The sequence below is a fragment of the Rhinatrema bivittatum genome, chromosome 1 (assembly GCF_901001135.1).
Source record: "Rhinatrema bivittatum chromosome 1, aRhiBiv1.1, whole genome shotgun sequence".
NCBI lineage: Eukaryota > Metazoa > Chordata > Amphibia > Gymnophiona > Rhinatrematidae > Rhinatrema > Rhinatrema bivittatum.
This window is the reverse complement of record NC_042615.1, coordinates 337,596,890-337,741,068: the sequence shown is the minus strand read 5'-3', so window position 1 is coordinate 337,741,068 and position 144,179 is coordinate 337,596,890.

The window sequence follows — 144,179 nt, the reverse complement described above, 5'->3', positions numbered from 1 at the left end:
AACAGGCAGGTCAGTGGCAGGCAAAAGTCAAACAAAGTCAGGGTCCAATCAGAAGTCAAGCCCAGATGTCCAACTGATGGGAGACGAGGAATGAAGAGAAGGATAGATGATGAGGAACCACATGACAAGATAAAGACACTGAAGAATGATGAGAAAACTGACCACGAAGAAGTCGAGAACTCAAAACACAGATCAACTGCAACAACAGGACCAGGAATGAGACACAGGAACTCAGGAGTGTAAATCAGAAACACAGCCCCACTAGAAACAGGAATCAGGGATTAGGAACAGGAACACAAAGGCAATGCACTTCTCCTAAGGAGTCAACCTATTACCGAGGCAAGAAAGTATTGCTGTGGGAAGTCCTGGCGTCATCGGAAGGTACTGTGGGTGATTTCCTGCTTTGGGCCCTTTAAATTAGTACAGATTGGGTGCATGCATGCCTAGGAACAACCCTGCTGGAGCTGGTGGCATCTCTCTCCAGTGTGGTGTCGGGCCTGGTCAGATGCAGCGGGGTCTTCTGTAGCGTTGAATGCTCCTGGCATCGGGTTAGGGCTGAAGTTGAGAACCACAGGCTGACAAACGGAACAGTAACTGGCAGAGCTGAGAGTAAGGCTCACTGAGGACCCCTGGTGGAAGGAAGATTACGCCATAGGCAAAACCTTGGCATGGGGAGACTGCATAGCAAGCAAAACCATGACACTATATTAGACCCTAAGTTTGCTGATGTTCTCAAATGAACTCTCCAATCAAATTATATTTGCTTCCTAATATCAGCTTTATCAACTGAGATATGAAAAGAATTGTTTGGCAATATGATAGCGAATCTTTATATTATATGCACATATATGTGCATATGATATAATATCTGCTGTAGGTGCGTACATGTGCATGCAATTTTGTATGGATGTGCGCTTGTGCTCATCAATGCCAGCTCTGGCACGCAAGTGGGGGGATTTTATTCGATACACGCACCAATGCAATTACCAGTTTCTCCAGTCCATTCCCAGTTCTCCCAGGTAAAGGCTGTTGACTTCCTAACCCCCCTAATTAACCTTCCACACTTTTACCTAATTACCCCAACCCTTCAAACCCCACTAACTAGCCCTGATTTTTTTACTTTAAAACCTACATGACATCCATAGCAGAAGTAAAGTTATGCGATAGAGAACCCTGATGCACGTGTCTGAATGTAAATACATACACATTTCAAGACACCTTCCCCGAACACTCGTATATCCATGTTCCACCCATGCTCCACTCAGACCATGCCCATGCCCCACCCCTTTTTATCTTTTTTATTTTTGTGCATACCGGGAGATACGCACATACTCGGGCCCTGCTGGCCCAAGACACCCACGTATCTCCTGGCTCTGGCACGTGTAGGGCTTTTAAAATTCACCTATAAATGAATTAGCAAGTCATCTGGTCTCACTAGCTGTTACACCCGTCGGTCTCAGATAGCTGCGACCACTGTTGCTCACCTCCTGCTTTGCATCTTTAACTCCGTGGGCAAGACTTGCGGCCTCCGCCAGCTATCACCGGCCTGCCTACAATTCCTGGGACTCCCTGGATGCCGCCGACCGCCATCTTGCTCTCGGAATTCCCTAGACGTGAGTGCACGGGCCAGTCTTAAGCATATCATGGTGGGAACCTCGGGGGTGTCCCCTCCAGATAACGTCATCCTTCCAGGACATTTAAGCCGGCTGGCCCTGCCTACCTACGACTTGGCAACGAGTTCCCTCATTGCTGAACTCGCTTTGCTCACTACGGACTTCCCGTTTCAATTCCTGCTACTTTGGCGTGAAATGCTCTGGGTACCCGCTCCTCGGGGGCCCTTCTTCATCTCTGGCTATCCACTCCTCAAAGGGCCTTGCCTTGGACTACTGCTTGCCCCGTTCCCCGGGGCTTCTTCTGGAACCTTCGCTACAGTGAGTACCTCCGCTCTATGGACCACTACCATACCATCACTAGTGTGGAACCTTCATCGGTGTACCCCGTGCTGCGGACCACTACTGTGTCATCTCTTCTGAGGACCCTTCATTGGCGTGCCCTGCTTCACAGGCCACTACCGTATCATCTCTACCAAGGAGCCTCATCGGTGTATCCTGCTCCACGGACCATTACCATATCACCACTACCCCATCGCACAGACTCTGTGTCCTTCTCCTGCACTCCCTGCTACACAAGCAGTGCCTCTCTATCTCTCTAATAAAGACTCTATTCCACAACTGTGTCTGACATCCGTTGAGACCTCGCCTCCTGACTGTGAGGCTCACACGGCTCCTCCCTGTGGGTGGTACTATCTCTCACCTTGGCCCAGGGAGACCAATCCATGGATCTGGCACAGGTCTCGGCAATTCAGGCCATCCCTGGCCTGGCCCAGTGAATTACAGAGCAGCAAAAGGTATTAGAGACTTTGCCTAATGCTATATATCAACTGAGTTATCGGCTGGACTCCGTCTCTACGCCTGTCAAGTCAACCCTTGCTTCACATGCGGTACCATTCCGGCCTCCAGTGCCCCTGCTGGCACCTCCTCGTATTGCACCGGTAGCCCCTGTCACATGGTAAGGGCAAAGCGCCACCAGCGCCATTTTGATTAGTGGCAACCGACGGCCAGAGAGGGAGAGATCGCTCCTGGGACCCCGCTGGATCACCAGTGCTTTTAGGAAGTCTTGGGAGGTGGATCAGGATGATGGGTGGGAGGGTGGGTTGTAATTAAGTAAATTTGAAGGGGTGGGGGGAGGGATTCGGTCCGTTTCTGAAAATGAAATGAAAAATGTTTCCGGGTTTGGAGAGTGGATCGAAATTGTCCACCCCGAACCTGAAAGCGAAAAGAACCAATTGTGCACATCCCTTCTAAATAATACTTAGAACTATTCAACATCATGAAATAAACACAACTCTTTGTTGTACCATGACCTGAACTGAAAAGGTATTGCATGCTGTCAAAAACACAAACCAAATAAGAGATTTTTTTGTATTAATTACTCAGGCTTTTTATCTTTAGTATTTTATACATTTCAAGTAATCCAGTATCATGTAAAGCATCTTATCAATAATGAATTTTGCAAAAATTGAGGAGTGATAACATTTTGCACATTGGTTTTGACTAAAAAGATAATTACCCTTCAATGAGGTACAATTTGCATTTTTCATCTGTCCCCGGAGGTAAATTTCACTTTAAAATTTGTTACCCAGCTCATGGTATGGGGAACAAACTTTCATGCTAAGGAGGCCATTAATCTGTGGGAAATCCTGCAGGTGAGTACATCAGCCTCAAAGAGTCTTAAGAGGCCTCATTTTTTTCAACTTGAGTCAATTAAAATTGCACTTTCCACAATTAATTTCACCTATAACTCAACTGGTTTAGTTCTTGCTAATCATGGCCTCACTGTTTTAACTGAAAGACTTTTATTATGTGTTTTGTCTTTGTGCCTTGTCTGTCTGTATTGAGTAAAATGAGAATCAACCCTTGCTTCACATGCGGTACCGTTCTGGCCTCCAGTGCCCCTGCCGGCACCTCCTCGTATTGCAGGTGACCCCTTGTTGTGTTGGGGTTTCTTAAACCAGTGCAGCATGCACTTTTCCTTACAACCTGCATACTTCCCTGATGTAGTTTCCAAAACTATGTACATCTTGTCCCTCCTGGACAGAAAAGCCTTGGCCTGGGCATCACACCTTTGGGAGCGAACGGATCTGATCTTCAACGACTTGCAGGGTTTCCTCATGCTATTTCGCTCCATATTTGACGACCCTGGCAGCAAGACCATTGCCGGATTTATGATCCTGCGTCTGCAACAAGGCAAAACAGGCTCAGTGCAGAGGCAAGGTGTCAGCGGCCTTCTTGGAGAACACATCTGCAAATGCTGAATATTGAGGAGGAAGGCCAGGAAGTAGGAGGTTCAGTGCCTTTCAGGCATTTCTGTCAGAATTGATAGACTCAGTCACTGTCTGCTGGAGATTTGGGGGAAAGTGGGTCCTAGTTCAGAGTGAGGCTACTGGGGAATCAGGGGGGAGAGGAAAGAGAATTGAAACTCTCAAACCCTCTCCATCTTGTCTCCCAATATCTAGCACTCTGAATTTCAACCTCTCTCTTTCCCCACTCCCCTCTCTTCCCTAGCAGTCCGATTCTCAACTTGAGAGTGAGTGACTGGAGGAGAGAGCAAGACTACTAGGGGTTGGGGGGTTTGGGAAGGGAGAGGAAGTTGAGAGTAAGACTACTCGGGACTGGGTAGGAAGGAGGGGTGAGGGGTTGAGAGAGCAAGACTGCAAGGAGCTAGAGGGAGGGAAAGGGGTTTGAGGGAACAAGACTGCTGGCGACTGGGGGTGGGAAGGTGACAAGTTGAGGTAGCAAGACTGTTGAGGGCTCCTGATCATCCCCTTGTCTATTTTTACAAATGTTTTTGAGACCCTCTGTGGCAAAAGTCCTTTCCTATGTTATAAATTCAACACATATCACTATCCTTTTTTCTTTTAAGAGTCCCTTTGGAGTTTGGCTGTAGACTAGCTGAGAGAGTATTGAGAAAGAATAATTTTAAATGTAAAGATACTTTTTATTAATATGTGGCAATGCCCCCACCCTGAGTTGGCCACCTGATGACACAGTCCCTGTGCATGACTTTACTATCATAAGCCTTCCATCCCAGATCGGTCCCTCCACCTGGAGGGCTATGGTTGGATGCCTCAATACTATTTAGCACAGTCATTTTAGGACACTTTGGGGTCAGTTGAGAAAGCATTGGAAAAGTAAGGATGTCTAAGTTTTACACTCTAGTGAGGCCTCCCAGCATCACCCAAAAAGAGTTTCAGTTAGAAGTGATACCTCATAGCGCATTCCCTGCCAGAAGGCTGTTCTTTTACTAAATTACAGAGAGACAATTTTTAGATTTTTATGCCAGATATCCTCTTGGGGCAAGAGGGCTCTTATCCAGGGGACTGAAGACCTGTGAGTCCACGCTAAATCCTAGGTTGACAAGCACCAGTGTCAGATTCTGCAGAAAGAGACAATGATGGCTGAAGGTATATCCAGTTTACCATTAGAAGTTTTTTTTTTAATCTGACCAGTGTGGGGAGGTTTTGGTTCACCCCTGCCCACAGGGATTGCAGTGCTGAGGTAGCCTGATCCCATTCAGACTTCTCCTCAAAAGAAGTCCCCAGTAACAACAAGTAAGAATGAAGGAACAAGACCGGGAGACCCCAACTGGATCTCTGCCCATGGGACCAGGAGGGGCTGGGTATCCAGGAAGGAGATGGAGTAAAATAGGACTTTTTTCTGTGAAACTGGGGACCCCTCCAATAGTATTCCCGGTTAGCTGCTGGGTGAGCTTTGTGCAAGCAAAATCATCCATGGGAGCTCTACCCAGATGCCTGAAATAAAAGGACATCTACCTACAGAGAAATACACACGTACCAGCAGTCAGATGTATTTTCAAAATTATGGACAAATGGGTTTAATTTAATTATTGCAAATCAGTAAATTTTATTTTAACACTCGAGCCTGGTCCTGTTAATTTGTCCCTGCACCTCACCTATTGGGTTGCAACTATGGCCTAAACTATGGTTTAGGCCATAAGTGAGAGGTCCCCCCCCCCATAAAAAGGATCCTCCCAGGATTAATAGTTTAAGCATGGGAGTACATTGCTAGCCACCTAAAATAAATATGTTAGTGTGCCCTTGGGATTAAAACCCCCACTAAGGGTTACAAATAAATAAAGATACAGCTATGATGGCCTAATATAGCCAACTTTTACATTGTGAATTTGAAAACTCTTTAATTGATCACCCTTCTGTAAATATTATTATTTTATGGAAAAGATATATTGACAATATCTTGATGCTTTGGAAAAGGGACTCCAATTGGCTAGCAGTGTTTTATGACTGTGAATTTAAAAGACAAGAATTTGAGATTTACCTGTTTGTAATTGTTGTCTGGATTTGCAATGTATTACATTTCTTGTATTGTTATTCAATTGATTTGTATTATTTATATTGATTAATTTACTAGTTTACTGATTTATTATTTTCTTGCTCCTCTGCTCTTTTTCTCTTTTACTTCAGTGTTTGTGGTGGGTTTGCCTCCAATATCTTTTGTTGTCTCAATATTGATCCACACCATCCAGTGATCACTAGAACCCAGGAGATCACTCACAATGACATCAGATACATTCCCACAATTTGTAAGCAGCAGGTCCAGTATCCACCATATGTGTGAGTGGTTACTAATTGTCAGCACAGTTCTTCCTGCAGAGAATTCAAGTTCTTCCTGCTCCTAGATGAAACCACTGCAATCAATATCCAACAAATTGAAATCACCTAACAATAGCACTTCCCATTTATAGCAATTTTATGAATATCTTCAACTAATTATGTGCCATTTCTTCTTCCTGCAAAGGATGTCTGTATATCACACCAATATAAATGGATGTTCCATTCCCTCTTTCCAGATTAACCTTCATTGCCTCCTACTTACCTCTGTTGAATGACCAATAGAAAAAGGACATTCTCCAGACCAGACCACCAAGGGGGATAAAATGGTGTCACTTGACCCTGCATGGGAAGGAATAGGACTGTAAGAATGACCTAAACAGGATGTAACTTGTATTTATCAGTCTCAGTCTCCATCTTCTCTCCATGCTTATTGTGTTTTGTTTCACCAGCTCAATCTCTGTATACAGAAACCATAACTACATATATAGAGGTCCATATTCAGTGCCATTTTTCTTGATAAGTTTGGACAGCCAGGCAAATAGTGCCATTTCAATATCTGGTTCTGCCCTCTGCCCAAGGCTGTTAGCTGGATAAGTCAGAAGTGGGGTAGGAGCATTGCAGGTTAGAGTCAGCTATCCAGTTAACTTAACCAGATAAATGCTGATACTGATCTTAATAATTTTTCTATCCCACTTTCCCAAATAAAGTATCTGTTACGTGCCCCGCTCGTGGCCGTCCCGCGCGCGGGCCTGCTCACCTCCATGGTCCCATAGCAGGTCCCGGGACGACCTCCCTCGCGGTAGTAGCCAGTCTTGCCAGGCCCCGGCGTCCCGCGGCAGCAGTCGCCGGGCCTTCCACTGTGCGCCAGGCCTCACGCCGAGGCTCGGCATCCTCGGCCATGTTAGCCGCGCGCAGACTGCCTGGAGTCATGTAGGGCCAAGGGCGGGTCCTAGCTCGCCGATTGATCCCTCATTATAAGGAAGTTCCTGTCTCTACTTCCTTACCTTGGCAATCGTGTCGGTTTGTTCTAAGATTGCCTCTGCGCTTGTTCCTGCTTGTTCCTAGTCTTGTTCCAGGATCCTTCTGTTCCAGTTCTGTTCCTGACTTGTTCCTGCATCCCAGTTCCGTGTCCTGCTTGTTCCTGTGTTCATGTCTGTCTATCCAGGTAGTACCCTCGGACTGTCTTACTGGTACTGACCTCAGCTTGCTCCTGACCTGCCTGCCTGCCTGCATCAACGACCACAGCCTGTTCCTGATCTGCCTCAAAGACCACAGCCTGCCTTTGACCTTGTCTGACCTCCAGTACCTGACCCCTGCTTTGCTGATCATTCCTTGGACTGACCTCTGGATATTGACCTTTGCCTGCCTGACTTCGTCTCCAGATTCTGGCTCTGTTCCTCACCTTGTTATCATCAACTCTGTTCTTGTTCTCCTTGTTCCAGCCAGCAGCCACCTTTGAACCCGATCGCGCTCTCCCTGTCTCCGTGGGCACGCTGGACTTTCATTCTCTTAGGAGACCCTGCGAGGCCCACCTAAGTCCAAGCAGCCCGGGTCCCTACGGGCTTCTCCCAGGGGGACCTCGGGCTTCCAGTGGTGAAGCTCTTCCTAGCCTCTGTCTCCTCCAGTACTCCGCCCCCTGGGGGCAGTTACCTCCTGTTCCCTTTCAGGAGGCTTTCCTTTTCTGCCCCAGGACAAGGGTCCACCCCCGAGCGCCACAGTATCCTTGCATGCTGCTGCCACAGAAGAGTGCTGAGTCATTTCTACTTCATAGGTCTTGGTGTAAAGGAGATAAACAACTAATGGGAGAAAAATATAGAGTTTAAAAATTATATGTATTTTCAGAAATGCCTAAACCCCAGCAACATCATATTCAATTTTGTCAGATATAAATATTTAAATTGCTTTACCTAGATATAAATGTTGAGGAATATATAGTAATACTGTATCAATGAGCTCAAGTTGGCCAAACATTATAAGAAGAGAGTGGGGGAGACACGGAGGAATGCCAGGTGACAGAAAGAGTAGTACAACCAAGAGAAAAGAAGAAAATAATCTTTCTCTGCAAATTATTGGTGAGACCTCATTAGGAGTATTGTGTTCTGTTCTGAAGAAAGAATCTCCAGAAGGAGAGAGAGAGAGTGTAAAGACAGTCAGAGGAGGGTGACCAGAATGATGCGCAATCTATGTCCTATTCATAATTAATTTGCATTTTGCTGGTTAATTTATATTCTGTTTGTTTTTTAATTATGGATGCTATTTATATTAATCTGCATTGAACAATCATTGGATCCGTGGAATATAAGAACGTGTAAATAAATAAATAAATAAATAAATAAATAGTAAATGAAGGCATATAAAAACCAAAATGTCATCCAGTCTGTCCAGTAATGCATTTAAGGCCAGATTTTAAAAGGCCCGTGTGCACGTCTCTGTGTGCGCGGTTCATGGTCCGTGCATATGGACATGGCTATTTTATAACAGGCGCACTTTGGCACGTGCATGTTATAAAATGCAATTCCCGTGCGCACAAGTATGCCGGATTTTAAGGTCCGTGCGCACATGTGTGGGTGGATGGCCTCCTCCGTGCGTGAGGGAGGGATTGTTTTCAGTTACGCACGGTGACGCGATCGGGCTTCTTCCTAGTTCCCTATCGCCCTACCTAAACTTCCTTCCTTTTCCCCTCTCCACCCTGACCCCTAAATCTGACCTAACTAACCTTTTTTTTTTGTTTGTTTTGTAACTTACCTGCTCTGATGGGAAAAAAGTAAGTTATGCTCGCCGGCTGGCTGCCGACGCACACAACCTCGGAGCAGCTTCTAATGGCGCTGTCCCGGCCCATCTCCCCACCCCTCCCTGTCCAGACTCCGCCCCCAAGTCAATCCCTTTCATCTGGCCCAGCACTTTGGCACGTATCGACAGTTACGCACACGGCGCACGCAGGGCCCAGCCTTGCATGTAACCCCCAAATTTTACATACGCGGGCCTTTTAAAATCTAGCCTTCAGTGTTTTAAGTGCCATTATTTAGATAATCAAATTTTAACACACAATTTTAGTCTCTGATCTAATGCATATTTATTCACTCTTTAATTTATGCATTCATGGATTTTAGACATGTACAAAAATTCTGCTCTGTACAATGATTAACACCAAATAGCTTTTGAAAAAAATCTGATGCCTATTATTGCAAAATAACAGTTTTTAATACCATTTTGTACACTACATCTGTTCTAATTTCAGATTATAAATACAACTGATCTATATGTCCCATAACGTCTGCTTTATATTCTACACTATTAGAATGTTTATTCAAGTGAGCTTACAAGTGGGGTTCATATTGATGTATAAGCCACTTTTTAATGCCACTGAAATAAGAGTTGTACATTAATGTATATCCAAATTAATGAAGCCAATGAAAACGGCACATAATATAATGCAAAACTGCACATATTATAAAATAGAAAATGTGAAGCTGTTGCAACTGAAAAATATAATAAAACGTTTCAGGAAGACTGGAAACCAGTGGATTAATATATGGCCCAGGTACTAAAAGTGCAATCTTTTTCTTGTATCATTACATTGTAGAATATAATAGAATTCTGCAGACAAGTTACTATTATGTTTGCTAAATGGAAATCATATAAGACAATTCTTGAGAATGCAATTAAAAATTATAAGCATAAAAATTGCTAGTGTGCAAAGTGTCATTGCCAATGTGCTATGACCTGTCTTAGTCATTAGATTGCTTCTCTTTTGTTTTCTTTTTTCCTCCCTTTCAATGTCCTTCTATGGTCATATTAGTAACAGTTTCTGTCTTCTATTTTCTTTACATTCCCTCATCTATGTATCTGTTTCTATATAGACACATCATGTAGCTGCCTCTCAAAAGGGCCTCAATCCTCTTCTTCAACTCTGGCAAATGTTTATATAAATATCCTGGAGTTTTACCTTGAAACAGAAGAGATGTGGAGTTCCCATTACTGTATTTATTGAATAGTACTTTGTATTTCCTGGGTTTTTAGTTGTCCAGAGAGAGAATATATGAAAATTTAACATCCCTCCTGAGCAAGGGGATACTACTCAGTACCAAGTCTGAATCCCAAAGCACATCTCACTCATGTCTCATGTTTGGGTTTTCTGATGAGGGGAAGATTTAACTTTAGAACCTAGGGCACTAGACTTAGTGTTGCCACAGAAAATTCTCCACACAGTTTTGGTGTTCCAAAAATAAAGTCCTTACTGTGCAACTTGCTGACAGAAACAGTTTAAAACATGATACACTTCTTTCTTGATACACGTTCAAAATCAACAAATAAGGATTTTTGGTGCTTTTCTGTTACTCTACTGTGTTCCCCTCACTCCCCTCCTTAAAATTTGGTTACTCCTGGACTGGTGTGGGGTTCCTTCTCCCTGGGACACACTGTTGTATTTTTATTTCCAACTTTTGGACTTGATTGCTCTCTTCTTCCTTCCTTGATGAGCACTAGATGAGCAGTGCTCTCTCTCTCTCTCTTTCTATCTTTAACTCTTCCCCTATCACTTGATTCCAGAATAATACCTTGATGCAAGGCATATATTTCTGGTGGTACATGCCAGTACTTTAGTAGAGGTACCTTTATTGCCACCTGTTATGCAAGCCTGCCAACCCTCCCCCTCTGTTTAAATCAATCCACTGAGCCCAAAGAGGTGAAGACATCATACACCATATTTCCCCAAGTCCAACATAATAATGGTTTATGGACTTTGTCTTCCAGGAACTTGTCTACACCTTTTTTAAAGCCAAATACAATAACATTTTTCACCACATCCTCTGGCAATGAATTCCAGAGTTTAATTATGCTTTGAGTAAAAAATAAAATTTCTCCTCTCTGTCTTAAATGTATCACCAAATAAATTATTTGAATGTCCCTAGTCTTTGTTCTTTTGGAAAGAGTAAACAAGCAATTCGGGTTTACCCATTCCACTCCATTCATTATTTTATAGACCTGTCTCATATTTCCCCTCAGACATCTCTTCTCCAACCTGAAGAGTCCTAACCTCTTTAGCCTTCTTCATAGGGGAATCATTTCATCCTCTTGATCATTTTGGTCACCCTTCTCTTTACCTTTTCTAATTCTGCTATGTCTTTCTTGAGATGTGGTGACCAGAACAGCACACAATACTCAAAATGAGGTCACTCCATAGAGAGATACAGAGGCATTATGATATTCTCTGTTTTATTCTTTATCCCTTTCCTAATAATTCCTAGAATTGCATTTGCTTTCTCGGCCACTACCACAGTTACACTGAGCAGAGGATTTCAACAGATTACCCACAATGCCCACCATCCTTTTCCTGAGTGGTGTCTCCCAAAGAAAAACCTTGCACACTGTGTAGTTATAATTTGGATTGTTCTTCCCTACATGCATCACTTTGCACTTGCCAACATTAAATGTCATCTGCCATTTGGATGCCCTGCCACCCAATCTTGCAAGGTTCTCTTGCTGTTTCTCACAATCCTCTTGTGATTTAACAATTTTGACTAATTTTGCGTCATCAGCAAATTTGATCCTCTCACTTTTTTCCTATTTCCAGGTCATTTATGAATATATTAAAAAGCAATGTTCCCAGAACAGATCCTTGGGGAACTCCACTATTCACCTTTCTCCATTGAGAAAATTGACCAATTAGTCCTACTCTGATTCCTATCTTTTAACCAGTTTTCAATCCATAACAGAACATTGCCTCCTATCTTATGACTTTTAATTTCCTCAAGCGTCTCTCCTGAGCTACTTTGTCAAATGATTTCTGAAAATCCAGATACACTATATCAACTGGCTTACCTTTATTCACATGTTTATTTATACCTTCAAAAAATGTAATAAATTGGTGAGGCAAGACTTCCCTTGGCTAAATCCAAGTTGACTTTGTCCCTTTAAAATGTCTTACCTATATGTTCAGCATAATTTTGTTCTTTCAACCACTTTTCCCAGCACTGACATCAGACTCATTGGTCTGTTGTTTCCCAGATCACCCTGGAACCCTTTTTGAAACCAGCAAACCACTGGCCACACTCCAATCTTCAGGAACCATAGCTAATTTTGATGATAGTTTACAGATTACCAATAGTAGGTTTGCAATTTAATTTTTCAGTTCTTTCAGCACTCTGGGATGTATACCATCTGGTCCAGGTGATGTTACTCTTCAGTTTGTCAATTTGCCCTAGTACATCTTCCAGATTCCATGAGATTTCTTTCATTTGCTCTGAATAATTGCCTTTAAATGGGTATCTGCCTTACATCTTCCTCAGTAAGTCTGAGGCAAAGAATTATTTCATTCTCTGCTATGGCCTGGTCCTCCTTTAGTGTCTCTTTTAGCCCTTTGGACCAGACTGCAGCATCGGGCCTGGGTCCAGGGCCTGTATCTGGGCCCTGGGCTAGGCCAAGCCTCAGGAATAGGGACCTGGCCTCCAGGCTGGGGTCCTGACATTGGGCCTGGGACAAGGCTGAAGCCCTGGCATCAGGCCTGGGACAAGGCTGAAGCCCTGGCATCTGGGCTGGGCTGAAACATAGGCCAAGGCCCAAATGTCTGGACACAGCATCAGGCAGTGTCTGAGCCAAGACCCCAGCATCAGGACTTGGTCAGGAAATGGCATCAGATTTGGTAAGTGTGTGTGTGGGGGGGGGGGGGGGGGTCATTGGTAAATTTTCTGGGCCTGGGCCTTTGCTTGGGTCTTGACCTAAGCCCTGGCATTAGGCCAGGACCTAGGATGAGACCCCGGTGTTCCACTTGGTTGTATGCTATGGCCCCTTCTTTAGTTCGTGGCCTATGCCTAAGTGAGGTGCAAGCTTTAGACCTAGACCTAGGACAAGACGCCAGAGTAGCATTCGGGCATAAGCCTGGACCCTTGCTTTGGGTCTTGATCTACTCCCAGGTGAGGCCCTGGCTTCGAGACTAGGCCTAGGCCTGACCGGCAATTTTTTTTTTAAGATAGGTTTTCATACATTTTGTCAGAATTTAACTCATTCTGTTTTGAAAATGATGGAAAATGAAATAGGAAATTTCTTATTTCCTATTTCATTTTTCCTGAATGCCCATCCCTAATTCCTAACAGTTGCAAACAAATACTAACTTCTACAAGCGCACAAAATAACGCAAACTCCTATTTCTAAACATACACGATTTCTAACAGTGGCAAACAAATACTACCCTTAAAGACTAACATATATTAAACACAGCTAGTAACTGCTTAACCCTTTAAACATTTTTATTTTATTTTTTCTAGATTTTAGAGTTTCTCTAACCTGGTCCCAGCTGATCCTTCTACTGCAGAACTTCTTCACTCCTGTGGTCTATGCAGTTCAAAGTTCAGCTGTTTTGTTCATACAGGGCTCCCTAGATATAGAACGCTATGTAGTTCAACTTGTTGCTGTTTGAACTCCATGGACCATAGGCAGGACAGAAATAGGGGAGAGCTGCTGCCTCCATGATAGGAGTACCAGCCAGGACCAGTTTAGAGGCATTGCAAAGCTAGATACCAAGTAAAAGGGATACAGACACTATAAACCGGCTTAAAACTCCTTCAGAGAGGGTACAGGGAGAGGAGAGAGAGAGAAATCGGGGGCTCAGAAACTAGAGGGGAGATGTGGGGACTTGGAGATTAGGGAGTGAGAGCAGGGGTAAGCAGAAATTGAGGGGACAACAGGGACTCACATGACACCTAGATAAGATTTTAGAGACTACTGGGGAGGAGCCAGCTGTTGAGGAATTTGTGTGGTACCAATAATATAGGAAGGTGCAGGAGGGAGGTTCTGGAGGCCAAATCTAGGCTCTTAGGATACTGGAATCCAGAACCTCCAGGGTTGAATTCTCAGAAATGTTTCCCATTCCATGCACGACCCCAAAAGGAGGCTGAGTTCCAGAGTCTTAATGTGTGAATGGGACTATGGTGCAGGGAAGAGGGTTTTGGATTTGTTAGGAACTGGGGAACATTCTGGGGGGAAAATGTGCCTATTCTGACAGGATGGACTCCACATTAATCAGAATGGAACCCAGCTGCTAGCACTAACATTTAGAAAGGAATTAGAGCAGCTTTTAAACTAGACCATGGGGGAAAACCGAGGGTCGCTCAGAAGCACATGTTTGAAGGGATGTATCCAGATACTTGCAAAACTGGGAAGTTAGAATATCCAAGAGGTCATAATATCAAAGATATGATAGCGCATTCAACGCTACGTATATCTAACATAGCAGACACACAGGAAAAGAGACATAAGCCCCGTGAAGGGTATTCGGTGTGTAGTAATAATGTAATGGCACAGTTGTGAGAGAATCCAGCAACAGGACACAAGTTCAGTATGTCCAGTGTTACAGACTGCACATCTAGAAATGTAGTGTATGCAAAATATTTTTTTGGCCACCCACCCCACTTCTTCTGCATAGGCCTTTTTATGACTGTTGCTAGTCAGGAAAATATATTTGCCTTCCATACCTCCCCCAAAAAACTGAAGGTGAATTAACCCTAACTTTCCAAAAGAGCCAAATGTATGAATCTAAAAGCAGTGATAATTCATGCAAGGCTCAGCCCACCCCAGGCCTCCAGAACAGTAAATGGGTCTGTTTTCTGACTACATCCATGAGGTTTATACATTAGGCACATTTTCGCGCAATGCTTTCTCATTAAAGCTGCAATACTATTGACATCTCTTTTCAATAATTCAGTTAACTGTTAGAAGAAGCAAAGGCATTGGGATTCCTCAGCGTGCCTTTTGGTCACAAACGGTTCTATTTCTAAAGCAATCTCCTCCCCTTCTGCCACAGTCATAGCCCTCTCCTGGCATGTTAGCCATCTGCTGCTTGATGTAGTTTTCAGTTGGAGAAGGTTAATAGGCACAGTTTGGGCAGTTTGCTGGGAACAATGCCAGCGAGTGGCAGCATTGACTAAATATTTACATGCATTTGCACGTGCCTGCTCTAAAAAGAAGGGCAGCAGTCAAATACTTTTAAATCAGTAAGAACATGAGTGGATGTGACTAAGATAATAGGCAAAGTTTTTTGTTCTTGCCATTGGATAAAGCAGTGCAGTTGCTGTGTTACTCCACTCGAATGCCAGGAAATAAAGGCCAAAAACCAAAAAAAAGGCGATATTTTTTCTTTGGGCTTACCTTAGTAGATTTCTTGATTAGCTTTCTGGCATTAACACTCCCTTCCTCAGTTCATAACAGAACGTGGAGGTCAGAGTGAAAGATGACATTTTGCCAGAAAAATACAAGTGAAATGCAGATTGCATTATAATGATAGTGGGAAGGGGAAGAGGAAAGGGGAGGAGGTAAGTTAATGCGTTGGAGTGAAAAGAAGGTAACAGAGAGGCAGTACATTTATTTTTGGCAGTGCGTTAAAAAGAAATCCAAGCCTCTGTTAAAGTCCTTTCAAGTCAGTTCTGAAGTGTTTAATCATTTTAACTTCAAAATTCTTACATTCCTGGATTGCTTTGAATGTCCCTTTTAATATCCTAATCATTAGGTCATTGATGCATGATCCCGAAAGTATTCCTCTATGGAGGTGTTGCCTTCTTGCCGTTTGTTCTGGCTCAGGTAAAACATTTGTGTTTTGTTATCCAGGCAGCTAAACTTTCCCTCCAATCAGTCCTCAAGACAAAGATTCTGTAAGTCTGAAATTATTTATTGTACAAGTAATTCTACTCATAATTGTTGCATTTCAAATGCAAGCCCCAGGCAAGAATCTTTGGTAACTGGAGATGAGGTAGGAGAAGGGAGAATGGAGTTTCTTGGGTTGCAAGGGTGAGAAGGTAAGAGGAATCTGAGGCTGATTTAGTCCTTAGAAAAGGGCGATAAAGGGAAGCTGAAACCTAATCCGTTTCAAGGGGTCACACAGAGCACTGCTACTTGGAAGCAAGCATGGAGCAAACTGAACTCTCGTCGAGAGCTGCTGAAGGAAATGCCTCCACAAGCTAGAGGCAGGGGTCAGGAACCAATGGCAGCGGGCCTAAGAACCATGTTACACAGGTGGAGCATTAAGGGCAGTCCTTTGAACTTATAAGGCACCCTGGAAAACTCAAGTTAGATTCAATGGGATTCAAGCTCTCCAGATGGTGAGAGAAAGTGGAGGGGGGAGGGGGGCTTCTCTTAAAGGCAAAGGCTCACAGATTTTTATCATAGGTTACAAACAGTGCTTCAGTATTAAGAATCCTCAGATGGGAGGACTGCTCTAAACACAGTTAAACTACAATATAGACAGATACAAATATGTACCCACTGCTGGGGACAGAACACCGTTCTTTTTGTAATGTGTCATTTTGTATCTTTCTAAGTTTATTCTTGACTTTAACTTGGCCTGTATCGCTAATGCAGCATTTCTCTCTTATATTTTCTAAATTGAATAATATATTCTACGTTAGAGGAGGTGTTACGCATGCCATCTGCGGCATACCTCCCTCACCTTTCCACAAGGACTCCAGCCTCTGGTTCCTCCTCACTAGCGGCGGTGGGCCGCCAGCCCCAACCTCGGGTCCCCTCCGGTGTCTCTGGCTCTGCCACAGTCCCCAGCATTCCAGGTCATGATGCTACCGCTCATCGGGCCTCTCCGCGTGGCCTGCGGCGAGACGCACTACCCGCGCCATGCCCCTCCCTAGGCACGCGCGCATCGCTGAACCTTATGTAGGGACCGCGGTGGGAACCTGGCCACAGCCCTGGATGATGATGTCAACCTCTTCATAGTATTTAAGCTCAGGCCCTGCTCCATAGCATTGCCTTTGCAACAGGTCTCCTCACTGGTCAACTACTCGTTGCTGCTAAGAGATTCGTCTTTACTCTATGTTCCTGATCCTCATTGTTCCCGGTTCCTGTTTCCTCGTTCCTGCCCTGCCTATGCTTCAGATTGATTACACGGACTTTGACTTCACTTCGCCTGACTTCACTACAGCCTATCTCCAGACCCAGACCTCCACTTCGCCTGACCACGTATTGCCTATCTCCAGACCCTGTCCTTCATTTTGCCGACTATGCTATTGACTTCTCTGTGATCGGACCTCAGCTTCAATTGACTATGCTATTGACCATCTCCGTGATCAGACCTCAGCTTTGATTGATTACGCTATTGACCATCTCCATGATCAGACCTCAGCATCGCTTGCCACAGCCCCTGAATTGCCACCGGCCCTGACTCAAGCCTACCATTGGATGCCTCTTCCGCCTGGACGTGGACATCAGGCTTCAGCCTACCTATAAGAACATAAGAATATGCCATACTGGGTCAGACCAAGGGTCCATCAAGCCCAGCATCCTGTTTCCATCAGTGGCCAATCCAGGCCATAAGAACCTGGCAAGTACCCAAAAACTAAGTCTATTCCATGTTACCGTTGCTAGTAATAGCAGTGGCTATTTTCTAAGTCAATTAATAGCAGGTAATGGACTTCTCCACCAAGAACTTATCCAATCCTTTTTTAAACACAGCTATACTAACTGCATCCTCTGGCAACAAATTCCAGAGTTTAATTGTGCGTTGAGTAAAAAAGAACTTTCTCCGATTAATTTTAAATGTGCCACATGCTAACTTCATGGAGTATCCCCTAGTCTTTCTATTATCCAAAAGAGTAAATAACTGATTCACATCTACCCGTTCTAGACCTCTCATGATTTTAAACACCTCTATCATATCCCCCCTCAGCCGTCTCTTCTCCAAGCTGAAAAGTCCTAACCTCTTTAGTCTTTCCTCATAGGGGAGCTGTTCCATTCCCCTTATCATTTTGGTAGCCCTTCTCTGTACCTTCTCCATTGCAATTATATCTTTTTTGAGATGCCGCAACCAGAATTATACACAGTATTCAAGGTGCGGTCTCACCATGGAGCGATACAGAGGCATTATGACATTTTTCGTTATATTCACCAGTCCCTTTCTAATAATTCCCAAAATTCTGTTTGCTTTTTTGACTGCTGCAGCACACTGAACCGACGATTTCAATGTGTTATCTACTATGACGTCTAGATCTCTTTCTTGGGTTGTAGCACCTAATATGGAACCTAACATTGTGTAACTATAGCATGGGTTATTTTTCCCTAAATGCATCACCTTGCACTTATCCACATTTAATTTCATCTGCCATTTTGAAGCCCAATTTTCCAATTTCACAAGGTCTTCCTGCAATTTATCACAATCTGCTAGTGATTTAACTACTTTGCTCGAGTGCCCTCAGTCTGCCTTTGTTTCATTGGCGCCCGAGTTTCCAGAACCTTACTCAGTCCAGAGTAGGACTACACCATCCCTCACCTGCTGTCTCTGGGCTGAACCAACTTCTCTTGCTATTCTATCTTGAGGCTCACCTAAGTCTTGCCAGCCCCGGCACCCAAAGGCTCAACCTGCGGGGAATGAGGGCTGGTATAAGTGAAGCTCCAGCGGCCTCTGCCTATTAGACCACTCCATCTACCAATGGTGGAGACCTGTAGGTCCTTACCTATGGGTTGCGTCAACCCCACCTCGGCCCAAGGGTCTACCTCCGGTGCAACAAGAGGGATATGAGTAGGATCCCCTTATTTTGAGATTTGTGACATTTTCTTCTTTCTAAGATTCCGTTAGAAACTTGCTTCTTACTAAGTTTTGATTCAGATTAGGTGGTTACTGGAAGGCTAGTACCAGCAGTGCCAGGAATATTTCTTGTCTTTGTAATTGTTTGTTATCAAGCATTAATGCTTCTCCATCAAGTAAGACAGTGATTACTTTAGATTTTCTCTGGCAATGCATCAACTCTACATCATTTTGAGATGCTTCATTTACAAAGCATATAAAAGACTGTTTTTTGCATTGTTAATAAGTTTGAGATCAAGAAACGGAGAAACACTCCAGAAGCACAGAATTTGGGAGTTCAATATGTTGATAAATTAACCTTTGAACCTCATATTTCCTTGATGGTGAGGAGAAATTTTTTAATTAAGGTAATTGAGGAAGATCAGGGGAAACATGAGTTTCTGTGTATTTAAAATAATAGCACAGGCATTGATAATGCCAATTTTTGATTATTGCAGTGGGGTTCTGTTGGGGGTAATTATGAAAAATATACATAATCTTCAGCTGATGCAAAATATGGCGTCCAGGTTGGTGTTTGGCTACCCAAGAAGAACTAATGCTAAATCGCTGTTGGTGCAGTTGCACTGGTTGCCTGTTAAGGAAAGGATTATGTTTAAGATCATGACTCTGATGTTTAAGGTCAGTCAGGCTAAGGGTGCAAGTTATTTAATAAGCAAAGTTCATAGACATGTACCAAAGAGAATATTGTATTCATCAGAGGGACAATTGTTTATGGTTCCTGGAGTAAGAAACTTGAGAAAAGTGGTTTAAAGGAAAAGGATGTTTTCAGTGTTTGGACCAGAATACTGGAACTCAGCGCCAGTGGGTATTAGATTGGAGTAAACAATTTGACTTTTAGAAAAAAGTGAAGGCATGGTTATTTCCATGTCTTACTTAGTTTTATACATTTTATTTTATAACTTTATTGTATATTTACTGTATTTTATATTTGATTGTTGTAAATAGCCTTGGTCATCTTGCAGTTTGTGTGACATAGAAGATTAAAAAATAAATAAATAAACTAGTCTAACAAAAAAATGCTTTCTTTTTGTACATTTTTTTAATACTCACTTTATTAAATCGGCAGATTCATTGACCGGTACATGCCTGTGGTGAGGGTACCAGAGTATTAATCTTTGATAAATCATTGATAACTGTCTGTGCAGTGACAATGCTCAGGCTGCCTCTTGGGTCATGCATGTAGAACAGGGAGAATTTCTGAGAATGCATACCTAAAGGATCTGGATTCCAATTTCCTACCTAAAATCCTGAGTTTAGCCTCCAGAACCTCACCTGCACCTTTCTATGTCATTGGTATCCACGTTTACGATGCACCCCTGTTTTATGTGAACCAGCATGATGGGACTGCGTTCTCGAATGCCGGTATATAAAAACCCGAAATAAATAAAATAAATAAAAATGTACCAAAATAGCAAGCTCATCCCTAGCACTCTCTAAAATCCTATCTTGGTGACACGTGAGGTCCGATACCTTTTCACCAATCAGGAAAGTTACCAGGCTGTCCTCACACCCAAAAGTCACCCAGTTATTTATATTCCAATGATCAAATTGCCAATTGCAATGGTGGTTCTAACCCTTCCCTCCTGGGCACCACACCCCTGGAGACACATCCTCAGTGCTAGAGGTTAACACATTAACCAGTAGACAGGTCCTAGCTACAGGATTGCTTCCTGCCATACCAAGGTGATGGTCTCTTACTAGGTGACCTTGCTCCTCCAAAGTAGCAAATGGGTTACCAGACTGGTTTTTGACCACGCTACTATTTCCCTGAATATCTCTTCTATATATACCTCTGTCTGCCTCAGCTCCTCCAAGTCTGCCTCCTGGCTTCCAGAGATTGAACTTGTTCTCTGAGAGCAAGAGCTCTTTGCACTGGGTACACACATACATTCACTCACAGACTCAGTTTCCTCCACAAATAATGCATTGATTTTACTCCTTACACTTAACTTTATGAGTTATTTCCTCAGATTGTTCCCTTTTATGCTTTTGCTCTGAGATCAATTTGTCATATTGCCGTCTGTGTACTTTACTGGGATCTTTTTTTTAAGCCTGGTACCAAATTCAATAATCTTTCTTCTTCTCATCATCTTCAAAACATCCTAAATGTCATTAAAATCAAAATATTCTTTGATAGAGGAGCATATTTATTTACAGAAATCATCTCTCTTAGGAAGACAGTAGCTACGTACCCTAGTCAGTAAGAAGTGTATTGGAGCGTGATCAGATGAAACAATAGATCTGAATTCACATAATAGGATTCTCGAATAGATAACTGGTCTATCTAAAATCAGGACTATAAAAAAGTATGAATTATGTGTTTAAGAGCACCAAGTGAAATATTTTAATTCTGGGAGTAGAAACCTGCACATAGCAACTAACGAAAAGTCCAGAATAGCCCAGTTAAAACTTTCCTGGATAAAAAGAAGAGGCAGAGTAGCAGCATCCAGGGGTGGGTCTGAAATTCACTATGATTTTCAGTGCTACCCAACGAACTTTAGTCAGGTGAGTCTGGTGGTGGTTCAGAGAGCAGGTCTAAAGTTAGTCTGATATATTCAGCAGCTTAAGTTTCCTGCTGAATAATCCTGGTTAAGTTTACCTACGTATCTTGCCACTGCCTGCCCTGCTCAATAAAGACCTTTTAGTAAATCATAACCCCTGTGTGGTAATCCAGGTGAAGCCAGAGGGGGAAAAAACATCAGTATATCAGTAATGAAAAAAAAAGATTCCTTCCCTGTCCCAAATATGCTGATCAATTCACATCAGCACTTTCCTCAAGAGTTGAGCCTTGTCATCATAATCACTGATATCTATTTATTCATTGTATTTATTTAAAAGAATGTGTTATCCACAATATAGCTCTTGAAACATCATCCTCTATCAAACCTACTTGTAGGCAATGCTGCTAGAGCGACTGGAGAGAGGAGGAGGAGGAGAAAGAGAGAGGTAGACAAGAGAGAACAGGAGATCAGGGAAAGGGAAGAGATGATAAAAAGGGAAGGATCCTCCCTATCATCCAGATGTGGATGTGGCATCACAAGCAATAAAAGGAAAGGACACCACTATTCAGACCTCAGATCCGCAACATCCACTGAAGTGCTGAGGAGTGTGATCTTCTTCTTAATTAAGTTCTGGAGTACTGCTCAGCACTCCTCAAAGGAGAGTCTAGCAAGAAGCCTTTAATAGCAAATAGCAAGTTGCATACAGAGAGAGCCAGGAATGGCCACAATTTTGGGGAGCCGTATTTGGAAGTGTACTACAAACAGCTACAGGAAGAAATTCAGGGAGTGCAAACAAAACACTGGCTGGAGTAAGGAGGCCATATTCCACCTAGATCTGTACCATGCTGTTCATTGAGCCAAGCATCCTGTCTCTGACATTGTGCATTCCAGGTCGCAAGTACCTGGCAGATCCCATAAAATAGAAGTAATTCCTGTTACTCAATCCAAGGGCTAGCCATTAGGGATGTGAATCGTTTTAGGACGATTAAAATTATCGTCCGATAATTTTAATATCGTCTTAAACCGTTATGGAACACAATACAATACAGATTCTAACGATTTATCGTTATAAATCGTTAGAATCGTGAGCCGGCACACTAAAACCCCCTAAAACCCACCCCCGACCCTTTAAATTAAATCCCCCACCCTCCCCAACCCCCCCCCCCAATAACTTAAATAACCTGCGGGTCCAGCGGCGGTCCGGAACGGCAGCGGTCCGGAACGGGCTCCTGCTCCTGAATCTTGTCGTCTTCAGCCGGCGCCATTTTCCAAAATGGCGCCGAAAAATGGCGGTGGCCATAGACGAAAAAGATTGGACGGCAGGAGGTCCTTCCGGGCCCCCGCTGGACTTTTGGCAAGTCTCGTGGGGGTCAGGAGGCCCCCCACAAGCTGGCCAAAAGTTCCTGGAGGTCCAGCGGGGGTCAGGGAGCGATTTCCCGCCGCGAATCGTTTTCGTACGGAAAATGGCGCCGGCAGGAGATCGACTGCAGGAGGTCGTTCAGCGAGGGTTCCGGCGCCTCGCTGAACGACCTCCTGCAGTCGATCTCCTGCCGGCGCCATTTCCGTACGAAAATGATTTGCGGCGGGAAATCGCTCCCTGACCCCCGCTGGACCTCCAGGAACTTTTGGCCAGCTTGTGGGGGGCCTCCTGACCCCCACGAGACTTGCCAAAAGTCCAGCGGGGGTCTGGAAGGACCTCCTGCCGTCCAATCTTTTTCGTCTATGGCCGCCGCCATTTTTCGGCGCCATTTTGGAAAATGGCGCCGGCTGAAGACGACAAGATTCAGGAGCAGGAGCCCGTTCCGGACCGCTGCCGTTCCGGACCGCCGCTGGACCCGCAGGTTATTTAAGTTATTTGGGGGGGGGTTCGGGAGGGTGGGGGATTTAATTTAAAGGGTCGGGGGTGGGTTTTAGGGGGTTTTAATGTGCCGGTTTTTCGATTTTTCGATTTTTCGATTTTTGATTTTTAACGATTTTTAACGATTTTTCACGATATTTTACCCCCCCCAAACGGCAACAATACGATTCCCTCCCCTCCCAGCCGAAATCGATCGTTAAGACGATCGAGGACACGATTCACATCCCTACTAGCCATAGCATTATTTATTCTATCTGGGTAATATGTGTTATGGATTTTTCCTCCAGAAACTTGTGCAAACCTCTTTTAAAGTCTGTTATATTAATAGAATTGATTTTGTCCTCTGGCAACAGATTCCACAGCTTGATAGTGCGCTGCATGAAAAAAGTACTTTCTACGATTTGTTTCGAATCTGCTGGTTTTTAGTTTCATGGAGTGTCCCATTGTTTTAGTGTTATTTGAAAGGGTAAATATCCATCCTTCATTTACCTGTTCCGCTCCACTCATGATTTTATAAACTTCTATCAAGTCCCCTCTCAGCAATCTCTTTTCCAAGATGAAGAGCCCTAGCCTGTATAGCCTCTCATCGTAGAAGAGATATTCCATCCCCTTTATCATTTTTGTTACATAGTAACAGTAACATAGTTTTGACAGCAGATAAAGGTCCATCTAGTCTGCCCAGCAATTTGCTTACGGTAGTAACCGCCGCTCCATGCAAGTTACCCCCCATGCATTCTGTTAAGGGTAGTAACTGCCACTCCATGCAAGTTACCCCATGCATTCTGTTAAGGGTAGTAACTGCCACTCCATGCAAGTTACCCCATGCATTCTGTTAAGGGTAGTAACTGCCACTCCATGCAAGTTACCCCCATGCATTCTGTTAAGGGTAGTAACTGCCACTCCATGCAAGTTACCCCATGCATTCTGTTAAGGGTAGTAACTGCCACTCCATGCACGTTACCCCCATGCATTCTGTTAAGGGTAGTAACTGCCACTCCATGCAAGTTACCCCCATGCATTCTGTTAAGGGTAGTAACTGCCACTCCATGCAAGTTACCCCCATGCATTCTGTTAAGGGTAGTAACTGCCACTCCATGCAGGTTACCCCCATGCATTCTGTTAAGGGTAGTAACTGCCACTCCATGCAGGTTACCCCCATGCATTCTGTTAAGGGTAGTAACTGCCACTCCATGCAGGTTACCCCATGCATTCTGTTAAGGGTAGTAACTGCCACTCCATGCAAGTTACCCCCATGCATTTGGTTAAGGGTAGTAACTGCCACTCCATGCAAGTTACCCCCATACATTCTGTTAAGGGTAGTAACTGCCACTCCATGCAAGTTACCCCCATGCATTCTGTTAAGGGTAGTAACTGCCACTCTATGCAAGTCACCTCCATGCATTCTGTTAAGGGTAGTAACTGCCACTCCATGCAGGTTACCCCCATGCATTCTGTTAAGGGTAGTAACTGCCTCTCCATGCAGGTTACCCCCATGCATTCTGTTAAGGGTAGTAACTGCCACTCCATGCAGGTTACCCCCATGCATTCTGTTAAGGGTAGTAACTGCCACTCCATGCAGGTTACCCCCATGCATTCTGTTAAGGGTAATAACTGCCACTCCATGCAGGGTACCCCCATGCATTCTGTTAAGGGTAGTAACTGCCTCTCCATGCAGGTTACCCCCAATCATTCTGTTAAGGGTAGTAACTGCCAGTCCATGCAGGTTACCCCCATGCATTCTGTTAAGGGTAGTAACTGCCACTCCATGCAAGTTACCCCCATGCATTTGGTTAAGGGTAGTAACTGCCACTCCATGCAAGTTACCCCCATGCATTCTGTTAAGGGTAGTAACTGCCACTCCATGCAAGTTACCCCCATGCATTTGGTTAAGGGTAGTAACTGCCACTCCATGCAAGTTACCCCCATGCATTTTGTTAAGGGTAGTAACTGCCACTCCATGCAAGTTACCCCCATGCATTCTGTTAAGGGTAGTAACTGCCACTCTATGCAAGTCACCCCCATGCATTCTGTTAAGGGTAGTAACTGCCACTCTATGCAAGTCACCCCCATGCATTCTGTTAAGGGTAGTAACTGCCACTCCATGCAGGTTACCCCCATGCATTCTGTTAAGGGTAGTAACTGCCACTCCATGCAGGTTACCCCCATGCATTCTGTTAAGGGTAGTAACTGCCACTCCATGCAGGTTACCCCCATGCATTCTGTTAAGGGTAATAACTGCCACTCCATGCAAGTTACCCCCATGCATTCTGTTAAGGGTAGTAACTGCCTCTCCATGCAGGTTACCCCCATGCATTCTGTTAAGGGTAGTAACTGCCAGTCCATGCAGGTTACCCCCATGCATTCTGTTAAGGGTAGTAACTGCCACTCCATGCAGGTTACCCCCATGCATTCTGTTAAGGGTAGTAACTGCCACTCCATGCAGGTTACCCCCATGCATTCTGTTAAAGGTAGTAACTGTCACTCCATGCAGGTTACCCCCATGCATTCTGTTAAGGGTAGTAACTGCCACTCCATGCTGGTTACTAGGGATGCGAATCGTGTGATCGATCGTCTTAATGATCGATTTTGGCTGGGGGGGAGGGAAATCTGATCGTCATGTTTGGTTTTTTTTTTTTTTTAATCATTAAAAATCGTAAATTGCGGGAGGGCGGGAAAACCGGCACACCAAAACAACCCTAAAACCCACCCCGACCCTTTAAAACAAATCCCCCACCCTCCCGAACCCCCCCAAAATGTTTTAAATTACCTGGGGTCAAGTGGGGGGGGTCCCGGCACGATCTCCCGCGATCTCCCGCTCTCGGGCCACGGCTGCGTTAATAGAAATGGCGCCGGTGGCCCTTTGCCCTTACCATATGACAGGGCAAAGGTAGCGCCGGCGCCATTTTGGTTCCTGACACCCGACGTCATGACATCACGAGTGCAGGAGATCGTTCCCGGACCCCCGCTGGACTGCTTGGGGGGGGTCTCCTGACCCCCACAAGACTTGCCAAAAGTCCAGCGGGGGTCCGGGAGCGACCTCCTGCACTCGCGCCGTATTGCCAATATTCAAAATGGCACCGGCGCTACCTTTGCCCGCACTCTGCCTGCTGATGGTGGGGATCCATAGGCCCTTGCCTATGGGTTGTGTCAACCCCACCTCAGCCCAAGGATCCACCTCCTACGCAACACTGTGTTTCTCGCTTAGCATCATCTCTCCTGCCACCAACAAATGTAGGCCATCCTTACTATATAGTCTTTTAGTGTTCCATACATGTCCCCAGCCTCCAATGTATCCAATACACAAGGTATGGTCATATCATGGCTCGATACAGAGACAATATTATATTTTTCATTTTATTCTCCATTCCTTTTTAATCATTCTTAACACTCCGTTTGATTTGACCATCACTGCACACTGAGCTGAGTATTTCAATGCATTGTCCTTTTCCTGAGAAGTGACTCCCAATACAGAACCCACTATAATGGACCTATAGTTTGAATTATTTTTCCCTATTGTACTTTTCCACATTAAATTTCATTTGCCATTCAGTTGCCCAGTCTGTTAATCTTACAAGTTCTTTCTGCAGTTCCTTGCAAACCATTGATAATTTTGTATCATCAGCAAATCTGATCACCTCACTCATCATTCCCTTTTTAAAATCATTTATGAATATGTTAAACATCATAGGTCCCTATGGTATTCCACTAATGAGCTTCTCCATGAGGAAAACAAACCATTTACTCCTACCCTATGTTTCTGGACTTTTAACCAGTTACCAATCCACAATAGAACACTGCCTCTTACCCCATGGAACTGTAATTTCCTGAGGAGTCTCTCATGGGGGATTTTATTAAATTCTTTCTGAAAATCCAAATACTCTTTATCAACTGGCTCACCTTTATCCTCATATTTATTTATACCTTCAAAAAATCTAAAGAATTGGTAAGACAAAACTTCCCCTTGCAAAAGTCATGTTCACTCTTCCCCATTAAGCCATGTCTATCTATATGGCCAGTAATTTCAAGAATCGCTAACATTTTGCCCAGCACCAACATCAGGCTCCCTAGTCTATAGTTTCCTAGATCACTCCTGGAGCCCTTCTTAAAAATCAGCATCACATTGGTCACATTCCAGTCTTCAGGAATAGTGGTTGTTGTAGATGATAAGTTACAGATTACTAGTAACAGGTTATCAACTTCATGTTTTAGTTCTGTTATAATCTGGGGTGGATGCCATCTAGTCCTGGTGATTTGTTACTCTTTAGTTTGTCATTCTGATCTATTACATCCTTCATTGTCACAAAGAATTGTTTTAGTTTCTCAGAATCCCCATCATTAAAGAATTTTTCAGGTGTGGGTATGTTGCCAACATCCTCCTCCAAAAAGGCCAGGAATTTATTCAGTTTTTCTGTTATTTCTTTGTCCTCCTTGAAAACCTCTTTTGCCCCTTAGTCAAAGTTGTTATTAGTTTTTGCTTCACTGGAAAGCTTGTTTTCAAAGTCTTTGTTTTACATCTAACTTGTCAAGACTTATGCACTTGCCTATTTTCAGTATTTGTGTCTTCTTTCCATTGTTTGAATAATGCCTTTTTAGCTTTAACTGTTTCCTTTACCTCAACATTAAGCCATGTTGGTAGTCATTTGGTCTTTCTTCGATTTTTTAAAATTCATAGAATACAATTTATAAATGCCTCATGCAAACATTTAGCCCTTGCAACTGCTTCTTTTATCTTTTATCTTTTTTCTCTAATTTCTTCATTTTATCATAGTCTTCCTTTTAAAGTTATATGCTACTATAGTAGTTTTACCTAATGTCTCCCTACAGTGATTATGTCTAATTTGATTGCATTATAATCACTATTGCTTAGTGGCCCTACCATATAGGCCAGTTCAGTATGGTGCATTCAGCTGAGCGCACCACTTAGCACCCGTTTGGCCACGCATTTTCGACGTGTGTCTAATATTACCCCTTATACTGTAAGGGGTCATAGCACCTTGAAAACGCACGGCCAAACTCGCGAAAACTAATAGCACTCATCACATGCAAATGCATGTTGATGAGCCTATTAGTTAGCCTCCTGGGATACTGAAAGTAAAATGTGCAGCCAAGCCGCACATTTTACTCTCAGAAATTAATGCCTGCCCAAAGGCAGGCGTTAACCATAGACAGCATGGAGTAAGTGTACTTATTTATTTATTTATTTTATTTATTTAACAGTTTTTTATACCGACCTTCATAGTAAATTACCATATCGGATCGGTTTACAATTTAACAAAGGGAAAAACTAGAGTAACAAATTCACGTAAACGAAAGATAACAATAAGTAGGAATAAGTCAAAGTTACAATCAACAGGGGGAGAGAACTTGGAAGCTTGCAACAAGCTGGAAAGAAGATAGGCCGGTAAAAGAAATTTTACCATAGAGTGTACAAGTTAAAAACTTAAGGATGGTGCTTTAACCTGTACACCCTCCTACAATATCATAGTGATATTAAGTCGGAGGCCCCCAAAAATAAAAGGGTCTAGAAAACTAGCACTGCTTTTTGGCTTCCTCTGCAGTGGTGCTTGCTGAGCTCTCCTTTTGTATCTCTTGCTGTTATAGGTTTTTCCTCCATTTTCCTTACTCCTCTTTCTCTCTCTCTCTCCTCCCTTTCTTCCATTCCTTCTTATTCTTTCTATTATTTTTCTCACTGTTTTTCCTGTTTCTCTAGGATTCTTTCTTTTTTTGCCTCTGCTGCGGCAGTCAGAGTATCATGAGATGCTCTATCTCAGTGAAAGAAGTTATTCTATCCAGTGTGGACTTCTCTCCCTTATGCCATAACTCCACCAGTCAGGTGGCAAAACGTTTTTCAGTTTTAATGAAGGTGCTCTCCTGAGGCCCACCTTCGCCTTGTAAAATCAAAGTGAACACTCCTTCCCCACCTGGCACCCTTCCCCCAAAGTGCTTATCATCACCAGGTGCTCAGTGCAAGTGTTATGGTCCCGGGCCGTGCCCCGGTCCCTCCACCTACCTCGGGGCTGGCCTGGGCCGCAGGAACTTCTCTTCGGCCATCTAGGCCCGACCTGGCTCCTGCCGCGGCGTTCCCTCCTCGAGGGAGACACCGCCGATCCTCCGTGTCTGGCCCCGCCCCCTAGGCACTTGCGTGCGCAGGGGCTCCGGGTTTAAAGGGGCCAGTGCAGGAAAACAGAGCACAGCCCCAGGGATGACGTCAGATGCTGCAGGGTTATTTAAACCCTGCAGTTGACTCTAAGCTTTGCCTTGCAACAAGGTTCACTCAGTTTAGAGCTCCTAGTTGCTGCTTTGGATCCCTGATCTGGTCTTCGGCTTCTGACTACTGGCTTCCGACCTTGGCTCATCCACTGACTTCTGGCTTCAGCTTCCATCCTTGGCTTTGTCTTTGGCTTCTGACTTCTGGCTTCTGACCTTGGCTCGTCCACTGACCTCTGGCTTCAGCGTCCGTCCCTGGCTGGACTCCAGTTTTTGGCTTCTCTTCATCCACAGGTATCCAATTCTTCACCCACCAGGGGGCCTCGCCTAAGACAAAGTGGCTCGGGTCCTTATGGGCTCCTCCCGGGGGGACTGCGGGCTTCCAAGGATGAAGTCTTCATCAACCTCCTGGTGTTGGCTGCTTCCCTGGTCTATCGCTTCTGGTCCTCGGTCGCAGAGGATCTCGCCTAAGTCCCAGTGGTTCGGGTCCTCATGGGCTTCTCCTAGGGGGACCGCAGGCTTCCTAGGGTGAAGCTTTCCGGGGTCATCTCAGTGCTGCCTCCTGGCTGCGACGTCCACCATGGGTTCCCACAGTGCATCACCATCCATCTCAGCCGACTCAAGTGTCCACGCTTCTAACAGTTTGCAAGGCCATGGACCCGGCGGATGCCATGGGCTTGAAAGCCATTCCGGGGATTGCATAGAGGTTGCAACAACAGCAAATCTGCATTGACTCCCTGATGACGACCGTGCAGAGATTAGCTGATCGGATTGATGGAGCTGCCGCACTCAGCCCCCCCCCCCCCCCCCATATCCGTAGCCGTGGCCGATATCAGACCGGCCATGCCCCACAATTGCCAGCACTCTCACAGTACTCTGGGGAGGCAAAGCTATGCCAAGGATTTCTTAATCAATGTTTCATTCGGTCCAACCTACTGCCATCCCAGTTTCCCACGGATTGGATCAAGACTAGCTACATCATTTCATTGTTGGATGGGAAACCCCTGGCATGGGCCTCTTCACTATGGGAGCGTCAGGACTCCCACCTGGCTAACCTGGTGCAATTTGTCGCAACCTTCCGATAGATCTTCAATGAGCCCTCCCGTAGGCCTTCGGCTGCCTCAGAATTACTTCAGCTACGCCAGGGTAACCGGCCCCTTTCCGAGTATGCAGTGGAATTCCAGACACTTGCAGCTGAGTTGAACTAGGGGAATGACAGCCTTCACAGCATATTCCTGGAGGGTCTCTCCTCAAGACTCCAAGATGAGCTGGCAGCCAGAGATCTCCGGGACGACCTGAACGGACTTATCGATTTGGCAGATCGAGTGGACCGCCGGATCCAATGCCGGTTCTGGGAGGGGAAGTCCGCTCAGAGACTCGGGAGCTCTGGAACCACACCTTCTCGACCAGTGCCCTCCTCTTCTGCCTCTCCAGGTAATCAAGATGCAGAACCCATGCAGTTGGGCCAGGGTGAAATTTCTCAAGAGGAAAGAAGATGTCATGTCCAGGGTCTGTGCCTATATTGTGGTGGCAAGAGTCACTTCCTTGCTCGGTGTGCTGAGCGGCCAGGAAACGCCTGGACCTAGGGATAGTCAGGGAGCTAACTCTAGGTAACACAACTTCTGCCTCCTGTACTGTTCTGGTGACTATACTCCTTCCCGAAAGTAGGGATGTGCATCCGTTTTCCACGTATTTGAAATCCGCAACTTATTTTTTGCTATCTGTTAAATACGTGGGGAGGCAAAACGCATCGTGACTCCCCATGTATTTAACAGATTTCTGTTTAATTCGGCCTAAATAAAAATTTAAACTCCCCCACCCTCCTGACCCCCCCCCCCCCCCCCAAGACTCACCAAAACTCCCTGGTGGTCCAGCGGTGGGGTCCGGGAACTCACTCAGACCCTCGGTGCTATTTTCATCATGGCGCCGATAGCCTTTGTCACAGGGGCTACGGTGCCATTGGTCAGCCCCTGTCACATGGCCATCGGCGCCATCTTGTGCTCCTACCATGTGACAGGGGCTGGCCAATGGCACCGGTAGCCCCTGTGACAAAGGCTATCGGCGCCATGATGAAACTAGCACCGAGGGTCTGAGTGAGTTCCCGGACCCCACCGCTGGACCACCAGGGAGTTTTGGTAAGTCTTGGGGGGGTCAGGAGGGTGGGGGGGGGGGTTTACATTTTTATTTAGGCCGAATAAAACAGAAATCTGTTTAATATGTGGGGAGTCACGATGCGTTTCGCCTCCCCAGGTATTTAACAGATAGGAAAAAATAAGTTGCAGATTACAAATCCGTGGAAAACGGATGCACATCCCTAAAAGAAACCTCACCCACTCAGAAAGTGTCGAGGATTCAAAGGGAAGCCTTTGAAAGAGCGCAATGAACTGTTAAAAAAGTACAGAATTTGCTACCGGTGCTGTTCTTCATTTAACCACATGGCTAAAGACTGTAAAATAGCCATTAAGTGTTCGGAGTGCAGGAGTGACCAACATGATAGCGCGCTGCACCCTGACGGAGCAAAACTAGAGATGTGAATCCTGTGATCGATCTTCTTAACGATCGATTTCGGCTGGGAGGGGGAGGGAATCGGATCGTCGCAGTTTGGGTTTTTTAAATATCGTGTAAATTGTGTAAATCGAAAACCGCCACACTAAAACATCCCTAAAACCCACCCCGACCCTTTAAAATAAATCCCCCACCCTCCCGAACCCTCCCAAAATGCCTTAAATTACCTGGGGTCCAGTGGGGGGGGTCCCAGTGTGATCTTCCACTCTCGGGCACACTAAAACAACCCTAAAACCCACCCGACCCTTTAAAATAAATCCCCCACCCTCCCGAACCCCCCCAAAATGCCTTAAATTACCTGGGGTCCAGAGGAAGGGTCCCGGTGTGATATTTTACTCTCGGACCTACGGTGCGTTGTAGAAATGGCGCCGGCGCTACCTTTGACCTGTCATATGACAGGGCAAAGGTAGCGCCGGTGCCATTTTGTTTTTTTTGTCCCCCGACATCAGGAGTGTAGGAGATCGCTCCCAGACCCCCGCTGGACCCCCAGGGACTTTTGGCCAGCTTGGGGGGGCCTCCTGACCCCCACAAGACTTGCCAAATGTCCAGCGGGGGTCCGGGAACGACTTCCTGCACGCAAATCGTTTTTCCGTACAAAATGGCGCCGGCCATACACCGTGGGGCGGATTTTAAAAGGAGCGCGAATAGCCTACTTTTGTTTGGGCTCCAGGCGCAAACAAAAGTACGCTGGATTTTAGTAGATACGCGCAGAGCCGCGCGTATCCACTAAAATCCTGGATCGGCGCGCGCAAGGCTATCGATTTTGTATAGCCGGCGCGCGCCGAGCCGCGCTGCCTACCCCCGTTCCCTCCAAGGCCGCTCCGAAATCGGAGCGGCCTCGGAGGGAACTTTCTTTTGCCCTCCCCTCACCTTCCCCTCCCTTCCCCTACCTAACCCACCCTCCCGGCCCTGTCTAAACCCCCCCCTTACCTTTGTTGGGGGATTTACGCCTCCCGGAGGGAGACGTAAATCCCCGCGCGCCAGCGGGCCGCTAGCGCGCCGGGACGCAATCTGGGGGCGGGTCCGGAGGGCGCGGCCACGCCCCCGGGCCGCCCCGGGCCGTAGCCCCGCCCCCGGAACGCTCCCGACACGCCCCGAAAACGCCGCACGGTTCGGACCCGCCCCCCGACACGCCCCCTCCGAAAACCCCGGGACTTACGCGAGTCCCGGGGCTCTGCGCGCGCCGGTAGGCCTATGTAAAATAGGCTTACCGGCGCGCAGGGCCCTGCTCGCGTAAATCCGCCCGGTTTTGGGCGGATTTACTTGAGCAGGGCTCTGAAAATCCGCCCCCGTATGGCCGGCGCCATTTTCCGTACAGAAAAACGATTCGCGTGCAGGAAGTCGTTCCCGGACCCCCGCTGGACTTTTGGCAAATCTTGTGGGGGTCAGGAGGCCCCCCCAAGCTGGCCAAAAGTCCCTGGGGGTCCGGGAGCGATCTCCTACGCTCCTGACGTCGGGGGACAAAAAACAAAATGGCGCCGGCGCTACCTTTGACCTGTCAAATGACAAGGCAAAGGTAGCGCCGGCGCCATTTCTACAACGCACCGGAGGCCCAAGAGTAAAAGATCACACCGGGACCCTCCCTCTGGACCCCAGGTAATTTAAGGCATTTTGGGGGGTTCAGGAGGGTGGGGGATTTATTTTAAAGGGTCGGGGTGGGTTTTAGGGTTGTTTTAGTGTGCCGGTTTTCCCGCCCTCCCCCTTCCCCTGATTTACGATTTTTTGACGATAAATCGGGGGAATTGTTATTGTATCGCGGCTCTAACGATTTTTGACTATTTAAAATATATCGGACGATATTTTAAATCATGAAAAAACGATTCACATCCCTAAGCAAAACTTCATCCTTTGGGAACCTCACACCCTAGTTCAAACCACGGCAGAGAGGAAAGGGCAGAACAAATGCCAGAACCTGAAGTGATCCCTAAATGCACACAAGTGTGCGGGAGAAACAACAACAAGAAATCCTGCACAAAAATATGCTTGGCTAGAGTGTATCCCAAAGAGCAAACTGAAAAGGCAGTCAAAATGTATGTCATCATAGATGAGCAGAGCAACAGATTTCTGGCAAGGCCAGAATTCTTTGACTTGTTCAATATCCATGACCACTACTCTCCGTACAACCTCAAAACCTGCTCAGGGGTTACCTGAGTGACAGGGAGGAGAGCAAGCGGATATGTAATAGAGGCGATAGATGGCAGCAACAAGTCAAACTTGCCCATGCTCATCGAGTGCGACCAGATGCCTGACCACAGAGATGAGATTCCTACACCAGAAGCTGCTCGATACCATTCACATCAAAGTCCATAATGCATCAGCTCCCACCACTAGATCCGGAAGCAGAAATCTTGCTGTTATTGGGCAGAGACATACCAGCACTGATCAAGGTCCTGGAGATATGTAATGGCCCGCCAACCGCTCCCTACGCTTATCGACTCACCTTGGGATGGGTGATAGTCGGCGATGTCTGCTTGAATCAAACAAGGAGACCAAGCATTCATGCATACACTATGAGTGTCTTAGAGTATGGACGTCCTACTCTATTTGAACCATGTCCTAACCATCTAAGCACCAAGGACATCTTAAGCTGCGAGGAACCGAACCTCAATTCAGCTACCTGTCATATCACTTCCCCATCAGATGCAGAAGAACATCTAGGGGACCAAGGATGATGACAAACCTACTCTCTCTGTAGAAGACAGAGAATTCTTAAGAATTATAAATAAAGAGTTCTTTATGGATGAATCAAATAGCTGGGTGGCTCCTCTACCATTCCAGACACCCAGACTTCGACTCCCTAATAACAGAGAACAAGCACTGCAGAAAACTCTGGAAAAGAAACCGGAGACGAAACAACACTTCATTAACTTCATGAACGACATGTTGGACAATGGCCATGCAGAGCTAGCTCCACCCTTAAGGGATGGTGAAGAGTGTTGGTACTTGCCTACCTTCAGTGTATACCATCAGCAGAAGCCGGGCCAGATCCAGATCGTCTTTGATTCCAGTGCACGGTTCCATGGATTCTCACTCAACAATATGCTTCTCACGGGACTTGACATGATCAATAACTTCTTAGGTGTAGTGATCCGCTTCCAAAAAGAAGCAGTCGCTGTGACAGCCAACATACAACAAATGTTCTACTGCTTTGTCGTGCACCAAGACTACAGAAATTACCTAAGATTCCTGTGGTACTGCGACAACGACATCAATAAGGAGATTGTGGAGTACCGGATGCGAGTGCACACCTTCGGTAATAGTCCATCACCCGCAGTAGCCACATACGGGCTCAGAAGGACAGTCCAAGAAGGAGAATAAGAGTATGGCACAGATGCCAGACACCTTGTGGAAAGAGACTTCTATGTAGATGATGGACTAAAGTCTTCACCTACTGCAGAGGAAGCAATCAATTTAATAAGGACGACAAAAGCAATGCTGGCAGGTGCCAATCTAAGGCTCCACAAAATAGCCTCAAATAGTTCTGGAGTAATGAGAGCATTTCCTTCAGACGATCATGTCAAAGACTTGAAGAACCTGGACCTGAGAGTAGACACACCTCCTCTCCAACGAAGCCTTGGATTAAATTGGGATGTAAAGAGAAACGTCTTCACATTCCAAGTCTCAACTCAAGATAAACCGTATATTCGTCGAGGTGTTTTGTCCGTAGTCAACAGCCTGTATGATCCACTGGCATTTGTGGCTCCAGTCACGATACGAGGAAGAGCCTTGTTAAGAGAACTCTCATCAAGTACCACCAAGTGGGACACCCTACTACCTCAAGCAATGGAGCCAGAATGGGAAAAATAGAAGAGCTCCCTAAAAGTGCTTGAACAGTTCCACATACTTATGTCCCAATATTGCTCAATACAACCAGCTGCAAAGATATCTGCATTTTCTCTGACACATCTGTGAAGACCACAGCTACGGTGGCACTTTTGAGAGTGACAGATGCAGAAGGGATAGTGCATGTAGGCTTCATCTTCAGCAAAGCCAATTTAGCACCACAGCCAAACTACACCATATCACGTCTGGAATTATGTGGAGCGGTGCTAGCAGTGGAAATAGTGGAGTTAATAACAGTCGAAATGGACATGCAAATTGATGCTATCCATCTTTACATGGACAGCAAAGTAGCACTGGGCTACATCTACCACCAGACAAGAAGGTTCCATGTATGCTCAACTCTGGGGTTCAGCCACTCAGACCCGCTCCGACTGTGGATCCGACTTCATAGGAACCTTTAAAGAGCCGAACATTACATCTGTCATGCTTTTAACGCAAAAGACTATTGACATTCCTGTGCCACGTGCAGACTTTGATGTCGGGGAGCTCTACAGGTGTCAATGGAAACAAGTCCAAAACTTGCCAACTCCTTTTGGAGTCGTTGGAAGAAAGAGTACTTGCCGACTCTCCAGTATCGAAGCAAGTGGCAATCCAACAAACCCAACATCCGAGAAGGCGACCTTGTCCTTCTCAAAAACAGCCAAGTTCAACGCAACAGCTGGCCTCTGGGACTCGGCGTCAAGACTTATCCTGGAAACTACGGATGTGTTCGCAAGATTGAAGTAAAGACTGTGAACCAAGGGACAGCCAAGGTCTTCTACAGGCCCATCAATGAGGTGGTGCTCCTCATGCCGCATGAAGAGATTTGAACTCCGTGGACTGTTGTCCACTCCAGAGACTCTTTCTCGCTTTGTGTTGTCTGTCTTTCATTTCAGCTTGGTGAAACCCTTTGAAGAAGACGTCGCCTGGATAACTGAGAGACCGAGATGATCGTGAACTTCCCTGAATGTCGAAAGATCCAGTTATAATGAACTTTGCACTGTTGCATAATGATATAAGAACTGATATAGTGGTATTTTGTGATACCAGATGGGGAGTGTTCTGTCCCCAGCAGTGGGTACATATTTGTATTTGTATATACTGTAGCTTAACTGTGTTTAGTGCAGCCCCTCCCTTCTGAGGATTCTTGATACTGAAACACTTTTTGTAACCCATGATAAAATCTGTGAGCTTTCGCCTTTAAGAGGAGCCTTGCCGTTAAGAGAAGCGCCCTCCCCCCTTTACTTTCTCTCACTTTGGAATGAGCTTGATTACCCCTCAATCTAACATGAGTCCTCCTAGGTGCCTTATAAGCTCAAGGAACTGCCCTTCATGCCCCCCCCCCGGGTCACATGGGTCTTAGGCTCGCTGCCATTGGACCTTGCCCCCGCCCGCAGCTTATGGAGGCATTTCCTTTAGCAGCTCTTGAAGAGAACCAGTTCTGGCCACGCTTGCTTTTGAGCAGCAGCATCCTGTATAACCCTGTGAAACGATTGAGTTTTTACCTTTTCTTTTACTGCAAATCAGACTTATATCTCCTATGCTTCCTACCTCTACCATAAACTAACTCCTGCAACCCAAGAGACCTCCCTCTCCTTCCTTCCACCCTGTCTCCAGCTACCAAAGATCTCTGCCTTGGGGCAAACGTTTGAGATGCAACAATTGTAAGTAATGAAAAATTACATGTGCAATAAATAATTTCAAACTTAAAGAATCTTTGTCGTGAGGACTGATTGGAGAAATATTTTAGCTGTCTGGATAGGAAAAAGCACAGATGTTTTCTTGATCCAGAATACTCCATTAGTGAGAACTAAATCAAGTATAGCTCCATCCCTCGTGGGTTCCATTACCATTTGTTTGAACAGAGCCCCTTGCAGGGCATCCACTATCTCTCTACTACTGTTAGATTCTGCAGAAGGGATTCTCCAGTCTACATCTGGCAGAATAAAATATCCAATAATCACCACTTCTCCCTTTTTTCCCATCTTTTAGATGTCTTCAACCAGATCTTTGTCAAGCTCTTCCATTTGATTTGGAGGCCTGTAAACCACTCCAATAAAAACTGATGCCCCATCATCTTTTTTTAGGTCAGCCCATAGTGCTTCTTCTTTGCCCCATCTTCCTTGTAGCTCAGTTGCTTGGATATTGTTTCTGACATAAAGAGCCACTTCTCCTTGTTTCCTGTCCTCTCTGTCTTTCCTTAATAAATTATAGCCCGGTATTGCCGTATCCCAATCATGAGATTCTGTGAACCACATCTCTGTGACAGCAACAATGTCCAAGTCCGCCTCCACCATTAGGGCTTGCAGATCTGGGATTTTATTGCCCAAACTATGAGCATTTGTGCTCATAGTTTTCCAGGTTTTCTCGTTCAGGTTACTGCTTTTCTTGGACTCCTGCTGTGACTTATTTAGTTGAGTTTTGATATCCACTTCACCCTTTTCCATTGCATTTGTATTTGGGGGTGACATTCTAATTTCTTTCTACCACCCCTGGCTTCTAGTTTAAATGCCTTATGACATAGGATTTGAATTTATCTCTTAAGATCCTTTTTCCTGCCACAGAGAGATGTAAGCCATCTCTTTTTGTTGTTCCATACACGGCCCCAGCCCCCAATAAATCCAAAACTTTGTTCCTTACACCAGGATTTGAGCCATACATTGAAGTTTTCAATATGGCTTAGTCTCTCCTTCCCCTTTCCCTGATGATTGTCGCCATATGACTAATCTGCTTCAATAGAGACTGGAAGTCTCTCTGTACCACTTGGATGCTGTTACTAGCAAGGTCGTTGGTTCTCAGATGGATGATATCAGCTTTAGAGTCTTTACTTTCTTCTTGGATCGTTTTGACTATCTGAAAGGCATTTCTGCCGGCCGATGATCCTGGGAGGCATTTAACTGTAGTGTTTCTCTCTAGAAGAGTTCCCAAATTAGTGCCTCTGTGTTGCATCCGTTGGTGCTAGACGGCTTCGCCCCATTTGCCTCACCTTGTTCACGGCTCCTCCCGCTTACCTTGGGAAAATGGCTACCGCCACGTCTACAAGCCGACCTCTTCGGCATTCCCAGAACGGCTATGGTGCTGCCTCCTGCCATGCTCCTCCAAAGGGCCTACTAGGGTGCACACGCGCATGCCACCCACGTCTTTATTCCAGCATTGGCATGAACCTCGGGGGCATTCCCCTCTACTGACGTCATGCCATCCGGGTATATAGCTTGTACTAATTTGCTAGGTCGTTGAGTTAGCAACAGATTGGTCTCGGCTGGTCTAACCTATTCTGCCACTTCCGTGCTACCGCTGGAAGCTCTCTCTCTGCCCTTCAGGGTAATTGCTAACCTGAGTACCCGCTCCTTGGGGGCCCTCTGCTTTATTTCAGGCACCTTACAGGGATCAGGTACTCGCTCCTGGAGGGCCTGTTCTCCCTGCCTTGGTGCCTGTACCATCTTCTTCAACCTGGTGGAATTGCATACCTACAGCAACCACCTAGTGAGTAATCTAACTCTCAGTCTATCTCCTCCACAGTACTGCCTTGCTGATAAACCTACACTGGAATTCTCCTATACCAACGGGATGAGAAATCTTCCCTCTGCCGAGGGTCCTGAGACTGCTACATCCAGACTATATCACTACTGCCACCTTTGGTGGTATACTTCAAGCTGTACAATAAAAGAACTAACACTGTGTTTGTGCATCCTGCATTTAGCCTAGTACTGTGGTGCCTCACAGGGCTTCTCCCCGTGGGCATAGTCATCTGCCACAGTACCCAAGAATTCACCCAAACACCGCTTAACCATAACACTCTGATGACAGAGTCACCTAGCACAATGAGCTTTCTTCTTTGGTTATTGGTTGTATTTTGGAATTTCTGTATGCATTGGGTTTCTTCTTTCTTTTCAGATACCATGTCAATCTCTTTCACCAGAGCTTTATACTTATGTGATACAGATAAGGCATTATGTACTTGTGTCACTTGAGAGAGTGTGTGTTTCTGCATCACTGGTCTTACTCTACCAGAGCCCACCGTAATCATGTTGATTTGTGGGTTCCTTGTCACCCTGTATAAGTGGGGAGTGGGGGGGGGGGGGGGGGGAGAGACGTGGGCTGCACAATTGTGTAGAATGGGTGTCTGTGGGTCACAGGACTTATCCTACCTGAGCCCACTGTAAACCTCTTTTTCTTTGAGTTTTGTTTTTTTTGTGGTAATGAGGAATTAATTTTAGAATTCTGTGAAGTGGGTGAAACTTTCTTTATTGCAGCTAATTCTGCTTTAGCTTTAGCCAGCTCCTTTTTGAGGGAAGAGAGTTCTAATCAAATGGGGCAAGCTCTAAGTTTCCATATGATTTCCTCATAATCAAGGCTCCACAATAGTTACACTGGATAGACCTCATTTTGGTAGATTTATTTGATGGATAACACCTGAGGAATGACCACATTTTCAAATGATCTAATTATCAATTATGTATTCAGGCAGCCTATATCAGAAAGACAACCCCAGGGGCAGGGTGTGAGGGAGTTAGACAGTTAACACTTGGCCAGGGCTGTTCACTGAACACTGTATCTGCTATTGATTTTTTACAGACCCTCCCCCAGATAGGCTAGCTAAGTTTAGCTTTTTCCTTAGCTCTTCCCAAGAAGCTGTAGTTGTGCTGTCTCCTTGAAGATCAAAGCAGACTGAACACTTGATTGACCCCCCTGCAATGCACTGTGACTCACCTGCCCAGAGCTGAAGAGCCTCCTCCCCTTTTTTTTTTTAGTTTTTTTTGCTTAAACAAACCCACAACAGTTTAATACAGCAATATCAAAATCTAGGACAATATAGATAATAAAAGTCTAGCACTACACCAAACACAGAAAATATATGCAAGAAGCCCTCTGAAATAAGGATAAAATACACTTTTTTTTCTCCTTAGCTTTCCCCAAGAAGCTGTAGTTGTGCTGTCTCCTTGAAGATCAAAGCAGACTGAACACTTGATTGCAGGGTTGTCAGGTTTTCATGAAAGAACAAGCACTTTTTTTTCTCCAAATAACAAGCCCAAAAAAAGCCCAAAACACGTGAAATTGAAACACCAATGTCTGTGAGGCACATATATGACAAATGAGCTTAACGTTTTGCATGTTTCTCTGTTTTAGCATGTTGCAGAAGGTCTGCATGTTGTGCACAAATGTCACACTTACAAAATTTGCACATAGCCTTGCTCTCATTGCTGAAAACAGGCTGAATCCATGCTTTTAGTTTACGTTCCTCTTCCTACACTTTGCAGTACTTTTTACCGTACTTAGCCCAGTTCTTTACTTTTGCCATAATAGATCAAAACCTTTTAGTAGTGTAGCAGCCAAGGATAGAAACAGTAGGTATGGACAGGCTTTCTTACAGAGATGATCTTCTGCAGGGAGAAAAAATGAAAGAAAAAAAAAAAGCAAAATTAGATGAAAGCAAAAGTGGTGTAGAACAAATAAAAAAAATAGCATTACAAGTTTCCATGTCACATTTTTTACCTGTAGTCAGCAGGTATGGAAAAGCTTTCTTTTTGTCAAAATAAGGATTTTTTTATAAAGGTGATCTGCTGCAGGGAGAAAAAATGAGAAAACAAAACTAGATGAAATCAAGTGGAGTAGAACAAATTAATAAACACCAGCCCCTCACACTCATTCCATCCTCTGAGCACATCCCTGGCCCCAACACACGCATTCCCCTCTCCCCACCCCCTCTCCAAGCCCATCCCTGGCCTCCCACACACTGATTCCCCTCTCCCACCCCCTACAAACACATCTTCCCCTCTCCCACCCCCTACAAACACATTCCCCTCTCCCACCCCCTACAAACACATCTTCAATTCCCTCATGCTCATTCCCCCCTCTATTCCATTCCCATTCCCCCCTCAATTCCCATTCCCCCCTCAAATCCCATTCCATTCCCCCCTCAATTCTCTCATGCTCATTCCCCCCTCTATTCCATTATTAACTAGTTGCTCAGACTTTACCTTAGTCATGGTAATTAATAGCCCTACCTCATAAGGGCAATTCATCAATGCTTTAAGCACATTGTCTGGCATATTTGTTCTCTCTATTTAAACCCCTGCTTCTGTTCTCTGATCCAAGTTATTACTCCCTTGTTTTATTGTAACTGCATTCCTTAGCCTTCTCTTGTTTAATGTTTTTTTACTACTATTATTATTATTATTATTATTATTATTATTATTACTAAGATCAATGTTATTTTTTGCCTTTTGTTCCCTATCCACTTGTTAATTGTAAACCGACATGATGCGATATTTTTCGCGAATGCCGGTATAGAAAAACTTAAAATAAATAAAATAAATAAGCACATCCCTGGCCCCCTCACACTGATTCCCCCTCCCTACCCCCTCTGAGCACATCTGTGGCCCCCTTCTCATTTCCCCCTCCCAACATACTAATTCCTCCCCTCCTGATACCTGGCTGTAGCTGCACAGTCAGAAGATTCCTTCTCTGTTGCTTGCTGCAATGCCGTGCTGGCCTTCCAGGTCTGCCCATGTGCGACGTTTGTGCATGCCGTGCTGGTGTTGGGTCTATCTCCTGTGAAGGTTTGCCGCTCTGATTGGCTTACTGCTGCAATAATTTAGGGTGCGCTTGCTATGGACAGGCTTCATCTCAGCAGCAGCCAATTACTGCAACATCAGAGCACAAGTCCCGCCCAACAAGCCCAAAAAAACACGAGTGGCAGGAAAAATAGCCCAATTAAAAGCAACCCGCAAATCGGAAAAACAAAATGCGAATGATTAGGAAAAGAATCCCAATCTTGCGGTAAATAAGCAAGGTTGGCAACACTGCTTGATTGACACCCTGCGATGCACTGTGACTCATCCGCCCAGAGGTGAGTCACAGTGCATTGTGACTCACTCTATAATCCATTGTGCTGGCAGGGTTCTTCAGAATGGGATACAGTTGTTGGATACGGTTGCTATAGCACAAGTCACATTACTGCAAGGATTGCCAACGGGACAAGAAGCATCTTGAAGAGGAAGAAGCTGTTTATACAATGGAAAGATCTATAAGTAAGAGGCTGCTCCAAGCAACGTCTTACATCGTCTTCGATTCATTCAGAAGTATGGGAGTTTTTCTGGTTTTAAAATTAATATGGATAAGTCTGAAGCCATGATATGCCCCACCTCTCTGTGGGGAATGGCTGGGGGACTTTCCCTTGAGATGGGATGAGGGTAGAGAATTGTTAATCTCTTAGCTGAGTGTACAGAGTATAGCACTCAGCTATGCGCAGAATTCAAGACACAAACTAATAGCCATGGTAGGCATTTGGGTTGTGGTTAAATGTTTGAGTTTGGATGTTCTATGTTTAATTGAAACTGACATGTATAATTTGGTATATACACTACGAAAATCAATAAACAGTTTTGAACTAAAACCAACGCGTAAATACACACAAGCACTTGTCGGGGTCACCTGCAGCGTAACTTCTGCTATGGATGGCGTATAAGTCAGAAAACAAGAAGATTTACACAGATCAGCAGGGTTTTAAGAGTTGGGAATTACAGGAGGGGAAGGAGGGCTATTATACTAGGGGGGGGGGGGTGTTTGAAAGTTCTATCCCTTCCTTACGCAAACTGGGAACGAACTGACAAAATGGGCAATTGCATTGGCATGCGTATCTATTTAAATCCCTCCACTTATGCAGTAGAAGCAGCATTTGCATACATTGATGCATGCCCACTTAAAATTGCACGCACATGTGCACATATTCAGCCTATTTTATAACGTGCATATGTAATAAAATAGCTGTGTTCCTGGGCTCGAGCCAGCAAACACATGCACATGCAACTGTGCACCTGTTTAAAAGTTACCATCCCTGCCTTTATGTAAAATGTTTAAGGGGTTTCCCTTAACCTCTGTACCTTTTTAAATTCTGGCAGGAACCTCGGGGGCATCCCCACCATATGTCATCAATACCTCCGGGTATTTTAAGCCCCCGCTTCCCTACCACCTTTGAGTTAACAAGGACTTCAGTTTAAGCTATTCTGACCGCTCTAAGCTGCATGCTTAGACGCCGTTCTACACTCCAGGGCCTCGCTCCTTAAAGAAGCTCTAGACAACCGCACCTCTGGGGTCTTTCTCTCTTATTCATTTCAGCATCTCCAGACTACCAGGTACTCGCTCCTCGAAGGCCTACCAGTCTATGTATCCTGCACCACTATCTCATCACCAGGAAGACGCCTACACTCCTGAGAGTACCTCTACGATCCGGTGCTCCAACTCCACCCACCAGGCTCAACGTTACCTGCACTGCGGGCTCCCGCATATCATGAACATCAAGGTGAGATTCCCCATCTGAGACTATTGAACGTATTGGCATCTCGCGAACCTCAGTGCCTTACCTTCCTGCATTCTATATTCTATCTACAGCAGTACAATAAAGCCTTCCATTCATCCTGTGTCTGCTATCTGAATTTAATCTATCACTGTGGTTTCCCTATGAGAGGAGTCATCTCCTCAGTGACCAAGGGTCCACAAAGCCACAAACACAACAGATTGCTAACTCCATGAACTCAGCTCAGCTTGCGGCCCTGCAGGCCATCCCTGGTCTAGCCCAGCGGATCACGGAACAATAAAAGTCTTTGGAGAGCCTAGCTACTGCCTTCAATCAGTTACATGCTCAACTGAATTCTTCAGCTCATCCTGTGAAGGAATTGCTATCTCCAGTTTTAACCCTCAAGACAATTGTACCTTTACCCACACCTACCCACTTTACGGATGAAGCCAAGATGTGTAGAGGGTTCGTTAATCAATGCAGCAAGCATTTTTCAATACAGCCTACCCTCTTACCCACAGAAGCTTCTAAGACCACCTACATCCTATCGTTCCTAGAAGGACGAGCCCTGGCCTGGGTTTCACCGTTATGGGAACGTGAAGATCCTATCCTGAATGACCTACCAGGATTCGTAAAACTTTTTAAGTCTGTTTTCGATGACCTGGCTCGCCAGACTGTTGCTGGATCGGCTTTGCTCAATCTTCAGCAAGGTAACAAGCCACTTACAGACTTTGCAATTGAAAGACTCTAGCATACGAACTACATTGGGACACTGGATATTTTCATGCCATATACATGGAGGGTCTCAACTCTCGCTTAAAGGACGAATTAGTGGCTCGTGATTTGCCTGATACCCTTGAGTCCTTGATGGAACTGGCTGGGAGAATTGACCGCCACATCCGCGACTGAACTCAGGAGGCTGAGTCCACAAAAGCCTACAGTAGGGGCTAACCGTCCTAAACCTGTCCCCATTGCTTCCAGATTACCATTTGTACCTTTAGAGGGGGAAGAGCCAATGCAATTAGGCCAAAGCCATTTAACCTCCAAGGAGAGACGATTTCGCAAACGCATGGGATTATGCATGTATTGTAGCAAATCGGGCCATGCAGTCCAAACCTGTCCCATCTGTCCGGGAAACTGATGGGCCTAGGATCTGCAGGAGGACTTCTCTTGGGCCTCACCTCTCCTACTCCTCCATTATCCTTATAGGTATCTCTGCTCTGCGGAGATCTTGAATTTCAGACTCTCAATCTCATTGACTCCGGTGCCGGAGGTAATTTTATTCTAAAGCGCCTAGTTGAACATCTACGGATGCCTACCACACCAATAACTAAGCTTCTGCTATTGTCCTCTATCCATGGAGAAACACTTCCTGGAGAAGTTTCATTGACTACTCAGGCCATTTGCCTGCGCACTGGAGCTCTACATTCAGAATCCATCTCATTTCTAGTACTGGAGAAAGCCATGCATCCGGTGGTATTGGGGCTGCCCTGGCTTCAAGACCATATGCCACAATTTAATTGGGCCACATTGGAACTGTACTGGTGGGAGCCAGACTGTCATGGTTGGAGTCTTGCGGAAGTTTCACCACTCATTTGGATGCCTGCTACCCCAGCATTATCTGGCTTACCTCCACAATACGCCTCCTTCCAGGATGTTTTCTCAAAACAAGCTGCTGATGTCCTTCCACCATATAGGGTATTTGACTGCGCCATAAATCTGAAGCCTAATTCAGAACCTCCGAAAGGAAGAGTTTACCCTCTTTCAGTAGCTGAGACTAACGCTATGTCTACCTACATACAAGAAAATCTACAAAAGGGATTCATCAGACCCTCCAAATCTCCTGCTGGTGCAGGCTTCTTTTTCATAGGGAAGAAGGATGGCACCTTATGCCCCTGCATTGACTACAGGGGTCTGAATGAGATTACCATCAAGGACAGGTACCCCCTGCCCTTAATTTCTGAACTGTTCGATAGGCTCCAAGGAGCCAAAATGTTCTCCAAATTAGACCTTAAGGGAGCCTACAACTTGGTGCGTATTCATGAAGGAGACGAATGGAAGACTGCTTTTAACATCCGCGATGGACACTTCGAATACCTCATCATGCCCTTCGGTTTGAGTAAGGCACCTGCAGTCTTTCAAAATATGATGAACGACATCTTACAGGACCTACTTTATCAATGCGTAGTAGTATATCTCGATAATATATTGATCTTTTCTCAAGATCTGCAAACTCATCAGGAGGATGTTAAGAAAGTCCTAAGATGCCTGCGTGAATACCACCTATATGCAAAGCTTGAAAAATGTGAATTCCACAAAGAATCGGTACCCTTTCTGGAATACATTGTTTCTAAGAAGGATTTCCAAATGGACCCCAAGAAATTAGAAAGTATCTGGGACTAGCCTCAACCTACAGGCCTGAAGGCACTGCATCACTTTTTGGGCTTCACCAATTACTACTGATCCTTTATTAAAAACTACTCATCATTGACAGTCCCTCTAGCTACTATGACCAAGAAGGGACCCAACCCTGCCAATTGGTCTCCAGAAGCCATCTCAGCCTTTCTGATGCTCAAAGAGGTTTTTCAGAGGAAGCCGTGTCTCCGCCACCCGGACCCACATCGTCCTTTCAATGTTGAGGTTAACGCATCTGACGGTGTGGAGGCGGTTCTAAGTCAGTATAGCGAATCCATTGTGCTCCATCCTTCTCCTTCTTTTCAAGGCGATTCTCGCCTGCTGAGAGAAATTATGGGATCGGAGACAAGGAGCTACTTGCAATAAGCTGGCTTTTGAAGAGTGGCATCCATGGCTAGAAGGCGCACAATACCAATTAGTAGTGTACACCGATCACAAGAATTTAGAGTACCTTCAACATGCTCAACGACTCAATCACTGTCAAGCAAGATGGTCTCTGTTTTTCAACAGATTTGATTTCCTTCTGAAGTATCGTTCAGGAGAGAAGAACACTCGGGCTGATGCCTTATCACGATCCTTCTCCCCTCAGGATGTGCCTGATGAAACCCAACATATCATTGATCCCGAAAGAGTGGTCCTCGCAGCCACCCACACGGTACCCACTGGGAAGACTGTGGTGGCCAGGAATTTAAGGAAGAAGCTGTTGAAGTGGGCGCATGATTCCCGTCTGGCAGGCCATCCGGGACAGAGTCGTACCCTAGCTATGTTACAAAGGTACTATTGGTGGCCAACCATGAAAAAGAATGTACAAGCTTATGTGGGTTCCTGTGCTGTCTGTGCTAAGCAAAAACCACCACCCGGGCATCCTTGGGGCCTGTTACAGCCTCTACCATCGCCGGATGGACCATGGACACATATAGCAACCGATTTCGTGGTAGACCTGCCATCATCCAACAGAACTAACACCATTTGGGTCACTGTTGACCAATTTTCCAAAATGGCACTGTTGGGTACTATGGCAAATGACCACACCCATGGAGAGGAGCCCCATGAGGCTCCACAGTACTGGGCTAAATGCAGACGCACAAATACAGTTCTTTTATTATACAGCTTGAAGTATACCACCAGAGATGGCAGTAGTGAGATAGTCTGGATGTAGCAGTCTCAGGACCCTCAGCAGAGAGGATCCTTCTCACCCCATTGGTATAGGGGAGTTCCGGTGCAGGTTTCCCAGCAAGGCAGTACTGTGGATGAGATAGACTGAGAGTTAGATTACTCACTAGATGGTTGCTGGAGGTATGCGATTCCACCAGGTTGAAGACGTTGGTACTGGCACAGAGGCAGGGAGAGCAGCCCTCGAGGAGTGAGTACCTGATCCCTATAAGGCACCTGAAATATAGAAAAGGGCCCCCAAGGAGTGGGTACCCAAGTTAAAGAATACCCCGAAGGGCAGAGAGAGCTTCCGGCGGCAGCACAAAAGTGGCAGAGTAGCTTAGACCGGAGGCTTTCCATCCAACATGATCCTTGCTAACTCGACGAGCTAGCAAACAAGGGCAAGCTAAATACATCCAGGAAGGGGCGGAGACCAGTGGTGGTAGGCCGGTCTCCTGTGCTGATCTTCTTTAAAAGAAGGGCTGGCTTTGCCGCGTGCGTCTAAAGGATGTTGGGGCGGGGCTTCCACTGCGACGGCGTCCCGAGCGCAGGGGTAGGCCTTCCTACATTGCGGTAGCCCCCGGGGATCTGGAGTGTGTCAGACCAAAGCCGGAAGGGGTAAGTTTGGTCGGCCTCCTCGGCTGACCAGAATAACAGTCACATTTTGTAGCATTACCAGGACTATTCTCTGCTAAAAAATTGGCAAAACTCTTTATTAAACACATTTTCCGCCTTCATGGGATGCCTAAACATATCTTATCCAACAGGGGAGTACAATTTACTGCAAAGTTTTGGAGAGCATTATGTCAAAAGTTTGACATCGCCTTGGACTTAACCTCTCCCTACCATCCTCAGTATAATGGTCAGACTGAGAGGATGAATAGAACGCTTTAACAATTTCTGCGATCCTATGCCAATTCTAGACAGAACAACTGGGCTGAGTTACTGCCTTGGGCAGAATTTGTCATAACTCGCATCCTGCTACCTTGATGGGGTCTTCTCCCTTCCAGCTCATCTACGGAAGACAACCACTTCCTCCTCTGCCAATTCCATTGACAGTGGCCTCTCATGCTGTCCAGTCCACCGCAGCAGAACAGTCCCATCTGTGGAAACAAACGAAGAAGCTTCTTCTCAAAGCAGGACAAAAGGCAAAAAGAACCTATGATTCTCATCAAAAGGCACCAGCCTGGAGACAAAGTCTGGTTAAATACCAAGTATTTTCGACTTAAACTCCCTTCAGCAAGATTTGCACCTCGCTATGTGGGACCCTTTGCCATCCTTCGGTGATTACGGAATCTGACGTACAGTTTAAAACTGCCTCCATCTATGAAGATACATAATGCATTTCATGTATCTCTAATAGAGATGTGAATCGGAACCGGAATCGGTACGGATTCCGGTTAGGATTCACATGTGGGGGGTTTTTCATCGGGCCTGATTGCGGTTTTATCGGCTGCACCCGAGCCGATAAACAAAAAACCCACCCCGACCCTTTAAAACGAATCCCTTTGCTTCCCCTACCCTCCTGACCCCCCCAAAAAACATTTTACAGGTACCTGGTGGTCCAGTGGGGGTCCCGGGAGTGATCTCCCGCTCCCGGGCCGTCAGCTGCTAGAGATGTGAATCGTGTGATTGATCATCTTAACGATCGATTTTGGCTGGGGGGGGAGGGAATCGGATCGTTGCGGTTTTTGGTTTTTTTTAAATATCGTGTAAATCGTAAATTGGGGGAGGGCGGGAAAACCGGCACACTAAAACAACCCTAAAACCCACCCTGACCCTTTAAAATAAACCCCCACCCTCCCGAACCCCCCCAAAATGTCTTAAATTACCTGGGGTCCAGGGGGGGTGTCCCGGTGTGATCTTCCACTCTCGGGCCACGGGTGCGTTGATAGAAATGGCGCCGGCGCCATTTTGGTTCCTGTCCCCCGACGTCACGAGCGCAGGAGATCGCTCCCGGACCCCTGCTGGACCCCCAGGGACTTTTGGCCAGCTTGGGGGGGCCTCCTGACCCCCACAAGACTTGCCAAAAGTCCAGCGGGGGTCCGGGAACGACCTCCTGCACTCGAATCATGTTGCTGTAATGAAAAATGGCGCCGGCCATACAGCCGGTGCCATTTTGCAATACCTGATCACACCGGGACCCCCCCACTGGACCCCAGGTAATTTAAGACATTTTGGGGGGGGTTCGGGAGGTTGGGGGATTTATTTTAAAGGGTAGGGGTGGGTTTTAGGGTTGTTTTAGTGTGCCGGTTTTCCCGCCCTCCCCCTTCCCCTCCCCCTTCCCCCGATTTACGATTTTTGACGATAAATCGGGGGAATTCCTATTATATATCGCCTCTAACGATTTTTGACGATTTAAAATATATCGGACGATATTTTAAATCGTCAAAAAACGATTCACATCCCTATCAGCTGCCTCTAATAAAAATGGCGCCGATGGCCTTTGCCCTTACCATGTGACATGGTATCCGTGCCATTAGCCGGCCCCTGTCACATGGAGGGAGCACTGGATGGCCGGTGCCATCTTTAAAAATGGTGCGGGCCATCCAATGCTCCTACCATGTGACAAGGGCCGGCCAATGGCACGGATACCCTGTCACATGGTAAGGGCAAAGGGCTATCGGCGCCATTTTGATTAGTGGCAGCTGACGGCCTGGGAGCAGGAGATCACTCCCGGGACCCCCACTGGACCACCAGGTACCTGTAAAATGTTTTTTGGGGGTCGGGAGGGTGGGGGAAGCAAATGGATTAGTTTTAAAGGGTCGGGGTGGGTTTAGGGGTTATTTTTGTGTGCCATTTTTCTCGCCCTCCCCCAAAATGATAAGAGAACCCCCACGATCAATATCGTGAGGTTTTCCATCGTTTTGGGGGAGCCCCCGATTTCTGACGATTTTGAAAATATCGACGATATTTTCAATCGTCTGAAGCCCGATTCACATCCCTAATCTCTACTAAAGCCAGTGATGCTCTCCGAATTCTCCAGAAAACCCCCAGAACCTACTAGTCTGGATACTGAAGATGACATTGAATATGCCGTGGATGACATCTTTGATGTACGTAAAAGAGGCAAGACATGGGAATATCTCATCTCATGGGAGAACTATGGCCCAGAAGAGAACGCCTGGGAACAACTGGCCAACATTACTGATAAAGAGATGGTACGTCAATTCCTCCTGGCACACCCACGAAAACCCAGACCACCTGGAAGAGGTCTTGGAGGGGGCCCTTTGAAGGGGGGTACTGTTGCATCCGTTGGTCGCAGACGGCTGAGACCGCTCTGCCTTACCTCTTTTCTTCCCTTTTCCTCCTCCTTAGGCAAGATGGCTGCCTCTGGCATCTCCAGCTCTTCATGGGCATCCCACTCCACCATACTCATACCCGTGGCCTCCTAGGGGGCGCGTGCGCACACCTCTGACGTTCAAATATATGTTATGGTGGGAACCTCGGGGGCGTCCTCCCCGCATGACATCAATACCTCCAGGTATTTTAAGTCTCCGCTTCGCTACCACCTTTGAGTTAGCAAGGACTTTGGTTTAAGCTATTCTGACCACTCTAAGCTGCATGCTTAGATGCCGTTCTGCACTCCAGAGCCTCACTCCTTAAAGAAGCTCTAGGCACCCGCTCTTCAGGGTCTCTCGCTTCCATCAACCCTTTGGGGCCTCTACTAACTAGACAACGGCTCCTCGGAGGTCTTTCTCTTTTATTCATTTCAGGATCTCCAGACTACCAGGTACTCGCTTCTCGAGGGTCTACCAGTCTATGCATCCTGCACCATGGACCTTTGGTCCCACCATCTCATCACCAGGAAGACGCCTACACTCCTGTGAGTACCTCTACGATCCGGTGCTCCAACTCCACCCACCAGGCTCGGCGTTACCCGCACTGTGGGCTCCTGCCTATCGTGAACATCAGGGTGAGATTTCCCATCTGAGACTGTTGAACGCATTGGCACATCGCGGACCTCAGTGCCTTACTTTCTTGCGTTCTACCATCTATCTACAGCAATACAATAAAGCCTTCCATTCAGCCTGTGTCTGCTATCTGAGTTTAGCCTATCGCTGTGGTTCCCCATGTGGCCCCTCCCCATGGGAGGAGTCATCTCCACAGTGACCAAGGGTCCACAATGCCACAAACACAACAACCACCTGTTTAACATGAAAATCAGAGTCCACCTTCAGAACAAAAGAAGGAACCATACGCAACAAGACTCCTGAATCCAATATTTGAAGGATGGCCTCTAAGAAAACGACCTTGAGAGTCAACTCTTTAAGAGTCGCTTTCCGAATTGGCTCAAAGGGAGTTTAACACAACACTCATAGAATTAGATTAAGGTTCTAGGGGGGACAGACCTTCCGCACCGGAGGACACAAATTCTTAACTCCCCGAAGGAACCTCCGCACATCCGGATGGGAAAATAAGGTGTAACCATCAACCTTTCCCTGCAAGCAGGTCAGGGCCACTACCTGTACCTTAAGAGAGTAAAAAGCAAGGCCTTTTGCTAAATCTTCTTGTAGGAAAGAAAAAACGTGGGATATTGAGGCCTGAACCACCTGTGTCCCTTTGTCTGTACACCAAGCCTCAAAAACCTTCCAAACCCGAACATACGAGAGGGAAGCAGACTTCCACCGAGCCTGCAAAAGCGTGGAGATCACCGGCTCTGGATATCCTCTCCACATCAAATGCCGCCTCTCAAAAGCCAAGCCGCTAGACAAAAACGATATGCCTGGTCAGAAAATATGGGTCCCTGATGGAGAAGACCCGGAAAATGACTGAGGTGTAGCAGAGCGTCCACTGATAGATTGATGAGATCTTTCTATGCAACACAATATCTTTCCCACTAGAGGCCACGGAGGGAAGACATAGAGAAGGATCTCCCAAGGCCAGGGTACCACTAGAGCGTTGACCCCTTCGGCCCTGTACTCCCTTCTGCGACTGAAAAACCGAGGCGCTTTCACATTGAGCCGAGTCATCATCAGATCGACATGAGGACAACCCCACTGTTTCTGGATGAGCTACATTGCTGAATCTGCCAATTCCCACTTGCCTGGATCTAAGCTCTTGCGACTGAGAAAATCAGCCTGGACGTTGTCAACGCCTGTGATATGAGATGCAGCTAACTGAAGCAAGTACTGTTCCGCCCAGAGAAACAGTTCTTGAGCCTCTAAGCTACCCCCTGAATCTTGGTGCCACCCTGATGATTGATGTAAACTACCGTCGTCGCATTGTCTGACAGAACTCTGACTGAGCGACCCTGAATGAGAGGCAGAAAAGACTGAAGGGCCAGCCATACTACCCTAGTCTCCAACCGATTGTTAGGCCATGAGGCTTCTTCTGAAGACCAAGTGCCCTGGGCTGACTGCCACTCACAGACTGCCCCCCAACTAGAGAGACTGGCATCGGTAGTAAGAACCACCCAATCTGCAACTTTGAGATTGACACCATGCTGCAGATTGGAGGACTGTAGCCACCACGAGAGGCTGCTCCTTGCCAACGCATCCAACAAGACCAGTTGACGAAAGGCCTGCAGCAGAGGATTCCACCTCTCCAACAGCGCCCTCTGAAGTGGGCGCATATGGGTGAATGCCCACGGCACTGATTCCAGTGTGGAGGCTATTGACCCCAGAACTTGTAGAAAATCCTATGCTCAGGGTACCCTCAGTGCCAACAAGCGGCAAACTTGGGACTGTAACTTGTTCATTCTCTTCTCCATGAGAAAAACCTTGCCCTGCCTGGTGTCAAACCAAGCCCCGAGGCAGTCGAGTGTCTGACACGGCTCTAAACGACTCTTCTCCTGATTGACCACTCAGCCGAGAGACTCTAGCAGACGAAATCATTTTTGCACCGATGATTGGCACCTGTCTAATGATTTCTCCCGAATCAGCCAATCGTCGAGATAAGGGTGTACCAGTACTCCTTCGTGTCGAAGATCTATTGCCGCCACCACCACTATAACCTTGGTGAGCGTGCGAGGAGCCTTGGCCAGCCCAAAAGGGAGAGCCTGAAACTGGAAATGTTGACCCATCTCTGCAAATCTCAGAAAATGCTGGTGATCCTGACAAATGGGGACATGAAGATATGCCTCCGTCAGATCCAGGGAAGGCAGGAACTCCCGAGATTGCACCGCCGTAATGACTGAATGTAAAGTGTCCAGGCGAAACTGTGGGACCTTCAACGCCGCATTTACTTGCTTGAGATTGAGAATGGGTCGAAAGGTGCCCTCCTTCTTTGGCACCACAAAGTAGATGGAGTACCAACCCGCGCCTTGTTCATGCGGAGGGACTGGGATTACTGCCCCCAAGACGCTCAACCTGCGCAAAGTCTCCCAAACTGCTTGACACTTCTTTGAAAACCCGCAGGGGGATACTAAGAATAGGTCAGGAACAGGACGAGCAAACTCTAACGCATAGCCTTCCCTTGTTACCGTGAGGATCCATTGTTCCTGCGTAACCTTGGTCCACTCACCAAAAAAACCTGCCAGACAGCCCCCAATATAGGGAACGGCGGAGTGAACTGGCCTCGCTTCATTGGGAGGCCTTGGCCCCTGTAGCTCCCCCACCAGTGGGAGCCCTGAAAGGCCTTTGCCCGCCCCGAAAGGACTGACCCCAAGCCAGGGGTCTAGGTTGAAAAGTTTTCTACGAGACTGCAGGACCTCTGGAAGGATGAGATCTTCTACCATCCCGAAAACGCGCATGGGACTGAAAGGCCTGCCGATTCCAAGGCTTGTCCTCTGGCAACTTATGCACCTTCGTCTCACTCAACTGCTTTATCAGCTGCTCCAACTCCTCCCCAAACAAGAGGTGACCCTTGAAGGATAAAGAACCCAGCTTGACTTTAGAAGACACATCTGCAGACCAATGACGAAGCCAAAGCAAGCGCATGGCCACTACCGAGGAGCCCATAATCTGAGATAACAAACGCACAAAATCATAAAGGGCATCTGCTACATATGCGACCGATGCCTCCAAGCGATCCGCTTCGGATGCGTCAACCCCTGGTTTCGTTTGTCCGTCCTGAAAACGCTGAACTCAGTGGAGACATGCCCTTTGAAAGAAGCTAGAGCAAATGGCGGCCTGCAGCCCCAAGGCCGCCCCCTCAAAAATCTGTTTAAGATGAAGCTCCAACTATCTATGCTGAACATCCTTAAGGGCCACGGCACCTGCCACCGGAATAGTGGTCTTTTCTGTGACCGTGGAAACCACCCCATCCACCTGCGGAAGCACAAACAGCTCCGAAGTTTGCTCCGATAAGGGATATAATTTCAACATCGTTCTACCGACCCGTAACCCGGAGGCCGTGGAATTCCAATCAAGCTCCACCGACTGTCAAAGACCTATGGTAAGGAAATGCGGAAGGAGGAGCCTTAAGATTATCGAGGACAGGATCTGCCCCAGCTATCTCCAGAACCTCCTGAGGAGCTTTCAACCCCAGCTCCTCGAGAACCTGAGGGAGCAGAGGCTCCAACTCCTCCCTCTGGAACAAGCGGAGAATCTTGGGGTCATCCCCCTCTGGAACCGAAGGGGCCCCCATGCCATCTCTGAGATCGACGTCCGGTGACCCCGGATCCTTGACCTGTACTGCAGCTGCCAAACGTCCTGGAGTGTCCAAACTCCCTAATTCCTCCTCCAGCCCTTTCGTGCATGATGAATGCGGAACCCCCGCCGATCTGGATTCTTGACTGATTGGGCCCCATCCCCGAAGATGGAAGGCCTGGACTCCAAGCTGTCTGAGGGAACTGAGGGGCTCCCATACTCCCTTGCTGACCCCGAGCCATCTGAGGGAACTGAGGGACACCCATACCCTCCTGCTGAACCAGATAAGCCTGATGAAGCAGGAGGATAAAATCCAGTGAAAAAGTTCACGCAAAAGCAGACAAGGTAGGGACCTGGTCTCCTCCAAGCCCCAGCGGCAAATTCTCCTGCCTATATCCCCCACTGAAACCCTCTGCCCTTGTAAGGGACTCGGGTGGACTGGTGAGAGCCACGGAGGGAGATCACCCTCCCCCTCCAAAGATGGTGGCGTGTGCGAGTCTGAAGACAAAATGGCCGCTGCTCCCACCATGCGGGAGCCAGCACACCTGGCGCCCTCGGCGACATCAACATTGGGCCCGACCGCAACTGCCACAGGCCTCTGTATCCTCCTCCGTTTCGGAGGCATCGGGAGGAAGGAGAGCCCTTCACCTCCCGAAACACATGCCAAACAGAGGCCTGCCCTGCCAGGATGTGCCGGGACCACACCACATGCGCAGCAAGCCGAGCCGCAAACAATTAACCATTCCCTCCCCCCCCCTCTGGGACCGAGAAAAAAACAAAAATAGCAAAAAAAGAAAAAAACCTGCCCGGAAATGGCAAAACGGGGGGGGGGGGGGAGGAAGAGCCCGCACCAAAGCCTTCCCATTCAGCTGCTCCTGAGCTTCTTTTCTTTTTTTTTTTCAAAACTAGCTGTTACAATTGGGCGATCGCCAGGTGCAGTGAACACTACCTGCAGGACTGATTCAGAACAGGAGTTGCAGTAGAGCCTCTGATAATGGCTGGAGAGGAATCTGGTGCAGGCAGGAGTGTGAACAGCTGGGTGCTGGCTCGAACCTGTGGAGCTGGGTGCTGGCTGGAAAGGAGTCTGCTGCTGGCTGGAACCTGTGGAGCTGGGTGCTGGCTGGAAAGGAGTCTGGTGCTGGCTGGAACCTGTGGAGCTGGGTGCTGGCTGGAAAGGAGTCTGGTGCTGGCTGGAACCTGTAGAGCTGGGTGCTGGCTGGAAAGGAGTCTGGTGCTGGCTGGAACCTGTGGAGCTGGGTGCTGGCTGGAAAGGAGTCTGGTGCTGGCTGGAATCTGTAGAGCTGGGTGCTGGCTGGAAAGGAGTCTGCTGCTGGCTGGAACCTGTGGAGCTGGGTGCTGGCTGGAACCTGTAGAGCTGGATGCTGGCTGGAAAGGAGTCTGGTGCTGGCTGGAATCTGTAGAGCTGGGTGCTGGCTGGAAAGGAGTCTGGTGCTGGCTGGACTCTGTAGAGCTGGGTGCTGGCTGGAACTTGTGGAGCTGGGTGCTGGCTGGACTCTGTAGAGCTGGGTGCTGGCTGGAACTTGTGGAGCTGGGTGCTGGCTGGAACCTGTAGAGCTGGGTGCTGGCTGGAAAGGAGTCTCTGGAACAGGGTGCGTGGGGGTAAGCTTCAGGAAACATTGGAACAGCATGGGGGTAAGTGTGGATGTGAATGTAGGTAAACATGATCTGAACACTGGAACTGGGTGCAGGTATGGGTGGAATCAGGATAGCGTGTAGGTAAGTGTGATATTGACTGTAGCTAAGTGTGAACTGGAGTGGGAGATCCTGGGGAAGCAAGACTGACAATGAATAGTTAGACAAACCAGGACAGCACTAACACTGAACATAAAACACAAAAGCCCGAAGGCAGCAAGCAAGGAGGCATGACACAATATCCAAACACAGCAAGGCAGGGGAGGCAGGACACAAGCCCGAAGGCAGGCAAGCAAGGAGTCAGAACACAAGCCCGAAGGCAGCAAGGCAAGATGGAAGGCCCAAAGGCAACAAGGCAGGACAGAATGCCCGAAGGCAACAAGGCAAGACAATAGCAGGCTAGAGAAGGGAGCCCAAATGAGCTCGATGCCGAAGCACTGAGGAAGTCCAGGTCATGGAGCAGATAAGTAGACCAGAATGGGCCAGCCAAGAGAGCGTGCTCGTGAGGGACCTCTGGTGGTGAGGCGGCTGCATAGCAGCCATAGTCGTAACAGTAACTTTAAAGAAAAAAAAAAAGCAACAGGGAAATCCCTCTCCTAAGGCTGAAGGGAGCTGTCCAGCTCAGATCAACCACAAGCAAGCAAGGAGAGAAACAAAAAACCCCTGAAGAAGAGAAAAGGAGCTTAAAGCCACCAGAGCTAAACAATTATAAAAAAAAGTATTGACAATGCTAAAAAGGAATTTTTTAAGAAAAAAATTCTGACATAATCCAAGAACACTGTTCTACATAGTAAAAAATTTAACAAAGCTCCCTTCTCAGATCGATAACTCACTACCAGAAAACAAATGCAACAATCTTGCATTGTTTTTAGAAAACAAAATAGAACATTTAATCGCCAATAATTTACCGACTCCCTGTCAAGAAATTAAAATGAAACATAAGGAGGGTACGAATTGGAGCACATTTGACACAACTTTAATTAAAGATAGAATCCCTCATAAAAAGGTTAAATCCAGCAAGCCACCCTATTGATGCCATCCCAGTGTTCACACTCAAAACAACAGCGAATGTAATTGCACCCGTTATCTCCGCGATAATAAATCTTTCTCTAAAAGAAGGCAAAGTCCCAGATGTGCTTAAAAACAGAACAATTAAACCGATTCTAAAAAAATCCAATCTTGACGTCACACAGTTAAGCAATTACCGGCCTATTTCCAACTTACCTTTTATTGCCAAGCTTATCGAAAAAGTTATACAAAAACAACTCACACACTTTCTTGAATCAAATAATATTCTTTTTTCCAATCAGTTTGATTTTAGAAAAAATTTTAACCTTGAAACTTTATTAATTGCCATGACGGATACAGTGCTGATTGGTTTCAATACTGGGCAAAGTTACTTTCTAGTGCTTTTAGATTTATCTACGGCCTTTGATATGGTGGACCATAATATACTACTTGACCACCTGAGAGGAATAGGAATTACAGATGTAGTCCTCAATTGGTTTGATCCCTTCCTTAGTAGACATTCTTTTCAAGTGAAAATCAAAAATTCGGTCTCAAATAAAATCCCACTAGACACCGGAGTACCGCAGGGGTCAGCACTCTCAGCCACCCTTTTTAACATTTATTTATTACCAGTCTGTCATTTACTTACAGGATTAGGCCTACATTTTTATATTTATGCTGACGATATCCAGTTTTTTGTCCCCATTGATGACACCATTGAGAAAACTCATAAGATAATTATAGTGTATCTAAACGTCATAAAGTAAATTCTCCTACATATGAAACTCGTGCTGAATATGGACAAAACAGAAATAATACTCCTAGAAAGGAAATGTAGAGATGAGGATATCCCCCCTCTTTTATTCGAGAATAACATCAAAATACAGCCCACCTTATTTGTAAAAGACCTGGGAATAATACTAGATTCCGAACTTAGCCTGAAAAAATATTTATCTATCAAATTGAGAGACGGTTATTTTAAATTGCTTACGTTGGGAAGGTTCAAACCAGTACTTGACATGAATGATTTCAGGACAGTTTTCCAATCCTTGATCTTTTCTAATATTGATTACTGCAATTCCCTGTTTCTAGGGCTTCCTCTATCCACAACATGTCCTCTTCAGGTATTACAGAATGCCGCTGCCAGAGTGTTGACTAATAAAAAGCAATGCGACCATATCACACCAGTGTGAATTGCTCTTCACTGGTTGCCCATTACATACCGCATACAATATAAACTGCATGCATTGTACACAATATTATTTATGGCGAAAAAACTGAATGGCTGAACACAGCTATCCATTTACATGTCCCGCAGAGAAACCTCAGGTTGGCAAACAAGGCCCTTTTAACAATTCCATCAATAAAGTCAGCACACCTCAGTCAGGTCCGTGATCGAGCAATATCAATTGCCGGCCCAAAGCTCTGGAACACGTTACCCATCCAGATAAGACTTCAAACAGACAGTAAGAAATTTCAGACAGAGCTTAAGACATGGCTCTTTATGCGTATGCAGATGTAACTAACAAATGACCTCTTTGCTTATTGTTTAGTTTTTTAGAAAATTTTAACTATAAGGATCATTTTCTTTTAATGTTTTATAACTTATAAAAGCTAGTCTCTTATACCTTCTTATGATTTTTACTTTTTGTACTACCTTTAAATCATTTAATATTTATAACTATTTATGTACTTTTAATGAATTATTGTACTTTCATTGTTTCCATGTTATTTTATTGTAAACCATTGTGAAGGTTTTACTGATGCAATAATATATTAAAAAAAACCAATAAACTAGAACAGCCTCGTGAGGGGAGATTTACACCCCACGGATCAACTTGGAGCAAGCACTAACCGGTAGCTTGTCCACCTCAACCGAGCAGGGAAAGGTTCCTCACAGGAACCAATTCCCTGGGAGGAAGGCTCACCTGAAAAAGAAAAAAGTAAAAAAAGTGAAAAAAGTAAAAAAGAGACTGCAGGTTTATGCACCAGCCACCATCTGCTGGAGGCAAAGAAATACAGAGCTACTGCAGGTGGCACCAGGGCTTATCAAGCAGTGTCAGCGAGGCTTTTCTCTCCATCTGCGGACAGGGATGAATAAACCCAGGAGTCTGGACTGATCTGGGTACGTACAGGGAATGGTGCTATATTTGCTACCCTCCAGCCCTCAGGTATAGAGACAGATCTGAATGCTAAGTTAGAGATTATCAGTAGTTCTAGGGCCCCTTGTTAGATATGTAGTACTGCCTTTTCCTAGGTAGGGTGGTTGCTGTTTGAATCACGGGAATTGATGCTATTACAGTATGGTACCTGTATCTTGAGGGTCCATAAAAGAATTTGTTTCTGGGGCTATCTCTTCTGCCACTTCCTCAGTAGTCCTGTCCCAAGGAGTGGGTTCTTTTCTATTGGCAGAAGGACGACCTTCAAGACCCAGGCAGTGTAGTGAACTTCCTCTGGTGGTGTGTTACTGTACCCTTTCTATGATTATGCTGCAGGAACTGCCTGGACACAGTTTTTTGTATTCACCATAAAATTTACTGTGATTTAAAAAATAAATAAAGTCCAGTCCGCGCGTATCTGTTAAAATCTGAGATTGGCGCGCGCAAGGCTGAGCAAAATCGGTAGCCTGAGCGCACCAAGCCGCGCAGCTGGCCTCGGAGGGAACTTTCCTTCTCCCTCCCCCACCTTCCCCTCCCTTCCCCTACCTAATCCACCCCCCAGCCCTATCTAAACCACCCCTACCTTTGTTGCACAAGTTACGCCTGCCCAAAGCAGGCGTAACTTGTGCGCGCCAGGCCGGCCGCTGGCACGTGATTCCCAGGCCCGGGAGCATTTCGGAGGCCTCGGCCACGCCCCCGAAACGCCCCCAGGCTGGAACCATGCCCGCGGCCCTGCCCCTGAATGACGCGTGCCGCAACACGCCCCCGACACTCCCCCCAGGAAGGCCCCGGGACTTACGCGCATCCCAGGGCTTGCGCACGCCTCCGAGTCTACTCAACATAGGCTCGGCGCGCGCAGGGGGAACTTCGGGCAGGTTTTCAGGGGGTACGCGCGTATCTTACGCGCGTACCCCCTTTGAAAATCTGGCCCTGTGTTTCTTGCAAGGTGTTTTACTGCTTCAAAAGTCTGGAAGTGAAGGGAATTAGTTTTGCTTGTTAATGAAATGACACCAGAATTGGAAGTTGGGTTGTTTTGGGTTTTTTTGTACAGAAAACATCCTAGCTTTGCTCTGCACCATGGGAGGTTCTGTGGTTGCAGAGTATGTTTACAGAACTGGAAGTGCAGGATTCCTATCAGGGTTCTGTCCCATTCAGTTTAGCCTACAGACTTTGCTCCCATATAAACAGTAGGATTTTTTTCCTAGCTCATGGAGTCCTGTGTCGTGTACAAGTTGAGACGGAACATTTTCTTATTTAGGTGCCAAAATTGGCAAGCCACATCTGTACCCTCTCCTTCAAATGAATCACTTGCGAGGAATCCCGGAGCAAACATCATATAATTAGTGTATCCTCAGACCCATCACAGTTTTCTATTTACTTTGCACTAACAATTTAAAGCCATTCCATCTAATAAATGGATTTAAACTAAAAGTCACACGGAAAAGCTTCTCATAGAAAAAAAATCTAAGCACTGAAAGGCATTTTCGCAAATGTGGAAATACATTTTTTAAGCGACACACTCAGAAAATAGTCTGGACTGCCGCTTCACATGGGCCTCCTTACACACGCGCTGCTACGTTGCTACGTGACATCATACTCTTCTCCCCCAACAACTTCCTGCCATCCGTTTGAAACTGGGACTCCACAGTCAGTTACGGAAGCTTCCAGAAGTCCAGAACTGCGCTCTCCTGTCACTGTTTGAGGTGGGGAGAAGCCTGGCAAGGCCACCAGGGTCAATCTCCTCCAGTCAGCAGAGGAAAAAACAGCTTCCATTGTGCTTCTCCATAGGAACACCGCCACAGCGCCTGTTAGTGGCGATTTAACGTGGAAATTAAATTAAAAAAAAAAATTACCCTGCCATCTTCACTTTCCAAACAAAATGAACCAAAAGCGAGTCTTGAAAATAAAATACACTTTCTCTGCGCACACAAAAATGGTGGAGTCTCTACAAAGCACAGCTGTTAAGGTATTTGTCCAACATGTCACTCTCACGTATATTTATGATTCTTCCTCCAGCAAAATATTAGTTATTGTGAGACAAATTATCACAAGGCACAATAGTAAGATGTGGAGTTCTGGTTACTTTGCAGAGATATTGTTAGCAGGTTTTAATCGGGAGAGAATAAGCTGCACACGTAGTGCCAGAGACAACAATGAAGACACACTTTGTTACTCTTGGAGAAAATCTCTACTTAAAAATATTACAAATGATCCTGTAAGTACAGTAGCACTCATTGAATGGAGAACTATCACACGCAACAACTTTTCTGCCTGACACCAGAGGGAGGGCGAGGGTCCTTCCTCATTTACATATATTGCAAATCCTGCCACTTAGAATTCATGTGGTATTAGACCTGTTCTTGCATGTGGTGTGGGCTTGGCCCTCAGAAAGGCATGAGTAAACTAAATTACAATATAATAAACTGTCTATATCAAAACAGCACTAACTGCCAGCAATTAAACAGTAACAACTAGAGGGGTTACTCTTTGAGGCACAAATCCATAAGTCCTTGACTGTGATTTTTAACAACTCAACAATCACAATCAGCAGCTCCTCACCCCCCCAGACTTAGTTTTTGGGTACTTGCCAGGTTCTTATAGCCTGGATTGGCCACTGTTGGAAGCAGGATGCTGGGCTTGATGGACCCTTGGTCTGACCCAGTATGGCATTTTCTTAGTTCTTATGTTCTTAATCCTGCAAAACAATAGAGCAAATATACCTTACCACACTATCGGACTCAAACAGTAACCACTCAACCCTGAAAAGGCAATACTGCAAGTTTTATAACAGGCTCTAGAACAGGAACTCCTTTTCCTCCTGTACTGAGTAAAACAAAGTTATGAGAGATGCAGATCCCAAAGCTGACATATTCCAAGCATAAAACTAAAAATAAAATGTTTTTTTTTTCCTTTATCTTTGTTGTCGGCACACTTTATTTTTCTAATCAGGTTCATTGCAGACTTTCTTCTAAATCATTTCCTCTCTTTTTTCTTCACTTCCTACCCCTACACCTACCTCCAACATTGATCTTCACCTTTTAGTCTCTCTTCTGCCTTTCAATCCGCTTATAACTAGATTTCACTATTTCTTCTTCCCTTTCCCCCTCTCATTCTCCTTTTCATCTCTTAACTACTTAAACAGCTTTTCATCTCTCAGTCTCATCCCCCAGTCTCATCCCCTTCCCAATAGGCATGTGAATCGTTTTTGAACGATTAAAATTATCGTCAGATAATTTTAAAATCTCCCAAAATCGTTAGAGTGCACAATACAATACAAATGCCCCCGATTTATTGTCAGGGGCATTTGTATTGTATCGTTAAATAGGGCGCGGGAAAACCGGCACACCAAAAAAACCCTAAAACCCACCCCGAACCTTTAAAACAAATCCCCCACCCTTCCGAACCCCCTCCCCCCAAATGTTTTAAATTACCTGGGGTCCAGTGGGGGGGGGGGGTCCCGACGCGATCTCCCTCTCTCTGCCCATGACTGCGTTGAGAGAAATGGCGCCGGTGGCCCTTTGCCCTTATCATGTGATGGGGCAAAGGTAGCGCCGGCGCCATTTTGGTTCCTGGTTCCCGACGTCACGCATGCAGGAGATTGCCCCCGGACCCCCGCTGGACTCCCAGAGACTTTTGGCCAGATTGGGGGGCCTCCTGACCCCCACAAGACTTGCCAAAAGTCCAGCGGGGGGTCCGAGAGCGACCTCCTGCGCGCGGGCCGTATTGCCAATCTTCAAAATGGCGCCGGCGCTACCTTTGCCCTCACTATGTCATACGGGCGTCGCCCTCACTATGTCATACGGGGATAGAGGGGGGTTGGTTATGAACGGTAAGTTGGCAATGGGGCGGACATTTCCAGGTTTGGCTGGATCCAGGTTGGTTTTTTTTAGTAAGGGTTTTAGAGAAGCAGTTTTTATTGCGTCCGGGACAAATCCTTGAGTGAGGGAGCAATTAATGATATCGGCCAGTGGTTTGGCTATGGTGTTAGGAATGGTGAGTAGGAGTTTGGTAGGTATTTGGTCTGTTGGATGTGATGAAGGCTTCATTTTCTTGATTATAGATTCGATTTCCAAGAATGATGTGAGTTCAAAAGATTCTAGTGACTTTGTGGCTGGCTGGGGAGGAGTTTTGGCTAGGTGGAGGCTGGGTGTTTGATATTATCAGAGGAGCGAGTAAATTTTTTATTTTGTTGTCGAAGAATAAAGCCAGCTCAGTGGATTTGTTTTGGGCTTCTTCTTCTGGGATGATTGGAGGAACAGGGGTGGTAAGAGCTGCAACATATGAGAATAGTGTTTTTGGGTCGTATAGGAAGCTATGTATTTTTTTGGGTAGAAATCTCGCTTGGTGCGTAGAATGGAGATTCTATGAAAGTTCATAGCGGTTTTATAAGAAGCCTGGGTGGTAGGGGAGGGATCCTTACGCCAGCGTTGTTCTTTATGTTGTAGGTCTTGTTTGAGCTTTTTTAATTCTATTCAGAACCAGGGTTTTTTGTTAGTGCGGGCTGGATTGATAACTTTGGAAGACATGGGGCAAATTTTATTTGCTACTGAGCGCGTGATGTTTAACCAAGAGTTCATAGCAGTGTCGGCATTGGTGAGGTCCAAGTTGGTTAGGTCCTTGGCAAGGCAGTTGCTGAGGGCGTCCATGGAACATGGTTTTCTAAATTGGATAGTAGATTTAGGGATGATGAGAGTCTGTTTTTTCTTTATTGATAATTCTGTAGCTATCAGCGAATGATCTGACCAAGGGATGGGGGTACAAGTAATAATAACCTGTCCTTTCTCTTCCTTCTCAGCCAAGTTCTTATCACCCTGTTATATGTAACTGCCTTTTCAGCACCATTGTTATAGTTATGTTTACTATGCACCCCTGTTCTATGTGAACCAGCATGATGTGACTGCTGTCTCGAATGCCGGTATATAAAAATCTGAAATAAATAAATAAATAAAAATAAGTAGGGGGGGAAATGGGCGAGATGGATTCATTTATGAATATGAGGTCCAGCGTGTGGCCTGCTTTATGAGTGGGTTTATTTATAATTTGTTTGAAGCCCATGGCCTGGAAGGAGGATAGGAGAGCTTCGCAATTGGAGGTGGGAGAAGGGGAGTCAACATGTATGTTGAAGTCTCCTAGAATGATAGCTGGGGAGTTCGTATTGATGTGTTTGGCTATAATTTCGATGAGAGGAGATGGGTCGGATTCTAAGAGCCCAGGGAGGGCGTAAATTAGACGGATTTGAAGCTGGGTGGATTTGAATAATCCAATTTCCAGTTTGGTCGTAGATTTAAAGGCTTACTGGGATAGTCTCAGATCTTTTTTTTGCAGCCAACAGTATTCCTCCCCCTCTTTTTTTAAGCCTAGGAATGGAGAAGAAGTTGTAGAGTTGTATTGGCAGTTGGTTGATTAGAGCTATATCTATGTTTTGTAACCAAGTTTCGGTAATAGCACAGATATTCGGGTGTCCAAGAGGTAATCATTGAGCAAGTGTGATTTTTTTGAGAGGGATTGAGAGTTGAGAAGAGTTAAGGTGATTAATGATAGACCTAGGAATTGGGTCAGAGGAGAGATCATGATGGGAATCAGTGATCTCTTTGAGCGTTGAAGTTTGAGCGTGGGTAGTTTATCTCTGTTCAGGAATGAGTGGGAGATGATAGGAATGGGGTACGTTTGTGGCATAGAGATGATAGGAATGGGGTATGTTTGTGGCATGGTAACTTTTTGGAAGAATATGGATGATAGTTGGAATAGAGGAGTGCTGTATAGTTGCTAGAAGAGATGAGAGCTGGATGGTTGGTTGGTGGTTGGTAGTGGTAAGTGGTGGGACTGAAGATGATCTGACGTGGGGAGGGTTCCTGACTCAAAACTTGCTGGAGGGAGTGACGTTGTTTCTTATACTAACAACTCCAGCTATAACATACCTTGGGTGAAATCTTATCCTCGGGTGGGTTACTGGAAGTGGTAACAGCTGAGATTGTAGGGAGATAGGTGCGGTTAGAGGCGAATTCCTGTATATTAAGTTGAGGGAAGTTGAGTTTGCGGTGATGGTGCAGCAGAGGGATGGTTGCGGCTTCTCTCAGGGATGCACAAAGGGGCGCACAAAGGGGCCTGCCCCTTTGACGCGCTCCTCCTGCATGCGACGAGCGGCGCCGGTGGAGCTTTCCAATTTAAAGCCCCTCTCAGGCCACGTGTGATTGGCTGGCTGGAGACCGCAGTGATTGGCTGGTCTCTGGCGGCTGGGCGCAAGTAGGGCCTTGGGCGGAGGGACTGCTCCGGCAGAATCGCCTCTGGTTGGTTTCAGATTCGCTGTGGTTAAGGGGAAATTTAAAGGGCCTTACCCCGGTGGGTCTGTGGCGCTGACTGCGCAGGTCTCCCCTTCCAGGGAGCGGTGGATGAAGCAGAGGATCGGCGCCAGTGGAGCTTTCCAATTTAAAGCCCCTCTCAGGCCACGTGTGATTAGCTGGCTGGAAACTGCAGTGACTGGCTGGTCTCTGGCGACTGGGCGCACGTAGGGCCTTGGGCGGAGGTACGGCTCCGGCAGAATCGCCTCGTGGTCGGCGTCAGATTCGCAGTGGGTAAGGGGAAATTTAAAGGGCCTTACCCCGGCGGGTCTGTGACGCCGACTGCGCAGGCCTCCCCTTCCAGCGAGCGCTTGATGAAGCAGAGGATCGGCGCCGGTGGAGCTTTCCAATTTAAAGCCCCTCTCAGGCCACGTGTGATTGGCTGGCTGGAGACCGAAACCTCTACAAGAATCTCTCAATTATACATAAAACCCTACACAACTGCAATATACACTGGCTAGACAATTCCCCCTGCCTCTACACCTCCAACCGCCCCACTAGAGCAGCATACAAAGAAACTCTACACACACCTTCTCCCAAGACCACCCACCTTAGCTCCACAAAAGAACAAGCTCTATCTATTGCAGGTCCTACACTTTGAAACACTATGCCTCCCGACCTCCCTGTAGAGCTACGCACTCATAAATTCAAGAAAAAACTAAAGACCTGGCTCTTTAAACAGGAATTCCCGGAATAGCGCTCCATTCTCCTCCTCACCCTATACCAACACCCTTCAGCCAACAAGATTCCCGCCCCATGGTCTCACCTCCTTCTAGAATCACCCCACCTTCTTCTCCCCTCCTAATTTGAAATCCACCTCAATATTAAAACCTTTCTTAACTCCCCCCCCAAACAGAGCGCGTCGCCAGGCTTGCCGATACGGTCAATTTACTAAAAAAATATACATAACGTTTTCAATGAGTTTTGGGTAGTGTGAGCACAAAGAAAATAGCTGTTTTGGTTTTTCCTTTTTTTGGTGATTTACTACATTAGATGGAAGAACAGCAGCTCTTGTATTTATTCTGTGTCAATGATTTGAGCTATGGTCGGGGACGGAACCATTGAAGACGTTGAGTTTTTCTGAAGCAGACCTCCAGGCATTATTAGTCCGACCATTGATATTTAATGATCAACAACCCAAAACTAATTTTTATTTATTTATTTATTTCAAATTTCTTCTATACCGATAGCCGTTTGCACATCGTATCGGTTTACATATAACTAAGAACTTTTGGGCAAAGCACTTACATAGAACAATAGCAAAATAGGAAACAAACTATCTATAAGGTGAAAAGAGGAGCAATATAAAACTGGGTATCTTAGGGCAGTACAAGTAGAAAAAACTAAATGTTAAAACGAGGAATTATAAATTACAGGGTATCATGCTAGAGTACTTGCATTACAAGATACAAAATACAGGAAACTATAATACAAGGTATAGAGAGGGTTGAATGTGGGAAAAATAAAAGGGGAAGTATAGATGACAGAGGAGGGGGAGAGGGAGAGTTTCTGGTGTTCATATGATAGATTACCGGCTGTTAGGTATTATTCGTGGAGGGGGAAGAGAGTTTGGGGTAGGCCTGAAGGAACAACCATGTTTTTAATTTTTTTTTTAATATAGGAATGGAGGTCTCAGTGCGTAAATCAGGGGGTAGGGAATTCCATAGGGTAGGGCCAGCAAGGGAAAAGGCTCTGTTCATAGTAGAGGTCAGTTTGATGGATTTGATTGAAGGGGTGCGGAGTGTTCCTTGGAGGGCAAGACGAGTAGGTCTTGTGGTTGTGCGAGGAAGGAGCAGAGGGTTGATCCAGCGGAGGTTATCATTTGTAAGGCTTTTATGGATGAGGGACAGTGCTTTGTAGAGTATGCGTGATTGTATAGGTAGCCAGTGAAGTTCGATGAGAGTAGGTGTGATGTGGTCTCTTCTTTTGGAGCATGAAAGAATACGTGCAGCGGCGTTTTGTAAGAGTTGTAATGGTTTAGTATACGTTGAGGGGAGGCCGAGGAGGAGTTACAGTAGTCTATTTTAGAGAAAATAATAGACTGAAGAACTGTGCGAAAGTCGGAGAAGTGTAGTAAAGGTCTGAGTTTTTTTAATAGTTTGTAGCTTGAAAAAGCAGTCTCTTATGATAGAGTTGATAAAGGGTTTGAAAGTGAGATTGTTGTCAATGAGAACACCCAGGTTGTGAGTGTGTGAGGGGAAGGATGTGGTGGAGTGAGAGAGGGGGATAAGGGGGTAAAGATGTTTGGTGGAAATGATGATGAGTTCAGTTTTTTTGGGGTTAAGGGCAAGGTGCATGTCTGTGAGGAGCTGGTTAATGGAAGAAAGGCATGCTTCCCAGTTTTGGAGGGCGGTTTGCAGGGAGTCAGAAAAGGGGAAGAGAATTTGCATGTCATCTGCGTAGATGAAGTGCTTGATACCAAGATTGGTGAGAAGCGTGGTAAGAGGAAGCATGTAGATGATAAAGAGGGTAGAGGAGAGAGATGAGCCCTGGGGGATGCCCTGAAGGAGATTGATAGGTTCAGATTCAGTGTTATTAGTTAGGACAGTGAAGTAACGATTTTGAAGGTAGGATTGTATCCAGGAGAGTGCAGTTCCAGATATCCCAATGCTTCTGAGGATGTTGATGAGGATATTGTGATTGACAGTGTCAAACGCAGCAGAGATGTCCAACATGGCAATCATATAAGAGGAGCCAGAGTCGATTACCTTGATTAAGGTGTCAGTAAGCGAGAGTAGTAAGGTTTCGGTACTAAGACGCTTCCTGAAACCATATTGCATTGAGGGAAGAATGTTGTGTTGTTCAAGGAAGAGAGAGAGGCGAGAGTTGACAAGTTTTTCAAGGATTTTAGCTAATGAGGACAAATGGGATTTATTACAACAGCTTAAGAGACGGTCAGTACGCACGACGCTCCATGCAGATACCTTGTTGGAGTATTGCAGGATTTGGGAAAGAGAGAGAGACTCTGGGGAGGCCTTCACAGTATGCAACTATTTATATGCCTATAGGAGGGCCAGCTAATAGCTCGAGATGAAGTGGTGGTTTAGGGTTTAGGGGCCAGTTTTTTCAAGCATAGTGAGATGTACGAACAGCACAGTACACCTCGGTGAAGATTTGACATCATTTGGAATGAGGAGAGTCTCACAAAGATGATATTTGGTACTATGTTATCTCACCCTAGCTTGTTATAGAGTCCATCTCTCTCTCAGTGTGAGATGCGAAATAGGAAGTATTGCGGGGCACGATACTATCTATGCGAAGCACTATTTCACCGCGGTACAGCATTTTGATGAATCTAGGGTTACTTTTGATCTTACATTTCAGCAACAACCTAGCTGGTTAGATTGTGGCTGAAAATTTTCCTGAATTTAGGTGGCAATAACACAACCAGTTATATTGGAACTTGCACAGAAGGATAGTTGCCTAACCTTTGCCAGCTAATGCTGAAACTTTGCACTAACCAGTTAAGTTTCTCCACTCCTCCCAATCCAACCCAACCTTCAAAAAGACAGACTTTATTAGTCACTTAACAGAGCTGCCTAGTGAAAATACTTATCTATTTTGCAGAGGAATGGATGTAACCAGCTCACTAAAGGGTGAATTTTCAAAGGGTCGTGCACATAAAAATCGGGACTTATGCAGGTGGCCGGACCCTGCGCACGCCGTGCCATTAGCCGCTTTTCTGTGCGGCCAGCCAACACGTGTAACTTGCTTCTGCTCTGAAGGAGCAGTAAATAATAAAATAAAAAATGTAGGGAAAGATAGGTTAGGTTTAGGGGGTGGGGAAGAGAAGGGAAGAGGGAGGTAGGGGGTAGAGAAGTTCCCTCCCAGTCCATTCCTTAATTGGAGCGGACTGGAAGGGAACTGGGGAAGGCCTGATTGCATCCCCATGCATATTTTTCAAAAAATTGTCCCCCCTGCGTGCGCCGCCTGCACATGCGTGCGTGGATTTTACGGCCGCGTGCTGCTTGAATATTTACCCCAAAGCGTTTTGAAAACTGATCCTTTATCCCTTAATTATTATTCCCTTCTGGGGATTCATGTCCAGGGATAGGTGGAGGGTACTTCTTGGCATCTCTTGGTAGGGGTGGAGTGTCTTCTTCCTGATTTTCTCCCTCATGCATGAGAAAAAAAGCTCAGGTTGAGAAGTTGAAAAGACTTTCTTAAAAGATTTCCAATACAAACCTAAACATTATACTGAAAGGGGAAAGCAAGACCTGGGCAGTACATATAACTCCCCATCCATTAGGGTTCTCCCTGGTTGCATGTATTCACATATTTACGGGTGGAGCTCCTGGGCTGGAGGGGGTCAAGCCTTGTAGAGAAGCAGTTGCATGATATGAAAGCACTCCAGGAAATCATTACAGAACAAGATTAAAACAAAAATCAATGAAAAGTGCAATTAGTTTCTCACCGCATAGAAATTTTGATATGCGGTATACAACATTTTTAAATAAATAAAGCTAGAATCCACAATAAAAGAACAGAATTACAAAGAGTAATTGGCTTAGGTAAAAAAAAAAAAAAAATCAGAGGTGCATTGAGTCCAACCATCTTTTTGCTGGCTGACTCCCTGTACAGCATAATCCTAATGAAGGCGTAAAACACTGTGCATCCATAGCCAGTTATGTACCCTTCAATATCTTTTACCTGAAATTATTCAATTTATTTTTAATTGATTTATTATTATGGCCATTACTAGTTCCACTGGCAAAATGTTCCAGAAGTTTATCAATGTTGTGGAGCGCTAGGAGAGCGATCCCACTCCTGAGAGATGTGTGTGTCCTTGGGCCGCGGCTCGACCCCAGAGGGCTCCGAGGAGGTGCCGCAGGAGGCGTGGCATGCCCGAGCATGGGCTGGACGGAAGCAAGGCTGGAGTGATGACTGGAAGACAGGCCCTCCTCCGGGCCTGCACGCTTCGGAAGACCCAACAACGCTATGTTGGTCTTGTGTACAGTCCTCCGACCGTTCCCAGCCCTTTCGGACCTGCCGCAGGGTACGGCATGAAGCGGCAGGCCGGATAGAGGCCAGGGCAGCGAAGACTGGAACATGGATGCAGACGAGACTTCAGAAACGAGGTAGACACAGGCGGAGATGTGGACTCTGGAACGAGGTACAGGAAGTGCAGACAAAGACTCAGGAACAAGGTACTGGTAGTGCGGATGTAGACTCAGGAACGAGGTACTGGTAGTGCAGACGTAGACTCAAGAACGAGGTACTGGTAGTGCGAATGTAGACTCAGGAACGAGGTACTGGTAGTGCAGACGTAGACTCAAGAAAGAGGTACTGGTAGTGCAGACGAATGCAGGAACAAGGTATGATGCATACAAGAGATTCAAGGGCGAGGTACGAGGCTGGCAACATGAAGCGCCCTACACAGCCCGCCCATGGGGCCGGTCACGGACCATGACAGGGGTTGCCGCAGGATACCAGGCTGTCAGAAAGTTCAGGAGCAAGGTAAGACTTTCTCAGAGACTCAGAAACGAGGTGCATGGCTTGCATCACGACGAACCCTACTCAACCCGCCCGTGGGGCTGGTCACGGACCACGACATGGCTTGCCGCGAGGCACCAGGACATCTTGAAGACACGGGAACGAGGTGCTAGCTTTCAGGAGATTCAGGAACAAGGTAAGGCTTTCTCAGAGGCTCAGGAACGAGGTGCATGGCTTGCATCACGAAGCGCCCTACTCAGCCCGCCCGTGGGGCTGGTCACGGACCACGTCATGGCTTGCCGCGAGGCACCAGGACATCTTGAAGACACAGGAACGAGGTGCTAGCTTTCAGGAGATTCAGGAACAAGGCAGGTTGCTGCACTTCTGGCAGCCTAAAGCAGGGTTGCTGCACTCCAGGCAGCCTAAGGCAGGGTTGCTGCACACCAGGCAGCCAAGGAAAGGATCAAGTATCATCTGGACTGGAAAATGGGTACCGGATTGGAAGACCGGCCAAGGGCAGGAACACGAACAGGCAAGCATCAGGGCTGGTACATCAAGCAGACATCAGGACTGGAACAGCAGGTAGACATCAAGACTGGAACAGCAGGTAGACATCAAGACTGGAACAGCAGGTAGACATCAGGACAGGACGAGGAGCTCCGACAGAGAACAAGCAACACTGGACCTTGCAGAAGGCTGGAACATGGACAACTCCTGGAGCAAGGATGGTAGAATCCCAGGAGTGACCAACTCCTTGCGAAGGCAAAGTCAGACTGGAAGCTGAGCCCTTTAGTAGGGCTGATGATGACAACGCCCAGGGAGGGGTCAGCAGGGGGTCACACCTGGCTGGCCCTTGAAGAGGAGTAGAGAGGCACGCGCCCACGCCCTAGGAAGCTGGAAAGAAGAGCTGGAAGCTGGTGGCATCCTAGCCACGTGGAGGGCCCAGGGAAGCAGCAGAGCAGCCCTGGGCTGGAGCTGGGTGAAGGCAGGTCGCTGGAGCAGCTCCTAGCTGCGAGGACTGAAGCAGGAAGGCGGCGGGAGCAACCCCGCCATGGGGCCAAAGGAAGGAGCGATGGCAGGCTGCAGGAGCGGCTCCCAGCCGCTAAGACATCAGGTAAGAAGCAGGGGTAAGGCTGCCGGGCGCTGAGGTGGCTGCAAGCGCCGGCAAGGACGGCCTCCCTGCCAGGCGAGGACCCGGACTGCAGCATGGGCACCGGCAGGGATGCCCTCCCTGCCGGCTGAGGACCCCGAGAGCGGCAGAGCACGCCGAGGAGAGCCAGAAGCAGCAGCGGGGGTCCTGTCCGCGAGGGAGAGCTTGCAGTGGGTCGGCACCGCTGCACGGAGCAGAAGGCGGTCGGAGGAGAGCCCGGAGGCCGCGGAGGGGCAGACGCAGCGGCAGCAGCGGCAGCGGCCCGACTGGCCCCACGAGGTAAGAGCCTGCCTGCACTCCTCGCGGGCAGGATCACAACAATCAATTTTAAAATAAAAAAAATTGTCTTCTTATAAAGGTGTTATTGGTTTTGTTAAAAGATTATTTGCAAGATCCCGATAGGGTAAATTGATTGTTTTGTGTTATACAGTTAGAGCTCTCCTTACTATATCTTTATTCTAAAATAAATAACCTCAGCTTGAATGTTCTTTCAGCATTTGTTATTCCCTGTGTCTCCTTTGTTAGTTTAGTTTTGCATTGAAACATGCAGATAGATAGAAAAGACAGCAGCAGGAAAGGAGCACCAAAGCTGCTCATTTGTGCCTTCGACTGTGCTGTCACTGGACTTCTTCATTCTTTCTTTGTCACCAAACATTAGCTCATTCCTTTTGTCCCAGTTTTGGATTCTGTAAATATGGTAATCCTGCTAAAATGAAAGGTAGTTGATAGTCCACCACTGAATTTCATTAATTATTAATATACTGAAAAAGATGGCACTATATTTTCTGCCAAAGTTGTTTCTCCTTGTGTCCTCCTGTTAAGGTCATAAGATTTTCCAGCACCAGCCATGTTATAGGGCTCAATTTTATCCTCGCCAGGTCATTGTCTTCCTTGAGCTGACCAATCAATGGCTTGAAAGTAGTGGGACTGGATACAAGGTTCTCCAGATATGTAGATTTGTGTTCTGAGAATTATGGTACAAAATATGTCTTGCTCACATTAAGGTATCTCTTTTTCTTTCAGGAAAATGGACATATGGCGAAAAGCCAACTCACACAGTGAACAGTGAGTCTAAAATTACATTCTTCAGAAATAATGAATGCCACTGAGTCTCACTGATAAAGGTGAACCGGTAGATGTAGTATACTTGGATTTTCAGAAGGCGTTTGACAAAGCCTCATGAGAGGCTTCTAGGAAAAGTAAAAAGTCATGGGATAGGTGCGATGTCCCTTCGTAGATTACAAACTGGCTAAAAGACAGGAAACAGAGAGTAGGATTAAATGGACAATTTTCTCAGTGGAAGGGAGTGGGCAGTGGAGTGCGTCAGGGATCTGTATTGGGACCCTTACTTTTCAATATATTTATAAGTGATATGGAAAGAAATATGACAAGTGAGGTAATCAAATTTGTAGATGATACAAAATTGTTCAGAGTAGTTAAATCACAAGCAGATTGTGATAAATTGCAGGAAGACCTTGTGAGACTGGAAAATTGGGCATCCAAATGGCAGATTAAATTTAATGTGGATAAGTGCAAGGTGATGCATATAGGGAAAAATAACCCATGCTATAGTTACAAAATGTTAGGTTCTATATTAGGAGCTACCACCCAAGAAAGAGATCTAGGCGTCATAGTGAATAACACATTGAAATCATCGGTTCAGTTTGCTGCGGCAGTTAAAAAAGCAAAAAGAATGTTGGGAATTATTAGAAAGGGAATGGTGAACAAAGCGGAAAATGTCATAATGCCTCTGTATCACTCCATGGTGAGACCGCACCTTGAATACTGTGTACAATTATGGTCGCCGCATCTCAAAAAAGATATAATTGCGATGGAGAAGGTACAGAGAAGGGCTACCAAAATGATAAGGGGAATGGAACAGCTCCCCTATGAGGAAAGACTAAAGAGGTTAGGACTTTTCAGCTTGGAGAAGAGACGGCTGAGGGGGGATATGATAGAGATGTTTAAAATCATGAGAGATCTAGAACGGGTAGATGTGAATCAGTTATTTACTCTTTCAGATAATAGAAAGACTAGAGGGCACGCCATGAAATTAGCATGTGGCACATTTAAAACTAATCGGAGAAAGTTCTTTTTCACTCATCGCACAATTAAACTCTGGAATTTGTTGCCAGAGGATGTGGTTAGTGCAGTTAGTATAGCTGTGTTTAAAAAAGGATTGGATAAGTTCTTGGAGGAGAAGTCCAATACCTGCTATTAATTAAGTTGACCAAGAAAATAGCCATTGCTATTACTAGCAACAGTAGCATGGAATAGACTTCATTTTTGGGTACATGCCAGGTACTTATGGCCTGGATTAGCCACTGTTAGAAACAGGATGTTGGGCTTGATGGACCCTTGGACTGACCCAGTATAGGCATGTTTTTATGTTCTTAGAGTACGAATGCTCTCTTAAGGGAGAGGCCTACGCCAAAGCCTTGCCTTCCAAATGAGAAAGAATAAATGTTAACTTTGTCAATTCATCCTGGAAGATGGAAGGCTGCAGAGCAAACTGCATATAGCACTGGTTAATAAATCCCCTGCAGAGACGAGGGTCCCCGTTAAAATGGGGTGGAGCGGGTAGGGCCAGCAAAGCCCTGGTGGGAGAGGCTGCAGGTAGTGGGCTGACTAGTGCAGATGTTGGAGCTGCAGCACTTGGGTGAGTATCCAGCCAAGCATGGAGACGTTCGACAGAAGAGGCCAATGCCTCTAGGAACCACTGCTTTGTCAGAACTAGTATCTTCAAGGCCAGGCCAGGAATGGCCTGGAGAACGGAAGGCTCCACCAAATCCATGGCCTTGCCAATCTGTTGCACTGATGTTGGACCCTTGGCCCGAGGTGGGATTGACCCCCACCGTCGGGAGGCAGAGCAGGCTAGCAGACGGAGGCCAACTGGAGCTTCACCAATACCAACCCACGTTTCCCTTAGGTTGAGCCCTTGGGTGCCGGGGCTGGCTGCACTTAGGCTGGCCTCTGTGTAACTACTCCTAGTTGGTGTAGACAAGGGTATGCCAGGAACCAGCAGAGGTATTGTGGAGGACCGAGGACGGTCCAGACGAGGCAGGGTTCCAGAGGCCCAGGTGCCAACAGGAACACATGGAAGCAGGGGACATCCAGGTAAAGATAGGCCGAAACCTGAGAGGCCAGGTTTGTAGGATACCGAAAGAGAGTCCAAGGCAACCTGGAGTCAGGGCAGGTGGCAGGAAGGCGAGGTACCGGAAGCAGAGCTGAGGTCAGAGCCAGGAGATCAGATCAAGCGTAGTCCAGACAAAGCAAGGGTCAATACCAGAGAATCAGTCCAAGCGTAGTCCAGGTGAAGCAGGGGTCAATACCAGAGAATCAGTCCAAGGGTACAAGGAGCAGGTGAAGAAATAAGCAGGAATAGGAACCAGGAATAACGACAGGAACAGGAGACAGGAACGATGACAGGAACAGGAACCAGGAATGAGCAACAAGCACACGAACAAGTGTGGAGACCTTTTGTCAAGGCAGGGAACAAGTGGCTGGGCCCTGCCTTTTATACAGAGGCCCAGTGATGTCATCATCTGGGGCCGCAGGCTACTTTCCCACCGTGGCCCCTTTAAGAGTGTGCGAGTCACATGCGCGCCTAAGCCAGGGCCCCGAGAAAGCAGGATGGCGGTGTCACTCCACGGCCCGCGCGGGAAGACCTGCCAAGCGCAGGGAGGAACCGCGTAGGAGTCAGAAGCGGCAGAGGTGGCTTCAGGCACTCAGGGATGGAGGCGACTGCCCACCGCTGTGAGTGAGGGTGAACCAGAGCTAGCAGCTGGATTCCTGGGGTGAGTAGGCCCGGGTGTGGGCCTACCACGGCAGGGACATGTAACATGTTTGTACATCTTAAGATCATTCAATATGATCATCTCCCAGATTCTGCTCTTATTCTGTGCACAAAAGAATTTCAGTCTTTCTCATTCCATGACCTTAGGACTTTTGAGAAGAAAAATTATATGAATGGGAAACTTCAGACTTACTTTCCTCTCCTTAACGTTCCAAAAATAGGAAAACAGCCTACAGAACCCTGACCTAGATCTGCAGTTACTCTCCTTGCATGCAGTAGTTAAATGCTTTCTTGGATTCTCAGCTGACATAAATGCAAACCAGATTGTCAATGCAAACAAAGAAAAAAGTAAGGACCATAAAATTGATGCTATCAACCATCTGGGAACAAATGACTTTGCTAGAAACCATTGAAGCAGTGTAAAGAGATTTCCAGGTTCTAGGGAAGTACCTTGGGCAAAAGTGTTACCTGTTCTTGGAAAGGGAAAGAAAAGGCTAAGCCATACAGACAGCTTTAATATGTTGCTCAAAACATGGCGTAAAGAAGAAGGTTTTAGATATACAGGGGCCTGGGGCCATGTATGGAACAGTAAAAGGTTATATGGTAAAGATGGCCTACACCTGTCATGGCAGAAAAAAGGATACTAAAGAAGAAATCCATGTTATATGTCTTTAAACTAGAGAAGGGGTTGGCAGAAGGAAGACAATGGAATTGGACTGTGAACAAAAGAACACGACGAGTGGCCCCTTAACGTGATAGTGACCCCAACATCACAGAACCAACATTGTTTTAAAGGGCTGCTTGCCAAAAAAAAAAAAGTCAAACGGCGAAGTTGAGCAGCTGTCAGTGTTGACCCCCATCTCAACTCGGGGCTGCCAGTCAAAGCGGCCTCAACTCCCTCAAAATAGAAATAAAGAACTGCAAGGTAATGGCCCCAGCTACTCCTTCACCTATGTTTGTCCTCTTTTCCTGATCCTAAACAATCTGTGGCTAATGACTAAAATTCCTGTTTTTGGGCTAAGAAACTCTTTCATATGGATTTTTAATCCCACCCACTCCACTTTCCTGTTTGTCCTATATGGACTCTTTGGGGTCCAGGAAAGCCTCCTATTTAAAAATCCCACATTGTTCTAAGTGAGTATAGTCAGGAGTAAATGAAGACAAGTAGTGTAACAATTGTTAACTGTGGTGCAAAACATATTTCTCCATCTCTGCTGAGTAGGAATTAAAATGTCAGATATGTTTAAATAAAATAACAACATAAGAAGAACATAAGAACATGCCATACTGGATCAGACCAAGGGTCCATCAAGCACAGCATCCTGTTTCTAACAGTGGCCAATTCAGGCCATAAGAACCTGGCAAGTACCCAAAAACTAAGTCTATTCCATGTTACCATTGCTAGTAATAGCAGTAGCTATTTTCTAAGTCACCTTAATTAATAGCAGGTAATGGACGTCTCCTCCAAGAACTTATCCAATCCTTTTTTAAACACAGCTATACTAACTGCACTAACCACATCCTCTGGCAACAAATTCCAGAGATTAATTGTGCGTTGAGTGAAAAAAAACTTTCTCCGATTAGTTTTAAATGTGCCACATACTAACTTCATGGATTGTGCCCTAGTCTTTCTATTATCCGAAAGAGTAAAAAACCGATTCACATCTACCTGTTCTAGACCTCTCATGATTTTAAACACCTCTATCATATCCCCCCTCAGCCGTCTCTTCTCCAAGATGAAAAGTCCTACCCTCTTTAATCTTTCCTCATATGGGGGAGCTGTTCCATTCCCCTTATCATTTTGGTTGCCCATCTCTGTACCTTCTCCATCGCAACTATATCTGTTTTGAGATGCGGTGACCAGAATTGTACACAGTATTCAAGGTGCGGTCTCACCATGGAGCGATACAGAGGCATTATGACATTTTCCATTTTATTCACCATTTCCTTTCTAATAATTCCAAACATTCTGTTTGCTTTTTTGACAGCCGCAGCACACTGAACCGGCGATTTCAATGTGTTATCCACATGACGCTTAGATCTCTTTCTTGGGTGGTAGCACCTAATATGGAACCTAACATTGTGTAACTATAGCATGGGTTATTTTTCCCTATATGCATCACTTTGCATTTATCCACATTAAATTTCATCGGCCATTTTCATGCCTAATTTTCCAGTCTCACAAGGTCTTCCTGCAATTTATCACAATCTGCTTGTCATTTAACTACTCTGAACAATTTTGTATCATCTGCAAATTTGATTACCTCACTTGTCATATTTCTTTCCAGATCATTTATAAATATATTGAAAAGTAAGGGCCCCAATACAGATCACTGAGGCACTCCACTGAGAAAATTGGCCATTTAATCCTACTTTCTGTTTCTTGTCTTTTAGCCAGTTTGTAATCCATGAAGGGACATTGCCACCAATCCCAAGACTTTTTACTTTTTCTAGAAGCCTCTTATGAGGAACTTTGTCAAACGCCTTCTAAAAATCCAAGTACACTACATCTACCAGTTCACCTTTATCCACATGTTTATTAACTCCTTCAAAAAAGTGAAGCAGATTTGTGAGGCAAGACTTGCCTTGGGTAAAGCCATGCTGACTTTGTTCCATTAAACCATGTCTTTCTATATGTTCTGTGATTTTGATATTTAGAACACTTTCCACTATTTTTCCTGGCACTGAAGTCAGGCTAACTGGTCTGTAGTTTCCCGGATCTCCCCTGAAACCCTTTGTAAATATTGGGGTTACATTAGCTATCCTCCAGTCTTCAGGTACAATGGATGATTTTAATGATAGGTTACAAATTTTTACTAATAGGCCAGGAATTTCATTTTTTAGTTCCTTCAGAACTCTGGGGTGTATACCATCCAGTCCAGGTGATTTACTACTCTTCAGTATGTCAGTCAGGCCTACCACATCTTCTAGGTTCACCATGATTTGGTTCAGTCCATCTGAATCATTACCCATGAAAACCTTCTCCGGTACGGGTACCTCCACAACATCCTCTTCAGTAAACACCGAAGCAAAGAAATCAATTAATCTTTCCGCGATGGCCTTATCTTCTCTAAGTGCCCCTTTAACCCCTCAATCATCTAACGGTCCAACTGACTCCCTCACAGGCTTTCTGCTTTGAATAATTTTTTTAAAGTTTTTACTGTGAGTTTTTGCCTCTATGGCCAACTTATTTTCAAATTCTCTCTTAGCCTGTCTTATCAATGTGTTACATTTAACTTGCCAATGCTTATGCTTTATCCTATTTTCTTCTGTTGGATCCTTCTTCCAATTTTTGAATGAAGATCTTTTGGCTAAAATAGCTTCTTTCACCTCCCCTTTTAACCATGCCGGTAATCGTTTTGCCTTCTTTCCACCTTTCTTAATGTGTGGAATACATCTGGACTGGGCTTCTAGGATGATATTTTTTAACAATGACCACGCCTCTTGCACACTTTTTACCTTTGTAGCTGCTCCTTTCAGTTTTTTTCTAACTATTTTTCTCATTTTATCAAAGTTTCCCTTTTAAAAGTTTAGCACGAGAGCCGTGGATTTGCTTACTGTCCCCTTCCAGTCATTAATTCAAATTTGATCATATTATGATCACTATTGCCAAGCGGCCCCACCACCATTAACTATCTCACCAAATCCTGTGCTCCACTGAGAATTAGATCTAAAATTGCTCCCTTTCTTGTCGGTTCCTGAACCAATTGCTCCATTAAAATGTCATTTATTCCCTTCAGGAACTTTATATCTCTAGCATGTACCGATGATACATTTACCAGTCAATACTGGGGTAATTGAAATCTCCCAATATTACCGCACTACCAATTTGGTTAGCTTCCCTAATTTCTCTTAGCATTTCACTGTCCGTCTCACCATCTTGCCCAGGTGGTTGTTAATATACTCTTATCACTATAGTCTTCCCCAACACACAAGGGATTTCTACCCATAAAGATTCAATTGTGCATTTAGTCTCATGCAGAATGTTTATCCTGTTGGACTCTATGCCATCCCGGACATAAAGCACTACACCGCCTCCCGGATGCTCCTCTCTGTCTTGCGATATGTTTTACCCCTGTATAGCACTGTCCCATTGGTTGTCTTCCTTCCACCATGACCATTTTATTTCCTGAATCAGGTATACAGCAGCCTCCTCCTGGAATGGATATGGGTGAGCATTAAATCACATTAATAGACTATATGGACTGCCATTCAGGCAATAGCAAAACAGTATTGTCAAAGAATACTAAATATGTCCTGTTGCCCTAAATGGTTTGTCAGAATAGAAGGAGGAAGCACCAGCTACCATAAGGGAATCCTGGTTATTCAGGGATGAAATTGCATACAAAATGGCATTCTATACACAGATTACCCAGGTTGCTATGATTAGAGATGCTAATACTTAAATAGTCCAGGCACATTGGAGGGGAAGCATGTTACACACAGGCAAGCAATATCTTCTACTGATGGTATGCAAGGTGAGATCAAAGACTTTGTCAGCAATAACATCTGCAATGAATATGCACTCAAACAGCGGAAGGAAATTATGATGCTGCATGACATACTTATAGGGCCTTGGCAGATTGTCAGAAGGGGCTTATTTAACTTTCCTGGTAAAGAGTTCCTGCTGATCACTATTCAGACATCTGGGAAATGCTCCCCGACATGTCTGTGGAATCAAGGGCTGCGAAATGGTTTGCAAGTTCTGCTCAAACAAACTGAATAATTTTGGAAAATTGGCCTCAATTTGCATGCTTGCAATTAAAATGATTTATTACTAATTAGGAGTCTGAGGATTCACCACAGTACCCACAAGCCAATGGCATAGCTGAATCAGCTGGGACGATCATGAAAAACCTGTGGAAGAAAGCAAAAGGGGATGGCAAAGACCCATGGAAAGCTGTACTCCACTGGAGAAACACCAACAGAAGGCATGGAAGGCAGTCCAGTGCAGTGCCTGATGCCAAGAAGACCGAAGACTTTATTGCCAGTAGCTAGCAAACTACTTTATATAAGATGTATCAGAAAGGCTGCAACTAAGAAGCAAGTCTTTCTCAAGCTATGTTCCCTGTACCTACCCGTTTCAGTCCAGACAGTGGGTTGAGAGTCCTATCTAGCAGGTGGAGACAGAGAAAAACTGAAAGGGTATCCTATATCAGGACAGAGCCCCTCCTGCATCCATTCTTTATTTCTCTGTCTCCAGCAGATCCACAGTTGAACCTGCAGCTCCCCTTCTTTAGCTATTTCTTCTTTCTGTGGGGTTTTTTCTTTCTCACTGTTACTTCAGGATCAAGCAAGTACTGCCTACCTAATTCTTATATTAAAAAAAAAAAAGGTAGAAATTTCTCAAAATTCAAAACCCGTGTTTCCAAGGGAGACAGCTCTGTCCCCTGGCTCTCATAGGGTCCTAGGGGGACTTGCCCCTTGTATATCCAGCCTAGGATTCTTTACCCGGTGATCCTTGACTGGCTTGGGGCGATACTGGTGGTCCAGTCACTCCCCCTCTTGACTTCTCTCACCCGGGAGACTTTATTGCCTCGGGTACTGCTGCATTGACATTTTTAAGCTGCTGCCGATATTAAAAAAAAAAAATGTCAAGGAAGCCAGAAGGAGCACTTTCGCCTCACCCGTGTTCAGTTGCTCTGGGGCCATACGCAACGAGCAGCTCAGGGTTCACTCTCCTGCTCGCAATTGCAGCCCGGCTCAGCTGTTTTTCATTAGTGGCAGCCTTCCCCTGCTCATGCCGAGATCAGTAACCTGCCTAGTCGGCGGGGAGCCTGCTCCGCGGCTCTGCCGCGCTGGCCTCTGCTCGTATTTTTTTACCTGGGGGTTAGGGACCCTCTGGAGCACCAGCAAAATCAGCGGTCTGGGATCGGGATCCCAGACGCGTTTCGAAGCTGGCTCCCCCGAGAAAAAACGTAGGAAAGGTGGCCATTTTGTGCATAGGAATCGCAACGGATTCTGTGCCTCAAGGGGAAGGGGAGCTGGACTTTGTGATTTTCCTGCCAGATTTGAGTCCCGTGCACCCTCCAGAAGGGGTGCCTGACCTCTCTGACCTAGCCCTTCCCTCCCAATACTCGGGAAGGCTCAGCGTTGTTTTGCTCCAGATTTTGTGCTTTTGTTGCAAAATCTCATTTAGCCAGGTTTCAGGAACAGGAGGAACCCCTCCCTGGACCCCTCCCTCCAGCAAAGATCCCTCAGGGGTCTGTTGCACAGCATCCTCGGGTCCCAGAGTCCCAGGGTCCTGTCCGAGTCAGGATCGTTCTGGGTGCACCAACCACCCCAGACCCTCCCAAGCCCTCTCCTCCAGATCCTGATCTGGATATGGATCTGCTCCCAAATCCTCCAATAGAGGGTGACGACCCGCGGGTTTTATGATTATTACAGGGGGAAGACTGCAGGGGCAGATTGGCCTATTGGGGGATCGGGCATCCCCCGGTGGGCCGGTTGCGCTAGTCACATGGTCTGCTGAGCACGGCCGTGACAGAACCGCACTCGGCAGACCACGTGGTATCTTCTGGGCCGGCCTGGATGGCGAATCCCCTGGCCGGTCTTCATCAGGAATCCGCCGCTGGAAGAGTGAGATCCGCTCTTTTCGTTTGTACTGAATGAGCTGGGGAGCAAATTCCCACCTGAGGAATCCGCCAGTGCCTCTGCCCCAGGGAATGAGGCAGGACTCAAGGCTCCTCCACGTACTTCCCTTCCACCCTATACTCATGCTGCTCCTCCTCCGGGAATGGGAGTCTCCCGAATTGGGTCTCTGCGTGGGTAGGGCAATGGACAAGCTCTATCCCCTACCTGACCAATGCCTAGAGATGCTTAAGGTGCCTAAGGTGGACGCTTCGGTCTCCGCAGTTATCAAATGCACCACCATCCCGGTGGTTGGAGCTACGGCGCTGAAGAATGTTCAGAATCACAAACTGGAACTGCATCTCAAGCGGATCTTTGAAGTCCTTGCTTTAGGAGTTCGGGCGATAATTTGTAGCAGCCTCATGCAGTGAGCAAGCCTCAGGTGGGGTCCACAATTACTCAGCAGCCAGGTCCTCCCATCTGCAGAGGCAGAACAGGCGGATCGGCTGGAAGCTGCGGTGGTGAATGGGGCTGATAGCCTCTTTGACTTGCTCCAGGTGTAGGCCAGGGCCATGGTGTCCGCAGTATCGGCCAGACAGCTTCTTTGGCTACTAAATTGGGCTGCAGATCCCTCCTCCAAGATGCAGCTGGGCATGCTTCATTTCACAGGTAAGTTGCCTTCTGGTGAGGACCTTGAACAGGTTATTAAATCTTTGGGAAGCAACAAGTTTCATAAGCTGCCTGAAGACCACCCTAAATAGGCTAAGTCCTTCTTTCCTTTGCGCTCTTGACTCCGAGGCCACCACAGGTATAATAATGGAGTGTGGACATCCTTCCAAAGAGGAGCTTCCACTAGGTCCCAGCCATGGTCTCATTCCTTTTGTGGCTGACATCCCTTCCGGGATGGTAACTTGCAAGGCCCCTCTGCGTAGTCCTCACAATGAGATACGACTGGCCCATTCCTCCGTTCATCACTTAGGTGGTCGTCTGTCTCTGTTCCTCGAGGAATGGGTCAAGATTACAATGGATCAATGGGTCCTCGAGGTGATCGAAAAAGGCTACGCATTAGAATTTGCTCAGGACCTCCCGGACTGCTACCTTGTTTCTCCCTGCGGCAGCCAGAAGCATCCAGCACTGTGTCAGACTCTACTCAGGCTGCAAGAGCTGGGAGCCATAGTCCCTGTGCCTGTGGAGGAACAGGGATCCGGCCAGTGCTCATTCTACATCGTCGTTTCCAAAAAGGATGGCTCCTTCAGACCAAGCCTGGACCTGAAGAGAGTCAACCGGGCCCTCAAGGTTCCCCATTTTCGGATGGAGTCCCTGAGGGCAATCATCGCGGCGGTTCGCTCAGACAAATTTTTCGTGTTTCTCGACCTCATGGAGGCCTACTTGCACATCCCAATCCGTCATGACCATCAGCAGTTTCTCCGCTTCGACATCTTGGGTCAACACTTTCAGTTTCGAGCACTTCCGTTCGGTTTCGCCTCCGCGCCATGCACTTTTACCAAAGTCATGGTGGTGGTGGCGGCCGCCCTATGCAGCGATGGAGTCCTAGTCCATCCTTACCTGGATGACTGGCTCATTCACGCCAAATCAGAGGACCTCTGCACGATAGCAGTCAACAGAGTCTTGACATCTCAACTCCCTGGGGTGGATAGTCAACTTCTCCAAAACCGACCTCCAGCCCTCTCAGGTCCTGGAATTCCTGGGAGTGTGCTTCAATACCCGCTTGGACAAGGTGTTCTTACTAGAGGCCCAGGCGTTCAAGCTCATGGATCAAGTACGGCATCTCTTAGCCCTCTCTGTTCCCACGGCCTAGGACTACCTTAGGTCCTGAGCTCCATGGCCTAAACTATCGATTTGATTCCTTGGATTTTTTGTGCATATGCGTCCATTACAGAAAGCTTTGCTGTCCCGCTGGAAGCCGGTCTGGGAGGAGTTTCAGACTTCGCTACTGCTCCCCGACTCTACCGCAGCCAGCATGCAATGATGGCTATCGCTTGCCCACCTTCTGAAGGGGGTGCCTCTGATGACTCCCCAGTGGATCATCGTTATGGCAGATGTCAGTCTCTCTGGCGGGGGAGCAGTGTGCTGGAATCATCTACTCAGGGACTATGGTCCCCTGTGCAATCCCAGTGGCACATCAACTGCCTGGAAACCCAAGCGGTTCATCTGACACTCAAGTCCTTCCTTCCTTTGATCCATCGCAAAGCGGTATGAGTCCTATCTGACAATGCCACCACAGTCGCTTACATCAATCGCCAGGAGGGCATCAGGAATCGTCTGGTGGCATTGGAAGCCAGCAAGCTTCTCACATGGGCAGAGCACCTCCTGGGTTGGCTGACAGTCTCCCACATCGCGGGGATGGAGAATGTTCAAGCCGACTTCCTCAGTCGACAACATCTAGAACCCGGAGAATGGGAGTTGTCCGAAGAGGCGATGGATCTTGTTGTGTGCAGGTCGGGTGCTCCCCACTTGGACCTAAGAGCCACCTTCAGGAATGCGCAGGCTCCCAGATTCTTCAGTCATAGAACGGAGTGTTGCTCAGAAGGCGTAGATGCCATGGTCCTGCCCTGGCCTCACGACGTCCTCCTATAAATCTTCCCACCTTGGCCTCTGGTGGGAAAAGTGCTCAGGAGGATAGAACTTCACATGGGTCCAGTCATTCTTGTGGCACCGGAGTGGCCTCGACGACCATGGTTCGCAGATCTGGGGAACCTCGCAAAGGAGGATCCCCTCTGCCTCGGTCATCTACCAAACCTGCTGCACCAAGGTCCCGTATTTTTTGATCAGGCAAATTGCTTTTGTCTAGTGGTCTGGCTTTTGAGCGGCGTCGCCTGAGAAAGAAGGGTTATATGGAAGAAGTTATTTCCACACTTTTGCAGGCACATAAAACGTCCACCTCTCTCACTTATCCGAGCTTGGACAGTGTTTGAGAATATGTGTTCCATTCCCGGTATCCCGGCACGCAAGGCCCCGGTATTCCCGGTTCTCTCCTTCCTTCAGACGGGTCTCTCCAAAGGTTTGTCCTTCAATTCCTTGCAGGTGCAGGTCTCGGCTCCCAGTTCCCTCCTGGGCCAGTCGATGGCTGCGCGCTGGTGGCCCATCCAGATGTTGTACATTTTCTTAATTTGGTGCTGCGCATTCTCTGCGATTCCCCCTTCGAGCCTCTTTGCCGGGCCACTCTTAAGGACCTAACCCTCAAGACGGTTTTCCTTGTCTCTATTTGCTCGGCCAGGAGAGTGTCCGTGCTTCAAGCATTGTCGCCGTTTTTCTGATTTGGGGTTTCCCCTCAAAACAGTCCCGTCCTTCTTACCTAAGGTGGTGTCCTCTTTTCACAACAATCAGTCCATGGAGCTTCCGGCTTTTTCTTCAGAGGACATTTCCATCACTCCGGGCAGCGACCTACAGTGACTGGATGTCAAGAGAGTTCTCCTACTATTCTTACAAGTCAAGTCACCAACGAGTTACGTGTCTCTGATCATATCTTGTCTTATAGATTGGTCCCAATAATGGGAACAAGGTTTCTAATGCTGCTATTGCCAGGTGGCTACAGGAAGCGGTCGCATCGGCATATATCTGTCATGGCAGGCCAGTACCAGAGGGCTTAAAAGCCCATTCTTTGCATTCACAGGCTACATCTTGGGCGGAGAAACAGTTGGAGAGTTTGGCTCCATTGGCAGACAGGTGCTTCGAATGGGACTATCTCGGTCTCACCCTACTTAGGGAAGCTTTGGTACATCCCACTGTCTGGACTGATCAGAGTGTTGCAACCGACGCTGCCCGATGGCTTCACTCCGCCTTCCTTTCCTTTTCTGTGACTCCTCCTGCTCTTGATGGACGCCTGGCTACCACAGAGTCTGCCTGCCATCCTCTCTGGCGTCCCCAGACCGGCCTGGGCGCTGCTTCCCGCCATGCTCCTCAAGTACCTTAGGGCGCGCGTGCCGCATGGCCTTCATTCTTATTTCTTCTGTGGCGCGAACCTCAGGGGTGTCCCCCTGTGATGAAGTCACGCGGCCTGGATATTTAAGCTGACACTTTATTGCTAGCCATTGAGTTAGCAAGGGATTTCCTACGGATGGGATTTGCTCTCCGTACCCAGCTACTCTGCCTCCAACTTCTATTGGACTCTTATCTGCTAACGGGGTACCCGCTCCTCGGGGGCCTCTTTGCTTCTTTCAGGTCGCTATCCTCGAGGGCCCATGTTCCCTGACTCACTGCCTACATCCATCTCCTCTTCTACTTGGAAGAATTTGCTACAGACACCATCTGTGAGTACTACTACCATCTACTCCTCAGAGCTGTTTCCCTGGAACCAGGTACTCGCTCCTCGAGGGCCTACCTTAGTTCCAGCCCCAGTGCCATGTCCTACTTGGAACCGCTGCATGAGTACTTGCCAACGAGTCTCTGCTCCCAGGGATCTGATACTCGCTCTTCAAGGGCCAGCTCTCCCTATCTCGGGGCTTCTCCATACTTGGGACTCTGTGAATGTTCTATTGTACTCATTTTCTTAGTTCTCTCCACTAGAGCACTGCTACCTGAGGAACTGCTGTTCCAGCACCCTGAGGAATACTAGCCCAGCCAGGCTCCATCTTCTACTCTCTACCGCCACCTCTGGTGGCTTCACAAACTGTCTAAATAAAGATATAATCTGTGTTGTGTGTCCTGAGCTAAGCCTGACCTGTGGCCCTTCATGGGACTTCCCCCTTTGGGCATGATCAGCTGCCACAGTGTCCAAAGGTCCACCCAAACCTCACAAATTATAACACTGGGTACGTACAGGGAAAGGAAAATTGGTTCTTACCTGCTTATTTTCGTTCCTGTAGTTCCACGGATCAGTCCAGACTCCCGCCCTGCTGCATTAGTATGTCCGCTCGAAAGTTTCTTATTGTTCTACATAGCACTTCTGAACGAGGGGTTTCTTCTATCGGTTTTTGCTTCCTATCAGATTTTCAGGCACCGGAAGTATCTACCTGATAGATATTTATATAAGAGCAGTTTTTTCTTACAGGGTTTTTGAATTCCGAATTACCAGTTAATTGTTTAAAGGTTTCTTGCTTGATCCTTTCAAAGTTAATGTTCTCTTTCTCTACTTTGATATCTTTAATACGGAAGGGACGCAGGAGGGGCTATGTCCTTTAAGTTTTTATCTGTCTCCATCTGCTGGAAAGGAGGCTCAACCCACTGTCTGGACTGATCCGTAGTACTGCAGGAACAAAAATTAGCAGGTAAAAACCAATTTTCCTATGTATCTGCTAGAGATTTTCCTAAGCTCTCTTGTAATCCACCATGAACAACTGTTGTAATGTGCAGAATATAAATTTGAAATAACTGAAATGAAATGAGTTGTGCAATGGTGAACCATTCCACATGAAACCCTTACTGGGAGATTGCACGCTTCATCAGAAGCAGTATTCCACCTCACTCATATCTGGTGATAACAAGTTCCTTCACCTTAATCCTGTGGATCTGCGAGTGGCTGAACAGGTAACTTCCCAAGGCTGCTCTGCACAAATCACCCTTGGCTCAACTGAAGAATCAAGAAATCCCTCCTGTTCAAGTACATACACAAGAATGCAGAGTAGGAGATCTGTAGGGTACAGTATTGACAGACGACTTGAACAAGCAAGCATACCTGTTACAACTCTGAGGCCAAGCGTGATGGTCAGGAGAGATAACAGCCCACTGATGCCAGACAGAGGTCAGCAATTGCATGCACAGAAAAGCTCTGTCTATCCTTGCAGTAGTCAACACTCAAAACCTTTTTAAAAGACTTTATCTGTAGGGCATTAGACAATTGAAAGTTGTACCTATACTGAACAAAGAAAAGAGGGATGTTACTGATGTTACTTATTTATTTATTTAGAGATTTTTTATATACCGCGGCACGTTAATAACATCACTCCATGGTGAGACCGCACCTTGAATACTGTGTACAATTCTGGTCGCCGCATCTCAAAAAAGATATAATTGCAATGGAGAAGGTACAGAGAAGGGCTTCCGAAATAATAAGGGGAATGAAACAACTCCCCTATGAGGAAAGACTAAAGAGGTTAGGACTTTTCAGCTTGGAGAAGAGACAACTGAGGGGGGATATGATAGAGGTGTTTAAAATCATGAGAGGTCTAGAACGGGTAGATGTGAATCAGTTATTTACTCTTTTTGATAATAGAAAGACTAGGGGGCACTCCATGAAGTGGATGTGGTTAGTGCAGTTAGTATAGCTGTGTTTAAAAAGGGATTGGATAAGTTCTTGGAGGAGAAGTCCATTACCTGCTATTAAGTTCACTTAGAGAATAGCCACTGCCATTAGCAATGGTTACATGGAATAGACTTAGTTTTTGGGTACTTGCCAGGTTCTTATGGCCTGGATTGGCCACTGTTGGAAACAGGATGCTGGGCTTGATGGACCCTTGGTCTGAGCCAGTATGGCATTTTCTTATGTTTTATGTTATCACCTCGGTTTACAATAAACAATAAATCAGCAACAAGCTTTACAGCCAATAAGAAATAAAGTGGACATAATATGAATCAATTAAGAACAAATTAATAACAACAACAATTCAACCAATGATAATCAAATTCCATAGTTAATGGCAAGTCTAATAATAAACGGGAGATCAGAGATCGATAAAGTAAAATTTAGCAGCGAGAAAAAACAAAAAAAAATATAGAATAGGCGAGTGGCAATGGATCAGAGAAGCAGGAACAAGTAATCGGCATTTCAGAAGAAGAGATGATCATTGAGTGTAAGCTTGTTCGAACAGCCAGGTTTTGAGGTTCTGCTTAAATTTCTTATGGCAGGGTACTAGACGCAGCTCTGTGGGCATTTTGTTCCAGATGTTGGTTCCGGCAATAGTGAATGAGCGGTCTCTTATAGCAACGTGTTTTATGTGTTTAAGTGAAGAAGAAGCGAGTTTAGCTTGGTGCATTTTTCTTATTGGAAAGGTGTTGAGGTAGTGTGATTGGGTTTGAATAGGGACCAACATTTGTTAATCAAGGGAGCAGTGAGTCACTCAGGCTGACTAACTGAAGTTAGAGAGGAGCATCCGGGAGGCGGTATAGTGCTTTATGTCCGGGATGGCATAGAGTCCAACAGGATAAACATCCTGCATGAGACTAAATACAAAATTGAATCTTTATGGGTAGAAATCCCTTGAGTATCAGGGAAGACTACAGTGATAGGGGTATACTACCGTCCACCTGGTCAAGATGGTGAGATAGACAGTGAAATGCTAAGAGAAATTAGGGAAGCTAACCAAATTGGTAGTGCAGTAATAATGGGAGACTTCAATGGCCCCCTCACTTGCCACTATGGCCCCCTCACTTGCCTGTCTGTATATGGACGACTATGAATCGTCTTTAGTATATCCTACGGAATGGTTTTCCCATGTGGCTTTGTGGCTACGATATATTGACGACATTCTAATTATTTGGACTGGATCTGACATTCAATTTTTTGGTTTTTTTTGATTGGCTCAACTCGTTGAACCCACACATTCAATTTAATTTTTGCATTCATGCTTCAGAAATCGCTTTCCTTGATATTACGATCTCAGTAGAACAGGATAAGTATGTCACCACTCTATTTAGGAAAGAGACTGATAGAAACACACTCTTAGCCTACTCGAGCTGTCATCCCAAGCCCCTTAGAGATAATATCCCTACGGGGCAATTTTTAAGATTGAAACGTCTATGCTCATCCCGGAGTGATTTTTTAGAGCAAGCCCGATTGATGTCTCAGCGGTTTTGGGAAAGGGGTTACCCCCCACGAGTGGTAAAAAAGGCTTTTAAAAGGGCATTGTATGCCAATCGAGACTGGTTGCTTCTTCCTTCAATGGATGATGACAGTCCATGTCTCAATTGTATTTTACCATTTTCAACAGCGAGTAAGGCTATTGCCACAATGATAAGAAGACACTGGGAGAATTTATCTTTAACTTCCCTTTTCCAGGGATCATTACGTTTCACTTTTCGGAGAGCTAGTAACCTCCGGGATCAGCTAGTACACGCTAGTCTTAGTAAACAATTGAGGGACACCAGGGGAGGCCATCATGGCCCCTGTGGGTACTGCACGATGTGTAAACATACCAGCCATTCAGACTCCTTTATTCATCCTGACACTGGGGTTCACTTTAAACTTTGCAATACATCAGACTGTACCACTAAGGGTTTGGTGTATGTTATACAATGTCCGTGTTCCATGTTATATGTGGGGAAGACCTCTAGGATGATCAAAACCCGCATTATAGAACATTGTTCAAACATTCGTCTCCTTAGGATGGATGAACCTTTGGTTACACACTGGGTTCAATACCAACACACTATTGCTGAATTGCAGTTTTCAGTCTTAGAGGTGGTTGTTCCCCCATTTAGGGGAGGTAATTACTCAGAAATTTTAGGTAGACGGGAACAGAAGTGGATTTTTATGCTTTCCTCCGTCCATCCTAAGGGACTAAACAGGGATGTAGAATGGCATTTGTTTGGTTGAACCGTGTATAGAGAGGGCGGGGCTTATACGAACGAATCTATCGCGATAGCTGCTGTCTTTTGGCGCCAAATTACCTCTTTAAATCGTCTTTCAATCGTGTGAGCCGATGCGCTCCATGATGCACGTACAAGGTATGTTTGAAAATTTATTGAAACTGTGTAGCCATTGTTGTCAGGTCCATCAGCTTTATTATCTTTATGTTTTAGATGATACTGATTGTGGGTCCCTCCCGATGCAGCGACCGCGAAACACGGACCGTATCGGGGGACTTTAATATTTGTCATTGAAAACGTATGGAGTTGCCACTATTAATATTGAAGAATTTCAGCTAATCAATAAAAACTTATTATAATTTTGAAGGTGGACTTGCTTTACTATTTCCTTGCACGCTGGATGTATGGATATTAATTGATGTGCAAGGCTTTTGCTTCTTGCTTTTGCTTGGTAGACTTCAATTACCCCAATATAGACTGGGTAAATGTATCATCGGGTCACACTAGAGAGATAACGTTCCTGGATGGAATAAATGATAGCTTTATGGAGCAATTGGTTCAGGAACCGAAGAGAGGGGGAGCAATTTTAGATCTAATTCTCAGTGGAGCACAGGACTTGGTGAGAGAGGTAACGGTGCTGGGGCCGCTTGGCAATAGTGATCATAATATGATGAAATTTGATTTAATGACTGGAAAAGGAACAGTGTGCAAATCCAAGGCTCTCGTGCTAAACTTTCAAAAGGGAAACTTTGATAAAATGAGAAAAATTGTTAGAAAAAAACTGAAAGGAGCAGCCACAAAAGTAAAAAATGTCAAAGAGGCGTGGTCATTGTTAAAAAATACCATTCTAGAAGCACAGTCCAGATGTATTCCACACATTAAGAAAGGTGGAAAGAAGGCAAAACGATTACCGGCATGGTTAAAAGGGGAGGTGAAAGAAGCTATTTTAGCCAAAAGATCTTCATTCAAAAATTGGAAGAAGGATCCAACAGAAGAAAATAGGATAAAGCATAAACATTGGCAAGTTAAATGTAAGACATTGATAAGACAAGCTAAGAGAGAATTTGAAAAAAAGTTGGCTGTAGAGGCAAAAACTCACAGTAAAAACTTTTATAAATATATCCGAAGCAGAAAGCCTGTGAGGGAGTCAGTTGGACCGTTAGATGATCGAGGGGTTAAAGGGGCACTTAGAAAAGATAAGGCCATCGCGGAAAGATTAAATGATTTCTTTGCTTCGGTGTTTACTGAAGAGGATGTTGGGGAGGTACCCGTAATGGAGAAGGTTTTCATGGGTAATGATTCAGATGGACTGAATCAAATCACGGTGAACCTAGAAGATGTGGTAGGCCTGATTGACAAACTGAAGAGTAGTAAATCACCTGTATCAGATGGTATACACCCCAGAGTTCTGAAGGAACTAAAAAATGAAATTTCAGACCTATTAGTAAAAATTTGTAATTTATCATTAAAATCATCCAATGTACCTGAAGACTGGAGGATAGCAAATGTAACCCCAATATTTAAAAAGGGCTCCAGGGACGATCCGGGAAACTACAGACCGGTTAGCCTGACTTCAGTGCCAGGAAAAATAGTGGAAAGTGTTCTAAACATCAAAATCACAGAACATATAGAAAGACATGGTTTAATGGAACAAAGTCAGCATGGCTTTACCCAGGGCAAGTCTTGCCTCACAAATCTGCTTCACTTTTTTGAAGGGGTTAATAAACATGTGGATAAAGGTGAACCGGTAGATATAGTATACTTGGATTTTCAGAAGGCGTTTGACAAAGTTCCTCATGAGAGGCTTCTAGGAAAAGTAAAAAGTCATGGGATAGGTGGCGATGTCCTTTCGTGGATTGCAAACTGGCTAAAAGACAGGAAACAGAGAGTAGGACTGAATGGGCAATTTTCTCAGTGGAAGGGAGTGGACAGTGGAGTGCCTCAGGGATCTGTATTGGGGCCCTTACTGTTCAATATATTTATAAATGATCTGGAAAGAAATACGACGAGTGAGATAATCAAATTTGCAGATGACACAAAATTGTTCAGAGTAGTTAAATCACAAGCAGATTGTGATAAATTGCAGGAAGACCTTGTGAGACTAGAAAATTGGGCATCCAAATGGCAGATGAAATTTAATGTGGATAAGTGCAAGGTGATGCATATAGGGAAAAATAACCCATGCTATAATTACACAATGTTGGGTTCCATATTAGGTGCTATAACCCAAGAAAGAGATCTAGGTGTCATAGTGGATAACACATTGAAATCGTCGGTGCAGTGTGCTGTAGCAGTCAAAAAAGCAAACAGAATGTTGGGAATTATTAGAAAAGGAATGATGAATAAAACGGAAAATGTCATAATGCCTCTGTATCGCTCCATGGTGAGACCGCACCTTGAATACTGTGTACAATTCTGGTCGCCGCATCTCAAAAAAGATATAATTGCGATGGAGAAGGTACAGAGAAGGGCTACCAAAATGATAAGGGGAATGGAACAACTCCCCTATGAGGAAAGACTAAAGAGGTTAGGACTTTTCAGCTTGGAGAAGAGACGACTGAGGGGGGATATGATAGAGGTGTTTAAAATCAGGAGAGGTCTAGAACGGGTAGATGTGAATCGGTTATTTACTCTTCCGGATAGTAGAAAGACTAGGGGGCACTCCATGAAGTTAGCATGGGGCACATTTAAAACTAATCAGAGAAAGTTCTTTTTTACTCAACGTACAATTAAACTCTGGAATTTGTTGCCAGAGAATGTGGTTTGTGCAGTTAGTATAGCTGTGTTTAAAAAAGGATTGGATAAGTTCTTGGAGGAGAAGTCCATTACCTGCTATTAAGTTCACTTAGAGAATAGCCACTGCCATTAGCAATGGTTACATGGAATAGACTTAGTTTTTGGGTACTTGCCAGGTTCTTATGGCCTGGATTGGCCACTGTTGGAAACAGGATGCTGGGCTTGATGGACCCTTGGTCTGACCCAGTATGGCATTTTCTTATGTTCTTATGTTCTTATTGGTCTCTTTGATGTGCGGAAAGTAAAATGATCGGAGAACCATTGCATATCTTGGTTATGCATCGACTTATGAATGAGGGTGAGTACTTTGAATAATATCCTAGATGCTACCCGAAGCCAGTGAAGGAACATGAGAGCTGGTGTAATGTGTTCATGGCGGTGAATATTAGTGAGTAAGCGTGCTGCAGCATTTTGCAGCATCTGTAATGGTTGTATTGCGTTTTTAGGGAGACCTAGTAGTATGGCATTGCAGTAGTCCAGTTTTGACATTATTGTAGCTTGTAACACTGTCCGGAAGTCATGTGGATGTTTTTAGAGTATGCAGCTTGAAGAATCCGTTTTTGATTGTAGCCGTGATGAATTTCTGTAAGGAGAAATGATTGTCAATGATAACGCCAAGGCTGCCAACTTGCTGTAAATTGAGAGAGACTGATGGTGAATGTTGAGTAGGGTTAAAGGAGATGTTATTGTGTGGTGTGATGATGAGGAGCTCTGTCTTGGCAGTGTTTATTGCTAGGAAGTTTTCAGTAAGTAGTTTTTTTATTTCCACCAGAGCCGATGTGTCTGATTGTTAAATTTCACTATTTTCTACTCTTGTCTCTGTTGTGTGTTGCTTGCTGGCCAATAGTTTACAACACAGCGCTCTTTCACTAGCAGCATTCAATTGTCTTTATTTTTACATATGAAACAGTGTGCATAGTTTTACCCAAAGTAAGGTGGGGGGTGGGGTAAATAATAAAGCCATGTCTTAAAGCAGGTAAACCTGTATTTATCCATGTAAAAACGTTTGAATATTGTCACTAAGAATCTTGCTGATGTTCACATAGTGATTTCTAGAGATGTGAATCGTGTCCTCGATCGTCTTAACGATCAATTTCGGCTGGGAGGGGTGGGAATCGTATCATCGCCGTTTGGGTTTTAAAAATATCGTTAAAATCGTAAAAATCGTGAACCGGCACACTAAAACACCCTAAAACCCAACCCGACCCTTTAAAATAAATCCCCCACCCTCCCGAACTCCCCCAAAATGCCTTAAATTACCTTGGGGTCCAGCGGGTGTCCGGAACGACCTCCTGCAATCGAATCGTGTTGTCTTCGGCCGGCGCCATTTTGCGCCGCCATTTTGCAAAATGACGGCGCAAAATGGCGCCGGCCGTAGACAACACGATTCGACTGCAGGAGGTCGTTCTGGACCCCCGCTGGACTTTTGGCAAGTCTTGTGGGGGTCAGGAGGCCACCCCAAGCTGGCCAAAAGTCCCTGGGGGTCCAGCGGGGGTCCGGGAGCGATCTCCTGCCGTGAATCATTTTTCCGTATGGAAAATGGCGCTGGCAGGAGATCGATTGCAGGAGGTCGTTCCAGACCCCCGCTGGACTTTTGGCAAGTCTTGTGGGGGTCAGGAGGCCCCCCCAAGCTGGCCAAAAGTCCCTGGGGGTCCAGCGGGGGTCCGGGAGCGATCTCCTGCCGCGAATCATTTTTCCGTATGGAAAATGGCGCCGGAGGAGATCGATTGCAGGAGGTCATTCCGGACCCCCGCTGGACTTTTGGCAAGTCTTGTGGGGGTCAGGAGGCCCCCCCAAGCTGGCCAAAAGTCCCTGGGGGTCCAGCGGGGGTCCGGGAGCGATCTCCTGCCGTGAATCATTTTTCCGTACGGAAAATGGCGCCGGCAGGAGATCGATTGCAGGAGATCGATTGCAGGAGGTCATTCCGGACCCCCGCTGGACTTTTGACAAGTCTTGTGGGGGTCAGGAGGCCCCCCCCCAAGCTGGCCAAAAGTCCCTGGGGTCCGGGAGCGATCTGCTGCCGCGAATCGCCAAATCGCGATTCGCTGCAGCAGAATCGCGAATTGCCATTTTGCGCCGCCATTTTGCAAAATGGCGGCGCAAAATGGTGCCGGCCATAGACAACACGATTCGATTGCAGGAGGTCATTCAGGACCCCCGCTGGACCCCCAGGTAATTTAAGGCATTTTGGGGGGGTTCGGGAGGGTGGGGGATTTATTTTAAAGGGTCGGGGTGGGTTTTAGGGTGTTTTAGTATGCCGGTTTTCCCGCCCTCCCCCTTCCCCTCCCCCTTCCCCCGATTTACGATTTTTTGACGATAAATCGGTGGAATTGTTATTGTATCGTGGCTCTAACGATTTTTGACGATTTAAAATATATCGGACGATATTTTAAATCGTCAAAAAACGATTCACATCCCTAGTGATTTCTTCCCTTTATGTCCTGAAATCAGTCAGATGATTCTCCAGCATCACTCGCATGGAGAGGACAATATTCAACCGGAACTAGATGCCTAATTATGGAGTTAGGATCCAAGATCCCTTGTTTGAAATTTACACTGGATATGCAAATTTGCCGCTATGTGGTTATTGAAATTTATCCTGAAAGTGGCTCAGTCTCTATCCCCAGTGGGGTTTCCCATGATGTGCTCTTCCTCCAGGAGCATCATACTAACATGGTGGTGGCAGTAAGACTGCAAACAGGGGGTCTCCAGATTTACAGATATGGGCCCCCAACCCCTTTTTTACATTGAAGTAAGATGCAGAATATGTCTTCATCATGGCAACCTATCTGTTTTTCTTTCAGAAACATATTTCTGCAAAACATCAGAAACTGCACATGTTTCAGGTTAGTATTAAAAATAAGTAATGAAACAAATGGACACCAAAGATTACTGTGAAAATCAGTGCTTAAGGCAGTCAATGCTTATCAAATTAATTGATACAACTACCACTAGGTCAGGTGACTATTATCTTCTTGCGGGAAGTGGAATGATCTGTGCTGTCTACTATTGTCTTTTATGTCATCTTCGTCATCATCATAAATGTTTATTTGTGAGATGTTTTTCCAGCTGTGGAGTTTAAAGCAAGTTTCTGATATAGTTGCTCTCTATGGTGCAACACAGCAGATTACACATTTAGGGGTAGATTTTAAGAGATATGCGCGCGCGTCCATGTGCCCGCGCTACCCAGCGTGCACACATGGACATGTGATTTTATAACTTACGAGATTCCAGTACAGAGCAATTTGCAGTAGTCTAAGCAGGAGATTACAATGGTTCAAACAGCAGCTACAAGGGCAGTGTCATCCAGAAGGGGGCAGAGATGGCAGAGCTGTTCGAGATGCTAAGGTATGGTGTTTGAGGGGGAGTATGGAATCCAAGATGAAGTGCAGGCTCTGGGCTTCAGAGTTAAGGGTTAGTGTTGTTCCATCAAGGGTCACTTTCCTGCTGGAGTGGATTTGTGTATCTTGATCCACAGCATTTCTGGGTTTTTTGGGTTTAGACTTAGCTTATTTTGACTTAGCATGCTACTTTTTCCAGAGTTGTTGAGGCTGCTGTTGGCAGAGTCTTGCTGTTTCCTCTGGCTATGCTGATGTCCGCCTTAAAACTTCCTAATTAGAATCTAATGTTCTTTAGAGGGCTACTTTCAAAGGCATTTATCATAAATGCACTATGGAGCTGCTGCTGCTGCTTGTGCTCATGAGTAGGGGCGGCCACAGCAGTGGATCCAGTATTAGAAACTTTACTACACCTTTGACCAGGAGTAAAGTTTCTAGTATTAAGAAAATGTGGGCTCAGCCAACGCACCTGTCTGTATTGGAAAGGAATGCTTAATGCTCTCATTTACATGGAATTTCCATGCGAAGGCGCTGAGCTGAGCACACATTTTTTGAAGGCATTACTCCTTCCTGCATTGGGAGTAATGCTTACCTGCACAAAATGTTCATTTAAGTGTGGGTAAACTGCATTCAGCCAATCGCACTTTATTGCATCAGCCTATCAATCGCACTTTACTGCCTTGTAACTGCTGTTTGAACCATTGTAATCTCCTGCTGAGCCTGCACTTCATCTTGGATTCCAAAAAGCAGGGTGACCAGAACAGACCAATTTATCAAATCTGGTTACATTTAGATATTTTATTTTTGTCAAATAGTGAAACATTTTGCTAGAGCAGTTCTGTGGCTGATTCTCTACTGGCAAATAAAAACCTGAACAAGCTTGGAAACTTTTTCTGGTTTCATTGTTAGAAGATTTTGCATTAAAAACAGTAACCTGAGCACTGGAAAAATATCTTGCTTATACAAGAACCCCTGCTTTTGAATTTTGGACTAAAAAATGGCATTACAATTGGAAATCTATTGTAATAGCAAGTGACATCACAATATTAAAAGACAGGAAAATTATTCACTATTTAAATTTGTAATAACCACTTTGATTAATCATTAATTTCTATGGGTCGAATATTCAAAACTAAACATTTAGGGCCTGATTTTAAAAAGCATTTTCTCAAGTAAAAACCAGGTTTACTGGGGAAAATTCACTTTACTTGAGTAAGTGGGTTTTTGAAAATTGCTACATTTACGCATGTAACTCCTTTTGAAAATTACCCCCTTAGTTAAGTTAGCCACATAAGACTTTTCCAGCTAACTTAAATGGAATATTCAGATTCAGGCTATGCTGCTGACTATCCCTGTAGAAATCACCTGCTGTATGGCAGGTCTAACTTATCCAATGTACATAACTGGATAAATCTGAATATCAGCATCTATCCAGTTAAATTAGCTGGATAAATAGCTCCATCCCAATCCACCCACTGTCCACCCACAAGTTATCTGGCTATCTGCCGAATAAGTACTTATCCAGCTAAGTGGCAACCGCTGAAAATAGCCGGATATTCAGTGGCCACCATTTAGCCAGATAAATCATTACTCATCCAGCTAAATAGTGCTGGATATTGGCCTCCCTGCTCATTGCTCCAATAAATAGTAAGCCAAGAAACTTAAAGTCATCAGAAAAGTAAAACACTCGATACTTGTAAGATTACTTATTTTCTGCCACTTCTTGTGGCACTTCCAAATTGTAATCCACTTTGAACCATATGTGGGAAGGTGTGGAATATTCATAGGTACAAACAAATGTAACTAATCTGCCAACAAAAGGTAGGGGGGGGTTTAGATAGGGCCGGGGGGGGGGGGGGGGGGGTAAGGGAGGGGAAGGTGCGGGGGGGGGTGGTTGAAAGAAAGTTCCCTCCGAGGCCGCTCCGATTTCGGAGTGGCCTCGGAGGGAACAGGCAGCGCGCGCCGGGCTTGGCGCGCGCAGGTTGCACAAATGTGCACCCCCCTCGCGCGCGCCAACCCCGGATTTTATAAGATACGCGCGGCTACGCGCATATCTTATAAAATCAAGCGTACTTTTGTTCGCACAAGTACTCGCTCATGCAAATTTATAAAATCTGCCTCAAAGTGTCTATGCATTTGTAATGAATGAGCGGGGCAGCGTTGTGTGGCCCTGTCAATTCTGTATTGTTCAGTTTGATATAATAACATTTCTAACTGAAAAAAAAATAAAATCCCTTTCTTTGAACTAAGAAATCCTTTCATGTGGATTTGTAATTCCACCCAAGCCAATTTCTTGTTTGTATTATAACAATGTATTGTCAGTTGAGTCTCCCTCACCCCATTTCCTGTGTTTCTTGTATAGACCCTTATGAAGTGCAGAGAAGCCTCCTAAGAATTCTCAATTAAATTAAGTGACCCCAAAGAAGTATGAAAAGATAGAGTGGATCAATTTTTAATTGCAGGGCTGTGGTTTACAACACATATTCCCATCTCGGTTGAGTACAACCCATCAAAAGCTTTATTTTCTAGAAATTAAAATGTCAGATATGTTTAAATATAACTAAATTGTCCATTTTATTTTCTGAATCAGGTTTAAGAGCCATACTATGGCAGAAGCCACTACCCGAAGCATTATGGGTGAGCATTAAATTACATTTTTAGAATATATGGACTGCCATCCAGATGATAGCAAAGGCAATACTGATGGAAGAATGCTAAGTGCTCAAAGATATCTGGCTAAGTGAGTTAGGTGGATAAGATTTTTCTGGCTTACTCGCACAGGATATTCATCAGCATGGCTATGCTGCCAAATATCCCTGAATAAATTGCTAGTTAGCCGGATAAGTCTTATCTAGCTAACTCTAGATCTGGTATTGATCAGGTTATCTTAATCTATCAATTTTTTGATTGGGAGACCAGAGAGTTGAATCAAGGCCGAGCTCTAGATATAGGGGCAGATTTTTTAAGGAGAGCTCGCGGGGTACATTTGTGCGTGCTACCTGGCGCGCACAAAAGCACACCCAATTTTATCTGCCGCACGCATATTATAAAATTCGGGGTCGGCGGGCAAGGGGGTGCACACTTGTGCACCTTGCGCGCACCGAGCCTAGGGGAGGCCCGATAGCTTTCCCCGATCCCTCCGAGGCTGCTCCAAAATCGGAGCGGTCTCGGAGGGAACTTTCCTTTCACTCCCCCCCCCCCCCACCTTCCCCTCCCTTCCTGTATCTAACCCACCCCCCAGCCCCTACCAAAATGATAAAGGGGGTGGAACTACTCCCCTGTGAGGAAAGACTAAAGAGGTTAGGGCTGTTCAGCTTGGAGAAGAGTCAGCTGAGGGGGGATATGATAGAGGTGTTTAAAATCATGAGAGGTCTCGAACAGGTAAATGTAAATCAGTTATTTACTCTTTTAAATAATAGAAGGACTAGGGGGCACTCCATGAAGTTAGCATGTGGCACATTTAAAACTAATCAGAGAAAATTATTTTTCACTCAATTCACAATTAAACTCTGGAAGTTGTTGCCAGGGAATGTGGTTAGTGTAGCTGGATTTAAAAAAGGATTGGATAAGTTCTTGGAGGAGAAGTCCATTACCTGCTATTAATTAAGTTGACTTAGGGAATAGCCACTGCTATTACTAGCATCAGTAGCATAGGATATACTTAGTTTTTGGGTACTTGCCAGGTACTTGTAGTCTGGATTGGCCACTGTTGGAAACAGGATGCTGGGCTTGATGGACCCTTGGTCTGACCTAGTATGGCAACTTCTTATGTTCTTACATTCTTAAAGAAATTGAATATCCTTGGCATGAGATTTAGAATGACTGAGTGGGTTAGACACTGGCTGACTGGGAGATGCAAAGAGTAGAGGTAAATGTAGTTCATTCCAAGGAGGGGGTTGTTACTAGTGCTGGGCCTCAGGAATCAGTACTTGGACTGGCTCTTTTCAACATTTTTGTGAGTGACATAGTGGAAAGATTGTTATGAAAAATTTGTGTTTTTGCCAATGATACCAAACTTTGTAACAGGGTGGACAGCCTGGAAGGTGTGGAAAACATGAGGAGGAATCTAGTGAAAGTCAAGGAATGGTCTAAGGGCTGGCAGCTAGGATTTAATGCTAAAAAATGCAGAATAATGCATTTAGGATGCAGAAACCTAAGGGAGAGCTACAGTGCTGGAGGTGGAATTCTTTTAAGCAGGATGAGTGGGATCTGGGGGTAACTGAATCTGATGATCTTAAGGTGGCCAAAGAGTTGACGACAAAATTCAGAAAGATGCTTGGCTGCACAGGAGGATGAAAGGTTAACAGAAAAGGGGAAGTGATATTGCCCCTGTATAAGTTCCTGGTGAGATCTGTGAACAATTCTAGAGACTACACCTTCAAAAGTATATAAACAGGATGGAGTCTCTCCAGAGGGTGGCTACTTAAATGGTCAGTGATCTTTGTTCTAAAGCATATGCTAATAGATTTAAAGATCTAAACATGTACACCTTGAAGGAAAGGCAGGATAGTGAGGATCTGATAGAGACATTCAAATATCTCAAAGGTTTCCATGCACAGGAGGCAGGGGCGGTTCTATAATAAGGCAGGGTGAGGCAGCTGCTTCAGTCTGCAGAATTTTGAAGTGGCAAAAAATGCCCTCCAAAATGCTCTGTGGCTGCCTCCCGATAAATATTTAGCTAAATGTCAGCGAGGTTCCAACCCCCTGCCGGTAAACAAAATAGAAGATCCCGCACGCTGCCGGCGGCAGGAGGAAGAGAAGTGGATTCATGGCCGCCGGCGGTAGGAGGAAGAAAGCAGGCCTCAAGCACCACCAGTGGAGCCCATCCCACCGGCAGCGAAGGCAAGAAGAGGCCCGTGGATGATGCAATCATCGCAAGATCAGCATAAAGGAAGTGCCAGCCCGGTAATTTTTTAACATTGCAGGGCCAGCATAGAAGGAGCAACAGCTGAATGGGCTCCCTCCTGCTCATGGTTGCATCATGCACGGGCCTCTTCTTTATAGCAACAGCAGCCCTGAAATGCTTCAATACTGACACCAAGAGGAAGCAGACCCACACGTTGCCAACCAGCAAAGGTTCTCTGTTTGGGTAGAAGGTTCTTCAGCACACAGATGGGATCAGTAACTGGTAAGACCTGCGCTACATCACAGAGGGTACAGAAGGAAACCAGAGGGGCAAACAGGAGGAGGGAAGGCACTGGAGGTCCGGGTCCATAGCAGAAAACAAGGGAAGGAGAAGGTCAGAGCTGCTAAAGCTTATTTGTGCATTGGTTAACACCAAAACTTAAAGTCTGAGAACCAGCAGGAAATTCCCTTAATTGTTGTTCATTTGTTTAAATCCAGCAAGCAGCCTCCCAAGCTGTTCTTAAGCCACCCACACTGGCTTTTTGGTTAGAAGTATTTTTCGATACTGTGGGGCCAGCACAGCAGAAGGAGCAGCAGTTGAATGGGCTCCCTCCTGCTCCCAGTCGTGGTATGCATGGGCCTCTTCTTATGTTCGCTGCCAGTGAGATGGGGTCCACCGGCTCTCCTCTTCTTTCATTTCGGTGCATCCTCCCCCCCCCCCCCCCCATGTGAACCCCAGGCCTGAGCAGGAGGAAGAGAAAAGGCTTCAAGGCTGCTGGTGGAGCAGCAGGAGGAAAGAAGAGGCCTAGCAGCAGCAGCAGAAGAAAATAAGAGGCCCCCGTCTTCCCGCTGAGCTCAGGCCTCTCACCATCACAACAAAAAGGGGAGATTGAGCCTGATGGACAGCATTTGTGGCTGTGTATGTGATAGAGCATGGGTTGCCTTAGAGACAGCATCTGTATGTGTATGTATGTATGAGAGAGCATTTGTGTGTGAAAGCAAGTGTATCTCTATATATGAGAACATAGGAACATAAGAAGCCATACTGGGTCACACCAAGGGTCCTGTCTCAAACAGTGGCCAACCCAAGTCATTAGTACCTGGCAAGTACCCAAACATTAAATAAATCTCAAGCTACTATTGCTTATCAATTAATAGCAGTTTGTGAATTTTTCCTCTAGGAACTTATCCAAACCCAGTTATACTAACTGTTGTAACCATATCCTCTGGCAATGAATTCCAGAGCTTAACTATGCGCTGAGTGAAAAGAATGTTCTTCGATTGGTTTTAAATGAGCTACTTGCTAACTTCATGGAGTGGCCCCTAGTCCTTCTATTGACTGAGACAGTAGTGGTTTTGCTAAGCATGTCAGGTCAACTATTCATCTTGCAACGGTAGTTCAGGACAAGTTAGGGATCTGAAGAGGAAGATGATGAACTTCGTTCTTTAGACTTTTTCCTCTTCCTCTTATTCCCCCTGTGACCCCTTAGACCCCTCCCTAGAAGTCTCACCTGCCAAAGACTGGCCTCCAACAATCTGTATTCTGCTGTAGAGTGATCCTTGCAGACACACATCTCATCCACTGCACCCTGCTGTCTTGCTCCTCCACTTGTCACTCCGAAGTGATCGCTCAGAAGCCCGCACAGACATATCTACCTCCACACGTCCTCCTGAGAAGTCCCTGACTGCTCCTCCTCTGCAGTAGAACCTGAAACTATAGATGCAGAAAGCCTACCAGTATTTGCAACCCTCACTCTATACCCGAGAAGATGTCTGCACCAAGTCATACAAGGCGTCCACTAAATATGCGACTGATGCCACCAAGCGTTCAGCGCGATTACCGTTCATGCTGGGGCTTAGCTTGATTGCCCTGCAGCTGCTGCACCCAACAAAAGCACACCCGTTGCATGAAGCTGGAACAGATAACCACCCGTAAACTCAAAGTGGATCCCTCAAAGATCCATTTGAGATGAACCTCCAGCTTGTGATCCTTGACATCCTTTAAAGCTGCAGCCCCCGCCATGGGAATAGTTGTCTTTTTGGTGACCGCTGACACCACCACGTCCACTTTTGGCACAGCAAAAAGCTCCAAGGTCTGCTCAGGCAAGGGATAAAGCTTCGAAATAGCTCGACCCACCCTCAGACCGGCTCCGGAAAACTCCACTCCTGATCCACCATCCTCTGCACGGACCTATGATAGGGAAACGCAGATGGGGTACTGGACCAGACTGGATCTGCCCCGTCTAGGTCCAAATCTGTCTGAGGGAGTTTCAACCCTAGCTCACCGAGGGCTTGCAGGAATCAACGGAGCTAATTCGTCTCTCCGAATCAAATGAAGAATCTTGGGATCGTCTCCTTCGGACACCCACATGTCATCTGCACCATTCCCATGATCCGGGTCACTCACATCTGGATCACCTGCTTTGGGATCAGGAGCCAGGGTCCCCGACAATAGCAGCCCTGAATCCCTGGGGTTCTCCGGGGAACCTACCGAATCATCCGTATCACAATCTGTCCGCAGTGGACACAACAGATGCTGAACCCCAGAGGACAAACTTCCCCGGGAGCAAACAGGGCCAGCCACTGGAATTTGAACTCCAGGGGATGAAGGAGAGGGGGCCAGCCCTACTGTTGGTGCCCCAGACCCTCCTGCTCTGCCAAATTGGTGCGGTGGAGCAATAAAATAAACTCCAGAGAAAAGCTGCGGGGAGCCGAGCCCGTAGACCTGCCACTGCAGGCAGAGCCTGCAGTGGCAGGCCCCGCAGCACAGGCAGAGCCTCACCTGTGCTCCCCTGCCCCTCTACAGGGCCTGGGTGAAATGGGGAAAGTTGTGGGGTGGATTCCCCAATCCCCTCCAATAGCACGGGCAAGCTTGCTGGGAAAGCTAAGTTGGCCACCGTTTGGGCTCGAGGGCCCGATGCAGGAAATGCTGTCCCTGAGAGAAGCAACTTGCGTGGCAGAGGCAGCCCCACGTCGCCGAAGTTTAGCAGGGGGGCCTCAGAGAAGACCTTTCACATACGGAGATGCGCGCCGAGCAAAGAGAAAGGCGGCTGAAATTTGTGGAAACTGTGCGGCAGGCCTGGCCCCGAACTATGACCACGCAGCTGGAACGGGAATCCCCAATCCAATATGGAGATCGCCCTCAAAAACGTTCCCCCAGACAAAGAAAAGACCACTCAACTCCAGCTGCCTTCTGCACTAAACGGCACTTTTTTTTTTAAATTTTACTACACAGACAGGAGCCCTCCTCTCCTAAGGCTGAGGGGAGCTGTCCAGTTTTAGCCCAGCCTGAACTCAAAAGGAGATACAGTCCCAAAAAAGAAGCTGACCAGAGCCCAAAAGCCACCTAGGCAGCCTCATGAAGGGGAGGGATCTGGACTACCAGATTTGCACCCAAAGATCAAACTGGAGCGAGCGTACAAAAAGGAGCTCGTCCACCTCAACCAAACAGGGAAGGGTTCTCCCGGGAGCCCTACCCCTGGAAGGAGAGCTCCTAAGAAAAAAGAAAGAAAAAAAGCAAAAAAGGCAAAAAATGCCAGAAACTGCAGGTTTATGCACCAGCCACCATCTGCTGGAGACACAGAAATACTGAGGAACTGCAGGTGGTACCAGGGATTATGAAGCAGTATCAGTGAAACTTTCTCTGTCTCCATCTGCTGGCAGGGATGCATAAACCCAGTAGTTTGGACTGATCCAGGTACTTACAGGGAATTATGATTTCTTGGACTACTCATCATTCAGATGCCTCCAACTTCCTAAGTACGAAACTGCAGTTTTATAATCCCTCTCGTATTTTGAGATCTACCGGTACTAACTTATTAGATTTTCCTCCTTTGCGAGAATATAAGTTGCAGCGGACTCAAACTCCAGCATTCTTTTGGAATGGGCAGAATTAAGGGCACAATGATATGTAAAGTGTTTTAGAAAACAGCTTAAAGCTTTATATATTAAGGAAGCTTTTAATTAATGTTTTTATTGTTGTTCATTTGAAATGTTGGTTTTAGAATTTAATTACTTCGTCATGTATGCAGTTTTAGGAGTAGCCCATAATGCCAAACTGTATTGGAAGTTTGGAGCTCAATAGCATCTGTACCAAAATTCAGCAGCCATTTTTTCACTTGTTGCATTAGTCAGGAACTTTGCACTCTAAAGATGACCAAAATGATAGCTCAGAAGCCCCATCCCTTAAGCCCTTCCCCTTGTACTCACAAAGAGTAAAATATCAAATTGAGGGGCCCTCTCGCATTCCCCCCATCCTTCCGTGAACCCAAAGCCTACTCCATCAAAAGGGTCATCTGCCAGGGGCAGGGGTATTCCCCACTCACTCATTCCCTCCCTGCACCATTTTGTCTTTATGTCAGGGCTTCCCAGTGTGAACCCATTTTAGCACTTGAAATGTCACATGACAAGCGAAAGAAATTAGCAGAGATGCGGTCTCCTTCCATCAATCACTCCTCACCTTCTCCATACTCTACCTGATCCATCTCAACCTCACCCCCTCCACAGGACTGTCTCTCGATCTCCTCCCCTCCAGTGTACTCAGTCTCTCAACCTCTGCTCCTCTCACCTCCTTTTCCCCCTCTCATCCACTACAGCACTTTTCACATCCCACAGCTGATCCTCTCTCACCCCCATACCCTTCTTATAACCCCAACTGATGTTCTGTCATCCTCTACCTTTCACCCCATCCTCTCTCTCAACTCCCAGCCTCCCTTCCTCCTCCTCTCCAACCCTCTCTCGCAATGCCTCAGCTATTCACCTTTCACAACCCAGCTCCTCTTAAATCTTTCACATTCCCCGTCTCTCACCCTCCACAGCCAATTCCTCTCCACCTTATCCATCCCTCAAGCCCTTCTGCCATCACCCCTCTCGTCAAATAATCCCTCCTCCCAACAACCTTTTCCTGTGAGCCCTGGGCCAAAGGTGGATAACATCTGGTGGAAAGAGGGCAAGCTGATATCAGGGGCAAATTTATTCTCTTGAGTAGGTTCATTGGTGGGGAGGAGAAAGGTACGGTGGCAATCCCCAGTGGCCCATGCACATTCATTCTTCCTTTCCCTTCATGGCTGGTCCCAAGCCCAACGGTGATTTGCAGGGGGCAGCAGCATTACCGTTGAAGGTCAGCTTGGGACCTGTGAGATAGTGCAAACTTGCAGGCCCTGCAGAGACTTTGATCCCTCCTCGGGCAGGGCTTCCTTTTATCAGAGAAATTCCTGCAAGGGAAGTGCCCTGTGAATGCGTGCTGACTCACAGGGCCCATGCTTCCTTCTGCTACTAATACTACTGCTGCTGGTGCCTGAAGAGGGCTGCCAATTGAGGTAATTGTGATCTCCATCTGAAGGTTTTCTAACTCCATTTAGGGTCTGGACCCACAGTTTGGGAAGCCGAGGTCTAAGTTTCACCCAAGGGTAAAGGAGCATCTGGGATCAGCTGGTGCCTTTTTGGAAAGTTTCACCGGTGGGATAGCAGCAAATGGGGATTGATCCTGCACCTGGATGATGACTCATCTAACAGGGTTAGCATTGGGTGTACGGTGGATGCCTCAGATTTGAGCTTTTATTCTTTTTGTGGGATGAGAGATGGGGCTTACGACATTTGGTACATTTACAGCCATGAGGAGCGTGAGAGTCAGGGTTGAGAGTGGGGCCATTGGAATAATCAGGGAATTTTGCAAGTATATTTTGGGGAGGGGTGGAGGCCAACTTCCCCCTTTAAGCAGAGGATCTACAAACTTAGATTATAAGCCCTTTGGGGACAGCGAAATACCTAGAGTACTTGAATTAATGTGCTTTGAAAAGTTAAAAAATGGAATATAAATCAAATAAATGTATAAATATAAGCTGCTGCACACAAAGCACTGCAGTAGCAAATATAACTACATCTGTTCAAGTGCATTTGTTCTTTTTGTAGAAACAATACCAGAAACAGCGTGGTTAACCAGAAGAACCGAATTCATCTGAGATGGGGGGGGGGGACGGGGGACTGGAAGGGAGGGGCGGGGGAGGGGTGGGAAGTGCCTGGGGACAAATGGGGCAGTAGTCTATGGGTACACAATCAATCAAACTAATTGATAGGCAGATAAGGACTTCCAGTCTAAGAGCCGCCCGCGCCCCTCCCCATCCCCATAGAAGTGAATGGGGTATAGCCATGCCCCCTCTCACCTTCTCCTGCCCTCAACCCTGCCCCCACCCCCTGCCCCCACCCCTAACTCTGCCCCATGCCCCTCCCATGCCCCTCCCCCCAATAGAAGTGAATGGAGAGGCCCCTCCCACAACCCTCCCACGCCCTGCCCCCAAACCATCCCCCTATGATGTCACTGATGTCCCCGCCAACACACCCCACCCCAAGCCACACCCCCATGACATCATGGGCATCACATCACTAGAAGTCCACACCCTCACTGCTCCCCAAAAACACACCCCCAAAACGTCATCAGAAACGGTCCTGTCGCTATTTTAATGATGACAGAATTAATGGACTGGCTGTTTTTGATGATCTCACCGGACGTACAATCCAAAATCCCCCAAAAATGCAACCCTAGAACATCAGAAATGTTCCTGACGCTTTTTAATGATGACAGAGCCGGAAGCATTCTTGGCAGGAAAACTGTGGCTCATTCTGTACACAAGGATTTGTTTTTTAAACAAGGGATTGCTTGGAAGGTGGTGAATGCATGAACTGCATGCAATGTATTTTACACAGGCGCGATCAAACTTGCAAGACCAGTCTTGCAAGCCCAGAGTAGTGTATGGGTACACTGCCACTCAAACCCCCAAGCCAAACCCCCTTGTCTTTCAGACGAGATTCTAAGCAGCCAACCTAGAAGTCAAGGAAATTTTATCCTCTGGCTTCTTAGGATGCCCTTCCAGACCTTACCAAAATGGTCAATCCAGGCAAACTTGGTCTCAAAAGTCTCAGCCAGCTTCTCAGCCTGGACCAGCATCAGAGTATTGACTCCTTCCTAGAGAGTGTAGCCAACCTCCTCTTCCATCCATACCAGTCGTAGGTCGACTATGCCACTTCAACTGCGCTTGGCACACAGTCACCACAGACCAGTGGGTACTTGCAGTAGTCACCCAAGGTTACCACCTAAATTTCGTGACTGTTCCAGCGGACTCTCCACCTAGGCCGATGTGGGGAAAGTCCGATCACTCTCTCTTGCTAGAGCAGGAGGCCTCATCCCTCCTCCTATCCCGAGCAATAAAACCGGTACCCCTCTCCCAGGAGGGGCAGGGATTTTATTCCCAGAATTTTCTAATACCAAAAATGTCAGGTGGCGTACACCCGATACTGGACCTCCATGCACTAAACAAATTTCTGCACAGAGAAAAATTCAAGATGGTAACCTTGGGCTCTCTACTTCCTCTTCTGCAAAGAGGAGATTGGCTATGCTCTCTAGATCTTCAGGATGCATACTCACACATCTCAATTACACCATCTCATCGCAAATCCCTGCAATTCCTGGTCTGCCCTCGTCATTTTCAGTACTGTGTACTACTATTCGGCCTGGCGTCTGCTCCACGAGTATTCACCAAGTGCCTGGTGGTGGTCGCAGCCTTCCTCAGGAATCAGAGTGTGCATGTCTACCCTCATCTCGACGATTGGTTGATAAGGGCTCCGACTCAGCAGGACACACCAACCTCCCTGTGTCTCACTATCAACACCCTGATCTCCTTAGGGTTTCTAATCAACTATCCCAAATCCAAGATAGTTCCATCTCAAACCCTACCCTTTATAGCGGCCGACCTTAACACTATGTTGGCGAAAGCCTTCCTCCCCCAGGATTATGCTTTCACCATTACATATCTGGTGCATCAACTACATTCTAGAGTATTTTCAACTGCTCGGCACTTCCTCATACTGTTTGGTCCTTGGCATCCTCGGTGCAAGTCACTCCGATGGCTTGCCTAGCCATGAGAATGATGCAGTGGATCCGAAAATACCAGTGGATTCAAGCTTGTCAGCCAATGTCCAGCAGTGTCCAGGTTACTAGCCTGGATACTGTCACTAGCCTGGTGGATGAACCATTCCAATCTCATTCAAGGCCTTCCATTTCAGGCTCCAGATCCTCAAATCACCTTAACAACAGATGCATCCAACCTTGGGTGGGGTGCACATGTAGGGGACCTGCAGACTCAGGGAACCTTGTCTCCAGAGGAAGCCAAATACCAAATAAATTTCCTGGAGCTAAGGGAGATCAGATATGCCCTCAAGGCCTTTCAGGATTGCCTATCAAACAAAGCCATCCTGATTCAAACCGACAATCAGGTTGCAATGTGGTACATCAACAAACAAGGGGGAACGGGTCCCTACCTTCTGTATCAGGAAGCTGCATAGACATGGGCATGGGCCCTTTCCCACTCGATGTGCCTCAAAGCAACCTACTTGCCGGGAGTGGACAATGTGTTGGCGGACAAGCAGAGTCACACTTTCCATCTGCACGAGTGGTCCCTCACAAAGACCTCTTTGTGTCGGTACATAACCACAAAGTAGACAACTTCTGCCCTCTCATTAGAAGTCACCACTTGCAGCCAAGAGAGGCCTTCACCCTCTCCTGGGCCAGCGGTATCCTTTATGCGTACCCTCCACTTCCTCTCATTTCAAAGACTCTCGTGAAGCTCCAGCAGGACAAAGGATTAATGATTCTGATAGCTCCCCATTGGCCATGCCAGGTGTGGTTTCCAGTCCTCCAAGACCTATCGGTACGCTGACACATTCCTCTGGGGAAAGATCCCCTTCTAATCACTCAGAACAAGGGGTATCTCCGTCACCCCAACCTCCAAGCTCTGTCTCTGATGGCTTGGATGTTGAAACTTAATACTCCATCCTCTTAACCTTTCAGAGTCGGTATCCGAAGTCCTGGTGGCTTCACGAAAGCCTTCAACAAGAAGGTCTTATCGCTCTAAATGGAAGAGGTTTACGGTCTGGTGTACTTCCATGTCCATAGAGCCTTTCACTTGTCCTACTGCAAGGTTCCTGGACTACCTCTGGCACCTGTCAGAGTTAGGCCTAGAAACAACTTCTATCAGGGTGCATGTTAGTGCTGTGTGTGCATACCATAAAGGTGTAGGTAATGTCTTCATTTCAACACAACCCTTAGTATCACGGTTCAGGAGAGGCTTGCTCCATTTAAAACCTCCACTGTGCCCTCCTGCCCCTGCTTGGGACCTTAATGTGGTTTTGGGATGGCTCATGAAACCTCCGTTTGAGCCTCTCCACTCTTGTGATCTCCGCTATCTCACCTGGAAGGTAGTTTTTCTTCTGGTGATCACGTCTGCTCGCAGAGTTAGTGAATTACAGGCATTAGTTACCTACCCGCCTTATACTAAAATTCTGCATGACAGGGTAGTGCTCCACACTCACCCTAAATGTTTGCCGAAGGTAGTGTCGGAATTTATTTATTTATTTATTTATTTAGCGTATTTATGTACCGTTTACCAATACAGGTATCGATCAAAACGGTTTACAACAGTGTATTTAATAATCGAAGAGATTTATAAAAAACTAAACTAAAACTAAACTAAATAAAAATAAAATATAAAATTTTTCATATTAACCAATCTATAATCCTGCCTACCTTTTTTCCCCGCCCCATTCGAACCCAGGAGAACAGGCTCTGCATTCTTTGGACTGCAAATGTGCACTGGCTTTCTATCTAGACCAAACACCAAACAAAGCCAAACACCAAATAAATTTCCTGTAGCTATGGGTGATCACTTATGTCCTCAAGGCCTTTCAGGATTGCCTACCAAACAAAGCTGTACTGATTCAAACCGACAATCAGGTTGCGATGTGGTACAACAACAAACAAGGGGGAACGGGCTCCTACCTTCTGTGTCAGGAAGCTGCACAGACATGGGCATGGGCCCTTTCCCACCCGATGTGCCTCAAAGCAACCTACTTGCCGGGAGTGGACAATGTGTTGGCGGACAAGCAGAGTCGCACTTTCCATCTGCACGAGTGGTCTCTCAACCCCAGGGTAGCAGATGCGATATTTCAACGTTGGGCTTACCCTCACAAAGACCTCTTTGTTTCGGTACATAATCACAAAGTAGACAAATTCTGCTCTCTCATTAGCAGCCAGCACTAGCAGCCAAGAGATGCCTTCGCCCTCTCCTGGGCCAGCGGTCTCCTTTATGCATACCCTCCACTTCCTCTCATTTCAAAGACTCTCGTGAAGCTCTGGCAGGACAAAGGATTAATGATTCTGATAGCTCCCCATTGGCCACGCCAGGTGTGGTTTCCAATCCTCCAGAACCTATTGGTACGCCGACGGATTGCTCTGGGGAAGGATTCCCTTCTAATCACTCAGAACGAGAGGTATCTCCGTCACCCCAACCTCCAAGCTCTGTCTCTGAAGGCCTGGATGTTGAAAGGTTAATACTCCAACCTCTTAACCTTTCAGAGTTGGTATCCCGAGTCCTGGTGGCTACACGAAAGTCTTCAACGAGAAGGTCTTATCGCTCTAAATGGAAGAGGTTTACGGTCTGCTGTACTACCATGTCCATAGACCCTTTCACTTGTTCCACTGCAAGGTTCCTGGACTACCTCTGGCACCTGTCAGAGTTAGGCCTAAAAACGTCTTCTATCACGGTGCATGTTAGTGCAGTGTATGCACACCATAAGGGTGTAGGTAATGTCTCCATTTCAACACAACCCTTAGTATCACGGTTGATGAGAGGCTTGCTCCATTTAAAACTTCCACTGCGTCCTCCTGCCCTTTCTTGGGACCTTAATGTGGTTTTGGGATGGCTCATGAAACCTCCGTTTGAGCCTCTCCACTCCTGTGATCTGCTCTATCTCACCTGGAAGGCAGTTTTTTTTTCTGGCGATCATGTCTGCTTGCAGAGTTAGTGAATTACAGGCATTAGTTACCTACCTGCCTTACACTAAAATTCTGCATGACAGGGTAGTGCTCCGCACTCACCCTAAATGTTTGCTGAAGGTAGTGTCGGAATTTCATATTAACCAATCTAGTATCCTGCCTACCTTTTTTCCCTGGCCCCATTCGAAACCAGGAGAACAGGCTCTGCATTCTTTGGACTGAAAACATGCTCTGGCTTTCTATCTAGACCGCACGGCCCACAGGAAATCCACTCAATAGTTTGTTTCTTTTGATACTATCAAATTAGGAAATCCTTTGGGAAAGCAATCCCTCTCCTCCTGGTTGGCGGAATGCATTTCTTTTTGCTACCAGCAAGCAGGCATTCCGCTACAAGACCGTGTAAAAGCATACTCATCAGTAGCGCACCTCTGTTCGGTGCCACTTCCTATCTGTAAGGCTGCTACCTGGAGCTCTCTCCACACTTTCACAGCCCATTATTGCTTAGATAAGGCTGTGAGAAAGCAGAGTTGCTTACCTGTAACAGGTAAGCTTATCTGTAATAGGATGTTAGTCCTCACGAAACCCATCCGCCACCCCACGGAGTTGGGTTCGTTTACGTTTTCTTATTTTATTTTCGGACGTACTTTTTGCTATATAAAGAGACTGAAGGGGGACCCCTGCTGGTTGCAGGGTCAGTACATTGCTGGTCATGCCCAGAAGGTTCCAGTCAAAGTTCTAGAAACTTTTTCAAAAGTGTTCCGTGATTGGGCTCCATCCTGATGATATGTGAGAACTAACATCATGCTGTCCTGTGAGAACACCTGTTATAGGTAAGCAACTCTGCTTTATACCAGCAAAGCTACCTACCGTGCCTGCGTCATAATAAATGTTCTTTGAAATCTGTTGGTGAATGCTTGTTTTATATGGCTGTAAACACAGAGGTCTGTTTTTTAAAGAAAACTAATTCCTTGTGTTTTATCCACCTTTGCAGACCCACACCCAACACCTCTGCTGTTATGCTCTACTCAGATTTCACTCTGCCAGGATAGGGGCGATTGGTGGGGGTTTGGGGCATGCGCATCTACAGTGGGGGGAGATTCTCCCTGTCTCTGAGTACAGAATGAGAGAAAGCTTCCTGCCACCTCACAGCTAGTAAGTTTTAGCCTAGCCAGAGGAGCTAGGAAAAAAAAGCATGCTTCCGGCTCAGTCATCATTAAAAAGCATCAGGGACATTTTGCTGACATTCTAGGGGGGCATGTTTTTTGGGGGTGTGGAGAAGGGTGGACTTCCGGTGATGTTATACCATGACATCGTTGGGGGGGGGGGGTTGGCTTGGGGGTTTGAGTGACAGCTGACCCATAGACTACTCCGGGCTTGCAAGACCGGTCTTGCAAGTTTGATCATGCCTGTGTAAAATACATTGCATGCATTCACCACCTTCCAAGCAATCCCTTGTTTAAAAACAAATCCTTGTGTACAGAATGAGCCACAGTTTCCTGCTAATAATGCTTCTGGCTCTGTCATCATTAAAAAGCATCAGGAACATTTCTGCTGATGTTTTAGGGTTGCATTTTTTGGGGATTTTGGATTGTACTTCCGGTGAGATCATCAAAACCAGCCAGAGTCCATAATTCTGTCATCATTAAAAAGCGACAGGACCCTTTCTGATGATGTTCTAGGGGGCGCGTTTTTGGGAGGTGGTGAGGGGTGGACTTCTGGTGATGTCATGCCCATGATGTCATAGAGGGAGTGGCTCGAAGCGGGGTGTGGGCAGGGACACCAATGACATCATGGAGGATGGTTTGGGGGCAGGGCACGGAGGGGCCTCTCCATTCACCTATCGGGGGAGGGGCATGGGCAGGGCCTGGGGCAGAGCTAGGGGCAGAGCCAGGGGGTGGGAGGGTATGACCAGGTGTGGGAGGGGCGGGATTGAAGGCAGGAGGGGGAGAGAGGGGGCATGGCCATACCCCACTCACTTCTATGGGGAGAGGGCAGGGCATGGGTGGGGCTTAGACTGGAAGTGGGCGCTGATTGGCTGCTGTCATCCTTATCTCACCTGTCAATCAGTTTGATTGATTGTGTACCCATAGACTATTTGGGGCATTGGTCCCTAGGGCCAAGGGGTGGGGGAGGGGGGGGAGGGCAAGGTGTGGGGAAGGGGGTACAAGACTGAATTTGGACGCCCCATCACAGGGCATGATTCAGGGGAGAGAACAGCTCAAGACAACATTGAAGAAAGTCGGAGACCTACACTGGCGCACCTAGAGTTCTTCCGGGTCACATCGCAGATTGGAGAAGGTCCGCCTAACGCCTAACTGATTTTCACTTGCAGTTGCCAAGGCTGGGATTACCATTAGACAAACTGGACATTTGCCTTGAATGCCGAAATATGGTAGGCCCCAAAAACCACTGCATTGAGGTGCAGGTTGGCAGCGCCCGAGCTGCAGGTTGGCAGGATCTGAAGTGTTTGTTATGTTTTCATATTGCTGTTTTTTATTGATAATATTACATAGAATTATTGCATTAAGGCTGTATACACTGTGTTATGACCCTTGTCTAATGACTAATAAATATTTAATTACTAAAAATATCAAACGAGGGTAAAGGTTTTCCTTTTTATATAAATGTTTATTTCACATTTTCGAAGTTAGGCTCAACTGATTACAATCAGATTTATACTAAGTACTCATTACATTACAGTTCTCATTACACATTTACACTGAAGTCTTCTTATGCTTATTATAATAAATGTATAATAAGCTCTCAATATATTTGCAAATTGAGGTAGCTGATCAAGCAGTGGATGAAATGGCTCGTGGTAGAGCCATATAGTCTGTGTTAGATTGATAGAAGGGAATCTGAGTCATTGTCCTTGTCAAAATGGGATCTGAGGGAAAAAGTTGATGTTGCATTTGTCTGCAGTATACGTTTGATATTGAGCACTCTGAGGTAGAAATGTAAAAGTAAATGCTTTGGGTATCTCATGTTAATTGGATTCCTTCTTTAACCCATTACTGCATTTGAAAAAGTGACTGTGCTCTTTGGACCTTTTTGAATAGAATTTTTTCCAGGAAGTTGCAGCAAAGAAATCTTCCCGAAGCTCTTGGGGAGGTACCCGTACTGGAGAAGGTTTTCATGGGTAATGATTCAGATGGACTGAACCAAATCACAGTGAATCTAGAAGATGTGGTAGGCCTGATTGACAAACTGAAGAGTAGTAAATCACCTGGACCAGATGGAATACACCCCAGGATTCTGAAGGAACTAAAAAAATGAAATTTTTATTTATTTTTTATTTTATTTAACATTTTTATATACCGATATTCGTATGGGACATCATATCGGTTTACAGATAACTCATAACAGAATAAGAGAGCATGTACAATAAAACAAGGGGCATGCAAGGGGAAAAAGGCCGAAAAGTTAGGAACAATCCACAACAACTTCAGTAAGGCATTGTAGAAGCTTATTTACATAACTGTAGTTATATAGATAGAGATCAATATATATTCTAAATTGCCTTTATATTGGATAAGGGATAGGCAGCAGTTTGGTTATATTTACAGTTGGGGGAGGGGTGGAGAGGAGGGTGGGGCAGGGGGGGAGGTATTGGGTGGGTGGGAAGGGGTGAGGGGGAGCAGAGAGATTATTCTGAGGATGCTTGCTTAAAGAGCCAGGTTTTTAATTTTTTTTTTTAATTTTTGTGTACATGTTTCTAGACGAAGGTCAGAGGGCATGGAATTCCAGTGAGTGGGTCCTGCTATGGAGAAGACCTGGGCTTTTGTGGATAGAAGGCGATATGTCGTGTGAGGTGGGATGTGAAGTGTGCCTTTATAAGCTGTTCTGGAGGGACGTTTGGTGGAGTGTAGTTATATGGCGTTGTTGAGCCAGTTCATGTCACTGTTATGAATTGTTTTATGAATGATGGAGAGGCTCTTGTACAGAATGCGGGCAGGGATGGGGAGCCAGTGAAGATCCTTTAGTATGGGAGTAATATGATCTGTTCTGCATGTGCCAGTTAGTATCCTGGCTGCAGCATTCTGGAGGATTTGTAGGGGTTTAATAGAGGAGGCGGGGAGGCCCAGGAGGAGTGAGTTACAGTAATCGATTTTGGTAAGTATAGTGGCCTGCAGGACAGTGCAGAAGTCATCATGGTGGAGGAGTGGATTGAGTTTTTTGAGGACCTGGAGTTTGTAGAAGGAGGCTTTTATGGTGGTATTAATGACATTTTTGTAGTTCAGGTTGCTATCGATGATGATTCCAAGGCTTCGTGCATGTTGCTGAAAGGAGGTGGTGGCAACTGAGGGGTTGGTTACTGTGCCAAGCTTAGCAGGGTTGAGATGGGAGATGATGATGAGTTCTGTTTTTGTTATGTTGAGAGCAAGGTGTAGGTTGGTGAGGAGGAGATTGATAGCGTTGAAGCAGTTCTCCCATATTTTGAGGGATTTGATAAGGGATTCTTGGATGGGAATGAGAATTTGAACATCGTCTGCGTAGATAACGTGCGGGATGCCGAGATCTGTGAGGAGTTGGCAAAGGGGCAGGAGATAGATGTTAATTAGGGTTGAGGATAGGGAGGAACCTTGAGGAACTCCTTGTGTGAGGGGTGTGGGAGAGGACTCAGAGTTTCTGATTTTGACTGTGTATTTTCTGTTGGTGAGATATGAAATGAACCAGAGGAGGGCTGCGCCCATGATACCGATATCTGAGAGGCGATTTAATAGAATGTCATGATTAACGGTATCAAAGGCAGCAGAGATGTCTAATAGTGCTAGGATGTAGGAATGGCCCTGATCTAATCCTTTTAGGATGGTGTCTGTAAGTGTGAGCTGCAGGGTTTCGGTGTTGTAGAGTTTTCGTAAACCGAATTGGCTGGGTGCAAGTATGTTGTTTGTTTCTAGATAGTTTGTGAGTTGGGTATTGATGACTTTCTCCATGATTTTGGCTAGGAAGGGCAGATTGGAAATGGATCTGTAGTTAGAGAGGTCTGATGGGTCTAGGTTAATTTTCTCAGGATGGGCTTGACCACAGCCTGTTTTAAGGTGTCAGGGACTAAGCCTGTGAAGAGAGAGCAGTTAATTATTTGTGCTAGTGGCTTGGCAATTGTGTTCGGTATGAATTTTAGCTATCTTGTTGTGGAAGAATTGGGCAAGTTCTTCACATTTGACTAGTGATTACTCGTCGGTGATGGGGGGTGGGGCTGTCTTGGTGAGTTGTGTAACGTATGCGAAGAGGGCCTTTGGGTTGTATTGGTATTCGTGTATTTTTTTTTTGCATAGTGGTCACGTTTGGTCTAGATGATGGTGACTCTGTATTAGTGTAAGGTGGATCTGTAACAGGCGAGGTGTGTGGCTGAGCGATCCTTGCGCCATTTTCTTTCAATAGATCTGAGGTTGCGTTTGAGTTCTTTTAGGGCTGGGGTGTACCTAGGTTTATTTGTGTACCAAGGTTTATTTCTTTGGATGTGATCAGGCAGAGGCCATTAGCTATGTTTGTGGTAATGAGGTTCCAGGAGGAAAAGGCTGTGTCAGGGTTAGAGAGGTCTAATCTTCCTAAAGAGTTAGTGATGGCATCAATTAGGTCATCTTTATTGAATGGTTTTCTGAATTGGAATTTGTTGTTGCAGATAGGGGGTGTGTGGAAGAGGTATTAAGGGAAAATTGTGCTTTTATAAGTGAGTGGTCTGACCTTGGGACGGGGATACATGTGGGTGGTTGAATACTGGTAATAAAGGAGTTGACGAAAATAAGGTCGAGGGCGTGGCCTGCTTTGTGAGTGGAAGCATTGATGATTTGCTGGAAGCCTGTTGCATTTAAGGCACTGAGAAGTGACTCACATGAGGATGTGGGGTGGGAGTCATCAAAGTGGAGATTAAAGTCGCCTAGAATTATGGCAGGTGTGTTGGGACTAAGGTTGACGGTGATGAATTCGATGAGGGATGAGGAATTCTCTTAAAGTTGGTTGGGGGGGGCGTATACTAGGAAGATTTGCAGTTCTCTCGAATTGAAGAGGCCAATTTCTAGTTTGGGTGGGGTGTTGGTGCTTATGTGCTTCAGGTGAAGGTGATTTTTGGCAGCAAGTAATATTCCTCCACCCTTTTTTTTGGGTCTTGGTATGGAGTATATGTCATATGATTGCGTAGGGAGTTGGTTAAGAAGAACAGTGTCTGAAAGTTTTAGCCAAGTTTCGGTGATTGCACATATGTCTGGTTTACAGTCGAGGAGGAGGTCATTAATGGGGGCTTTTTTGCTCAGTGATTGAGAGTTAAAGAGGATGATGGAAAGGGTGGTCAAGCTGAGGAGTTGTGTGAGGGGGAGATGGTGATGAGGGATTTACGGTGTACCGTGGGGGTGTGGATGTGGAGTGTTGTGTTGCTGTGGGTTTGGCGTTGGTGTAAAAGGGTGCGGTGTAATGCCATGGTTGGGTGTGAGGGGGATAGGAGGGGGGAATCGTTTATAATTGTGAGTGGGCTGGGCTGAGATAGTGACAGCGAAGGGAGTATGCGCATGCGTGTGAGCTGGGGGGGAGAGGTTGTGTTAGCTCTATAATGAGGTTATGCTGCCTTGAAGATGGGACGGCCGAAGGGGGTGGTATGAAGGGGCGCCACAAAGGGGCAGGCCCCTTTGTCACGCTCCTTCAGCACGCGACGCCAGGCGCGAGGCACCTGTGACCGACATTTTTAAATGGTCCAGTCGTCTGTGGGCAGGAAGTCCCGGCGAAGCTGATGTCACTTCCTGTGCTTGCATTGGGAGAGTGGTCCGGATCGTCTGCGGCGGCGGTGCTCGATTTGAGAGAGGCCCCTGACCCCGGCGAGTCAGCGTCAGCCATGCGGGTGGTCGAAGGGTGCAAAAAGGAGCAGGTAGCTACGACCGACCTTTTTAAATGGTCTGGTCGTCTATGGGCAGGAAGTGCCGGTGAAGCTGATGACACTTCCAGTGCTTGCGTTGGGGGAGTGGGCCGGATCATCTGCGGCAGCGGCGCTAGATTTGAGAGAGGCCCCTGACCCCAGCGGGTCAGCGTCGGCCACGTGCGGCGGTCAAAGGGCGACACTGAACCGCCGGGGTCAGGGGCCTATTAGACCTATTAGTAAAACTTTGTAACCATCATTAAAATCATCCATTGTACCTGAAGACTGGAGGATGGCTAATGTAACCCCAATATTTAAAAAGGGCTCCAGGGGTGATCTGGGAAACTGCAGACCAGTTAGTCTGATTTCAGTGCCAGGAAAAATAGTGGAAAGTGTTCTAAACATGGAATAAAGTCAGCATGGCTTTATCCAAGGCAAGTCTTGCCTCACAAATCTGCTTCACTTTTTTTGAAGGAGTTAATAAACATTTGGATAAAGGTGAACTGGTAGATGTAGTATACTTGGATTTTCAGAAGGTGTTTGACAAAGTTCCTCATGAGAGGCTTCTAGGAAAAGTAAAAAGTCATGGGATAGGTGACGATGTCTTTTCGTGGATTACAAACTGGCTAAAAGACAGGAACAGAGAATAGGATTAAATGGACAATTTTCTCAGTGGAAGGGAGTGGACAGTGGAGTGCCTTAGGGACCCTTACTTTTCAATATATTTATAAATGATTGGGAAAGAATTGGAACGAGTGAGGTAATCAAATTTGCAGATGATACAAAATTGTTCAGAGTAGTTAAATCACAAGCAGATTGTAATAAATTGCAGGAAGACCTTGTAAGACTGGGAAATTGGGCATCAAAATGGCAGATGAAATTTAATGTGGATAAGTGCAAGGTGATGCATATAGGGAAAAATTACCCATGCTATAATTACACAATGTTAGGTTCCATATTAGGTGCTACCTCCCAAGAAAGAAATCTAGGCGTCATAGTGGATAACACATTGAAATCGTCGGTTCAGTGTGCTGCGGCAGTCAAAAAAGCAAACAGAATGTTGGGAATTATTAGAAAGGGAATGGTGAATAAAACAGAAAATGTCATAATGCCTCTGTATCGCTCCATGGTGAGACCGCACCTTGAATACCGTGTACAATTCTGGTCGCCGCATCTCAAAAAAGATATAATTGCAATGGAGAAGGTACAGAAAAGGGCGACCAAAATGTTAAGGGGAATGGAACAGCTCCCCTATGAGGAAAGACTAAAGAGGTTAGGACTTTTCAGTTTGGAGAAGAGACGGCTGAGGGGGGATATGAGAGAGGTGTTTAAAATCATGAGAGGTCTAGAACGGGTAGATATGAATCGGTTATTTACTCTTTCGGATAATACAAAGACTAGGGGGCACTCCATGAAGTTAGCATGGGGCACATTTAAAACTAATCAGAGAAAGTTCTTTTTCACTCACTGCACAATTAAACTCTGGAATTTGTTGCCAGAGGATGTGGTTAGTGCAGTTAGTATAGCTGTGTTTAAAAAAGGATTGGATAAGTTCTTGGAGAAGTCCATTACCTGCTATTAATTAAGTTGACTTAGAAAATAGCCACTGCTATTACTAGCAACAGTAACATGGAATAGACTTAGTTTTTGGGTAATTGCCAGGTTCTTATGGCCTGGATTGGCCACTGTTGGTGTTGCGATCCCGGGACGGCCCCGGGATCGGCACTCACCCCGCCGCGGTCCCAGGTCCGTTTCCCGTTCCCCGGGGCAGCAGGAATCTCGGCCGCGGCGTCCCCGGCGTGTGGTCACCTCTCCCAGGCCTGCAGGGCCCTCAGGCACCGCGCATCGGCCTCCCTCGCTCTGCCGGCGTTCCCCGCAGCTGGCTCTGCCCCCCTAGGTGCACGCGCGTGTCCCTGCCCTGTTCTTAAAGGGCCCAGCGTGGGAAAAGCCAGTTCCTCCCTGGGGATGACGTCAGACGCTGCAGGGCTATTTAAGCCCTGCAGTCCAGAAGCACTTTGCCTTGCAACGAGGTTCCCAGGTTTTCCTGTCTCCAGTTGCTGCATTCCTGTGTCGTCTCGGTCTCCTGTGGTTCCTGATCCCGGACTGGCTTACAGTGTTTCCTTGGCTTCTGACGCCGGACTGGCTTACGACGACTCTCTGGCTTCTGACCCCGGTGTGGCTTACGGTGATTCCTCTGGCTTCTGACCCTGGACTGGCTTACGACGATTCTCTGGCCTCTGACCCCAGTTTGGCTTACAGTGATCCATTGGCTTCTGATCCTGGACTGGCAAGCGACGATTCTCTGGTACACGACTCTGGACTGGTGAGCGACGACCTTGGACTCCGTCTGACTCAGCCCCCGCGGGCCCTCCTAAGTCCCAGCGGCAGGGTCTCTACGGGCTCCTCCTGGGGGGGACTCCGGCTTCCAGGGTGAATCTCCTAAGTCCCAGCGGCCAAACTCCTACGAGCTCCTCTCGGGGGAGGATCGGCTTCCAGGGCGAAGATCTTCTCACCACTGTGCCAGCTCCACCGTTTCATCCTTCCTTGCCAAGGCCCTTGGTCGCATAGGGCTTCCTAGGATCTTCCTCTGGCCACCCACAACTCCGTCCTTGCCGCCTCCCGGTCGGGACCACCGCTGCCACCTCACTCAGCGGCTCACCCTCTGCTTCCGATCGGCCCAAGGGTCCATGAATCCAACAGTTGGAAACAGGATGCTGGGCTTGATGGACCCTTGATCTGTTTATTTATTTATTTATTTAAATACTTTTCTATACCGTGGTTTAGTAGTATACCATCACAACGGTTTACAGATAGGCACATAAATAAGTCTGGTAAGGATTATACATTAGCTAGTAGGTGCCAATAAAGTTTCGGTTACATGATTCAAATAATATACGCTATTTGGATTGTGGATTGGAAGTTCCATTTATATGAATAATATGATATCCATATATGAGAATACTGTACTCTTAAATTAATCTTTAGGTATGAGAAAAAATAATAAAGGAGGTATAACTGCTATTTGTTGACTTTTAACAGTGTGCCGGAGTTCTCTTTCTTGTCCGCTAGTATTCTTTACTCTCCACTCTCATTGTGAAAAGCTTTTTTGAAGAGCCATGTTTTTAAGAGTTTTAGATCTTTCATTAGTCTTATTTCGAGTGGTAGTGTGTTCCATAATATTGGACCGGCTAGGGATAGTGCCCTCTCTCTAACTTGCATCAGTTTTGCTGTCTTTACAGAGGGAATGGTTAGAAGAGCTTTATTGGCTGATCTTAGATTTCTCTGGGGAACATGTAGTCATAGTGCAGTGTTTAGCCAGTCAGTATTTTCCTCATAGATCAGTTTGTGGATTGTGCATAGTGTTTTAAATTGGATTCTTTGTTCAATTGGCAGCCAGTGTAGTTCAGCGAGTGTTTGAGTGATCTGACCCAGAATGGCATGTTCTTATGTTCTTAAGATGAGGAGGAGCACTGACATCAAGTGGAGTGGGGCCAGTGGGGTTTACCAGATCTGCCAGCTGAAGAGGAGGGATGCTGGCAGCGGGGATAGGGAAATACCCCAGGGCCTCATCAGGATTCGGTTGGGTTGGAGCAACTAGTTCCTGACTTCTGCTCCCTGCCACTCTGCCTTCTTTGAGTTAGCACACTCGCATGTTCAGAACTCAGGACTGGGACTTCCTGATGCCAATCTCATGCATCGTGAGATTAGAAGCAGAAGCGCCAGCCACAAATTTTGAAAAAATGCTCAAGGTGGCTGTACAGAGAAGGCAACGCTGTGGGGAGCAGTGGGCCATGCTTCTGCTGTTCCCACATCAGCTCCAGGAGAAGGAGGAGGGGAAAACATGGATGAGATTAGCTTTTGATGCGGTTGAATGGTGAGGCTCCAGAGCCACTGCCAGTGGTAAATTCAGGAATGGGGGTAGGTGCAATGCTGAAGATTCACCTAGGCTGCCTATTGCTCTTGCACCGGCCCTAGCAGTTGCAACACCTCTGGTGCCAATCGCTATTCCTGCCAGAATCCCCTGTGATTATGGGGATTTATTTATTTATTAGTTTTTATATACCGGTGTTCAATTTATAATATCATATCGGTTTACATTGTAACTGTGTTCAAGAAGAAGGGTTTTCTTGTTTTACATTATAACTTCTTCTAGTTTTACATTATAACATTCAGTATTAACATTGTAATAAACTCTTATTTAACAAAGTAATTAATTCTTATTTAACATTGTATTTTTAAACTTTATTAATTCTTGTTAGGAGGTTAAAAGGTTAAACCTGAGACAGTGTTGCCATTATGTCCTCAGTGGCATCTTGTAATTGTGGCTTTGACATTAATTCTTGCAGATGACATTAATTGGATCATTTATGACAATGAGGCTTATGGGGTGTCTTGTTGTATTAAAAGAGAGTATTGAAATGTATTGGGATGACATGAGTATTGGGATGACATTGCCCAGAGTCTCTGTTGTTGAATTCAGATCTTTTCTGGCATCCTTGAAGGATTTCAGGTCTTGTACCACCTGCGCCATGTGTAACCAATCCTGATGTCCCATGGGGTGATCCACACCAATCTTGGCATCCACAGACAACTAATGGAGGGGGGGCCATTGCTCCACTAACTTCTGCATCATCAGATACGTGGAATTCCATCTAGTTCCTACATTCTGAATAGGCTGATGCATAAGTGCTCCAACTGCTTCCTGCTTCTCATGGTGCTGCAGTCCGCCCTTCATGCTCTGGTTAAAATGCCATGCTGTCCCACAGTACAAAGGTCCCACAGTACAAAGCGGCCACCTTCCTTGGCCCTCAGCTCCGGGGAGTCTCTTATTGCCAAGTGCAGCATGCGTGTAGAGCATCAGTTCCTGGTAGCCCCCATTGCCCTCTACCTCAGTCATGTTCCTGCCACCATCTGTAACAAAAACACATAACAGTCATGTGTTCTGACCTAGCTGCAGTCCTCCATCATCCCACTAAGATATTAGTTAGAGTATGGCTCTGGTCCATCACCTATACCTGGCTGTTGAGTTCCTGCTAGCTACTGCCTGACTTGCCTTATGCAGCTGCCACAAGTGTCTCTTCAGGGAAAGGTAGTCAAGCATAGTGTTCTGGTTGGTGCAGAATCTGCTGGTGAAATGGGTTCTACTCCCCTCAGCCTTGGCCAGCCATGCCTGTGTCTGGGCATGGCACTGAATGCACAAGGTAAGCATCACCTCCCTACTAAATGTTGTCCTAGAGGAACCTATGTAATTTGGGGCTAAGATTTGCAGCATCCACTTGAAACCCAACTTCTCCATCACCTGCAAGAGCTGGTGGTCATCTAGGACAGTAACTTCCTAGATGGTTCATGATGCTACCTGCCTCTTGTCTTACAACAGTGATATGCAACACCACCTCATCAGCTCTATGGTGGCTTGCTGCTGATGTGAGAGTGGGAGCTTCTAGCCTACCACTTCACTGAGTGGTAGGACCCAGGCACTCAGCTTGAAAGGCAAACTTGTCTTTTGTGTGGCTTTCTTGCTCCTGCTTCTCTGAGGGGGGGGGGGGACAGGATCCCCATCCTGGTACTGGTCTCCCCTGAGCATATCACTGTTTGAAGGCGAGCACAGTACCTTTTCTCTGTTGATGGCCTTTTGACGATGAATGTATTCTGAAAAATGCTGATCCTCTGGAATTCTAAAGTGCCTCCACATCTCCGATGTCTTGCGGAATCTTTTCTTTGTATCCTTGGGTGCTGCTGCTGGGGCTGGGGTTGAGAGCAGACCATGAAGTCAAAGGCCAGGAGCATCTCTCCTCCTCTCAGCTGCCTGCTTTTCCTGAAGAGTGATCTTTACCCCAGCAGGATCACTTTCTGCCTCTGTGGCTAGGTATCCACCTGCTGCTGCCCATCGCATATCATATTAGTCACGAGGATTAATTTATTACATTTCTTGATCACCAGACCCTCCTCTGCTAATAGATTTTCAAGATAGCCTTCCTCTAATACTTTGAATCCCTCATATGGTTCATCTGAATCAGTAGGTTCTGGAAAGATCAGCTGCAGACATAAGAACATAAGATGGGCCATGCTGAATCATCGAGCCCAGCACCTTGTCTCCAGAAGTGGCTAATCTGGATCACAAGCACCTGGCAAAAATGATAAACATTTCATATTGCTCATATCCATGGATACACAGTTGCATTCTCAAATCTATTAATGATTTATGGACCTTTCTTCAGGAACTTGCTCAAATTCCTGTGAAGCCAATCTATGCTATATGCCTTGACCATGTCCTCCAGCAGCAAATTCCACAGCTTGATGTGCAGTGAGTGAAAAATACTTTCTCCAGTTTGTCGTTTGTCTGGGATTGACTTCTGCTGATGCCCTCCTAGTGCCCCCCCCCCCCATCACACACACACACACACACAGGCACAGACACACACACACTTCCTGACACTCTCCTCTTCCTTTTTCTGCCCATGCACCATACGGAGATGGTGGAGATGGGAGCTGACGGCTGCTGTTCCAGCTTCTCAGCCAACCCTGCATCTCTAGCTGATGACCTCCTCTTTATAAAATCCCATTTGAGCTTGGTAGAAGGACTCCTTGTCCTCATCCTATGCCTTTCATCATCACTACTACTGCTGGGGCTCAACAAACTTTCCATTTCCTCTCTTACCTGCAATTACTTCTCGCATCACTGGGTGGCAGTGTGTGTTCAGTTCTCCATAGGGATGAGTCCTGAAGGAGCCAGAACTGGTGAGCAGGGATTTGGGAACATCTGCAAATTCCTCAGACAGTCTGATGAACCTAGAAGATTTTCCAAGGTTTGCTACATTGGTCCGAAGAAATCCAAAGCACATTCAAAAAATGTTACCTTTGGATTTCCAAAATATTTCCTTCGAATTATGTATTTATTTATTTATTTTGAGTTTTTATATACCTACATTCTTGTATCAGATACAAATCAAACCGGTTTACATTTAAAACAGAGTATGCAGGAAAATAGGTTTCCTAAGTCAAATACATTGAACATATTTAATAAACAAGGGATTACTAAACACTATGAAAAAGGTTAATTACCAAAGGAAAACTTAAGGGAATTAAAATAAGCGTAGCACAAAAGATTGCACGAAGGGGTGCACAAAGGGGAGTGCCCCTTTGGCGCACCCCTTCGGTGCGCGACGCCTGGTGGAATGTTGCCGTTTACCGGCTCGCCGCTGAACGTGATGACGTCAGTGGGGGCGTGTCTCTTCATCCCTGAGTTCACAGCATTCTCAGTTTCAGTGCGAAGTTTTTACAATTTTTTTGGTCTTTTTGGTCTCTTTTTCTCTCAGCGATTGCCCCTAAAGGTGCCCGGTACTGGTGGGCTGCCCCTCCGCATCACTGCCTGGTGGAATTATGATTGGAAGATTTGCTTCAGCTTTGAAACGCTGACACAAATTTCTGTTTACCTTCAGTTTTTGGGGGGGAGTTTATAAGTTTCTTTCCGATTTTCTTCCAATCCACTTTTTTTCCTGGGGATCTGGGGAGAGCGTCAGAACAGGCAGAATTCAGAAAGTGCTCTAGTGGGGAGGCAAACCAGCACAACCATTCCATTTGTCTTTTTGCCCCCCTTTTGCCCTCATTTCCCTCCCCACCCAATTATGGGTCCCATGTAATAAGGTGCACTCAGCAGAGGGCACAGTTTAGCCCACAGTTATCTGCACATTTTTTTTGTGTGTGCAAACTTTAGTGCTGGTGCAGCAAGGAGATTTGTGCATGGGTTAGTGTCCTCTCGTACAAATCTCATGCTAATGATGGCATTAGCTACTACCCCTCCCAATGCAGAGAGGTGCGCTGGCTTAACTTGTATTTTCGTAGTGCTGGAAATTTTACTCCTAGCCTGAGGTGGAGTAAAATTTGCAGGGCTAATGTTAATCTAAGGTGGGAAGCTGCAGTTCTAGTCCCAGGACCTATACTCCATGAGATCAATATTCAAAGCGCATTCAGCGCTATTTAGCCACATAAGTGAAACTTATGCGGCTAAGTGATGGGCAGCTGAATATGCGCCTACATTCAACAGTACCACTTAGCCACATAAGCCACTTATGTGGCTAAATTTATGGCTGCATTAATTGAGAGCATAACGTGCATCCAAATCATGCATGTAGATGAGACTATTAACCCCTGAATGCAAAAAATCACCGATGCACACGTTTTAATACAGGAAACCTAAGTCTTTTTGCACCCCGAGCTGTTCTGAAACCCCCACACACACAAAGCCACAAAAAAACCCAATCATGAGCCCCCCCCCCCGGTTTATGCAAGCCGATATTGCATCGGCCTGTTTGTGTGGCACGCCGAAGAGCTGTGGTACAATAGAGTGTTACTTCTGAAAATCTCACCATCACATACTATTTTACACCCCTGGCCCCTGCCTCCCCTCACCTCACCAGAATATGGCTAAGGGCATGAGTGAAATCCGCCTGCACTTTTAACCTCTTGGGGGGCAGGAATTTCAGTCAGATCAACTTTGAGAATTGGCTTCCTCAAGGACTGCAATTTTAGGAATTGTGGGAAATGTGCGCTTCATGGGTCTGAAACTGATTTCTAATCCAAAGTGAGGTGTGTGGGGGGAGGGGGGAGGGTTCTGGAGAAAGTGACAAGGAGGTTACCTGAGTGGCTTAGTGCTCATCCCTGGAAACTCAGGGGCTTCAGGGTTCCAGCATGGGTTGATTTTCATGCTTTCCTGGGGAAGAGAATTCCGTTCACACCCAGATTTAGTTTGAAAAAAACCTTTTCATGTTTTCGGAAGTCACTTTCTCTACCTCTCTCTCTCCTCTCTTCCTTTTTTCTCTTTGCATCTGTCACGTTGCCCGATCCCCTTTCTGTACTTCTCTGTCTCCTCTCTGTAGCTGTCACAATAGCAGACACAGTCACATAACAGGTGACAGCAGATGAGCATCAATTGGCCCAACCTGTCTGCCCAGTTGTCTTCCTTGTTGGCTCTCTACCACTTGGGGTAGATGAGTACCTAGATTCCTATCCTTAAACTAACACCCGTTCTACTCATGTCTCTTGCCCTCTTCTGGGCCCTGTTCATACTACTGGTACCCACTTAGACTGTAAGCTCTTCAAGGCAGGAAATCATTGTTACCTGAATTCTAAGAAAGCTGGAAGCACCCTTGAGCATCACTTGGAAAGACAGGCTAAAAAAAATCCAAAATTTCCCTTCCCTTCCAACTGTTCCACAGTGCTACATCTGCTGGTTGGATATTTCAGGCCTCATCATATTCCTTTATGATTCTTTTAAGTCCCAAACTTAACACGGAGCACATTTTTTACCACCAAGCTTTGTAATAATACAAGCAGCTACCAAAACTAATCAAAACATCCAGCCACCCCTTGCTCTTTGATGCTAGAGTTATAAGTACGGCTGCTCTGCGCAGGCTACCCCAGCCTTCAGGAAAGCTGTCCACCACTCGCTGGCCTTTGTCTCCTGCTTGCTGCCTCTTACTCTGTTGGTCTATTTGTTTCCTTTCACTCTCTGTGTATCTCCTCTCTCTAGTTCAGACTCTCCATACTGCTCTTTCTCTCTCTGTGTGTCTCCTATCTCTAACTCAGACTGTCCATACTGCTCGCTCTCTCTCCTTTCTCTGTGTGTCTCCTATCTCTAGCTCAGACTCCTCATACTGCTCTCTCTCTTCTTTCTCTGTGTGTCTCCTATCTCTAGCTCAGACTCTCCATACTGCTCTCTCTCTCTTCTTTCTCTGTGTGTCTCCTATCTCTAACTCAGACTGTCCATACTGCTCGCTCTCTCTTCTTTCTCTGTGTGTCTCCTATCTCTAGCTTAGATTCTCCATACTGCTCTCTCTCTTCTTTCTCTGTGTGTCTCCTATCTCTAGCTCAGACTCTCCATACTGCTCTCTCTCTCTCCTCTTTCTCCGTGTGTCTCCTATCTCTAGCTCAGACTCTCCATACTGCTCTCTCTATCTGCGTCTCCTCTCTCTAGCTCAGACTCTCCATACTGCTCTCTCTTCTTTCTCTGTGTGTCTCCTATCTCTAGCTCAGACTCTCCATACTGCTCTCTCTATCTGTGTCTCTTCTCTCTAGCTCAGACTCTCCATACTGCTATCTCTCTTCTTTCTCTGTGTGTCTCCTATCTCTAGCTCAGACTCTCCATGCTGCTCTCTCTCTCTTCTTTCTCTGTGTGTCTCCTATCTATAACTCAGGCTCTCCATATTGCTCTCTCTCTCTCCTCTTTCTCTATGTGTCTCCTATCTCTAACTCAGGCTCTCCATACTGCTCTCTCTCTCTCTCTTCTTTCTCTGTGTGTCTCCTATCGCTAACTCAGACTCTCCATACTGCTCTCTCTCTCCTCTTTCTCTTGTGTCTCCTATCTCTTTCCCTCTGTGTGCAGTGCACCTCTCTTCTTTCTGCCTTTCTATGCTTTGATTTCAGTTTTTCTTGTTCTCTCTGTCATGCTTCTATTTCCTTCTTGTATCTCTGTCTCCAAGTTTCCTCCCTCTCTCTTATCTTTCACTGTCCCTCTACTTGTATTTTCTTTCTCTCTTCTTCTCTGTGCCTCGCTCTCTCTGAATAATCCTTCTTCCCCTGTCTCGCCTTCTGAGAATGGCAGCAGCTAATGTAAAATTCCTTTGTGGCTGCTCAAGGAAAGACTTACCTGACACGGGGCCATAGTGCTGCTACCACCCCCCTCTCAGAGTCTCCACCCTAGGGGCAACCAGCTGCGCAGCAGAGGTCTTCTGTCACTCAGGAGCCTGCCCTGTGCCCCCTCCTCATCACCCACCCTAAGGGTAGAAAAAATCAACAAGGAAGCAATTTAGCTGGAAAATAGAAACATTCCTAATATAGGGTGGTGGGGGGAGTTGGATTGCTTACAGCCTAGAGGACATCACGTTACTGACAATGGAGTCCCACTGGGAGAAGGGGGTGTGGGGTGCAGAGTCAGCAGGCCACCATGTTCTAAGACAGATGTTTGGAGAAGGAGGGTGTTGGTAAGAGTTTATAGCAGAAAGATTTCAGGAGGGTCAAAGCTGCTAGGAGGTGGAGGAGGGAGGTCCATCAGAATTGCCAGCTGTTTCCCATTACCTCATTTGAATGCAAGCACTCTCCATCCCATATTGTTGGCTTCATAATCTTCAATGGATTTTAACGTGATGGGTGTGCCATCTTCTGGTCTGAACTTCCATATGATGCTCACATTGCCTCTTCACGCTTGCTAGTGGATGTTAATATGTGAATGACATACACGATTGCATTTAATGATTTGCAGTCCCAATTTCTGTAAGAAGAGCAGGTGATTGTAGACAGATTTGAACTGATCCCCACTTGTGATGGAACCAGCATTGTGCATACTGTCATAGTCCCCCTTTCATTTTAAATGGAGCTGAGAAAAGATAAAGCTAAATAAAAAAAAATCAAACACAAACAAATTATAGCATAAATATAAATTAAAAAAAAAACAACCCAGGATTATAAATTTATAGATTGAGGGCCAGTGACAGTATTACATATGAGGTCTGGTCACCATGGAGCTTGAGCCAGGGATGACTCGAGTTGGAGGATGGATGCCCTGGCCAGTGGACTAATCCAAGATTACAGGAAGAGACCAAAGCCCCAGGGGAATAACTTCAAGGATAGCCTTCGAACCTCTCACAGAGTCATATTGATTAGTGCAGGACCAGTCTAAAGGGTTTACTGGAAGCAAGTAAGTGTTCCCAGCTTTCCTGTCATGGAACCTCACTCCTGTTTTTGATCCTGGTTTTGGCCAAGCTCGACTATTACTCCAGCCTTCTTCACTCTGCCACGGGACCTGGCCTGCTTGCCTGTAAACTTTATCAAACCTTGATTCAGGACTGGAATGGCTGGGTCACAATTACTAAGGTCAGAGTTGGCCAGTTTTCCTTATTATTTGTGGAACTTGGAAGTAAAGGCCCCAGATCATATCTGCCCTGTTTGTCTGTCTGCTTCTCAGCAGTCCATGAGTCCGTGCCTTTCGGAACCTCACGGAAACCAGGAATTAAGGGGGGCAAGAGTAACTTTCTTTGTTTCACCATCAAAAGATGTGGTGATCAGAAGGGATTGGAAACTGTAGGGTTCAGGAGAACTGATATTCTGGCCATCAGAAACCTCAGGCATGAGTGACCATTAACCAGTCCTGAAGCTATGAGAATCAAAAGGTCAGACATGAATGCCCAGTCTCTAAGCGAGTCAGGATGTTGGTGGTAAGCATAGTACCTGATTAGAATAAACTTAGAAGCCCTCATTAGAAAGGAAAGTAACACCCAGACCAGGGCTGAGCATCCCACTGAGAGGTAATTAGATGTAATGATCAGTTCTTCCAGCCATAGAGAGTAGCAAGTTTGCTTCTTGAAACATTCATCAGCCTAGTAAAGGCATCATGGCTACCCAACTACTTAGTGTTCTTTTAGCTAGTTTTACAGTTGGGGGGTGGTGAGGGGTGAAGAAAAGGGAATCTCTTACTACCTCTTGTAAGGTAATAGAATTTGCTAGCATGCTAGAGGTCAGATTCTCAGTTAGGCACCTGCCTTACTAAGTGGAGGAGCCACATTAAAGACTCCTGCGCCTTAAAGAAAACAAACATTAACACAGGGAAGGTAAGGCCCACAGGCACTAAACAGAGAGCCTTAAATAAATTTAGAAGAAGCGAGGACAGCATTATGCTTTAGAGCCAGGGTTAAGTTACATACAGTAATACTGCCTGCAGCACCACAGGAATGGCCTTTGGTTTGCTGAAGAACAGAGCAGTCTAGACTCTGGCTATTCGTGCACAAACTTTTATTATTTACAAGGCAAATGGAAAAAAAGAAAGCATGATTACCTCAGCAGAGCTTGCATCAAAAAGTAGCAATTGTACATAAGTAGTTCTGCGTATTTCCTGATTTCCTTCTCTTGTCCGGGGCTTCCTGTTCCCTCCGAGCCTAGCTTCTTATTCCCCTGCTAAGGGAAATGCCCTGGAACCAGAATTTCCTTTCTATGGGTGGCTTAAGGTGGTCCAGACCAGATTCCTAGGGCTAGTCCCTGGAGGTATTCTGAGGGTCCCTAGTATACACTCTGTTACACAACCCAGTAGAGATCATAGGCTGAGTATAGATAATCTCTGGATAACAAAGAGGGTCAGAGTAGAACATGGATGATTCTAGTGTCTAATAGAGCATGCAAGGGATAGAGTAGGTGATCTTAATGTTTGGAAGAGAGTAGCAGAGGTTGTGGATACTTTTAGAATACAGGAAATAGCACAGGGTGATTGTGAATAATTACATAATCCAGGAAAGGGCAGGGGAGTGTAGGTAATCCTAAAGCGGTATTTCTCAAGTGTAATCACCAACGGAATTTTTAAAGGAGTCAATTAAAGTTAATTAAGTATTTTAGGAAAAAATTGTCAGTTCAGCCACTAAAAAAGATGTTGTGAGAACTCTTGTTCTAGAGTCCGTGAAAGAGCACGAAGGAATATGGGTAAGTACAGAATCCAGGAAAGAGTACAAAGGGAGTGTAGATAAGGACAGAATGTGGGAAGGAATGCAGAGTGAGGGTGGATAATTACAGAATCCAGACAGGAGTGCGGAGAGAGTGTGGGTAAGTACAGAATCTGTAGGGCCGGTGGAGCCCACTGTGCAAACCATGCACTTGCACAGGGCGGCAGTTCAGAGGGGGTGGTGGCTTGGCATACAGAGGCCCAAGCTTAAGAAGATGCCTAGTGCAAGGAACAATAGAAGCCCTGTAGCCACCAAAGAAAAGGAAAAGGTGCGGGCCACTGGCAGAGCCCAATCCATCAGCTGCTAAAGAAGAGGAAAGGCCATGGGGTCACCAGCAGGATCCCAACCTACCAGCAGCCAAAGGAGAAGAAACGTCACACTGCCAGAGGTGGAGCCCAACCCGCTGGCAGCCAAAGGTAAGCAGAGTCCGCGCGGCTACCAAGATAGCCCAGCCTGCTGGCAGCCAGAAAAGAGGAAAAGCCATGGGCTGCCAGCAGAGCCCAACCTGCCAGTGGCCAAAAGAGAAGAAAAGCTGCTGCTGGCCAAAGGAAAAGAAGGCCACTGGTGACTGAAAAAAGAGGAAAGGCCATGGGGCTGCCGGCCGAGCCCAACCCACCTGTGGCTAAAGAAGAAAAGCTGCTTAGATGCCAGCAGCCAAAGGAGGCTACATGCCTGCCAGGGTATCCCAACCCGCTGGTGGCTAGGGATGTTCAGCAGGGATGGATACGTTTGATTAGGTATTCGTCGGGACCCAAATCCGTTACATCCATTTTCGGGGGACCCCGATTCGTTTATTAGTTACGTATGGTATTCCTTTCCCATTAAAGTTTAAAAAATCCTCATCCCAACCCTTTAAATGTAATCAACTACAACCCCCCACCCTCCTGAACCCCCCAAGACTTGCCAAAAGTCCCTGGTGGTCCAGCGGCCAAAAGGTAACAGAGGCCATGCTAGCCGAGCTCAACCCCGCTCCCTCTGGTGGCCCAAAAGATGGGGCATCATGGGAGGCTGAAGGAGAAGCCTCAGGGCCACCGGCAGCTGAAAAAAAAAGTGAGAGGCCCATCAGCCAGAGCTCAAGCAGCCCACGGCTATAAAAAGAGGAGAGACAAGCCTGAGCTTACGTGCTTGCATGGGTGTGAAGGAGCGTATGCATATGCGTACGTTTGTGAGAGAAAATTAACATGTAGGAGCATACTTATTAATGGCCTAGAGATGGGAACAACGAGTGAGGGATCGGATTTGCTGACGATGCAAAATGATTCAAAGTTGTTAAATCACAAGAGGATTAAAGCTGATCTCCAGCGAGTTAAGACCATAGGAAGTGCCATGCTGGGTCAGACCAAGGTCCATCGAGCCCAACATCCTGTCTCCCGACAATGGCTCATTGCATTCACTTTTCTTGTTGTTCAATCACATGCACAAGTACCGGGTTTCCCCAGAGTCATCTAGTTAATAACTGTGTTTATGGATTTTTCCTCCAGGAATTTGTTCAAAATCCTTTATAAACCCCATTATGTTTGCTGCTGTGACCACATCCTTCACCAACAAATTCCACATCTTAATTGTGCTTTGAGTGAAAAAAAATACTTTCTCCAGCTTGTTTTAAATCTTCCGCCTGTTAAGTTTCAAGGAGTGTCCCCTAGTCCTAGTATTAACTGTAAGGGTAAATAATTGTTCCCGATTTATCTTTTCCACCCATGGTTTTATAAACCTCTACCATATCTCCCCTCAATCGTCTCTTCTCCAGGTGATGAGCCCTAACTTCTTTAGCCTTTCTTCATAAGGTTCCATCCCCTTCTCTTCCACTCATTTTGCTCTTCTCTGCCTCTTTTCTAATTCCACTATATTTTTTTTTGAGAAGAGGATCACTCAGAACTGCTACAAAGTGCGGTCATACCATGGACCTATATGGAGGCATTAGGATGTTCTCTGTTTCATTCACCATTCCTTTTTGATTAATTCCTAGCATTCTGTTTGCTTTTATTATTATTATTATTATTATTATTATTATTATTTTACTGCGGCTGCACACTGAGCTGAGAATTTTCAATGTACTTTCCACAATAACGCCAACGTGGGCGGTTACTCCCCATGTGGAACCCAGCATGGTGTATCTAAAATTGGGCATACTTTTCCCTAAGTGTGCTTCATTTTGCACGTGTTCACATTACATTTCATCTGCCATATTTAGCCAGTTCTCTAGATTTGCAAGGTCTTTCCTCATAGTGCAGTTAATATAGCTTTGTTTAAAAAAGGATTGGATAAGTTGTTGGAGGAGAAGTCCATTACCTGCTATTAAGTTCACTTAGAGAATAGCCACTGCCATTAGCAATGGTAACATGGAATAGACTTAGTTTTTGGGTACTTGCCAGGTTCTTATGGCCTGGATTGGCCACTGTTGGAAACAGGATGCTGGGCTCGATGGACCCTTGGTCTGACCCAGTATGGCATTTTCTTATGTTCTGCAGTTCTTCACAGCCTGCCCGTGTTTTAACAACTTTGAATATTTTGGTCATCTGAAGATCTAATCACTTCACTTGTCACTGCCTTTTCCAGATCATTTATAAATCTGTTAAAAAGCACCAGTCCCAGTACTGGGGCACTCCACTGGGAGAACTGACCATTTAGTCCTCCTCTCTGCTTCCTGTCTTTTAAACAGTAATCAGCCCAGTGTAAGGCATCATGTCCAATGCCATGGCTTTTTAGTTTTCTGAGGAGTCTTTCGTAAGGGACTTTATTTGTTTATTTAATTATTTATTTACAAGAACTTACTATTCCCTTTTCTTTCCAAAACAACTGTTCGAGGAAGATTACAATATCAAAGTTAAAATAAATATAGTTTAGAACATTCTAAACTTCAAACAAATCACACATCAAAATCAAAACAATACAAAATAAGAAGCATAAAATTGGACAATCTAGAAAAAAAAACATTATTTAAAAGCTTCTCTGAACAAATATTTGATGAAGATCCATATGTGTTCTTCATGTATGACAGAGGTGAGATATTCTTCTGGCATGTTTCTGTACAGGGATCTATAGTAGCCTGACTTGTTCTGTTTTCCTAATAAGAGGTGTATTGGTGTTTTAGGGCCTAGTGTAATAATTGCAATGTTGCATTTTCATAGGTAAGGTTGTTACTGTTTGAGTGCAGGCATTTAATGCTGTTTTGGTATAGGAGGTTTACTGTATTGTAAATGTAATTCAGTTTACTCCTGGCTTTCTGAGGACAAAACCACATTATATACACTTTACAGTACATCTAATACTATATGGGCTCCAAGTGTCTTTTTTGCAGGGTTTTCTGGTTGGCACCAAAGCAGTGCATGTAAAAATAATATATAAGTTGTGATATTTTTACCTCATAATTTGATGAATGTCCTTTTTTCATGTAAAATCATATTATAAATACACAATTTTTTATTGTGTATGGTGAGGGCTTGGAAGGAGAGGGGACAAGGCTGTACAGTTTGCCTAGGTGCCTAATACCCTTGTAACGACCTGGAGAGAGTCTGCCATACACAGATCCTCACCATTCACCCATCTCCAGAGGGCAAATGCTGTGGAAACATGAGAGGCAGGTCGTAGGGTTCCTGGGAATGTGCCAGCTTCTTAGAAATATTATCACTGACAATCTATCTGCCACCCTCTGACCCCTCCCCCCCTGCTTTTCTCCTTCTGAAGCATTTCAAATCATTGAAAGATTCCCCCTCTCTCGATTATTTGACCTGTACCAGCTCTTGGGGGGGGAGGGGGGCAGGGGCGGGAGCGCCATCTCATCCCTCGCCTCAGGCAGCAGATTGCCTTAAGCCTCCCCTGGAGAGAGGAGAGCTTGGACCCCTGTTTGTACAGTGGAGAGGATTTCACACCGTGCCCAGTTACAGAGATCAGAGGTGGGCTAACTTTGGAGCCCAAGGGCTGCATTGTAGACCCAGTCTCGGTGGAAGGGGATCCTCCGTCTGTGATCTGAGGAGGTACAATGAGGGAGGTGAACAAATTTGCAGCTGATACCAAATTAAGATTGAGGGGATTACATTTACAGCCAATAGCAAATTATTCAGAGTAGTTAAATCACAAGCAAATTGTGATAAATTGCAGGAAAACCTTACAAGACTGAAAGACGGGGGCGGCCATATGGCAGATGAAATATAATGTGGACAAGTGCAAGGTGATGCATCTAGGGAAAAATAACCCATGCTGTGTAGGTTCCACTTTAGGAGTTACCACCCAGGAAAAAGAGCTGGGCATCACTGGAGGAAGAATAGCCTAGTGGTTAGAGCAGGGGACTATGAACCAGGAGACCAGGGTTTGAGTCCCACTGTTACTCCTTGTGACCTTGGGCAAGTCACTTTGCCCTCCATTACCTCCAGTACAAAAATTTAGATTGTAAACCCTCTGGGGATAGAGCAATACCTGAATGTTAACTGGTGTGATATCTCAATTGAGATTGAATGTCTGTATATAATAAATAAATAAAATTGTTGATATTACATTGAAATCGTCAGCTCACTGTGCTGTGGTAGTCAAAAAAAGCAAACAGAATTGTTATGGAGTCTCTGGGATGGTTTCTCTACCCTCTCTTCTCAGCAGATCCAGGAAGTTTCTCTACCCTCTCTTCTCAGCAGATCCAGGAAGCACTGCATTATTGTTTGGCGTAATCAATTTCTCAAAATCAGAATATCCTATCTGGGAGGAGACAGGGTCTTCAACATTTGTAATCTATCTTCTTAAAGTTTTAGCCTGTTCCAAATGTTCAGATTTTAGAGAAAGGTCTCCTTACACTGGGGCCGATGCAATAATTTTCGCAGAAAGCGGGCGCTGACTTTTAGCGCCCGCTTTCTTAATGCACGTATGGCGCCCGCAAGGGGGGCGCCATGCAATAGGAAAATTAGGGGGTCACGCTTGCTAACGCGACCCCGCGGCGGCTGCCGGTTATGAAGACCAATGCCGGTAAACTCGGCGTCCGTTTTCATTACTGGCAGACAGCCGGTTATGAAAACCAATGCCGAGTTTACCGGCGTCGGTCTTCATAACTCGGCGGTCTGCCAAGGTTTTTTTTGTTTGTTTGCTTTTTAACTGACGAAATACAGAAAATCAGTTTTTTCTGCTTTTCTGCACTTCTTTTACATGCGCTCAGCTATTAACGCCTGCTCCAGGCAGGCGTTAATATCTGGGCGATAAATGTGCGTCTGAGATGCACATTTATATTTTTGCATTGGAGTGAATGAGTAATAGCCTCATTCACATGCATTTTGCATTTGCATGTGATTAGCGCTATCTCATTCACCCGCGTCCGACTGCGGGTTAAACAGTGCGCTCAGCTGAGCGCACTGTATTGCATCGGCCCCACTGGAAGGGTTAGACCTTGATGATTTGATCTGAGAAGTGTGAGAAGGGAAGAGATAATAGGGTTAGCAAATTTCATTCTGAACTTCAGTAACTATTTGTGTTTTAACCATTAATCCTCTTAATCCACCCCCTCTCACCACCACCCATTCTTAATTCTTAAATATGGGAAAATAGGTGCTATATCTTCCCAATCCACACCTCACCCAATACAACCTAATCCCTCCTGCCTTCAAGGTCACCATTCCAGGGATAGATCAGTAACAGCCAAAACTGCCTCATAAAAAAAGAGCTCTGACCTGTGTGCAATCCCCCTCCGGATATGTGGGGCTGGATTAGTGCCAGCTCTTGCACGACGCAGAGAATTTTCCTGAGTTTAGCGTGAGCACTGGTGACAGCTGCTATTACCTTCCAGCCTGCCAGTGCCAACTGAGACGACAATAATGTGAGCTTCCTCACAGCAGTGCCCTGCCAGGACTCCCAACACTGTCAGCTTCCTCACAGTAGTCTGTGCCAGCAGTGATTCCCCTGTGTCCTATCACAGTGGTTTTTAACTCGGCCCCTGAGTATCCCCTGGCCAGTTGGATTTTCAGGATATTCTGAAGGAATGTGCATGAGACAGATTTGAATTTAATGGAGGCAGTGCATGCAAATGTATCTCATGCATATTCATTGTGGATTTCTTAGAACCCAGACTGGCCAGGGAGTACTCAAATATGAGGTCAAGAAGCCGCGCCCCCTCAGTCGCAGCAAGGAGTCCAGCAATGCAAACTTCCTTACCACAATACACTGACAGTGCCGGCTGACACTCCAGCAGTGCGATTTCATAAATTCACAATGAATAGGTCAACACATGGTGGCCATAAGGTGACACAGGATCAGGGCTGCAGGCTCCCTGCAATACCTATTGAATATTTAAAATAAATGTTGGTTCTTCTTCTTGTGAGGACCTGGAAGGGTGAGGGAGGGAGAGAGCGAAGGAGAATCTTGGAACTAATTGTCTTGTTATTGTCTTTCTATTGTGATTTCATTTTATTATTATTACGGTTATATTTTTCCCTTTTATTTAACTACTTTCAGACAAAATTTCAAAGGGTGTCTGGATCTACGTGTGTGCAATGATGAGTAATGTAGGTACATTTGCCAAATTTGAGTTAGTGGATTTTCAATTGCCTGAAAGTACACTTTTGTTTAGTCCCATTAAAACCAGGTGATTTAGGGCTACGGTTAAAATCATCATGCATACATTTAAGTTCCAAAAGCCTACATTCTAGTAATCATGCTGCTAATGCACAGACTCTGCACCATTGTTCAACACTATAAATGTCCAAGTATGTTTTTAGTAGGGTGTGCATGGAAACAGATGTGCATGGGTGTGTTTCTTTGATTTGGGTTTTCATTCCATTTTTGAGGGCTATTTTAGCATTCACTAAATCACTTTAGCACATGCTAAAATGACAGGGGCGGATTTTAAAAGGCCCGCGCGCGTAAATCCGTCCGGATTTTCGCGCGCCTATTTTGCATAGGCTGCCGGCGCGCGTAAGTCCCGGGGCGTGTCCGGGGGCGTTCTCGAAACGATGCGGCGTTTCGGGGGCGTGGCGCCAGCCCGGGGGCATGGTCGAGGCCTCCAGACCACGCCCCCGGGACTGGAGGACGGAGCGGGGCTGCCGGCGACGAGCGCAAAGTTACGCCTGCTGAAAGCAGGCGTAACTTTGCCAACACAGGTAAGGGGGGGGTTTAGATAGGGCCGGGGGGGGTGGGTTAGGGAGGGGAAGGTGGGGGGAGGGCGAAGAAAAGTTCCCTCCGAGGCCGCTCCGAAATCGGAGCGGCCTAGGCGGGAACAGGCAGGCCGCGCTGGGCTCGGCGCGCGCAGGTTGCACAAATGTGCACCCCCTTGCGCGCGCCGACCCCGGATTTTATAAGATACGCGCGGCTACGCACGTATCTTATAAAATCTGGTGTACTTTTGTTCGTGCCAGTGGCGCGAACAAAAGTACCGGCGCGCGTATTGTTTTAAAATCCGCCCCACAATGACAAGTCAAAATTTCATTGGGTTTATTTATTTGATCATTTTGGATTGGAAACAACAAATTTTGCCAGTGCTTCACTGTCATTTTTAGCTGCATAGCAAGCTGATGTTCAAACGCTGTGAACACTAGAGATGTGAATCGTGTGATCGATCATCTTAACGATCGATTTTGGCTGGGGGGGGGAGGGAATCTGATCGTCGCGGTTTTGTTTTGTTTTTTTAAATCATTTAAATCGTAAATCGGGGGAAGGCGGGAAAACCGGCACACTAAAACAACCCTAAAACCCACCCTCACCCTTTAAAATAAATCCCCCACCCTCCCGAACCCCCCTAAAATGTTTTAAATTACCTGGGGTCCAGTGGGGGGGGTCCCGGTGTGATCTTCCACTCTCGGGCCACGGCTGCATTAATAGAAATGGCGCCAGGAGGTCCGGGAGCGACCTCCTGCACTCGGGTCGTATTGCCGTATTGCAAAATGGTGCCGGCCATACAGCCGGCGTCATTTTGCAATACGGCCATACGGCAATACGGCCATACGGCCGGCGCCATTTTGCAATACGGCAATACGACCCGAGTGCAGGAGGTCGCTCCCGGACCTCCTGGCGCCATTTCTATTAATGCAGCCGTGCAATACGGCAATACGGCAATACGGCCATATGGCCGGCGCCATTTTGCAATACGGCAATACGGCCGGCGCCATTTTGCAATACGGCCCGAGTGCAGGAGGTCGCTCCCGGACCCCCGCTGGACTTTTGGCAAGTCTTGTGGGGGTCAGGAGGCCCCCCAAGCTGGCCAAAAGTCCCTGGGGATCCGGGAGCGATCTCCTGCGCTCGTGACGTCGGGGGACAGGAACCAAAATGGCGCCATTTCTATTAACGCAGCCGCGGCCCGAGAGTGGAAGATCACACCGGGACCCCCCCCACTGGACCCCAGGTAATTTGAAACATTTTGCGGGGGTTCGGGAGGGTGGGGGATTTATTTTAAAGGGTCGGGGTGGGATTTTGGGTTGTTTTAGTGTGCCGGTTTTCCCGCCCTCCCCCTTCCCCTCCCCCTCCCCCGATTTACGATGTTTGACGATAAATCGGGGGAATTCCTATTGTATCGTGCCTCTAACGATTTTTGACGATTTAAAATATATCGGACGATTTTTTAAATAGTCAAAAAACGATTCACATCCCTACTGACAATAGTAGTGAGAGAAATTTGCTCCAAATGCTGTCCCAAGTTATCGGAAAAGGTTTAGGAGTGAAGAGGCATAAAGCTGGGCCAGAGGCAGAAGTCAATGCAGACTCACCGGAGGAGTCTCCAGGAAGAGTGGCCGCTGTTGAACTATCTGCTCTACTTAACACAGAAGTTGGTCCAGCCTCAATCAAGGCCTCCTGGTCATCTGTGGTGGACAGCAGAAATCCTGCACATTCTCCCCCAATAGCACTCAGCATTCTGTTTGTGGTTGCCACCAGACTCCTACTGCCTGCATCCAGGACTTCCCCAGACCGGCATGCTTCATCAGACAGCAATGCTAGTCTCAGTCATGTGGGTGAGGAAAGAGTTTGGTCATCAGAGCTCAGCGAGATGTTTGCACTAGCTTCAAGCCACGATGATGCTCCCCTATTAGCTGCGGCAAAGAATATTCCTGATGTAAGGGGAGACTGGACCTGCTCTGGCAGCATTGATTGCTTCATGGAAGGACTCTGAGGGTGAATGGGGGGAGCTCCCTGCACCCTACCTTCTGCTTCACCATGAGCAGGCAAACAAAAGAAAAGGAAAATTAAGATGGCATGGGAGTAATCTCACTGCACATCCTCTCTCAGCACCATTTTGGGTTCCCCAAATATACTTTTTTAAAAATTTCCCAAACACCAATAAAATATTTCAAAACAGCAGACACATCAAATAACACCCAAAAATAAAAACTAGGAATTTTAAAAATTCATGGTCTCCATACCTGAGATCTTTTGATTTCTAGTCACACTGAGTTATCTTTGATTAGTAGGAGTGGGGTGCACAGACATTTACCTCCTTTCTCTTTCTTTCAGCTCTCTTCTTCACTTCAGCCACTGGAAGATTAGGAACTGCTAGGCAGCCCTGAAATCTCAACTTCATCCTGGCTGCTGTTGGCAGGATGTAGTCTCCTGGGTAGTGAAGTGTTGTGTTTCATGCATTCACTAAGTCTTAAGGTAGAAAAAGGTAAACTTCAACTGTGTCAAATGCAGGTAAAATATTTGGGTGGGTCTAAAGGACTACCCTCTAACCTGCTACATTGTTACCAGAAAATATTTAATTAGAAACACCAGATCATGGCTGTGCAATGGTAATGGTGTATGAGTTACAGCCAAGAGAAGGTTTAAAGGATGCCCCCCTATCTAATGCTGATGCAGTCGCCGCATCTCTCGGACCTCCGTGCATTGTAGAAATGGCGCCGGCGCTACCTTTGACCTGTCATATGACAGGTCAAAGGTAGCGCCGGCGCCATTTTGTTTTTTTGTCCCCCGACGTCAGGAGCGTAGGAGATCGCTCCTGGACCCCCGATGGACCCCTAGGGACTTTTGGCCAGCTTGGGGGGCCTCCTGACCCCCACAAGACTTGCCAAAAGTCCAGCGGAGGTCCAGGAACGACCTCCTGCAGTCGAATCGTGTTGCCGTACGGCCGGCGCCATTTGCGCAAAATGGAGGTCCGAGAGTAAAAGATCACACCGGGACCCTTCCTCTGGACCCCAGGTAATTTAAGGCATTTTGGGGGGGTTCGGGAGGGTGGGGGATTTATTTTAAAGGGTCGGGGTGGGTTTTAGGGTTGTTTTAGTGTGCCGGTTTTCCCGCCCTCCCCCCCACTGGACCCCAGGTAATTTAAGGCATTTTGGGGGGGTTCGGGAGGGTGGGGGATTTATTTTAAAGGGTCGGGGTGGGTTTTAGAGATGTTTTAGTGTGCCGGTTTTGATTTACATGATT